The sequence below is a fragment of the Gorilla gorilla genome, chromosome 4 (assembly GCF_029281585.2).
Source record: "Gorilla gorilla gorilla isolate KB3781 chromosome 4, NHGRI_mGorGor1-v2.1_pri, whole genome shotgun sequence".
NCBI classification, from domain to species: Eukaryota; Metazoa; Chordata; class Mammalia; order Primates; family Hominidae; genus Gorilla; species Gorilla gorilla.
This window is the reverse complement of record NC_073228.2, coordinates 87,546,062-87,690,240: the sequence shown is the minus strand read 5'-3', so window position 1 is coordinate 87,690,240 and position 144,179 is coordinate 87,546,062. Positions and strand designations below refer to the sequence as shown.

At 37.5% G+C, this 144,179-nt stretch overlaps 1 protein-coding gene across 4 annotated transcripts; it reads right to left on the bottom strand.

Annotated features, from left to right (window-relative positions):
* Nucleotides 1-31,094: 31,094 nt before the first annotated feature.
* Nucleotides 31,095-141,704, bottom strand: VCAN (versican). 4 transcript variants are annotated; one of them, XM_004042242.5, is made up of 15 exons: nucleotides 141,087-141,700; nucleotides 129,517-129,592; nucleotides 122,720-123,094; nucleotides 119,475-119,649; nucleotides 119,264-119,391; nucleotides 100,799-101,092; nucleotides 90,797-93,757; nucleotides 71,080-76,335; nucleotides 67,713-67,826; nucleotides 65,272-65,385; nucleotides 59,798-59,956; nucleotides 58,282-58,364; nucleotides 40,795-40,939; nucleotides 33,237-33,419; nucleotides 31,095-33,091 (listed from the first exon to the last, which is right to left on the bottom strand). In XM_004042242.5, exons 2-15 carry the CDS (start codon nucleotides 129,584-129,586, stop codon nucleotides 32,964-32,966), a joined length of 10,185 nt encoding a protein of 3,394 aa, XP_004042290.5. In that variant the 5' UTR covers nucleotides 129,587-129,592; nucleotides 141,087-141,700; the 3' UTR covers nucleotides 31,095-32,963. The 4 variants fall into 4 exon arrangements, with proteins under 4 accessions (XP_004042290.5, XP_004042291.5, XP_004042292.3 ...); XM_004042243.5 differs by lacking the exon at nucleotides 90,797-93,757 and having other exon boundaries at nucleotides 141,087-141,704; XM_004042244.5 differs by lacking the exon at nucleotides 71,080-76,335.
* Between the last annotated feature and the right edge of the window lie 2,475 nt (nucleotides 141,705-144,179).

Below are 144,179 nucleotides of genomic sequence, written 5' to 3'. Positions count from 1 at the left end.
AGAATATAATAAAACATTATTCCCTACTTTTTTTTGGAATCTACTGTTTTATGTACAGTACCACTGTTTGTTTATACTCGTAACCAGTATTTCCTCCAGCTACATCAGCTAAAAGGTGTCCCAGTTTTGCTTCAAGATGAGAAGAAAAACCTTGAATGTTACTCAAGTGCAGGTTGGTTTCTCCAAGAAGCTGACTTTGAGGGAGAGGTTAGCACGTGGAATGTTTATTAGGGAGTGCCTGTGTAGGAGAGGAAAAGGAAAGAATTAGCAGAGGAGGAAGGCAGGCTATCATACAGGACTGGTAAGCAGCCTGTCTTTGTCTGTTTGGGCTGCTATAACAAAATACCTTAGACTGGGTAATTTATAAACAACAAAAAATTATCTCTTACAGTTCTGGAGATTGAGAGGCCCAAAATCAAGGCACCAGCAGATTTGGTATCTGGTAAGGGCTCTCTGCTTCGTAGATGCTGTTCATAGATTCTTGCAGTGTCTTCACAAGGTATAAGGCCAAATGAGCTCTCTTGGGCCTCTTTTATAAAGGCACTAATCCCATTTGTAAGAGTGGAGCCCTCATGACCTAAGCGCTTTTCAAAGACATCCACCTCTTAATTATTACATTGGGAATTAAATCTCAGCACATGAATTTGAGGGGATATATTCAGACCTTAATATTCTGCCCCTGCACCTCCAAGTTCATGTCTTTCTCACATGAAAAATACATTCATTCCAACAGCCCCAAAGTCTTAACTCATTCCAGCATGAACTCAAAAGTCTGAAGTTCAGAATTTCACCTAAATATCAGCTAAATCAAATATAGGTGAGACTCAAGGTACAATTCACCCTGAGGTAAATGTCTCTCCATCAGCGAGCCTGGGAAATCAAACAAATTATGTGCTTCCAAAATACATACATGGTAGGACAGGCATAGAATAGACATTCCCATTTCAAAAGGAAGAAATTAGAAAAAAAGAGAAAAGGTTAATGGGTATCAAGCAAGTCCAAATCTCAATAGGGCAAACATTACATCTTAAGGCTGGAGAATAATGTTCTTTGACTTGATGTTCTATCTTTTGGACACACTAGGGCAGGAAATGGAACCTCAAGGCTCTAGGTGGCCCTGCTCCCATGGCTTTGCTGGGTGTGGCCAATACCACAACTCTCATGGGTTGAGTTTTGTGCTTGTATCTCTCCCAGAGTGGAGTTGCACCCAGCTAGCTCTACTGAGCTGGATTCTTGAGGGTGAGTCCACTTTCACAGCTCCACTAGGTATTGCCCTAGTAAGGTGTCTCTGCAGCGCCCCTGCCTCCACAGCTTCACTAGTCATTGCCCTAGTGGGGACTTTCTATGGTGACCCCATTCCTGTGTGCAGTTCTCCACCAGGGACCCAAGACTCAACAGGGCATCATTTGAAATCTAAATGGAGGTAGTAATGCTGAACAGCTTGTGCATTCCTCACATTTTTGGAAATGGCATTGAACATATGCAGCTAAGGTTTACCATCTCTGCCCTCTAGAGAGGTGGCCTGAGCTACACTTAAATCAGCTTGAACCACATGGTATGGTTAAGGAGTGCTGTGCCAGAATGAGGGGAGCAGACTTTAGGCAGCACAGGGTGAGCACCAAAGCCCCACAGGCACTGAAGGCTCCTTTTTTGACATAATTCTGTCCCCAAGGCCTTGGCACTCTGGGCCTGTGATGAAAGTGGCAAGCCCAGTGATCTCTGAAATGCATTCAGGGTTATTCTTCCACCATCTTGATAAGTAGCATGTGACTTCCTTCTATCTATACTAATCTCCTTATCAAAGGTTAGGTTGACTACACCCTTGGTATTCTGTCCTGAACTTATTTTTTGTTCTTTACAACATGGCCAGGCATAAGTTCTGCTTCATTTTTATTATAAATTTAATCTTCTCAAATTTTACAATAAGCAGTCAAGAGAAGCCATAATGTACCTCAACAATTTGCTTAGGTAGTTGTTCCACCAAATATCTTCTTTCATCAGTTAGTTCTACTTTCTACAAAGCACTAGGACATGAACACAATTCAGCTAAATTCTTTGCCACTTTATAACAAGAATCACCTTTCCTCCAGTTTCTAATAACATATTTCTCATTTCCATCTTAGACCTCATCCAAATGGCTTTTACCATCCATAATTCCACCAACATCCTGCCTGCCATCTTTTAGGTAATCTCTAAAAAGATTGAGGCTTTCTCTACGTCTCCCCTCTTCTTCTGAGCCCTCACCAGAATCCACCTTAATGTTCCATGTATAACAATACAGGCTTTTTGTAGCATGCAGCTCCAAATTCTTCCAGCCTGTATCCATTACCCTGTTCCCAAGATGCTTCCACATTTTTAGATATTTGTTACATCAGCACCCCACTCTTGATACCCCTTTTCTTCTTAGTCCATGTGGGCTGCTATAACAAAATACCTTAGACTGGGTAATTTATAAACAATAAGAATTTGTTACTCACAGTTCTGGAGGCTGGAAATTTAAAGATCAAGGCACCAGCAAATGTAATGTTTGGTGAGGGTTCTTTGCTGCATAGATAGCACCTTCTTGCTGTGTCCTCACGTAACAGAGGCTAAACAAGTTCTCTGAGGCCCCTTTTATAAGGGCATTAATCCCATTTATGAGGGTGGAGTCCTCATGATCTAATCACCTTCTAAAGGCTCCATCTCTTAATACTATTACATTGGGAATTAAGTTTCAAAATATAAATTTTGAAGGGACAAAAAGATTCAGACTAGCACAGCTTCAGCTGATTCGTTGAGGAGTCCTGGAGTTCAAACGGCTGAGTCCCACATTGTGGTGAAATGAGTCTGAGCCTTTATATAGCAGTCAGTCATTGGATGTGGGCTGCCCTAGGAAGGATGTGTCCTTGGGCAAGATGTGAACACCTGGAGCACAATCACTTCCTCAAGGGATGACAGCTAAAGACCATCTTCTGAGCACTTCCAATAAGCCTTCCTTAAAGAGCCATTTCATGTCAATCACATATGTCTCCTTGTCTTGGGGAAATTGCTCTGTTCTTTTGGACACTTGTCCAGGTACACAGTGCTGTGCCTGTACTCGAATAATCTGTGCACCACCACCTTGCCAGCCCATGCCAACTCTGCTTCCTTTAGAATTCTCCAGTCAAGGAGAGCCCTGCTCTTCATCCAGCATTTTTCATGTTTGTAGGCACCAAGAAGATGCTTATCATGAAGTATTGTTTATCCTGGAGTATATCATAGCTGTCCTGAAGGGCTTAATTCTTTTCACTTTTTGTCCTGCTCACCATTCTAGAGAAAAGAGCTATTTCCTCTCATTCATCCATATTCTTGATTTCTTCAACATTTGTTCCCAGTATAAAAGCAAGTTCTCTACCTGAGGGCTATTGGTACATACACTAATATGGTCACATTTAGTTTTTGGATATTCATAGTTTTTTTTTGTTTTTTGTTTTTTTTTTTTGAGATGGAGTCACGCACTGTCACCCAGGCTGGAGTGCAGTGGCATGATCTCAGCTCACTGCAACCTCCACCTCCCAGGTTTAAGCGATTCTCCTGCCTCAGCCTCCTGAGTAGCTGGGACTAGAGGCATGCACCACCATGCCCAGCTAATTTTTGTGTTTTTAGTAGAGACAGGGTTTCACCATGTTGGCCAGGCTGGCCTGGAACTCCTGACCTCAGGTGATCCACCCACCTTGTCCTCCCAAAGTGCTGGGATTATAGGCACGAACCACCAGGCCTGGCTTTTAGATCATTTTTTGATTCTCATGGGCACTAACCAAACATCCTTTTGCAACAGGTTTGTCTATAGAGTCTCAAATGATCTGAGCCAAATGGACTATGATGGGGAAGGAGAACCTTGTGTTCATTTGATAGGGTCAGTTATTTTAGGTAGAGAGTTATCCAATCTGATATCACTCCACCTCCCGGAACTGTTTACTAGAAAAATACTGGATAGGTTAAATTCCACTAGAGACCCTATTAAAAATAAAGTATGTTCTATAAAGCAATTTTAGACATCCAAATTTAATATGTAGCAACAATCTTCTGACAAAACCCTGTACTTTAGTAAAATTGTTTCCCTAGGGAAAGCTTTAATGCTATTCATTACCCAATATATAATTCTATTTATTTTCAGCTTTATCTGAATTAATCTGGAGGGTGTTTCCTTCTACTTTCTCTGTTGGCTTCTCCAATGGTACTAGTTGAGAAGTGGGTGTAATGAGGATAATAATCTGTAATGGGAGGCATCTTCAGTTCTGAGTATAGACATTTGGAGATGTCAGACACAAGGGCTCCCAGACTTGAAGACTTTAAAGACCAGAGAATTTAAAAAAAAAAAAATTAGAACACCATAATAAAGCTGTCAAGTTTTAATTTTTCCAATAAGAATATTAAAATAAAAACTTCTTCCTACTAATATTATCATTTCATAAAATAAAAGATTAATATAAAACAGAAATAATTTTGAAAGGCCAATTCTTCAAGGTAAATATCTTTAGCTACAGGAAAACTCACTACATGTCTTTGTGTTTCTGATTTCACTACAGTCCACCTTTCTGCATTCTGCCCTAACCCACTGTTTTTGTTTGTCATTTCTTTCCTAGGCCTTAGCACAGTCCCTCACATGTCATAGGTTACTATGGGAACTACTTATCAAGACAAAACAAAAAATTCCTAGGGTGGTAATTCCGTAGTGTTTGCCTCAATTATATCATTTATCTTCCTCTTATCCTGGATAGCCAGTATTCCAAGTCTATATATATATATATATATATATATATATATATAAAATAGGCACATATATTAAATATATAAGTACATATATTAAATGGATATCATATATATATATATATATATGTGGATAGAGAAGATGTATAGCCTTCCTGGCTATAGAGATGGACCACAGACATTCCCAGCCTGTCACTGGTATGACGCTGATGGTCACTCCAGCTGAAGAAGGAGTATAGGGTCTCACCACCTCTCCTTGCAGGAGAAAACCGCAGAGAGCAGGGCAGAACACTTCCCCATTTGTGACATCTAGTGGCTCAGCCTCTGCATGACAACTTCTTAGAGAAGGAAAATCTGGCAAAGTCAACCCCAGCTCTGCCTGGATTTTGCCAGCTCCTGAAAAAGCACTAGAGCACACCTAATTCCTTAGAAGAGTGTTCAACAGTGTTACAATTTAAGAGCCAGGCAGATTAAAATATAAAAATATTTTTCTGTCTGTAGCATATTCCCCTGGATACAGGAAAGAACAAGGGCCAAAGTGCACAAAAGCTCAAAAATAGAGATAATAGTGAATTGAAAATCTAGCTCTCATCATCAGGCTGTTTCTCCCTTCACAAAAGGAAGAAAGTTAAAGAGCCAGACATCTGCCATAGTAGCATCTTGCTTACTGGTGGGAAATCACATTCAACATGAATATTCAAACTCAATAGCCGGTGTCTTTATGGAGGCTTTATGGGTCTTCCTAAAGAACCACTTAGGAAGAACTGAGAAATCAGCTCAGTCTTAAATAATTTCTGCATCAGTATTGGCTACGTGTTTTTTGTTTGTTTGTTTGTTTTTATGCTTCTGCTGAAAGGACACACTTTGTTGTTGTTGTTGTTTTTGAGACAGTGTCTCACTCTGTCACCTCTGCTCACTTGCAACCTCCACCTCCCAAGCTCAAGAGATTCTCTCACTTCAGCCTCTTGAGTAGCTAGAACTAGAGACACACGCCAACATGCATGGCTACTTTTTGTATTTTTTGTAGAGATGGGTTTTCATTATGTTGCCCAGGCTGCTCTTGAACTCCTGAGCTCAAGTGATCCGACCTCCTCAGCCTCCCAAAGTGTTGGGATTACAGGTGTGAGCCACCACACCAGCCTGGGAGACACTTTGACTTTGCATATATTATCTCACTAAATTTAATCCTCGCAACAACTCTAGAAAATGGGGCTTTTAATTTCCCCATATGAGTAAATGGGAGTACAAAGGCTACAGAGATGAAATGTACTTTGCCCTAGTAAGCTAGAAAGTAGCATCATCGGTATCTGATTCCATGTCTCTTTCATTTCAGGACTGTATTTTTCTCCCATATCACATTTATTTAGAAAATAGTTTTGACTAATTAACCAATATTTTTTGGTTTTCCATCAGTATTTTTCACTTTTCTTCCCCTTCTCCCTTGTAGCAAATATTCTACAGTCATTGCCTCAGGGGAGGGATGTGACAAAACAGAAAACTGAAAAGGCAGTCGAATATTGGGGTTTTGTGGTCTTAAAGTCTAAGAAAGAGAATTCAGAGCATAGATAAAGAGTATAGGAAGAGTGCTAAGAAGTGGGGTTGGGGAAAACTGGATCTAATTATTTTTCATGATTGCAGAGGTAGGGTAAAGATGAGAGAGATACATAGTGGTCTTGGGAAGGGAGACTCAAAGCCTTCGTCCCTGGCAGATCTGTCATGACAACGAAACTCTCCCTGAGAAAATGTTTATACACCACAGCTAGGTGTACAGGCATGTAAACTGCCTGTCTGAGAATCTTGTACCCTGTGATATGCTGGAAGCTGCTAGGGCCATCGGACCTGTAGAGGTGAAGGGGACACAAACAACTGGGTGGGACAAGTGTGAAGGGTTTATAGCTTAACACCGCCTTTGGGGGAAGAAATGGGCAGGTGAACCTAAATTTTTTTTTTTTTTTTTTTTGAGACAGAGTCTCACTCCATGTCCCAAGCTGGAGTGCTGTGGAGCAATCTTGGCTCACTGCAACCTCTGCCTCCTGGGTTCAAGCGATTCTCCTGCCTCAGCCTCCCAAGTAGCTGGGACTACAGGTACATGCCACCACGCCCAGCTGATTTTTGTATTATTAGTAGAGACAGGGCAGGGTTTCACCATGTGGCCAGGCTGGTCTTGAACTCCTGACCCAGTGATCCACCCACCTCGGACTCCTAAAGTGCTGAGATTACAGGCATGAGCCACCGTGCCTGGCCTGGTGAACCTAAATTGACCAAGCTTAAGTATCTACACACCCAGAAGAACTGAGGCAAAAATAAATGTTATGTTGAATTACAGAAAAATAAAATTATACTTAATAACCACATTGTATGTGTTTCCTAGGACTGCCATGACAAATAACCACAAACTGGGTGGGTTGAAACAGCAGAAATTTATTCTGTCATGGACTGAAAGCTAGAAGTTTAAAATAAGGTGGTGGCAGAGTCATGCTTTCTCCAAAGACTCTCAGGGAGACTCCCTCGTTGCCTCTTCCTAGCTTCTGGTGGTGGCCAGCAATCCTTAGCATTCCTTGGCTTGAGCGCATCACTCCAATCTCTGCCTCCATCTTCATATGGACTTCTGCGTGAGTCTCTTCATGTCCTCTCCTCTTCTCGTGAGCATTCCAGTCCATGAATTTTGGGTTCATCCTAATTTAATACGACCTTAGCTGGATTACATCAGAAAGAACCTATTTCCAAATAAGGTCATACTCACAGGTGCCAGGGGTGAAGACTTAAACGTATCTTTTTCAGAAACACAAAAGGTATGAATCCCAGTCCACAGATTCGGTTTTGTAGTGGTTTGGGGGTGGAAGAGGCAACACTACACACGGTTGAGAGCACTGGTGCCAGGGGAGCTGGTCCTAGTCAAATGTATAGTGACTGCTGGACCTTGAACAAGGCAATGAGCCCCTAGGGGCCTCTATGTCCTCATCTCTTTTGTGACTGGAATGCTGTGTGATCCTTTCTAGCATGAACGTTTACTGATTCTACTGGCCCTGTGTGGAGGAGTAGATGAATCCCCACCCACCCCAACCTAACACAGTGTGATTAAATAGATATCACAAAAGCCTGCTGGTCTAAAAACACACTACCCTGCCACCTTATCATCCTTTCCTTCTTCCTGGTCTGTTCTTCTTACCATCAGGATTGAAAAGGTATTAAATGATAAATGGACAAATACCTTGTCTCTTAAAGACCACTGTAAGGATAATCTGGATTCTGGATAACATGCAATTATATTGACAAACAGGATTCAGTTATGAAATGCTAAAACTATGGAGAGACCTGGTTTGTAAGAGGTTAATCTGCATGGTTGCCAAGGGAAACTAGGACATGATTCAGTGGAGAAAATGCTAGAGGTAACATAATGCTTAGAGTCTGCATGATTTCTTTGTTATAATTGCAAATATATCCTAGAAAGAAAGAAATGACAGAGATGAGCCAAAAATCAAGGAACAAAGGCCAGTCTAAGCTCCCATTATTCATCTCTAGAAGCAAATAGTGAGCTGCTGAATCAGGCTACACCCAAACTGCACTAGAAGGCAACAGAGATGTCTCACTCCAATAAGGGTCCCCTCACAATCTCAAAGACCACTATAGACAAAACTGCAGACAGTTTTCAAAGGCAGAGGCCTGACTGAAATCTGGGCTGCTTTCCAATGCCTAAAAGCTCTATTGGGGCCAGGCGCAGCGGCTCATGCCTGTAATCCCAGCACTTTGGGAGGCCAAGAGGGGCAGATCGCTTGAGGTCAGGAGTTCGAGACCAACCTGGCCAACATGGCAAAACCCCATCTCTACTAAAAATACAAAAATTAGCTGGGCGTGGTGGCAGGCACCTATAATCCCAGCTATTCCGGAGGCTGAGGCAGGAGAATTGCTTCAACCCGGGAGGTGGAGGTTGCAGTGAGCCAAGATCATGCCACAGCACTCCAGCCTGGGTGACAGAATGAGACTCCATCAACAACAACAACAACAAAATCTTTATTAGTCAAGGTCATTTAGAGTAACAGGGCCAATTTTAGATAGATAGATAGATAGATAGATAGATAGATGACAGATAGATAGATAGAGAAGTAGGCTAAGTCCCACAATCTGCCATCTACAACCTGGAGACACAGGGAAGCCAGTGGTATAAATACTAGTTGGAAGGCCTGAGAAGCAAGAGCACCAGTGGCGTAAATCTCAGCCCAAGGACAGGAGAAGAGCAACGTCTCAGCTCAAGCAGTCAGGCAAAGAGACAGAATTCGACTTCTCTCTGCCTTTAACTTCTACTCAGGCCCCCAATGGTTTGGATGATGTTCACCTGCACAGGGGAGGGCTATCTGCATTACTCAGTTCACCAATTCAAATGCTAATGTCTTCCAGAACCACTCTTACAAATACATGCAGAAATAATGTTTAACCAGATATCTGGCACCATGAATTGAATGTTTCTGTTCCCTTCAAAGCTCATGTATTAGAATCTTAATCCCTAATGAAATGGTGTTGGGAGGTGGGCCCTAATGGAAAATTTAAAGGGCATAAATTAATGCTACTATAACAGGGGTTTGCAGGAGTGGGCTCTCTCTCTTCTGTTGTTTTGCTGTGTGAGGGACACCATACTTCCCCTCCAGAGTATGTAACCTTCAAGGCATCATCTTGGAAATAGAAACCAGGACCTTACCAGATGCAAAAGTCTGCTGGCTGTTTGATATTGGACTTCTCAGCCTCTGGAACCGTGAGAAATAAATTTCTGTTCTTTGTAAATTAGACAGTCTCAGGTAATCTGTTACAGCAACACAAAACAGGCATCTGGGCATCCCACGGCCCAGTCAAGTTGACACATAAAATTAAGCATCGCTGTCTGTAAGTAAGACATAAGCGCCCACTGGGGAAGAATGATCATGATCATCTCAGAGTGGTGGTTAGAAGCTTTGCATTCTGGAGACAGACAAACTGTCTGGATGCTACACTTACTAGCTGTGTGACTTTTGGCAAGTTATCTTCTCTAAGCCTCAGGTAAAATGAAGATTTTTTTTACCTCGTATCTAGAGGAATAGTTGTAAGAATGAAATCAGACGCAGGTCACTTCATAGAGTGCCTGCCACAAGGGAAATATCCACTGCTACTTATTGTTGCAGATGAAGAGCCATCGTGCTCACCATTTCATAAATGAGGAAAATGAAGATGGAGGAGGTAAGTGGCCTGCTCAAGGTTACCCAGGGTCAGTGGGTCCTAGGCTGTATCTAGGGGTTCTAAAGCAATTTTACAAAAAATAAAAATATCGTTTTCTTTAGACCAAGCTTGTTCAACCTGTGGCCTGCAGGCCATATGCAACCCAATACAAATTCGTAAACTTTCTTAAAACATAAGACATTTTTGTGATTTTTTTTTTTTAGCTCATCAGCTATCATTAGTGTTAGTGTATTTTATGTATGGCCCAAGACAATTCTTCTTTTTCCAGTGTGGCCAAGGGAATCCAAAAGATTGGATGCCCCCGATTCAGATCATTCTTTACGAACTCATTAGCTAAAATACACTGTTCTTTTTAATAAGCATTTTAATTTTTTAAGACATTTAATAGACTAGAGGCCATGCTAAATCTAAAGCTTTCAGTTATCTATGAGTGACAAAAGCCTAAAATTTCAGCCTGTAAAACATAAATTGATGATCCATTCAGTTAATAGAGTTTCAGAAATTGCAAATTCTGTTTCATGAAATGGTAACTATGTTCCATAAGACAAGCCTTATAGAATCTATCTTTACCCCACCGCTCTAGCTCTCAACATATCTAAAGCTCTTAGAAATTTTTTTAAAAAATTAATCCTAAATGTTCTAAACATCTAAAACACAGCATAGATGACATGAATTAATATTTATTATTACTTTGGTCTGGCTTACAAATTTCTGTATCTATGCTATGCTACAATACAGTGAGATTTCAGAGTTCATAGCCCCTATGCCCTCAAGTGCCCTAACAGAAAAGATTCTGAGGGCTCCAGAACTGTGGACTTGGTCCAGGGCAAAGCAACAGTCAGGTCATCAGCGAGCAAAGTTATGAGACTCTCATGAAGTTGAAAATCTGACCAAAATACAAGGCACTGAAATCTGGTGCATTTAAATGAGAGAGAAGAATCAAGGGTTAATTTCAAGTGTGGAGCAAGGGTCACAAGGGGAAGAAAGATGTCATTTGCTGAGATGGGGAACTTGCCAAGGAAGTGTGGCAGGGGGTCAGGATAGAGCACAAAAATGTTCAGTTTTAGACCTGTTAAGTTTGGAAATCCTTGTAAGTCATCCAAGTGGAGATCTCAAGTAGACCGCTAGATAGATCTAAGTTGTGAAGCTTAGAAGTGGAGCCTTGGCTGGAAGTATAAACTTGAAAGTTTCAGCATATTGTGGCAATCATAAGAAGAGGTAAATTTAGGTCATGGATTTGAAAGGGATCACCTACGGAAGGATTGTAAAGTAGGACACAAGAGCACCTAAGACTCCTATTAGAGGGCTGTGGAAGTCCAGCATTAACGTTGGGTAAAGGAGTGCTAACTCAATATAGGAGACTGAGAAAGAATAGCCACTGAAATAAAAGGAAAACCAAGGGTATATGGCATGAAATCCAAAAAAGACAGAAAGTGGTCAACTGTGTCAAATGCTACTGAGATAGAGTAGGATAAGGGCTGAAAGAACACACTGTATCGGCACCATGAAAGTCATTGGTAACCCTATCAAGAACAGCTTAAATGGAATAATAGAATGGAAATCATAGTAAGTTGAAGAGTAAAGGGGAGTCAGTTCTGGCCATGATAGAGAATCTTGTCCTTGATTAATGAGACACACAAAACATATGCTTTGGGTAATGTATATAAAACAACTGCTTGATACTGGAGAGAAAGCAATACAGGTGCTATAACCCTTGAGAGAAGCAAAACATACAAAGTGAGCTCCACATTTCCCCTTGCTTTTTCTCTAAAGCGTTTTTTTCCACATTCGAGCATGTGGAAATTGGGTCCAAGTAGAAAGTATTGCAGGGATGAGGAGACAGATATCGGTGGTCAGGGCCCAGACTTATGCAGCAAATTTCCGGAGACTGAGTCAAACTCAGAAAAGAAGCTCAGATAACGATATATGTATTCCCCACAAGCTATTGGTCAGTACATAAGCTGCCCATGGTCTAGTGAGACTCTACAAAACCCAGAGCAGCTGGGAAGCTAAAAAGCTGCTCACAGATTTCTGCAGCATACAGAATTGAGAAAACAGAGGTTATAGAGGTTAAGCTCCACCAAAGCAGAGAGGCATCAGTAAACATCACAAAATTTTATTAGAGACTCAGATGGGGCAGGCACTAGAAGTGGGAAAAACTCACAGGAACTAACTGCAACACGTAAGATCAAATAAGGCAGAAAAGTTTATAGCCTAACCCTAACAGAGTATATAAAATCACATCTTAACAAGATCTGCCCGCCAGAAGAAAAAATAACTCTCTTTGGGAGAAATCAATAAGAGCCTTTACAGTTCTTTGTTTTTATTCACAATATCCAAACCTATAAGGCATGCCAATACCTAGGATACATTAGGTTTACTAAAAACTAAGAGAGAGAGAGAGAGAGAAGTGATTTACACATTAGACGGAAATTTGTTCAAATAGTAGAAAAGATCGAGAATTAAGCTGAAAATTGGAATATAAAAAAATCAAATGGATGCTTTAGAATAGAAAAAATATAATATTTGAAATTAACAAATTTGCCCATACAAATATTTTATACTTTGCGTATTTTTTTGTTTTACCTAAAAGTACATTTGATAGAGAAATCAAAATTTTTTTTTTATCCAGCATCACATATTCTCACCCTGTGTGTTGGTTTGGCATTAGGAAGGATATTTAGTTAACATCAAGTGGACAATCCTAAAATCACTAGTCCATAAAAGATGTCCCCTTGTATGTTCTCGTCAAATAACTTTTTTAGATATCCAAATGCTTTACAAATTTCAATTGCTTTGCCTTTTAAAAACTACATGCTAGGCCAGGCACGGTGGCTCATGCCTATAATCCCAGCACTTTGGGAGGCCAAGACGAGCAGATTACCCAAGGTCCGGAGTTCAAGACCAGCCTGGCCAACATGGTGAAACCCTGTCTCACTAAAAATACAAAAAATTAGCTGGGCTTGGTGCTGGGTGCCTGTAATCCCAGCTACTCGGGAGGCTGAGGCAGGAGAATCACTTGAATCCAGCAGGCAGACATTGCAGTGAGCAGAGATCTCGCCACTGCACTCCAGCCCGGCCGCAGAGGGAGACTCTGTCTCAAACAAACAAACAAAAAACTTAACATGCTGAGTAACCAGTATGGCAAGGTATTCTGTCATATGTTTCATGGATGTCATCTCATCTAATCCTTACCACAGATCTGTGGAGCAGATGAAAAAAGTTAGCTGACTTGTCTAAGGTGAAACAAGTGATCAGCAATGGTCAAGAATTAAACCTGTGTCTTTAAAAAAAAAAAAAGAAAGAAATTAACAAATCATTGGATGGGTTTTACAATGGACTGAACCCAATATAAAACAGGATAAGTAAACCAGAAAACAGAAGAAAAATAATATGCAGAAAAGAAGCATAAAGAGAAACAAAAATAGAAGAAACAACATAAAGAGATGTGCAAAGCATAATCAAAAGGTATACATCTGCTTAATTGGAGTACAGGAAGGAAAGGGGTGAAAGAAAGGGCAGAAGCAATATTTAAGGAAAAAAAATGGCCTATTCTACAACCTTTTCTCTATATTTCTGAATTGATTATTCTATCCCTTAGTGATAATTTCTGCCTCAAGTGTGATATCTGATAAATATTCTCTTCTATTTTTGAATGCCTGCTGTGTGTATTTAGTAAATGGAAGAGCTGAGCTTGAAGCACAGGTCTTGCTGATGCCGGAGTTTAAGGATTGCTCTTTCTCCTATACCATGCTGCGTCCTTCTCACCCTCTGGCCCCCGCTCCAATGTTATATTCTCTCTCAGCTATATTCTTTTCATCTATGCAAATAGAAAGACATCTTTTCAGTTGCCACATTGCTTTCTTTTCTCTCAGGGATCACTGTCCTGTGCTGCCTGATGTTCAATATCTGAAAACCATTTCTTAATATACTTTGTTTTTCTAATTGCTGCTTAAAAGGATAAACCTGGTCTCTATTATTCTATCCTGGTGGGAACTGTCCAAGTCCTTGTACATAATTTTTGTAACTACAAATGGTTGTTTATACTTTGTAAGGGCTTCTTACAAATGGAGTATTTCACATAAAGGCAGTTCGTGTAGAATATTGTGTCCTTTCTCCATGTGTATTCCAGGCCCTTATTACCCTAAGTCAGTATCGTACTATTTTGGGATGCCATGCGTAATATAGAAGATATATAAATGCAAATTTAGAATGATCTACATACAATTTCCTTGTTCTTCCTTGTTCTTTCCCTAGGACTCATCTTTGTTATCTCAGATCTTGTTGGTTTAAGAAAAATGGTACAACTAGAGCAGATTGCAGAGTAGGTGCTTCTGGGGGACCCAAAGTGCAAGATGTGCCCTGATCCTCTGTGGTGATTTGGGCAATTCTTGCTTATTTGTCACTATACCAGATAGGTTGTTACAAAGCTGACTGTTAGAAAAGGGAACATACAACGTAAGTGTCTGCAAGAATTTAACTATCTTAAGAGTCAACACAAGGTTTTTGTTGTAAAAAGAGGGCCCTCCCCTTCCCTCTGAAAATACATTTAAGTGCTAAAATTGGGTCGATGCAAAAATTTATTAAATAGATCTATAATTGGAAATTTGGAATATGTTTTACAACAATAAGAAACATTCTGTACAGAAAATCAGGCTTCTATTACATTGATTTCTAGGCAGAATATTTCAACTTAAATATCCCAGTATTGCCTTTCTAGAAGACAAGTTAGATAATTAGATATGAATTCATCTACTAGCACTTAGAATTTCTATTTTCATTTAGAACAAAACAATTTTCTCTGTCAGTTAGAATGCTGAAAATGGATGATTTTATTATAGCATAGAAAATGATGTGTTGCTTAGTCCTTTGTGTCATGAAAGGGAAACACATAAAGAACTTTGAAAAAGACTTTTTTGTTGATAATTGTTCTAATATGTGTTGCCAATTCTGCATTCAGACCTGGTTTGCAGCCAATAAGTTGTGTATGGATACTCTTAATATATTTTTATTTTATTTATAGAAATAAGGCACGAAAAATATAATGATATCCTGGAAGCAAAAAAGAAAGCTAATTTAGACTGAACAACCAGTGCTAATGCAAATTGGTAATATCAACTAGTAAATTTTTTTTATTTTAGCAAAACAAGTTTTAGATGCAAATAGAATATTGAAAGTTATGTTCCACTTTACTGGGTTCACTCTAATGGCCTGGTGTAAGTGTTTAGCTTTTGGGTGCTAACTTGGATTAAAAGCTTTGTTGAAGTATTTTGGTTAATGAGTCAATGAGAAGACTTGTCTTGTGAAAATCTTATTTACCAGAAATCTCTGGAAGACCTTGTTATTCATTGGGTAGGAAAGAAAGGGAGAATTTTGACAAATGTAAGGCCTTTGGGAAGTGATTAGGTCACAAGGGTGGAGCTCTCATGAATGGGATTAGTGCCCTTATAAAAGAGACTTCTTCCACCATGTGAGGACACAGGAAAGGGCAACTGGGAAACAGGTCCACACCAGACTCTGATTTTGCCTGCAACTTGACCTTGGCCTTTCCAGCCTCTAGAACTGTGAGGAATACATTTCTGTTTTTTCTAAGCTACCCAATGAATGATATTATGTTATAGCAGCTCACACAGACTAAGACACTATATTGCAGAAGATGTCCTAAGTACTTAGCATCCAATCACTAATTTGATAACACAATTACCATATAGGATAAGCATTATATCTTCCTTTTACAGATGAGAAAACTAAAGCACGGAGTAAATAACTTGTCAAATATGACAGGCTATTAGGAGGTAAATCCTGAATTTGACCCAGGGAGTCTGCCTCTAGGGATCAAAGCCCTTAATCATTACACGATGTTGTAGAACTTATAGGAACTGCCAATCTCCCACTTTAATTACACTGGCTTTCTTTTGATTTCTCAAATATGCCGTGTTTTTATTTTCTCAGAGCTTTCATACAGGATTGTTTTCTTTCCCTGAAATGTGTACTTCCCCCACCCAACCCAGTCTTTACATTTTGTTTTATTGGTTTCTTCTGGTTCTTCACAGCTCACCTTGGCTTCAATGTCACCTCCTTCGGGTGGCCTTCCCATCCCACCAAAGTAAATACCCTCTCTCCACTGTTATTGTTCCTCACAGTACATTGTTTCTGCCTTCACAACATCTTACAACAATTTATAATATTACGTGTCTTTGTGTTATGTATCCAATGTCTTTCTCTGATAATAAGGACAATGTTTGTTTCATTACTGTATTATTCAGCACCTAGCACAGGTCCAGCACATTGAAGTCAATCAATAAGTATTTACTGAATGAAAGAAATCGAAAATGGAAATCTGGCTTTTAGAACAAACAAGCAATGAGAAATACGGAGAAAGAGTATGGTAAGATACAGTTCTGTAAAAATGGGTCGCCCATTGCTCAAATGTTCAGAAGAATTATGTGTAGGGAGATAATCATGCATTCATTCAACAAATATTACTGAGTGCCTACTAAGGGCCAGGTGTTCTTGTTGTCAATGAAGATGGAAGTTGAACGAGGGGGTTGGAGTTTTAAATAGATGTTCAAGAAAGGTTTTACTGGCCGGGCACAGTGGCTCATGCCTGTAATCCCAGCACTTTGGGAGGCTGAAGCAGGCCGATCAACTGAGGTCAGGAGTTTGAGACCAGTCTGGCCAGCATGGTAAAACCCCGTCTCTACTAAAAATTAAAAAAAAAAAAAAAAACAGCGGGGCATGGTGGCACGTGCCTGTAATCCCAGCTACGTGGAAGGTTGAGGCACAAGAATCACTTGATCCTAAAAGACAGAGGTTACAGTGAGCCAAAACTGCACCACTGCACTCCAGCCTGGGTGACAGAGTGAGACTCTCTTTCAAAAAAAAAAAAAAAAAAAGTAAGTCTTTTCTGAGAAAGTGGCATTTTTTTTTTTAGTAAAGTTCTGTAGGAGGTGACAGAAAAAGCCAGTCACATATCTGAAAGATGACTGATCCAGGCAGACCAAAAAGCAAGTGCAAAGCACTAAGAGAGTGGGCCTGGCATGTGCAGGAACAGCTAGAAGACCAGTGAGGCCCTAGCAGAGTGAGTACAGGGAGAACAGCAGCAGAAGGAATCAGAGAGGGCTCAAGGAGCGGTGGCACAGGCACCCTACACAAATGGGGTCAATTGTGTCTTTTACTCTGAGATAGATGGGCACCCACTGGAGACATTCAATAATAAGTGACATACTCTGACTTGGGTTTGAATCGGCTCATTCTAGCTGCCCTGATAAAATTAAACCGAAGTGGAGAAAGGATGGACCCAATAGTCTAGTAGGCTATTAGTGCTTAACTCAAGCATAAGATAATGGTGACTTGGACCAGGGTGGTAGCAGTGGTGGTGCTGAAATAGGGAAGGTGATGGACAGAGCAAGCAGGAGGGAGATCAGGAGTTTGGATTTGGGTGTGTTAAGTCGAGATCCCTATTAACATACAAGTGGAGATGTACGGTAGGCTATATTTGGAGCTTGATATAGAGGTCTAGGCCAAGTCATAAACACATTTATGCTGTTTACAACCACAAGACTTGATAATATCAACAAGAGAGAAAGCATAAATAGAAAAGATGTGGAGCAACCAGCAAGGAAGATGCCTAAGAAATAGAAGAAAATCCAGGAGAATTTGATTCCTGGAAGTCAAGTGAAGAAAATGTTTACATGAGGAGTTTAAATGAAAGATCAACTGAGTTAAATGCTACCAAAAAAAGCAACTGCCAATGTGTCCACCTTGGCCAGGGGACCTTTAAGAAATCTTATCTTTATCAGTTTTTTTTCCCTAAATATTGGATGAGGAAAATAATTTATGTTTTTTCAATAATCAACAAGAAGACCTGGGGGCAGGAAAATCTGTCATTTCTATCTATACTAAACTTATAAATCCTCAAGGTAGCTAGCCTTGGAGATTGTTGCTCCTGAAGAAAACTAAGTACTAGAGGTTACAGTTCTAAAGCCCCACAAGGATTTTAATGGGCAAGGATTTTAATTTTGCTCCCAATGCCCCAAGTTGCAGATAGGTGGCAGAGGAAGTTAGAGCTGCTTCTTCATAGCGCTATGGCATATTTGTACTGGAGAAATGTACACTTCTGGGATCTCTTCTGCAAATCACAGAAATATGTTTATCGATAGGTACTACTCCAACTATACTTTAAAAAATCTTCACTTTTTTCCCGCACTTACACAAGATACATCATCATACACTGCTGCAGGATACAAAGCTCCAGGTGGACAATTCCAGAAACAAAAACTAATAAGGAAATTAGATATAATATTTATGTATATGATATAATATACAATGTATTATATAATATACAATGTATTATATAATATATAATAATATGATATACAATATATTAAAATATTTTATATTATAATGATAATGTATTAAAATATATTACATTATAATATATATAATTATTATATATAATATATAATATAATATGGTATATAATGTATTATAATATATTATATATCATAATATGTAACATTATATTATATATGTAACAATATATTATATATCATAATGTATAACATGATATATAATATCATATAATAATATATATCATAATGTTATATATTATTTATATAGCATATATTTTTACAGTGTATATACATAAACTATTGGGGATATGCATCCTATTGTTCTAATAAGATGTTCCATTTAGAAAAATTTGACTGATAAAATTTTATAAAATAATATCCCATTTGAAACTAAAATCCAATTTAATATTCTTTTAAAAGAATCACCATTTCCACTGAGGTTTGTGTTGGCAACCTTAGAGTATTAATTCAGCAAAAAATTAAATATTAATACAAGTGTGGGTTAGATTATTTTCTTCCTTTCTTGGATTTAGAACTTTTATTCTGCTTTTTGTCCTGAGAACATGAGGCAAATGTACATGGACCAAATAAATAAAATTAGGCTTATTATCATGTCATAATTAATACCAAATGACAAAAAATAATTTTTACAGGCTAGCTTGAAATGAGCTTTTTTGGACCCAAGTTAATTATCTGTAGTTTCAATTTTAATATTAACCAGCAATTCCTGCAGCTGACTTCAATCAGCTTCATTGTGTTTTAAATAATTAGTGCTTAATAATGTATTATGCATTACACAGACATTCATAGAGGACTGAAGTTTCAATTACCTGTCACTTCAAATTACAAGCTCCCAGTAATTAGCTTCTGCCACATAACCCATAATGGAACAGACCCAAGTTAATAGAAAGTGGGAGGAAAACAATATAGCTAGTTTGGCATGAGTAGGTTCCAAAATCAACCAATTTTGAACTCTTAATCTATTTCTCTACAGGAATTAAAGAATTGTCTGGCTAACAACATTTCTGAGTCTCCCTCACTTGTAATAAAAGAGATAATGGAGACAGTATCTACCTCATAGGGATTATTCAGATGAAATAATCTGCTGAAATAATATTCATCAGATAATATTCAGATGACATAATTCGTAGGGAACCAGATGAAAATGTATAGTTCAGGTGTTAGGATTTCATCAGTGATCTGTTTTAAAATATCTTTAATCCAGTCAAGAATTATTTTGAAAAGCAGAGACAATGAATATATAGTATGTATTTAGAATGAAATCTCAAGTCCTCATGTGACCTATAAGGCCTTATATCAATGGTTTGATTAGCATCAACAAGGGGCCTTTAAAGCAGATTCTGCTAGAGGCAGGGATGGAGCGTCAAGGGAAGTGGGGAGGGGTGGAGGTGCCAAGCATGAGTATACATTATGAGGTTGCCAAGTTCTGCCAGGTTTTGCAAATATTGCCCTACGTGATCACGCCCAGAGCTATAACACCCGTGAACATATTAGAAATGCAAATTGCCAGGCCCTATCATAGACCTACTGAATCCAACATTCTGAGAGCCAAGCACAATAATCTGTGTTTTAATAAGCACCCTATGAGATTTTTATGCCCACGAAAGTGAGAGAACCAGTGTTCCAAGACCTTGTTATTCAAAGTGTGTTTTACCTACCGGCAACATCAGAATCACCTGGGAGCTTGTTAGACTTGCAGAGCCTCAGACCCCATCCCAGACCTCCTGAATAGAAACCTGCATTTTAACAAGATCCCCAGGTGACTAGTAAGTACATTAATGTTTGAGAAGCATTTCTCTAAGGCAGTGGTCCTCCACCTTGGCTGCAAATTGAAAGCACTTAGGGAGCTGTAAGAAACATAGATGCCGGTTGAGCTAAGCGGGTAGCTCCAGGTTCTTACCATTTCAACACAGAGAGCTCTACTTCTATCTGTATTATGTATCTGTGTTCAGAATAAGCTTTCATTGTGAGTAGAAAGGGCTCTATTACTACTAAATAAGTGTCTGAAACACTTTTAGCCTCATTTACCCCTGTCTTCACTAGAACAGCCTTGAAGTGATCATAATGGCTTAAATAACTAATCATCTGACTCTTGATTCCATCTGTGCAGAGGGCCTAACAGCATCCCCAGCTCCCAGAGCAGCCTCTGGTTCTGTCTGGGTGTCTAGACATTCCCACTGATGCCCTGGCATGTTCCCTGAAGCCCTCAGGGAACTGAGCCACACAATTTCCCTTGCCCCTTGCCATGTGACTACGGATCACATTCTGCCCCTCATGTTGTGAAGCATAGCACTGCATAAGTCTTGGTTTCAATCTCTAATAAAAATAGTTCCTTCGGCTTCCGCCTTAAGTGGTAGATATACATAGGATAGACCTCTGTTCTCTCACTTTTCCACTAAGAAAACAAAAAGGAAAAATATTTTTCTTTAGTTTTCAGCTAAAGCAAAACCCCCCAAAAAATGTGTTCATAAAAATGATACCTAAGAATGACCTCTTCACAGTTTGTCAGACAGCACCAAATCCTAACCACCATCTTAGGTCCAGTTGGGAGCCAGCTACATTATCTGAGAAAACTAAATCTCAGGGGCTGGGTGTCAAAAGTCCCTCAGTTACTGGATGGACATGCTGGGGTCTGATCCTATATTTTCTTTTCTGAGACAGAGTCTCGTTCTGTCACCCAGGCTGGAGTGCAGTGGCACGACCTCAGCTCACTGCAACCTCCACCTCCCAGGTTCAAGCAATTCTCCTGCCTCAGCTTCCCGAGTAGCTGAGATTACAGGTGCCTGCCACCATGCCCAGCTTATTTTTGTATTTTTAGTAGAGATGGGGTTTCATCACATTGGTCAGGCTGATCTTGAACTCCTGACCTCAAGTGATCCACCTACCTCGGCCTCCCAAAGTGCTGGGATCACAGGTGTGAGCCACCACGCCGGCCTAATCCTACATTTTCTGATTTCAGGCCCATCTGCTTTCTACCACACCTACTCTGCCTTTGTTGGCTGTGGTCTGACAATCCTGCCTTGCCCCAATCACCCTCCACAGGTCAACTCGGCATCTTTCAGTGGCATTCAGGATATTCAAGGGGGCTTTCCTGTCTATTTCGAGTGTAAGTAACCAGTTCCCAACTCCTAAACAAGGAACTGAGAGACACAAGAAAAGAAAGTTCAGCTAAAACATTGTTTGGCATTGTCTCAGTACATTTTAAATCAACTTACAAGATGGCATAAGACATGACATTGAATGAAATATTTGAGGCAATATTTTCAAATACAGAGTCCCTATTTGGCACAGAATTATTACCAACTTTTTATTACAACTACTTGTTGCTTGAATGCAAATCTTCCTTCCTGCCTTCAAACATTTTTTTCCAACCTGAACTCACAGGCTATTTCTAGTTTCCAACAAAGCTTGCTTTACTTTGTAATGTCTTTAATACTGAGACAGATAACATATCTTTTCAGTGTGCTAGTATAAGTGTTGGATGTTGTCAGATCGTTTCTGGAGGGTTAAATGTTTCATGTTTCAGGAGCAATTACTTAAACCCAGAAGAGTCTTGTCCTACTGTAATAACAATGTAATAAAGTCTGAAATGAATCTCAGAAATAAAATAATACCTGAAATGTAGTTTGTGCTTAAAAAACATTGTGAATGACTGAAAAAATAAATGAACAAAGGAATGAATTTGTGCTCTTACATTTGTAGCCCAATTCGAAGTACATTCTTAAGGGTAATCAAAACTTGGAACACATTGTCATTTTTTTCTGCTACATTTTCTTTGAAATCAAAAGTTGGGTTGTTTCATTTAATCTCCATTCACTTCAGAAATTCACAGACTTATATGCTTATGTGAATTAGGATATGTCATAGCCATGTCAGTGACTCCTATGAATGCTAAAATGTAAACTGTGTTTGAAAATTCATGCAAGCATTTCTTGATCTCCAGGATCATGCAAAATGGCTGCTTGGAGATTTGTCCACAGCTCGCTGGAAAACAACTTCCGATTCTGTTCCAGACATTCCCACTGATGCCCTGGCATGTTCCCAGCATCACAAAATAACTGGCAAATATTTATTTTGGTAAAATAGGCAACAATAAAAGTCACGATGTGCTGAAATCCAGAATGAAATGACTCTGACGTTCACTCTGACTCTGCAGTCTTAAATAGACACAAATTGTACCTATATTTTTTTCTAAACATTCATTTATGTGAAATTCTAGAAATCCCAACAGGCTGTGTGATTCTTATTTGTTAAACCATTCAGCCACTAATTTAGGTGCCAGACAACCATGGATGGCATATTTCTGGAGCAGAGTGGTGAGAGACAAATGGCTTTACATTTTTCTTTTTCTGTCCTCAGCTTCTGATGCTGCTGGTTGACAGAACTGCTCAACAAATAATGTAATAAGTTATTGACAACACTTGTCTTATGGAGGTAAGGGGTTTCTGTTTTAGTTTCAGTGTGATGTTAGTTTATTTTTTCTTTTTTGAGACAGAGTCTTGCTTCCTCACCAGGATGGAGCGTAGTGGCACCATCTCGGCTTGCTGCAACCTCCGCCTCCCAGGTTCAAGTGATTCTCCTGCCTCAGCCTCCGGAGTAGCTGGAACTACAGGTGTGTGCCACCATGCCTAGCTAATTTTTTGTATTTTTAGTACAGATGGGGTTTCACCATGTTAGCCAGGATGGTCTTGATCTCCTGACCTCATCATCTGCCCACCTCGGCCTCCCAAAGTGCTGGGATTACAGGCGTGAGCCACAGCGCCCGGCCCAGTGTGATGTTATTAATATCATCACATTGACCTTATTTTCTACCGGCTCCCCACTACCCACGGAGTAATAACCAAATGTGTTAATGAGCTCCGGAATCAAACTTTCTAGGTGTACATCCCAGCTCTACTTCCCATCACTAAGCAGCTTTGGGAAGTCAGCATAATCTGTCTGTACTCTGTTTCCTCATCAGCAAATAGGCATGACAATAAAATCTATGGGAACACTAGAAGAGGTGATTTAGTCCTTCATTTAACAAATATTTATTGAGTGCCTGCTGCATGCCAGGCCCTATTGCAGGTGTTAGGAACATGGTGATGAACAAGACAGAAGAGGCTTTGTGCTCAAGGAGTTTACTTTCTTGTGAAAAGAAACAGATGGCAATACACTTAGGAGAGTGACTAGCACCCAATAAATAGTTCCCTCTATGTATAGTTATTGAGAACTCTTTGGATCCCTGTGGGTTAAAAATAGTGATCTGAAGCAAATAGTCTCTTGAGTATTTACTTTCCTATTTGTGCTTTTCTGTATTTTTCCACAAGTTTACAATGAACAGGTGTTACTCAGCTAATAAATTAACAATAACAACAACAAAAGAGCAAGGACATAATTTAGCACATATCTAAAGTGTTTTCACGGTGTGTAATGGAGAGAGTTATGATTTAGGTAATATTCAATAAGTAGTAATTGCCTATGCTATTTTCAGCCTAGATGCATATTTTCCAGTTTTAGCACAATGGTCCATTCATTCTCAGTTGTTTCAGCATCTCTCGTCCTTTGGTCTAATCTCTATCCTGAACTTCCTCCTTTGTGGATAAGCAGGGCTGTTATTTTTGTATTTTCAAACCTTCATTTAAATAAAAATAATTCTAAGTTTGTTTCCTTCTTATAAAATCAGAAATTCCCAAGCCCCTCACTAACATTTGTCCTTTTGGTAGCGAGCTTCCAATGTTTCTTGGTGTTCCATGTAACCTATCTACTGTGTTGACGTGAATGCTTTATAGTATTTCTATTTCCTCAACTCTGTATGCTAAATGTTGCACTTACCATTCTCTTCTTTCCTCCTTTCATAATCAGAGCATCACTGAATCCCAAAGCCTGATTTTTAATGGTATGTTTTGGCTCAACCTAGATTAGTATAGCCTCTAAAATCCCCGTTTCTTTCCTCAATCTTTTTCCAAAACAATGATATTGTTGTTTTACTCTCATTCTTCTGGAATTACTTTACTAATTTTCTATTCTATTTTTTTCCCATCATTGGAACTAACTTTCTTCTACTTCTTTTGCTGGGTTACTTTTATTTTCCTTGCTTATTATGTTCATTAACAATTTTCCTAATCACTTTTTTGAACGACATATCCTTATCCAAAATGAAATTATCTGTTAATTTACCTCATGTTTAAGGAGAAGATACTCAAAGTTAAAAGTCAAAATATTGCCACATATTAAGCAATGAAGATACTACTTATAAGAAAGCCTGAATAATATAGATATTCCCAAATTTAGTTTTAAGAAGTTGCACTTCCCTTTATCGCTAAAAGAGCATTCCCCAAAACACACGTTACCTGCCAAAAATTTAAAAATCATATCAGGCCCCTCTCACAAAATATTCTTGGCACATTTTGTTGAGGAACGCTGCCCTATTCCATAAATTGCCCTGCATATCACTCTGACCCCAGCCAGCCTTTGCATACCAGGCATGTGATTCCCAACCATCTTTATCTGGCTTACCAAGACTGCTGCTGATCTATTATTGCTCTACCCTACACAGATGAAGCCATGGTCCATGTCTTAGTTCTGAAAAGCATAGTCAAGACTTAACCAAATTATCCTGAGAATTTAAGGAAACGTAAAGAATTCTAACACAACCAAGCCACGCTTAATACAGTGTACTTTATTGGACTACTTCCAGAGTTTATAGGCCTCTGCACAGATCTCTAGGAGAGGTTTCTCTTGATTTCAGCACATCTGCCACCATGTTGCTGGAATCAGCTTTCCTCTTCAACACAGAAAGCCTCTGCAAGAATTTTTCATGCCCTGGAATCAAGACCCCAGAGAAAACGAACAGAATGTGTATTAAAGTTTAATCTAAAAGATACAACATTTTGTATGAGAAGAAAACAACATCTACTTTTTAATGCAGAGCAGCTCAGCTTCTCCTTTTACCAATTCATCCCGAAGTATGAGCTTGGTCTTAAATTTGTGTAACTTGAAGACCTCCCCTGGAATGACTTCTCCAAAAACCAGAGGGAAAAATTCATCTCTGAAAGATAAAGGCATACTTCTATCCAAAGAAACGAAATCTGTTGGCAGGTTTAAAATAGCAATGTCTTCCTCCCTTCTTATCCTACTTTCTCAGTGGGTAACCAAAAAGTTTCAAAGATATTGGGGTTTAGTCTCAGAGAAACTTGTTATGCACCTATATAACTTCACTCCTACTCTTTTTTTTCCTCCTAAGTATAAAACAAGCATTGAAAGCTGACCTTGATTGTGAACTCAAGTTGAGGAGTATTACATTTTGTTTTGGAAATTTAAGCCAGAAAACACAAAGTTCAGACCAAGAAGTCTGTAGTGTGGCCATGTTTACGCATAGCCGAGGCAGAAAAATGGCTGGCAGTTGCAACAATCACATGCTTTGTGTTTAATGGTTACAAGAAAGGAATTAAGGCTATAACCTCATATAAGTACACAATAAGATGCCATAGAAGCAACCCAAGGGAACCAGTGTGCAAGCTTCCAGACTGCAATGTAGCATGCCTATCCTATGAATGAAATGAATGGGGTTACTTCCATAATTTCCCCTGAAGAAACGCATCAAATAACACTGTCAGCCAGGAATCCAACAGGAAACAGATGACACAATCAAATAAAATTAGTCAAAGAGTGTTTAATAAAGGGATTTACAAAAGTGAGAAGCTTAAGGAAATCACAGTTCATAATACAGTATCCATGGAGCCAAAAACAGTGGAGAGCTCTTGCTAGACCGGTCCTGAAAGGTCTTATGAGCAGCTGTGGAACCAGGAGGCAAAGAGGGCTCTGTGGAGACTGCTGCCCAGGAGGATCTAATAACTTTATTATAGAGTACCACCAGCCCATGGCAATCCCACAGGATTGGGAGGAGCCAAGTGGCTACACACTGATATAGAGTTATCCTCTCTGGTTCTGATTTCCTGCAATGCTCTCCATGGCTGAACCCAATAGGAGCAATCTATACAGTCAGTATCTCAGAGCACAGAGCAGAATGGTGTAGAGTGTACCTGGAAAGACACACCTATGTCTTACTCAGTCAAATAGCAGTTTTAGTCTTCCATTTTTGCCTCCCATACAATTGCTACAAAGAGAGTCTGACATTTGATCAGAGACTTAACAGGAAACCAAACTGATCTAATTAAATAAAAACATTAGAACTTAAATTTGATAGTTGTTCCACTTATGATTTCTAAATCAAGACCAGAAATCAAATAGTTTGGTGGGTTTTTTTTTTCACAGCATTTTGCAGAATATTAGATTGGACAAGTAGGTAAGGTCTCTGCATATGAAATTAGATTCTATTTTGTAGGCATTAAGTTCTGAAGAATTCTGTGCTGGGGAATGCCAAGCTCTGATTTGCACATTTTAAAGAATACTCTGCAGTAGTTTGAAAGGTAATTTGGAAAGCAGTGTGTCTAGAGATAGTAAAGCTATTTAAGATATTGGATAGAGAGAAGAGAATGGATATGAGAAGGCTTTGGAGGTAGAATTATAGAATTTGGCAATTGATTGAATTTGGGCATTAAATTAGGAGCCAGAATGACTCTTAGACTACTAGTTATTAAAAAAATGGTTGGGGGAAAGAGAGAGATAATAGTTCAACTTGAAAGATAAAGCTCTTCATGTGCCTATAGAATCCAACCAACTGGACATGGAAGTAATCCTGTAGGGATTTAAGCCAGTTATGAATGGAATCAGGCAAAGATGGAGAGTGGAAAAAAAAGAGATGGTCAAGAACAGAGGCTTTTGCATTTTGAGAAATCAGACTGCTCCTACTTTAATGCCATTGCTAATCTTTCTCATCAGACTGTAAGCTCCCTAAAAACAGAAACTCAGCTAATCTTGTTTATAACAGTATCCCCAGCACCTAACAGAGTGCCCTGGAACCTGATAAGTGCTCAATATGTATTATTATATGAAAAATGGGTTTAATCTGGCTAATGAACATAGGAGAGGGTGAGGTGATCTGGGAACTGAAGCAATGTAGAGATCAATCCACTCCAAAGGATTCTCCCACCTAGGCCTCTTTTAGGGCTCATCATTGAATTTGAGGTTCCTTTTCCTGGTTTGCTCTTGAAGAGAAATTACAATATATCTTCTTTGCTTCTATTTCTGTTTTTAAATTTCTCTTAATTCCTACACTTAAAACTTTGTATCAGGTCTTTAAGAAATTAATATTTTTAATCATGCTGCTTTATTTGGTTTTTCCTGTAAAGAAAACCTTTCTCATTTTTTTCTTTAAAACCAGAGGCCCATTAAAAGGTTGGAAAGTAATCACCACCAGACTGGTAGAACACATGCTCACAAATATGGACAGATGATGTACTAAAAATCAGAAAGCACTTTAAGGACTCTGTATCTTAAAGCAGCTTTCTCCAAACCAGGGGAAAACAGTGTACTCCTAGGGTAGTATGCCTGCTATGTGAGTGCCCTAAGACTTTCCAACGGATACATAAAAGTGAAGCCATTTCCAGAACTTTAATTTCCACCTAGAGGCTTTTCTAAAACTCATCTGCCTAGGGAGGTGTCTGTGGTGGAGGCTCCTGCTTCTGCTTTTGCATCCCCCTTTATGCCAGTTCTCATACACTTTAGAATGCATGAGAAGCACCGGAGTGCCTGCGAAAACCCATACTGCTGTCCCCACTCCCATAATCTCTCATTCAGTAGGGTAAGGTCTGAGGATTTGCATTTTTCACAAGTTCCTGGGTGAAACTAATGCTGTTGTTCCAAGGAACAAACTTTGAGGACCAATACTTCAGACAATTGCTCCTTTTCTACTTTATTTAAAAAAAAAAAAAAAACCACTAAATGAAACATCTCATCCATTCTGAGTCTTAGGATACATTGCCATGGAATGCAAGAATTAGGACAAATAAAAGACAATTCACACTGAATAATTCTGATGCCAGTGTGACAAATCCTTTTTCAAACCAAGTGTTTATTTAAAAAAAAAAAAAATTAAGGAGGACTTGACATGTCAGCTGAGAGGTAATTTGAAAATAACTTTTGATAGATCACTGTGATTTTTGGCATATAACTCAGAAATTGCTTTAAAAATTGAGTAGCAGTGCACAATAAAACTATCATTTTCATCTACTTATGTAAACAGATTTTCTCGGTATTTACATCTATCAAACAAAATGAGAGTGACATGTGCTAAGCCATGCCACATTCTAGTTTCAAGGAATATTTCCCTACGGAAATGTGAATTGGGAAAAACAGCCCTAATCATCTCATTAAGACATATTTCCAACAAAATTTTACAATTTGTATAATCTTTCAAATGTTACGATAGCTTTATACTGTTTTGATCAATTGTACATTAGTAAACTACAAAAATAACTTGGTCCAGGAAAATTTTAGTTTATAGGATTATGTTCACAAGGAAAAAAAATTTAAACTTTAAAATACAAATTTTGAGGTACTTAAGTTTGATGGCTTAATCAATAGAAGACTTCTAAGCATATAACTATATAATTTTTGATAACATTCCATAAGAGGAACTTAAATTTTAAAATTAGTCCAACGAAAACAAAAACATAAAATTTTTGACTCTTAATAAAGACTACTTTTAAAAGAATGATGTAAGAGGTCAAACCACTATGATATTCAGATTCCACTGAATATATCCTGAAAGTGATGTTACATGCTTATTTTAGAATGGCAATATTTAAAATAGGTCAAAAATTACATCCTCTATAGTTGTTTAACTTTATGATGAAAAAAAATTTTGTTGACAACTTAAAATGTGAGAGGTACATAGTTTTTAAAATTTTTAAATAAATACTATCAAAAATAATTTAAGACTTACTGCCTAAGGCAGTAAACTTTTAATCTTCAACAGGGATCATTTGATGGACTCAGACAGAACTCTGAATTAAATTCCAATTAAAACCCAGGCTTTGCTTATTCTGTAAACACCTCAACAAAACCATTCTTGTTCTATTTTGGCATTTGCTCTTTCTTGTCCAGCTGGGATCTAAACATACAGAAATGAGTAATAATGGGAAAAGATTATACAATCTTGAATGACTCACTCAAGGACCTTTATAAATGTTCTGTTTAGACTTGTTTCAGAAAAGAATCATTTGGATGAATTCTGATTTGTTTAGAGCAAATGCAAGTTGCAATACAGTAAAAAGAAAGGTGCACCAATATCAGTGCTAACATATCACTGCCAACCTTTTTTTTTTTCAGAAACAATTTCACTGCATTTCTAATATTAAGAAACATAAAAGGAAACACTTTACAAATGTTGTATTCATCACTGAGTCTTTAGCCACTTGATAATAACATCTTTTTCCCTTATCTAGAATATATTTTCTCTCATAGATCCTTTTCATGGGAAATAGTCATGCACAAGTCATGCACAAAATTAACCCTGAACTTTTTTACAACTACTTTATTTTTTTCTGTTTATTTGCAAACTCTATGAGTTTATTGTACATGATATATGATTTCCGGGCAAATAGCTTGTGGCTAATTCAGTTCCTACTCTTGGTACTTTATTGAAAATTTACTTAAGATCAGCAAAGGTCTACTTACTATCACATTAAAATGATGCACCTCTCCCTATACAATCTCTCTTACCTCTTTAGTAATATAGCTACCCTGGAAGACCACCTCTTCTTAAATAGCCCCCAACGCAGGGGCACATTCTTCCCTCTGATATGCCACTTAACCTTTAAAAATGGACAAAGAACCACTTCTTGCTGACTTTGACTAGTGTAAGTCTTTTTTAATGTCTCACTCTGTCCCAGTATTCTGTTCATCCCACAGATTCTGTTATTTGTACCTAGATCCACCAATAATCTCAGAAGGCTATATATGCACAATTATTATAAATTCTTATATATTCCCTTGGATCATATTTAAATTCTATGTAAAAGATATGACAGAATGCACACTAAAAGGACAAGCTCAGAAAGGAAAATAATCTCTTCTCTTCCACACTTATTCATGCCAAACTCCCTGTATATTTTTGACATTTCTAGAAAGAACCTTAAAATAATTTTCAGCTCACCTTTGACCTTTATATCTTTGATATAACTTTGGAGCATAAAATGTTTGGGGTCTTCCAGATTATCAATAAAGATACTGAATAGAATGGGTTCTATGATAATTTCCATGGGATGCAGCCAGTATAAAAACTTTATGTGGGCAGAAACCTGTCTACCGCATCCACTGGTGAATCTTCAGAGCCTATTACACTGTCTGGCACACATTAAATCCTTAAATAATGAATGAATGAAAACTGAAGGAACGGATGGATATCTGAATGGGTGATAACCTCTTAAATGCATAACAATCAGGGATATAATATTTTACATTTTTCTTGGAAATGCTGTGTGGGCTGTAGGGATTACCTGCTTCTGCTACACACTAACTGCATGACTTTGGACAAATAACGAGCCCTCTATGCCCGATCCCTCATCAGTCAGTAATGATGACCCCTGTTTCATAAGCTTGTTATGATATATTACATGTAAAATACTTGCCTTGGTTCATAAGAAGATTTCTGTGATGTGAGCTATCACTTTTCCCATTGCATAGTTTCCATATTTGAAATTAATACATAGTATTCAGATGAAAACATTATCAGAATTATTATCGCAACTTTTACGGGTATATATATAATCATTTCTTTGCTTGCCACAAAATCATTTCATCCAGGTTAGAAGCTTGCTCTCCATGATGGAACCAGAATGTAAAAATGTTGGTGCACATTAGGATTTAAAGTTGTAAATAACCAGACCAGTCACAGTGTAGTAAAAGAAGGATTTTAGGTTTCTTTGGTGAAACAAAAGCAGATATAAAAAGTTACAAAGATTTTAGATTTTCATTCACAAAAAAAGTCATTCACATTTTACACTATACACGTTATGATATAAATACAGGAAACTATTATGTGCATTGTAAAGAGAAAGGAAAAATAGAAACCTACTAGATCAACACAGTGTTGTTCTGTGCTCTAAAATACCTAAAGGTGGATTACATTTAATGCAACAACCAAGGGAACCTGCCTAAACATACTGTGTATTATTGTAGCTAGAGTCATTCCTTCTAAGCCAAAGGAGGTTTTATAAAAAAGAATCAATATTGGGCCAATCCCTTTGTGCCCTTTTTCTCTTTTTCTATGTGCATTTTATTTTTTGTCTACTCTTCTTCAAGTTGCTCTAAACTGAAATTAGGGAAAGAGTCTTACTTTCCATTACAGGTTTTTCTTTAAACATTAAATTAAGTGGATAAGGATTCAAAGTCATCTTCAGCAGTCACTTTATTCAAATAATGGGGAGAAAACAGAGTGGGAAGAGATGGGGAGAAATGTCAACACATACACTCCACCTAACAGGAAGAAATGCCCACACTATTTCTATATATTCGCTCATTTCTTAGAATGAGCAAACACCATTTGCTAAAAGCTATATACTTTTCCACTCTTTTCATAATAAACACTTGATGCATTCTATCCATCACATTATTTAATCAGGGACAAAGTACCTATATTATATGATTCCAAATTGTGTGAGGAAAGTAAAAGGCTAACACTGAAAAATAACTAGCATACTATGTTCATTTTCAGGTCTTAGGGAAAATAACATCCAATAAATTAAATCAGTATGGCTTACTTCATTTATTTATGTATGCTTCACAGCTGCAGCATTCATACATGAACATTCAAAACTTTATAAAAGATTAAAATGGTTATATATACAAAATTTCTTTTTTTCTTTCTTTTTTTTTTTTTTTTTTTTGCATGTGTTTTAACAATCCCCCACCCTACAGAGCCCTAGGTCTATATCCGTATGAAATGCGTTGATCGGTAACCTTATGAGTTAGTGTTATGAAAGCCATTAAAAAGTAGACCTGGTTGAGTTAATTATTAGCACTTTGACCCCTAAAAAATGCTCCTGGTTACAGAAAAGTCCTCCATTCAGGCCTTTCTTGTAAGTGAAGAAAAAGGAATGCAGCAAAGAAGAGTTCCACATTGGAGTCCCTAGTTCCATCAGGATCCCATTCACAGCCTTTAGCATCATGTAGAAGCAAACTGCACCTATGGCTGAGATAGGTGCAATGACCTACAAGATTTTGTGTTTTCTAGCTGTCCAGGAAAAGCCATCTTCAGTCTTGCTGACAGTCAAAGAGCAAGTGAAACCATTTCCAGCCTAAACTACATAAAAGCAGCCAAACCAATGATTAAAGACCTCTAAGGCTCCATAATCATCATTAAATATGCCCAAACTCATTGTGACTTTTTATTTTATATACAGGATTAAAATCAACATTAAATCATCTTATTTACATGGCCATCGGTGCTGAAATTGAGCATTTTAAATAGTACAGTAGGCTGGTATACATTAGGAAATGGACTGCACTGGAGGCAAATAGAAAACTAAAGAAATTAGATAGGCTGGAAATGCTTACTTTCTGCTCTCATTTTCTTTCATTTTGTCTGCTGTCTTTTTGAATGCCAATACTTTCATTTAAAATGTTTTGGGAGCACGGCAACCCAAAATGACTGAACGGTGGTCCAAAAATCCAAACCAACTGATAATTACTTCTCGAGGTGATAGGAAAGGCACAGGAAGTTAGGACTTTGGCTGAAATGATGAAAACACATGTTCGCCATTTTAGGGATCAGCGCCTCGACTCCTGCCACCTCCGGCTCCAACGATGATCATGTTTGGATGTATTTATTGAATTGTCCTTTGCTGATGAGGAATTTTTAAAGTATTTCATAGAATAAGTCCTTTGGTATGCAGATGCTACATGGAAGGAAAGAAAGAAAAAAAGAAAACACAACAATATTACTTGCTCCATACCCTAAACTGCCGATACCACAGCCGTAAAATGAAGGTGTCTAGTAGTTGTTATAGCACGGTAGTCCATTCTTTCTAAAGGACCACTTACGGTTCATGCAGGTAATTTTAGGTATAGCCCATCTTCCATTTCCTAAGCACCGGATAGTTGGAAGGTGACGTTGAATGAAACCATCTTTGCAGTGGTATCTAATCAGGGAGTTGATTTCATAACGAGGTTTCATCTTTCCAAAGGTCTTGGCATTTTCTACAACAGGGGGCTGGCCGCAAGCAACTAAAGGAAAGCAAATTGGGTTATTCCCAAATAATCTAAGTATTTCAACTAATATGAGTCTCTTATTTTTCTCTCTTTCTTTATGGTACCAAAGTAAGCAACTTCATCAAAGGCAATCTTTTAAAATTAAGAATACGAAATTTTTCAAAAAGAAAATGTAATGTTGAGGCTCTGGGCCTACTTTGAATCTCAGATTATGCCATCTTGAAATTTGTTTTATTAAAACAACCATAGGACTAAATGGTCATACATTCATCTACCCCTCTGGAAGGGCCACTATTCTGACAAAATTTCCAAATTAAAAAGCATACTGTCTTCGTCACCGTCCCTAAGTTTTTATTTGTTAATTACCTTCACTTGGGACGATAATGAATTTAACTATTACTATTACCTCCTTATAAAAACTTACAATCTACAGGCCGGGCACGGTGGCTTACGCCTGTAATCCCAGCACTTTGGGAGGCCAAGAGGGGTGGATCACGAGATCAAGAGATTAAGACCATCCTGGCCAACAGGGTGAAACCCCGTTTCTACTAAAAATACAAAAAATTAGCCAGGCATGGTGGTGGGCACCTGTAGTCCCAGCTACTCGGGAGGCTAAGGCAGGAGAATCACTTGAACCTGGGAGGCGGAGGTTGCAGTGAGCCGAGATTGCACCACTGCACTCCAGCCTCGCGACAGAGCGAGACTGTGTCTCAAAAACAAAACAAAACAAACAAACAAACAAAAAACCTTACAATCTACAATAACATCATAGTTTTGAAATATGGACAAAGTCTCCTAAATACAAATATCTTTTGGTTCCATTTATGTTTATTCGCTCTTTTTTGTCTTCTGTATTGAGATAAGAAAAAGAGACCATAATATTCATGCCTGAGTTTCATAAATATCTTAATGAATATAAATTTAAACTCTTGAGACAGGCAAATGAGGGTAAAGCTTGGAATTCTTAACCATCATTTTAAATTTACAATGAAAAATTTTGTAATTTTGAATTTTAAAAAAATTCAAAAGCTTGGAAAATTGATTTAATTGAATTTGTGTTAACATAGTTTTATTCAACATTAGCACACTTATTTTAAATGATATGCTTTAAAAAAATCAACTTTGATTAAATTATTATATTTACCTATATATCTTTAATACAAATGTAACTTAAATATAATTTTCCCTAAGTGGAAATTTCTAGTGTTTAAGAATTCTTACACCACAGGCCCACAAAAACATGCCACATTCTCTCATGAAATATTGCAAATATTCAGTGGGAAAATGATTACCAGAAACCTTGGTACCAAATATTTGAATGTCAACATCCTAATATTAAAAGTTTACAATTATTAAATTTATTTACATATTCAGAGGACTGTTTACAACCATATTCTTTTGCAATGACAAATTTTGGTTTAATTTAAATGTTTGGTTCTTCTAATTTACTTCTGCTTGACCTCAATCTGGATACCTGCACACTTTTTTTTTTTTAACTTTTAAGTTCAGGGGTAAATGTGCAGGCTTGTTATATAGCTAAACTCATGTCACAGGGGTTTGTTTTACAGATTATTTTATCACCCAGGTACTAAGCCTAATACCCAACAGTTATTTTTCTAATCTTCTCCCTCCTCCCATCCTCCACCCTCAAGTAGGCCCCAGTGTCTGTTTTTCCCCTCTTTGTGTCCTTATGTTCTCAATTGTTTAGCTCTCACTTATAAGTGAAAATATGCAGTATTTGGTTTTCTGTTCCTGTGTTAGTTTGCTAAGGATGATGACCTCCAGCTCCATCCATGTTCCTGCAAGGGACATGATCTCATTCCTTTTTATGGCTGCATCGTATTCCATGGTGCGCACTTCTTTTATTGCAATATGGAAAGCCTATACTAGGGTCCAGATAATAACAAGTATCAGATGTAATAAGACCAAAGTGATAGAGAAGGTTAAAAATGATCAATTCAATAATTCAATGTACTTGATTTGGTGCTATGCTAACAAATTTGAAGTCATTTTTATAATTTTGAGGAAATAATTGTATAGATTTCTTCTAAAACTAAATATGAAGATTTATTAAAAAGCTATAATAATTCAGTGAGTGTGGTATTGGCAAGGACAGGAAAATAGACCAGAAACAGATTTACACACATATGCTTGATATTTGAAAGAGGCAACATGGCAGAGCAGAGGGAAAGTGTAGTCTTTTCATTTGAACACTTGTGTATTCATACAGAAATAATAAACTTGGTTCCGTACTTCAGAGAAGACATTAAAAATCAATTCTAGATGGTTGAAATATATAAATACAAGAGGCAAAACTATAAAACATTTAGAAACTATAGAATATCTTTATGACTTCAGGATAGTGTCAACCAAAATTAAGGCTGTTGAGGCAGAAATAATTTGATAAAGGCTTATTGGAAGCCAAATGCCAGGATCTACCTAGGAAGACACACCACAAATTTGGGCATATTCCAGAATCTGCTACAGGTTGGAAGGTTTTTATGGGGAAGTTCAGAAGGGAGGGCAACTCCTCAGACCCGAGTTGTGATTTTCATTGGAGGGTACAATACAGAGGTTATAATCATTGGCTACGGATTACAAAATACAAGCTAAAATGCTCTATGTGCAAAACAATCAGTAAAACTTCAGGATTCAGAAACAAATCAGTGTTTTTCCAGTGTCAGTAGGCTACATATTAATCAGTATGTCAACAGTTTAAGGAATTCATGATAAGATTTGAGGAACTCACGATAAAATTGTTTACTCAGGGACAGGATGTAAGCCATGAATCATAAGACCTCCCCCAGGCGGATTAATTTGGAAGCCTGCCAATGTGAACTGTAGGTTATCAGTAGGTAAAGATTTCTTAAAACACAAAAAAGATTAGATCATAAGGAAAAAAATAAATAAAATTAAGGATTCTGTTCATCAGAAAATATCATAAGGTAAGGGTGAAGTCAAGCAACAAACTGGGAGAAGATATTTGCAACATATAAAATTGTCAAGGGATTAGTAACCAGAATATAAAAAGAACTCCTACAAATTAGTATGTATAAGATTATAAGTAAACAATTTTCAAAAATAACCAAAAGATATGAAAAGAAACTTTACAAAAGCAGAGCTTCAAGTGATTGATAAATATATGAAAAGATATTCAGAGAGACGTATCAAAAAATGTGAATTAAGTCACAAGAGATTACATTTTATACCCACCAGATTGGCAAAAATTTCAAAGTCCAATAGTGCCAAATGTTGGAGAAGATGTAGACCAACAGGATCTATCACAGATTGTTGGTGGGAGTGAAAATTGGTACCACCACTTTGGAAAAAAATTTGGCTTTTTAAAGTAGATTTTATGGTACATATATCCTATGACTCAGCAACTTCACTCCTGGAAATATATCCTACAGAAACTCACAAAAGTTGACCAAGAACAAGTTCAAGAATGCTCATAGAAACATTGTTTATAAAAGCAAAAACACTGAATATGACTCAAGCGTCCACTGACAGGAGAATTGATAAGTAAAATGTTGTATAGTTATACAAGAAATACAATACAGAAACAAAAGCAAAGAACATGCCATTACATGCATCAACATGAATAAATCTCACAAACATAATGCTGAACAAAAAAAAGAGCAAAGCACAGAATATATACAGTATGATTCCACTTATTTAAAGTTCAAAAATGAACAACACTAAATAATTTATTGTTTAGTGAAACAAGTGTATATCATAATAGAAAAGGGAAAAGCAAGGGAATTAAGTCATTATCTCTGGTGGGAGTTGAGAAGTAAATAGATAGGATTGAGAGGAACCCACAGGATACTCCACAGATACATGGGTAGTGTGCATTGAGGTGTTCTTTTAAAAAATATGCCTTTTGTATATATTATAATTCTTTACAAGTATTTAATAGTTAATTAAAAGGAGAACTACTTAGGTCTGTAGGTTTAAAATATCTAAAAAGAGAAAAGGGTATCTTTTTTAAAAGCCTATAAACATTTAAAAACTTCCCCAGAGTTCTGATTAGTAAAGAATTGACTGCACAAATATAAAAATCAGCGAGTAGGGGAGATAAAATGCAAAAATAGGGTTTTTTTCCTTCTTCTTTAATGAGGTAGAACCAGTATTTTATAAAACTTGTTATCCATTGGGAAATGTAAACAATCATGGTGTTTTTGTGAATCTTTTTTGGTATACGGCAGTGGTTCTCAACGTGGGACAGTTTGCCTCTTCTGGAGACATATGGCAATGTCTAGAGACATGTTTGCTTTTTACAATGCAGAGGGGATGTAAAGGTGCTACTGACATGTAGTATACAAAGGGCAGGGATTATGCTAAACATGCTTTAATGCACAGGATAGCCTCTCAAAATAAAGAATTATCTGACCAAAAATGTCAATAGCTCTGCTGTTGAGAAACCCTGCTATAGGAGAAAATAAAATAGGAAATGTAAGAATGTTTAAATCATAAAATGAAAAGTATGACTCCAGGGACCATTGGAGACATAAGAGGGCAAACATGACATTTGGATAGAGACGAATAATTTAGTAAAGATTCCTACACTGGAAAAAGAAAACTAGAAAATACTTGATTTGCTAGTTTTACAAATCTCATCGCAGAGGTGCTGAAGTAAGGGACATGGTCAGGAAAGCTTCTCATGTAGAAAAGGTATTGAGAATACATTCTACCTTGGGTGAGAAAATAGCAGACTAACGTACTCATTGCTAACAGCTGACTTTCATATGAGACTCGGGCTTGATGTATGTTAGTGTTCTCTTTCTTCTAATAGAATTTCTCATTATTGGGGTTTAAATCTTTCCTAAAATATTTATAGAGTGTGGTTTTTAGTTTTATTATTTTTGTATTCAAAGACAAATAAATCAAATAGGTTTATATTTTACATGTGTACTTTGTACTCTTATTTGAGATGGGTAAAAGTCTGGATCTAGGGATTAAATATTCATGCGATAACACCATTATTAATTGCAAATAGGTTAAAATATTTTACAGAATTTCTATTTGTTTAGGGAAAAAGTCTGTACAGTGTGCTTTAGAAATTGGCCAATGATAAACACACCTTTTAAAAAATTCGCTTTTAAAATATTTCCTGTTTAATGTTAACTAAACAATTCTCATAAAATTTATATTACACATGTTCTTATTTTATTATATCTTGTAAATATTCAACTATAGATATAAGGATGGCATTTGTGATCCATAGTTTATAAGCATAAAATAAACTTCTAAGGGAATGATTAAAAAACTCAAATGCCTACAGAGACCAGGCAGTTGGCAAAAACTGGTGCCAATTATAATCCCAAAAGACATAATCTCAAAAGTCATAATCCCAAATTTTGAAATTCCTAAAGACCAAAATCCCTAGAGGTTAAAATCCCTAACATCTAAAGTCCTCAAAATCATAATTCTGAAATATTAAAATCCCAAATGTTGAAATCCTGAAAGCCAAATTCTAGGGAAGGGATTAGTGCATTTTTGGTTGTATGCAGGATAGTTATATCATGTCAGGAGAAATTATTATATTACCTTGTTATTGTCTTTATTTGGAAATTCAAATACGGTTTAACAACATGCATATGGGTGCCAAATTGCAAGGGGTAGACCTGTAGACTTAATTTTAGGTGTCAACATGACTGGATTAAGGAATACCTAGAAACCTAATACAGCATTATTTGGGGCACATCTCAGAGTGTTTCTAGAGAAGATTAATGTGTCAGCATGAGTGGATGAGGTGGGGAAGATCTGCCCTCATTGTTGATGGGCACCATCCAATCAGCCAGGGGCCCAGAGAGAACAGATACAGAAGGCAAGCTGGTCTTTCTCTGAGAGCTGGGACAGACTTCTGCCACCATGGACATCAGAACTCCAGGCTCACTAGCCTTTGGATTCCAGGACTTACACACCAGAAGCCCCCCAGGTCTTGAGGCTTTCGGTCTCAGACTGAGAGTTACAGTACTGGCTTCAGCTTCCTTGGTTCTCAATATAAAAATATTGAAACTTCCTCAATAAATGAAGAGATGTTCTTTTATACATCTCCATTTATGAAAGATAAAATTTCTCAAGATCTCGGCTCTTTGAGTGACTGAATATGCGGTGGTAACCCATCTCAGTTTTTCATCAGTCTTGTGAAAAGATTTATGTTGTTCATCATGGTATTTCAGATGACCACCGTTATAAAGCTGGTGCACACAATTACAACCAGAGTGATGTGCATTCATACATTTTGGTTTTTCCCCAACTGCCATTAGTATACCTGAGTGCTTATGCTTGAAAATATGTGTATGTTTTTATTGTCTATTTATTTTATTGTCTAAAGTGGCTTATGAAGCATGCTGTCATGTTTTTATATGTTTCTCTAATAAATCATCATTTTAAAATGTAAATAAATGTCTTTAAAATTGGTTTTTTTCCAGAATTCTATTTTTGGGATTTTAATCCTTTGAGATTTCAACATTTAGGATTATGGCATTTGGGATTGTGTCTTTCAGGATTGGGACACGGACTTACATAAAACAAAGGAAGGACTCAATGAGGACTGCAATAAATGGAGATTGCAGCCCCAACCAAGGGAGGGCAGTGGTTCTCAGCTCTAGTACTTCAAACCACTGACAAATCTGAATATGGGCCACATGGTACCAGGTCTTCTTATTTCTTAAAAAAGCTGAAAATCTAGATTTAAAAAATATAGCCTAATTTTTAACTGTTGACAACTATTTTATTTTGTAATGTTCTCATCAAAATAAAAAAAGAAGTCGGTCAGGAGTGGTGGCTCAAGCCTGTAATCCCAGCACTTTGGGAGGCTGAGGCTGGCAGATTACAAGGTCAAGAGATTGAGACCATCCTGGCTAACACGGTGAAACCCCATCTCTACTAAAAATACAAAAATTAGCTGGGTGTGATGGTGCACGCCTGTAGTCCCAGCTACTTGGGAGGCTGAGGCAGGAGAATTGCTTGAACCCAGAGGCGGAGGTTGCCGTGAGCCAAGATCACACCACTGTACTCCAGCCTGGTGACAGAGCAAGACTCCGTCTTAAAAAACAATAATAATAATAATAAATAAATAAAAATAAAAAGGTCTATTGGCCTTTGGACTGGCAGTTGTTCTTCTTAAAGATATTACCAGGCAGCATTCCTACGTTAATGTCACATTGTTATCTTAAGGACCTGAAATCTAAGGTGAGAACATTGTTGAAAACAAACTTTTCAATTGTTTTGGAAGAGTGAAATATTCCAGAGCAAAGAGAGATGACATACATGGACATATCCAGTTTGTGTCTCAAACAATGAATTTGAGACACAAATTCCTGAATTATCTCTATAATTGAAATGAAGATTAAGTACACATTATTAACAGGGTGATCATTACCTGTTCCTTTCTTGCACGTATAGGTGAGATGGTAATTGCAGGGAACATCATTCCACTGGCCATTCTCATGCCAAATGATTACAACACAGTCTTCTCCAGCAGAAAAGAAGCTGTCTGGCTGATTGGGTCTCCAATTCTCGTATTGCTGTAAAAATGGAGGGAGAAGGTAACTACTTGCTAGTCAAAAAGTAACGTAAGAGCAACGACGGTATTATATCACAATCTAATTGGAATAGACTCAACAATTTCTGTTGTTTCATATAGCTGAAATTATTTGGTGGTAAAGAAAAAGACTGTTAAACTGTGAGTAGAAAATATATGTGTCTCAAAGTCTTTATTGAACGAATGTCTACTATTTGGCAATGAGATATCATTGACAAATTTTGGCCTAGATTTCTAAATATATCATCAACCCTCAATTTAGGAATTTCATCATATTATTAATTCAATAAAATTAATGGAAGTAGAACTAGAGAAAAAATAATCTCATCACTCTAATCATTGTTTTCTTCTACCTCTTATGTGCACATATAAATTTATATAATTGTGATGATACTTCAATCGAATTTTCAGCCTGTCTTGTCTTATCTGTACTACTATAAAGTACCTTTGTCTCATTTATTGTAATTGCTTTTCACCCAAATTCATCTATTTGGTTAAAAAAGTTGAGATAGTTGCAATATTTATCTTTTGTATTTATCTGACATACCTATGCTAATCATTTTATATACAATCTTTCAGAGCTAGTTTGTTTTAGATGTGATTCTTATTTGCACCATACAATTGAGTTGTGCTTTATGATTTAATATGAAATGTTTTCTTTTTAGTAGAAACATTTATGACATTTATGCATATTGATATAAAAAGATACACCTTCAAAAGTATATCTTACTACAGATTTTTTTTGTGTGTAATGTATGTTGAGATCATTGAAAAGGACTTTATGGGTTTGACATTTCTCTGCTGGTTACCTTTATATATACACGTATATATATATCCTACTCTGAGCAATAATATACAATTGAAAATATCTTTTGCCTTCCATCATCATCTATATTTAGCATCTATAATAGATGAAGCCCTTTTCTAGGTACTTGATATGCATTGTCTCTTACAACAATGCAGCATAATAGGGAATTATTTGGACCTTAGAGATGTTACGCACCCAGAACTCTCTGGTTTAGGTTCATTTCTTTGTTACTTAAAATATTGCCTTCCTGGCAACAATAATTATATAAAAAACATAGTCGCTGTGCCTATTCAAGAATAACAAACTTTGATAAGATGAAAATAATATTGGCCTATAAATAGGAGACCAGTTTCCTAGTCTTGAGTCCTCTTAACTAGAATGTGGTATGAGACAAGTTTGTTTGTTCAGCGCCTTTCTGGGTCAATTTGAGCATCACTTTCCCACCATGCTTTGGCTACTCTCATGCTTTATCATGTCTAGTATGACAACATTAGTGGTGACAAACTTCCAAAATATGCTAGAAATGCAGATTTAGATTTATGTGACAATGGCTAATATGACTGTCTTTTCTGGGCCTACAGATCTGTTAGTCTTTCCTTGAATTAAGTTTAAAATAAGTTTATGGCTTGAGACAATGAGTTAAGTGAATTTATTTGGCAAAGAGAAAGAGAATAAAATGTATATAAGATTTAAGGCAATTGTTTTCAATTCAGAGCATCAGTGAATGCAAAAATTTTTTTTTAAAAAAAGGGAAGGTCCAATTACTCTACTACCTACTTACTCCCAACAGTACTATCACTATTTTTAAGTCTTTTAAAATATATGTCTGATCCATTTTACTGTATTTACCAAAGTACTATACTTAGCTATCTGCAGTGTTTTCAATACCAAATGTTTCTTCTGTGTTTTATATCTCTAATACTTGGCACAATAAAAAACTTAAAAGGTATCCTCCTACCTATGAAATTGGATTTGTATACCAATAAGCTCTAGTTTACAAACAAAAACAGTATAATTAATATACTAGAGGATGTCTGTAATTTTTCTTCTCAGAAAAAGTGGTTTTCAAAACTTTTAAATATGGTAAAAAAAATTTAGATATTTCATAAAATAATTTGTGAAAAGATCTAAAGTTTGAAAACCTACTTTTCTTTCAGTCTTTTAGCTTTACTTTAAAGTCCTCCTCAATCCTGCCAAAATTAAGATATGAGACAAGAGATCACTGCTATGTAAAAAAAGACTGTTTGAAGAGTCATAAACTTGCAAAAAACCAAGAGACCCTTAAGGAAGTTGTTTTTTTGCCAAAATACAGCATGAAGGGTGGTTTTATTTCTCGGGGGAAAAACCTAATCCAGAAGTGAGGCAAATTTAAATCCAACTCGTAGCCTAAATGGCCCCACTGTGTTACTCTCCAAATGGCCTGGAAAAGATGCTCAGGGGACCACATTCACTGAAGTACTCCTTGACTGGTAGGTCTCCCTGCAACCAGGAACTCACATTGGCTCTGCACTGGGTTTCTAATTATTTCCCTATTTTTTTTTCTTTGCTCACTTCCCTTATCATCCCTCACCCTCCACTAGCCAAGCCTCCTTTTTACATTTTTGATACTCTCCTTTAATAGATAATCAACATTTCAGAGATATGTCATGTTCTGCCTGTTGCTGATACAGAACTAAGTTGTTTGTAATGAATGAGTTAAAGTAGGATAAAAATTAAAAACCAAACAATAAGAATCCATTAAAACTAACAAAAATCTATATTTGGTATTCTCTATGGTCAAAGATTCCAGAGTTCGCCAAATATTAAATTTGGATTTAGGAGCTCAATATTTTCTAGCTTACTTTCCAACTAGTCTCTTACAGGAAACCAGTAATGTCCTCAAAGGTGGAAAATTTTCCAACATCCTAATACTATGTGTACACTGTGCATTACTCTCTCATTTTTTGTCCCTACCTACACTGTCCCATCTCCCTTTCTTAATTTCTTTTTCTTCATAACATTTATCATATTCTAACATCCTATATAATTTACTCATTAATTGCATTTTTTTCTCCTAGTAGAATGTAAATTCATTAAGGACAGGGCTTTGGTTTCTTTTGCTCATTACTGTATCCTCAGTGCCAGAAACTATGTTTGGCACATACTTATGTTGTTTAATAAATAGTTTTTGATATTTAGAGACAACGAACCACAGAGGGTGTTTCATTCTTCCCAACCCACACCAATCCCTAATCAAAGATCCTGCTTGCTGCTAGCAAATAGGTGAGACAGGCAATTACAGACATAGCCAGTGGAAGTAAATAACCTTTCTGGAAAACAGGTGGCAATGCATATCAGGAGCCTCAAAAAGTTCTTGCTTTTGCACCCCAAAATTCCACTTCTAAAATTCTATACTAAAAAATAATCAGAGATGTGAATGACATTTTATATGAAATACTACGTTTATTAGCAGTAAAGGGAAAACAATTTATAGAGTAAACATATGTTCAATAAATTATGATATAGCCAGACAAATAGAATATTATATCACCATTTAAAATTTTCTTTGAAGAATAAATAAAGAAATGAGGGATAGTAAAAGAAGTGTGAAATTATTATATTATAATGATCCAAATTTTACTCATACTCTCAGATACAGCTGTGTGTATGGATGTATGTGTGTGTGTGTTTGTGTTTGCGTGTGCGTGTGTGTATATAAAAGACCAAAAGCAAATGCAATAAAATCTTGCAGAGTTTATGTCTGAGTCATATGACACTGAGATAATATTTTATTCTATATATTCTTACTTATGATGTTTTCCAAGTTCTCTAGAGTGAGCATTATTTTTCTAATTGCTAAAAATGAACTTTATAAAATGATATGTGCATTTCTCACAAAAAATACAAATTTCTTAACTAACCCTTTTTAAATCTAATCTTAACAAATATCACCTCAAGTTACTAAAGTCACTTGACTGCCCTATATTTTGCAGCTGACACTTCCTCCTGATCTGAACAATAACCATCTCATTTTCACACTGAAATGAGATTCGGACTCCATGCCACTAAAGTGATTCTCAGGGCTCAAACTGCCCAGATTCAGGCCTCTGTTAAAAGATTTAATTGTTTTGGGTGAGAATTACATTTGGCTTGCAGCAATGACTTAAAATGAGTGTTCCTGTTGTTGCTTGGCAGAGCTGTAGTTTAATGGTGCAGTACCAAATTTTAGCTCTGTGGTTTTTACAAGAATGTCTGATACCCACAGGCATGTCACACTATTACCTCATATCTGATCATTCCATTGTGCAGATTTATCTTGGCTAGGATGCTTTGATTTTGCTTCATGTTATTGCCAAACTGACTTAGCAAAGAAAACTCCAGTTTTCTTAACAACTTTCTTTGTGTCCTTCTGAATTCTTTACAGCCTTATTTAACATTACTTGCAGGGAGAAAGTATAAAAAAAAAATTAACTTTAGCTTCAATAATGTACTTTTCTTTTCACTAAAGTTAAATGTTAAGAAGAAATCCCTTCTCAGGGAATCAATTCTAAGTTATAAGAAGGTAATAGATCTTCTTGCACAATGTGGTATCTCATATATACAGGAATACAGATTCTTGGAATTAGCAGGGAAAAACTCAGTACCTCCCATTTGGATTTCTTTATTTTTCACTTGGAATTATGAGCAAACATCCTGAGCGATCTATCTTAGATCAACCCTCTTCTAGAGCTGAATGTGCAAACTAAGAATTATTCCCAGAAGCCAGCATGGGTTGGGGAAATTCATTTTAACCCCTTAGGGAAAAATAAATGCTGGTCATTCCCCTGCATGTTTGTCTGTGCCTCAGGGACTCAAGTTCATGCAACACACCTCAAACACTTGTTGCCTCCCCAGGGACAAGAATTAGATCACTACTACACCTGAAAGAGAACCCTAAAATTACTTTGCATTTTCACTCTCTTCTGATGGCAGAGGAAATTGTGACATGAAAATCAAAGAGTTGCCGGGTGCGGTGTCTCATGCCTGTTATCCCAGCACTTTGGGAGGCTGAGGCAGGTGGATCATGAGGTCAGGAGTTCGAGACCAGCCTGGCCAACATACTGAAACCCCGTGTCTACTAAAAATACAAAAAATTAGCCGGACGTAGTGGCAGCCACCTGTAATCCCAGCTACTCGGGAGGCTGAGGCAGGAAAATCACTTGAACCTGGGAGGTGGAGGTTGCAGTGAGCCAAGATCGCACCATTGCACTCCAGCCTAGGGGGTCAGGTGAGACTCCATCTCAAAACAAACAAACAAACAAAAACGCAAATAGTTGATGTAGAGGAAAGCCAACTCAGATGTAAATTTTTCTTGCATTTTATTAAGAGATAATTATTTTATATCTAGTATATAACTGCTTAATGCTGGATAATATATGATAAAATTGCTTTATTTTTAGAATCCAATTAAATAACTAGTTCTCCAGGTCTGTAATAACATGCCAAAAAGGGCAACCATTTCGATTAAGCTGGAATCAGTCACTTTTCAGTTATTGTTTTTCTTTCTTTTTCCCCTAATTGAATTCAAGCAAATCAGCTGCCAAAATAATAAAATGATTCAAAAAACCCTGGACAAAATCTAACAGCTAATAAGTATGATTCTCTCCACAAACTAGAGAACTCATTGTGAACCAATCCTAACAGGGTGAAAACTCAGAGCAGACTGAAGCTATTCATCGAAGTCTATCGAACTCTAAATGTTTCGATTATTTTGTTCCAAATAATCTGTACTTGTCAAAAATTTATTTCTGTCTCACAATAACACAAAAGAGAAGACTCATCCTGCAGGTCTTCTGCAGTGCACATGACTTCTGTGCATGCCAGCATCCTTAACCCTCAGAGAGTGACCTCAATTCCATGTATCTCAGAGTGATTTGACTATTTTTCTCACTCAGAATGGTTGGAGAGCTATTTCTCTCCTTCCCAGTTCTTTGCAAGTCTCCAACTTAATTCAGTCAATATACCAGGAAAAAAAAAAAGATGATGGTGGGTGGGGAGAGGTCTCTGCTTTTGAAAGTTACCAACAATCTACCAAATTCAGATGGGGTTTACATCTGCTCAAGGTGAATTTCTGATTACATAGTGTCTAGGAAGTCCCAACTGTCATTCAGAGATATCTTTTATCATTTAAAACACACACCAGGTGGCCATGATCGATGGCCTAAAATCTCAGCAGATAACTAGCATCACAAGCATGAACAAAACAAACTGATGATAAAAATGTAATGTACACTAATAGCCCTTTTCCTTATGCAGTGATGGATAACTGCCTTTTTACAAAGGTTAAAAAAGCAGTTTTTCAGGGCCAGGTGTGGTGGCTCACGACTACAATCCCAGCATTTTGGGAGGCTGAGGCAGTTGGATCACCTGAGGTCGGGAGTTCGAGACCAGCCTGGCCAACATGGTGATGAAATCCTGTCTCTACTAAAAATAAAAAAATTGGCCAGGCATGGTGGCAGGCACCTGTAATTCCTCAGAAGGCTGAGGCAGGAGAATCACTTGAACCCGGGAGGCGGAGGTTGCAGTGAGCAAAGATCACGCCATTGCACTCCAGCCTGGGCAACAAGAGTGAGACACCGTCTCAAAAAAAAAAAAAAAAAAGCAGTTTTTCAGAAATAGATAAGACTTAGAAATAAACCAGGAGTTTTTTTTTTTCTTGTGTTAAAAAATGAGTTTTCTTGGGTTCATATTTAGTACTACTTTCAGTTGAAGAAAGGAAACCAGACCATCCAGTATCAGTTACTGCTGTCACAGTCAAGTCCCAGCTGGTCCTTGCACATCACATACAGAAGCAAATTCATCTATGAGCAAAAGACTAAGAAGTTTTAAGAGCAATCATTCTTATCAAAACCTAATCAATAACTAGGGTTTCTTTATAATACTCAACCCATTTCAAGTTATTTTCACTGAGATTCCTTAACTTGGTCAAATAACTACAAAGAATAATCAACGAGCACTGGTTCTCTAGAAGAGTCAGACACTGTTTAGAATCTTTCTATTTCTTTTCCACTCTACTGGCTTCTAAATCATACAATATAAATAAAAAGAGACAGAATTTTCATAGACACTAGACAAAATTAAAGTTCATATTTTTGTGAGTCATAAATTTGAGACTCTCTCTCTCTCTCACACACACACACACACACCCCTACACATACAATACTTCTCGGCGCTAAAGAAGTGCCTAAGACCTAAGACTTGGTAATGCTTCCATTCATACACATCTGTGTAGCAGATAATTTCCTGCGATAAATACAGTAGAGAACAAACAAAATGGTCAGCAGGGTAGACAGCAACCTACTTCTTGCGATGGGAAAACTGAGCTGTCCAATAGACAGACTTGAGAGCTCACTGAGAGTTTTTACACACTAGCCAGTCATTGGATACAGTTCAAATTTGTGCCTGAGCAAAAAGTACAAATGTTTTCATACTGCAGACCTTCAGGATCTCATGTATAACTGGGGCGGCAAATCTTGAATCTGTAACTGCCAAGGGCCTACTTTCCAACTCTCTATCTATCCATATATTATCTATAATTTTTCAGCTTAGGTGCAGTCACCTTTTGTTTTTTAAAATTCGCCATAGTTTAGATTACCTTAAATGGCCAATTAAAGATGATGTTTTATAGATTTTATGGATTTTGCCAAGCACATCCCTTTGAGAAAAACCATTCTTGACATGTGTGTAGTCAAGCCATTCACAATACATTATTTTAATTGTTGGGAGAACTTACTGAACTTCAAACTATAATTTGGGAGTTTTTCTCTTGAATGGTTCAGTCACTGCTCTTCACTTACTCTGTTTCCCTGCAAACATTGCTAATTTAGTTCACAGTGAAAAAAAAAAAATCATCTAAAAAAACCCTGCAGAAGCCCTCTCTGTTCACCTCCCAAGGAAACTAGCCAAAGAAAACTTTCTCCAGCGTTCTACTATTGTGTATGAAGTGAAAACACAGGACAGATAGGTCCTAATATTTGCCTTAGTTGCTAGGATTTCACTAAGCATTTGACTACATGTGTTAGCTTCATGCTGCATTTGAAAAATCCTCTCATTTCACATTTAACTTTCAGGATCACAGTATCATGCAATTTATACTAGAATTTAGAAACTATTCAAAGCTACAGGAACTTGATTTACAGATAGTATTATTCCTGTGTGTATCTGGGTGGAGTTCTGTGAATGTGGTTTTGAAACACAAAATACAATACGACCACTAGGGGGTGATATATATCCATTCTTACATTATGAATTAACGGCTACACCACTTAACAAAAGAGAACTTGGAATATGTCCCCCAAAATCGTAATTATGTACTCCATGTGGCAAAAATAAAAAAATAAAAATAAAAAATAAAAGATTGTCTGGGATATGTTCTCTCAGTTTTGTGAGTGAAAACACAAAGAGAACACTTTGCAAGAAGACAGACCTCGGTGAACCAGTATTTACCAACCTGACTGCATTCTATTCTGTTGCAAGCCATTCTATCCATAATCTGAATTTTCTTTCTGTCTAAAATGTTCACCTATGGTAGTTTATTCTTTTCCACTCTGTCTTTTAAAATTATCCGATGATTTACATCAATGGTGAAATTGCATCAGAACCAAAGCCAAATGTGCAACATCCACCTAAAATCCTTAGGAGAGGTCAGATCATAGATAAACACCTAAGCACACAAATGCAATGTCTGCAGTGTGAGTCACAGTTAGTTTGTTTTTCAGTAAAAATTTATCTAGATTAGCTATGAAAACATGACACCTGCAGTAAGAGCTGACTTCTTTGTGCGCAAACTCTTTTCATCACCTGGGGCCCATATTGCCACTGCTGTACTCCCAGAGCTACAAAATTCAATCCAAACGCACTGAATGCCAAGGGCAAGCAGATAACCACTGAAGTAGGAAAGCAAATTCCAAACAGAAAACACTTTCCCAAGAGGACAGGTACCTGTTTGAAACATATGCCGATAAGAAACCATCTTTTCACTAAATAACAAACAGAATAACCACTTGGGGTTAGCCTCAGCCTTTCAGAACACAGGTCAAATGGTTATCTGAAAAGAGGCTATGAGGACTACTTATTACAGAAATCAAAACATTTGGTACCTTTAAAATGACTTTTTTATCCCTAGATGGCTGGTGTACACAATAGGCATTTGTTTGCAGTCTGGAGGGGGAGTGGTGCATTTAACTTTGTCTTGTTTGTTAGGGGCAAATGACTTCCCTGCAAGGTAAAGATAAACCTTCTTCTGATCCTTGTACTTGCTTAAGGTTAGTCTAGTCTGGGTCCTTATTTATTTATGTTTTAAGGGAGGTTATGGTTTTGCTGCTGTCTTTCAGTTGAACAGGGTAATTCGCTGACCGACAACTGAAAAGAAAAGAGCAGCTTTGTTTTAAAGGAGAAAGAGACGTTTGTTTTGGTGTCACTACCCTATGCTGGCAGCCTGGAGTTGGATCCTACAAACATGAATATGCTGAAGGGAAGAAAAACTAACTTGGGGTCTCCTGATAGTTGTTAAAGTGGCAATATGCCCATTATTTTCCTAGCTGGCAAACCTCTGTGCGGGAAAGACAATCTGGCCAGCTCTTGAGAACAGCACTAATCTTGTGTAATAGTGTGAGCTCACTGCCCTACAAAGCAGTAATTATCAACAGCATTTTCAGAAGGATGTGAGTTACTCGCACTGTGAGACCACTGTGAGAGAGGGGGCCTCAGGCAGAGGCCCAGAGAGCAACTTGCATTTAATCCATAGAATGAATGGTGCCAGTAGGCTCCTTTACCCCAAGCTTGTTTGCACAGGTCTCCAGTCATGAAGGGCTAACGATCCAAATGTAAGGAGAGACTGCCAAAGCTCATTCAATATTTTTTTTTTGGCCTTTTCCATGGTTATGCATTGCCTTAAACTAATTAGCAATTAGATTTAAATATCTGCATGAGATTTTAAAGTTGCACAGAAGACTGTTGGAAAAGCATCTGTGAGATGCTACTGCACTACATCTCCTTTTCTTATTCTTTATAATAATCTTGTCAATTATAAAATGATTTTCCAGTAGTGAGTAAATATGGTTCTTCCAGCTGTACAACCCACCACTAGCTATCTGAACTGAAAGACAAGGCAGAGAGCAGAGTTGCGTTCTAGAACTACTCTATGACTCATAATATCTCACATTTAGAATCAGAAGAATCAGTTCTTGATTCCAAATCAAATTAAACTACAACACAAGTCAAAATTTTCATTAAGAACTCAGTAGTCTTTCACAGAAGGGAATCTGAGAATTCTTCCACTCATGAGTAATGTGTTAAAGAATGAGAAAAGAGCATATGTTTTCCTTGGCTTTTGGATTAATACAATAAAGCCTGTGAAGTTTAACATAATTAAATTAATGTTGATATGCAGTGTGACTTGTTCACAGAGAAATGGTATTTGACTTAGAGCTAATGCCACATCACAGCTGACATACATCCATCTGCAAATGTTGTATAGAAAGTCTTCTAAGATCTTCAGGTAGGAAAAGGAAAGCTTAAATTTTTGTTGTGGGGATTCTGTTTTGCATTGTTTTTCTGTCAAATCATGTGAAATCCTTTCAAATGAGCAGAAATCTACAACAAGCTTAGAAAGCACTGGAATTAATGAATACTCCGTATTCTCTTTTCAATGTCCAAGACATCTGGGAGAGGAAGGGGAATAGGAACCTTTGTGTTTACGAAAGGGTAATAATGACACATTGCTGCAGAAAAAGAAAAATGGTTTATGGTCTATGATTTGTTACTCCATTTTTTCTGCCCCTTTTAAGTGTCTCTTCCTGGGTAAGGGCTATTTCTTTATTGTTTCTACCTTTTTCAAAGCTGGCTTTTCTCACAATACTTTGCTTGACAGACTGATGTGTTTATTTATGAAATAAGAAGAAGGAGCCTCTGGATTTAAAGTCAAATCCACACATCTGGACATTCTTGTGCATCAACTCGAATCAACTGGTGAAGGGGGACAAGTGGGTGTTGGAAATTGTAGGTGTTAAGTTGCCAAAGCTGAACTATGCTTACCAAAATGAAAAACAAAATGCAAAATTGAGTTATCTTCCAGAAATATTTTTAAGAAGAATTTAAGTAATGAAGGTTAATTGTACAATTAATTGTACTAATTGTCCTATCAATTAGGTTTTTTTTTTAGTTTATATCACAACTATCATAGCAAGATGAGTTGGTTAGAGCTAGAAAATAAGATATTTATGAATCTGTGATTTAGTAACTTGTTCTAGAACTTCCTGACCAGATTTGGACAAATGTAGAAGAGAGAAAGTCTCTCTGTTTTCTCCCAACCGTAGAATGGAAAGTGAGAAGAAGGAAGCTGTGATGATTTCCCAGGAAGCAGAGAAGCCAGCAGCCTCACGGGGGGTGACATTTGAGTCCTGACAATGTAGAGATGACAGAAGTAAAAAAAGTGAAGGAGATGCAGAAAATGTTTTTTAAAATGTTTAGGAATAAAGTCAGGGCTTTTTCTGCAGAACAAACTAAATATTCCAAAAACTCCTCAATATTTTAAAAATGGAATGGCAATGTCAGTTTTATTCAGTCCTCGGCCTCTACACATGGCCATCTAAAGTGATGGTTCCCTTTGAAGTAAATGCGTCTGATCCACTGAAGACACCAGTGTCCAGTGGGGAGGGGTCAGCTTTGATGGTGCTGGGGGGAATCATTGAAGAAAGGTGAGTAAGGAACAATGTGGAGCCCAGAGAATCGCCTCGTGAGAATCTTACTCCAGAGGGTCCAAGAGAGAAGGAAGCAATATGACAGCTTTAAATCTCTGAGCTCTACAATTTGATTTTAAACCACTTGTTGGAGAGGTTTAGCAGACAGAACAGTATGATGAAAGCATGTAAGAGTTTCTGATAGCTCCTTAATTGGGCTGTCCCATAGACACTATAGTCTTTAGTTGAAAACAGTGTTGTGAAAATCATTTTGCCAGGAGGTATACTGACAGATAAATATAAATGATTCCATAACGTTCCCTGCCTGTCTGGCTTCCTCTGCACTTGAATAAACAGCCTCAGATAGTGGATTTACAAATGAAGCCCTATCCCACCTTATGCAACCAAATCACCCTTAGCCAAAGCATCTATAAAAAGTAAAATGAGCTGATAACATTTGGGAGTGATATTTCCTTTTGTTTGTTTCACTCCATTTTGGATATAAATAATAAGGTTTCTAAAACTCATTTTTCTTCAGAAAGTATACCTACGGAATATGTGCCTATCTGGAAAAAAAAATCCTCCTCCAAAGTTTTGAGTAATTGTTGGTTTCTTAAAGTTTCATGGAAAACCTGCCCTGATATAACTCAAACCTGCAGGGGTGGCAGAGGTTGAAAGTTTACTTTCCATTTTTAATTCCCAAAGTTTATTGCAAAGGTGTTTCTAGGACAACCATGGACAAAATTGTCATCATTTCTAGTAAAAACACTTGTTTTCCTTTGGGTTGATACATTTATAAGATGCAGTATGTTCAACTATATACTTCTATTTTTAAGGAATATCTTTTTTTTTTTTTGGTCTTTTCACCGTAAAACCCATCTATTATGTTTTGATGTTTTTCATACTGGTACAACTTTAAATAAAATCTTTAATTTAGGTAAACAAAAAATGTCACAAAGAGATTCAGCTGAAAGACATAATGTGTTCATTTCAGGATTCAAAAGATAGAGTTGGCTGAGCAATGTGTGTATACTGATGATCATTTGTTCATCCAAATATTTATTAAATACCTGTTCTATGTCAACTACTCTGCTAGTTGCGGAAAAAACAGAGACGAAAGTTAATTCCTATCTCAGAAGACTCAGTTTCAGGAAGTTGATTTCACAGGAGCCTGAGTTAGGATGGGTGGAGGACAAAAAAGATGTGGGAGCACAGAAGAGGAGCTCTTAGTCATTCCCAGCAAGGAAGGCTTCCTGGAAGGAGACCCTTGGCTATGCAGGGTATTTGACTGTTTGTGAGATGAAATGAGGATAAGACGTGAGAATATGCTAAACACTAGGGCCAGTACAGGCAAAGCCACCCAGGAGTGAGAATCCATGGCTTATTCCAGGAACTGAGAGTATTTTGAGATGCTATAGCTTGGGAAGTGGCAGGCGGAGTGGATTGGTTTTGTCTGCCATACTAATAATTAAAATTTTATACTGAAGGCAATGAGCAGACACTGAAGAACTTTAAGGGAGCGACAAGAGTTCATAGCCAGGGAAGGGAAAGGTCATTAGCACTGGAAAACAGATCTGAAAGAAAACACTCTGACTAGTCATTCATTTAACAGTTGGTTTAAGAAAGAACTTTAAAGTCAGCTAACAGTATATAAGCTAGATAAGAAAAGTTTGTTTAAGTTTGCCAGCTTTAATGTATATTTAACTTGGATGGTTTAACTGAGTGTCTTTGAAGATATTACTTGGGTGACAAGCAAAGCAATTCATTAGCGAAGTTATTTGTTAGGGTTTCCAATAAAGCAGTAGGCACATTTTGCTATAGAGAACAATCGTCAAGTTAACAATAGTCAAGTTAAAGAATAACTAGGTTAGGAGAAAGCCAAGTGACAGTAAAAACTGAAATGTATTAAAAGAAATAATCTTAATATAAATCACAAGGGTAAGGCTAGGCACAATTTTATTCATGAATTCACTTTTGTGAAATTTATTGGGCAAACACCCCAAATAAAAAAAGTAATAGATTTTAAAAATATAACAGAAATAAGAATTTGGTATTTCATCAATGATAACAACATCCTATTATAAAGGCCAGTAATGTGGAATGAATCCATCAGAATCTCAAGAATAAGGGCAATTTAGATAACTTAGCCAAATAACATCATTAATTTAGTATACTAGTTGAATTAGTCTAGCTGTATAGCATAACATTAAATATGATACATTTATACTGTAAGTTTATTGAAAGCAAAGTTTAATTATTCTAGTAAAATGGATCATTGAAATTGAGACCTAATATAAACTTGTTTGTTCTTACTGGATTGTAAGGCTAAATATCAAAAGATACTTTAAGGTAAATATGAAAGGTTCTTTTTGTTTTAATACTGTTCTACCACCCAAGACGGAGAAGCTCTAATAAATCTTTCAAAGAAAAAAATGGAGATAGAGAGGGTGTGGAAGAGGAGAGAAATCACTCCAAAACATAAACAAAGTCCTTAAAATTGCACACAGTCAAGTTAACACCATTCCAAGTATAAGCAGATACTGATCCCCCTGACCAAGACTTTACTGTTAGGGATATTTTCAAAAGCAAAAACCTTGGAGTAAACAGCGAAACAAAGCAGAAGGATTTTATTCAAAGGCCTGCACACATATGGAACCCGTTAAGGGGATGGTGACTGTAGAAAAAACTACAAATGAGTTTAAGAGACACCTAGGCTGTTTCAGAGAGGAAAAGGATAGAGGAAAGGGTGGTTACAAAAGCAAGAAAGTGGGCAGGAGATCAGTCGAATGCGAGGGAGACCGGCTCTAAGACAGATGGTCTGTTCTGTTCCAGAATTTTCAAAGTTAAGGGACATTCCTTAGCACACTTTTATTTTACACAGAGAGTGAATTAAGAAGAAACCGAGGGTCTGTCAGAGTTTTTTCTGGATTTACTTGTGTCATTTCTTTGATAAACTTTGCTTGTTAACACATTTCATCATGTGTCTTCTTCAAGCTGAGGCCCTCAGTGCATTCTCCATAATCCTTACATTTCAAGTGAAAGTGCCAACTAATTAAGAGTAGGGTTCTTGTTTATGTTGTACAGTTATCTATGTTAGCTTATGTTATCTTCCTCTGGAAGTTTCAGAGGAAAATTTCAGAGGGAAATCAATATTTCTTTTTTGACAAGGTGTGATGCTCACTAATTTACCACGTTTAGGACCTTTCTAGACTATGGAAATAGTAACTGTTATGTTTTTCAGAGTATTTGTGTACCTACATTAAAAATTAATGGACACAGACAAAAACTAGTTGAGTTGCCTTGCTTTGGCATAGAGGAATAATGATATATGATGAATCAAGCTCACCTGTATGGCACTTGGCAGGGAAGATAATTTTCCTAAGATACTCTACAGAACCCACATAGCTGCCAGATATAGGCCAATATGAAGTCTCTTTAACCAAGCACACAGGAATAAAGGATAACACTTTATCTCAGACACCATGAGAAATAAAAAGCAGGGGAAAGAATTACTTCTTTGAAGAGGTGAACTGCTAAGGGAGAGACCAGAATAAACATCTAGTAACACACATACATGCTAAGAATAAAAACACACACATCAAATCTATGTAACCAATGACAGATTAGAAATAGATGGGACTTGGTTCAGTCAGGTAAGTGTGTAGGAAAAAAAGATTTTTCGTACACTCCACCTGGCCAAATGCAGCTATTCTAGGCTCAGGGCTGGAATCTACAGGAACCCAGACAACAGGTACACTTTGGGATAAGTCATGGGCTGCATCTGCCAGGCACAAATAAGCAGTAACTAGATAGAAATGGCCAGCTGAGTCCTGGGCATGCCAGCTTCTGTATACATGATGGGGGCTCACAAAACCCTGCACTTTTCACTGGGCTATAAATAAGGGAAATTCGTGGGAGGTAGACTTAATAGTGGGCACCCTAAAACCCAATGTATTCCATGAGAATGAAGTACACATTTAACAAGGAAAACTCATTAAATGCATTCACTGTATGATATACATTAATAAAATTATAAAAACAGCTTATAATATATAGAAATAATCTGAATCATATGTTCAGTTAGAAATTAAATTAATAGGAACAAAATTATCTTCAATTAAAATTAATGTAATATAAACATTCATGCTATACCAATCGCTATTAATCTAATGGGCCAGTATTATCCCCCTAAGTACAGCAAAATGAAAACATAAAGAGGCAACAATTGCAGATACAGATCCAATACATCCAGCCAGGACAATTATTAATAGAAGAAAATGAGCCTATTGATTCTAAGGTTGTGTTTCCTATATCTTACTGGGAACATATTTTAAGAACAACCTATTTTTCCCTATTTTTCTCACATCTTGCCAAATAACCTACTTAAGAACTTGAATGACAAACAGTGAAACAGTGCTGATTAAACATAAACAGTGGTGACAGAGAGAGAAACTCAGGTCTTATTTTGGGTTGCTCAAAGCGAAAATGTAACAAGGGATACACTCTTTTTAAAGCCGAGGAGGTACCGGTCAGAAGAAACTGTGGCTTTGGAGACAAGCCTAAGTTCAAATTCTGGCTTCATCAGTTAACAGCTTTGGGGTTCCAGGCAAATAGCTCAACCTAACTGACCTTCCCTTTCTTTACCTGTAAAACAGGTGAAGGAAAACCCATTGCTTCTCTTAAAAGTTATTGTGGGGAATAAACATAAGCAAGTGCTTAATACAGTGGCTGGCACATAGATAAAGTGAGTAGTGTGTCCACGATGGAGCAATTTCTCTTAAGACAGAGCAGAACTTCCAAAAGCAGAGATTACTTTGACATCTGTTTTTGAATGAACTTTATATTTTGCCAAACTCATTAAATCCAAACAAGTGGCAGATAATGAATGAAACTGAATACCTAAGTAATAAAAACACAAAAAGGCCTTTAAAATTATCTTCAATTTTTTACACTTTGTTTCTAATTTAGAATTTAATTTACACTTACTATCTAGCCCAGTGGATCCCAACTTTGCGTTTAAGAATTACCTGTGGAACACTGAGAAAATACAGCGGCTAGAGGTTTTGCTGTAATGGACCTGGGATAAGGCCTAAGCACCAGTTTTTAATTACATATTCCAGGTGATTCTAATGAACAGCCAGCACTGAGTACCACTAGTATAGACAATCATATCTGAACTCTTTATAAAAATTAGATTTATTTGAGTTTAGTAGGAGTGACTCAAAACAGCTTCACCTGTTCTAAGAACCTATTACAGCCTACTCAAAATTGTGGCCAGCATTTCCAAGTCACTTCTTTCTTCAGAAAATAGAAAACAAGTTGAAATATGTAACTAGTTGGCAGAAATTCACAAGATCATATCAACAATCTTCTTTAAGATAAAAATAAATGGATATTTTTGCTTGGAAATGAGTCATGTCTTATAGCAGATTTCCAGTGAATTATTTAAGAGGGAAAGGTATTTTTTTAAATGACTTTTCTCCTACATTTGATTCTTCTCTTTTTGCTCTGAAGCTAGAAAAAGCAAAGATAACCATCTGAAAGACAGACCCAAGGCAATTCTACTAATTGTCTGGTTTTCTGGTTTGATAGAAATCTGGTACACTCCTCTTTTGAAGAGAACCACAACTATTGAAGAGAGAACTGGATGTTGGATCAGGTAGCTTGGAACTCTTCTAACCCTTCTCTGTTTCACTGAGTGACCTTGAGCAAGTCATTTAACTTGTCTCCAGTCTAATGCACCCTCTGTAATGCGCAATCAGTGCACAGTACCAAATTTCCGGAAGGTAGAACTTGACATCATTTTCAAGGGCATCTTACCAGTGTGCTGCCATCAGTCCAACGGAAGTCATGCTCAAACATCTTGTCATTGAGGCCTATCCACTGATAATCATGGCCCACACCTAAGGGATAGGAAACCACACAGATATTTGTACTACTTTTCCATATATGGATGAAAATATATCAAAGAAAATTATTTTCAGCATGAATCATGCATCCTCTTTACTGGCTGGATTTTTATTTAGTTGCTCATAAAAATCTCTCCTAGTCTACCTTTTGTTCTTCTGCCCAATGTGCTTTAAATGAAAAAGTTAATGTGCAAACACTGTGAAGCAGTAAAATATCAAGACATAGACAATAATTCCCCTAGCAATTTACTATAATTAAATTTTTTTCCACCCTCACTCATGATAGAAATTTTCTTTTTTTATGATAGAAATTTTCTATTTTTTTTGTTGTTGTTGTTTTTAAGTGATGCCATTGGCAAAAATTCAGTGACCCAATAAAATGTGCCAGATCTTATCCACGCTACCCTCATTTTGGAAGCCACTTGTTCCTTTTTTTCAAAACATTTTAATTAATGAACACCTAGATTAGACAGTTCTACAAATTTATCCTCAAAAATATTTACTTTTACCATGAGGTGAGTCACTGGCAAGGATATCATGCAGTAAAGTTGAATGAACTTCTATCCACATTACAAATTAACAAACTTCTAAACGATAGTAGGCATCACGAGAAAATATTTAATAGAACATCAAACAACACTTCATGAGGCTGGGAATGGTGGCTCATGCCTATAATCCCAGCACTTTGGGAAGCAGAGATGGGAGGATTACTTGAGGCCAGTAGTTCAAGTCAAGCCTGGACAGCATGGCAAGACACTACCTCTTAAGAAAATGCTTTATGAGCAACAAATTTCTACATATTGCTACATGAAAACTAGTTGCCCTCCTTTTTGTTGCAGTTGAAGGAGTTATTAAACAGCTCTGATATTAAGTTTCATTAGCTTTCAATCTCCGCCTATTCAAGTTCTTAGGATGTAGCTCACTTTCCACAATTTAAAATATTTAGAAACTTGAATGAGAATCAATATGCCCAAAAGGTAAGATTAGGGTGCTATTATTAACAATTCAATTTTAATTAGCAGGACAAAAATAACTGAAAGCAACTGTAATTTTAGACAGGCATATAAATATTCAAAATAGAGACTATGAAAGTATAACCATAGTAAGAATTCTATTGAGCCATAAGAAATAGCTGTTTTTGTATATTTAAAAATGATCAAATAGCAACTGCTTACGATTCAACCTACAGCAAGTGTTTCAACTATTACTGCTGGCAGACAAACCAATGCCTACCTATATTATAGTTGAATGTTTCCCCAAATGGGGGACTTAACATAGGTGAGATGATTTTAAGTAATTCACAGATGAGGGATTTGATAAGTTGTATTATGATTGAAAAAGCTACTTCTTTTCACTTGCACACAGACAAAACTAAGAGAGTGATGAGAAGTGAAGTTCCTGGAAACTCGTATCTATTTGGTACATACGATTAACAAACATTTGTTCTTCGTGAGACAGGATGCTTGTGAGATGGGCACCCTGCAGACGGCATTCCCGTTCAGCTGCATCCCATGTGCGTCGATGGGCAAAGTATTTGTAGCACTGCCCTTGGAATTTGTGCCAGCCATAGTCACATGTCTCGGTATCTGAGAAGAAACAGGCAGGAGCTTATTAAACGCACATACGTCATTCAAACTTGGCACCCCCATCCAAGTGTTAATAGGATACCCAAGCCAGTATCTGCGCAATGTCCCTGAAGTAACTGATTCATAAAATTCGGTCACGATGACAAAGAAATTATTATAAAGTGAGCCCAACTGATTCGTGCGAAGTGGATGGCTATATATCTTTGGACTGCAAAGGCAGCATCTAACAGCAACTTCCTTGATTAAAGCCAGAGAAAACTGGAAAAGGGGCCAGCCAAAATCCCTTGGGCTGCTATAGCACTGGCTGACTTACTTGTGAAGCAACTGGGGCTAATTCCTTACCAACACAACTTTTCTAAGAGACTCATTCAAGTGATAGATAAGAATTCCGGCTAATAGGATTACGAATGCCCTATTTGCATAACAACTTCAAAGGTTCTGGAAGTAGTCCTCTCCCACTTCCCAAAGAGATATCTGAGAAGTCACAGGCTCTTGTCATGTAAAACTGACAAAGAGAAAAAAATCCTTTATGAATAGGTACCTTTTGGGATATAGCTAGAACTGTATGCCTTCTTCCTAAAAAGAAGGGTAAGATAGGTAATGCCCAGTGAAAATGCATCAAGATTTTAAGTTTATTAAAAATGAAATAAACTAAATTGTTTAACTCACCCCCCCCATTCCACCAGGTCATATACATATGTGTGTGTGTGTGTGTGTGTGTGTGTGTGTGTGTGTGTGTGTTTCACAATAAGCACACTATAACTGATATTCCAGTGGGACAACAATATTTTTCAAATATATCTAAATTTTACACTGGCAGTATCAGCTACACTTTCTAGGTTGCCAATTTTTACATAATTCCACAAGAAAGTAGCCTTGTTCATAGCACTGTATTCTTCCTTGGCAATCTTCCCACAGAATTGCTCATCCACAGGTGGGGTTGACTTTCACAAAATACACCCCACAATTATATTGAAGTAGTTACATGTAAAAACTAACAAAACTGCAAAGTTTATAGAATTTCAGGCACCAACAAAACCTTCCAGATGACCTAATGAGTATCTCCCCCCACCCAAATTTGCTAATTAATAGAAGAAAACACAACCCTACTAAATTAAATAAATGTTTGCTTTATACGTTAGTTTTGGTGGCCAAATTGAAACTCAGATTGTCTCTTGACTCTCATTCCTGTTACTCCTCTTTCTATAACTGTGGGAAAGTATGAATTCTGAAAGATTTCATTTCTTTCCTGGCTTCAGTGATTAAAACCATACTCACACAACAGATGCAGCTTATCTGAGAGCAGTATTTATTTCAGTTTAGTCTATCAGGCCTGTTGTTTAGTTGCAGCCAGCTGACTAATTCTTTTGAGTAATGTTCACTGGAAGCTTTGCGTTTATTAAAGTGTTGTTTGGAGATCACCAAGTCTCATAGGAAAGGACTCAAGACACAGCTAGATGGTTTGGTATAAAAGTAGCACTCAGTGCCTCAAAATGAAGCAAATTTTGGCTACTTGGATGTAGTATTTCTGCTTTGGGGAAGTTCATTTGTAAGAATTTAGAGGTAAGGTGAGAGGGGTAGGAAGAACACAGCTCTTCCTATATGAGGGGGTTAGTTTACAGAGGAGGAGAATCAAAAAAAATTTTTAGAACTTTCTTACTGCCAAAGTAAATAATGTGATTTATAATGGCATAACTTTCCTTAACCATGGACATTATTTAATTTAAGATACATGATGTAAAATTATGAAGGATCTTAACCCCTTGAATAATACATCAGAAAAAACTTTTCTACATACCCTTTTTTATCTGCTATTAACCCAATTGGTTTTAGTTTGGTTTCCCCTTTTTTGTCTTTTTTATTTTTTTATTTTTTTTTTGTGGTGGAGTCTCGCTTTGTCACCCAGGCTGGAGTGCAGTGGCATGATCTTGGCTCACTGCAACCTCCGCCTCCCAGGTTCAAGCGAGTCTCCTGCCTCAGCCTCCCTAGTAGCTGGGACTACAGGCGTGCACCACTATGCCTGGCTAATTTTTGTATTTTTTGGTGGAGACGAGCTTTCACCATGTTGCCCAGGCTGGTCTCGAACACCTGACCTCAGGTGATCCACCTGCCTTGGCCTCCCAGAGTGCTGGGATTATAGGCGTGAGCTATCGCACCCAGCCCCTTTTTGTCTTCTAAATAGTTTATCATTAAGTATTTTTCCTCCTAAACAAGAAAACCCAGATGATCACAAAATTTAGATATGTGACCACTTCACTACTAACAATGCCTGTCTCAGTTAGCAGATGCATACATTCCAATCAGAACACAGGTCCAAAAAATAGAGGCGGGGTTTCTGTTAAAACCAAACTAGGAAAATGTATTTATTTGCACTATCTAAATCTTAGCTTCCCAATGATTATAAATATATCTGCAAAAACTACTTAGAGTGGTTTTTGTGTAAAAAAAAAAATAAAGCCAACTATCCACATTGATTCACTTTTTTTTTTTTTTTTTTTTTTTGAGATGGAGTCTTGCTCTTGTCACCCGGCTGGAGTGCGGCGGCATGATCTCTGCTCACTGCAACCTCTGCCTCCCGGGTTCAAGCTATTCTCCTGCCTCCGCCTCCTGATTAGCTGAGATTACAGGCACCCGCCACCACACCCGGCTAATTTTTGTACTTTTAGTAGAGATGGGGTTTCGCCATGTTGGCCAGGCTGGTCTCGAACTTCTGACCTCAGGTGATCCGCCCGCCTTGGCCTCCCAAAGTGCCGGGATTACAGGCGTAAGCCACCATGCCTGGCCACTTAAATTTTATTATTCATAAATTCAACAAATATGTAATGAAGGATCATTTGTCAAGCTGCATCTCCCAGGATGCTATTCTGATAGGAGATACTATTAATAGAAATAGTCTATTTGTTTTTTCAACCTTACCTAAAAATTATGTGGAACTCTTTTTATTTATTAAAAGGCAACCCTTGTGGATGACATTTTCTTAAAAATCATTCGATGCATGGAAAGACATCTTATGCTTTAAAACTCCTATAGGTTTTAAAGAGGTTACAAAAAAATAGGTTGTTTCAATGGGTTACAATACAAACCCAGATTTGTAGTGTGCACAGCTCCTGTTCATGAACATAGAAGGTGAAACTATCACAAACAATTTCACCAAAAATTTATTCTTTTGATGCTGTAAAGGTAATGTTTTCAACCTCTCTGACATATAGCTGTCAAGTCCTAAGAAAGTGCCCATCCTCCACACTTCTCACTAGGCAAGCTCCATCACTGACTTTGGCTAGGGCAGTTTGTGCAGCCAGAACTGCCTCTCTACTGTTCCAATAGCCCTTTCCAGATTTTGTATCTGTAATTATTGCACCAAAATGTGTCCCCTATTTCAGAGTAACTGTGACTTGGGAAGTTACTAGTCAGAGAACAGAAAACGTCAGCTGAAGGAACACTGACACGGTCATCACCAAACTTTGGATAGAAAATTGTTTAGACAACAAAGCTGCTGTTAATGAAGAAAACATTTGTTCTTAGGCAACCTGAAAAGAGGAGAAAAAAATCTTTCAGTATCCTGGCAATAAATCACAGGAGCACAGCTGCACTGCGTAAACAGACTGAGATCGATGTTTCTCAGCAAAAAATGTGCATGAAAATCAAACTTGCTTGAAAATACAATAAAAAGTACCTGAAAGTCACGTGGCACCAGAAATAAAATTAATTAACACTTTTTACTTTCAATATTCTTTTGAAAAGAAAGAGAAAAGGTCAATGGCACCAAAGTCCCTTCCAAAAATCTGTTGCCACTCAATCCATCAGATAAACATATAAATAAAGTGTTTATCTTTGAGAGTTACTTTAGAAGTGTGAAGATATTCAGAGAAACTTGGGCTGTAGAGTTAAGCCATTTAGGTTCACTTTTCCCATTGTACGATTTACTAGCTGTGTGACATTAAACACATCACTTTTTTTCTCTGAGCCTTAATTTCTAGCCCATTGAATGCATAGAAATGCTATGCCAACCAAATGAAACAATGTGCCACGATGCATTTGATAGTCTGTAAAGAATTAAATTTTATTCTCTGCCAAGAGTTATGCTAAGTCACCAGGATCAGAGACTTTGTTTTGCTCATATTTCTATCTCCAATGCCCAGAACAGTGCCTAGAAGACAGTAGGTGCCCAATAAATGCACATTGAACAAACGATTTTTTGAATTGCTTCTTGTACTTGGAACTAACAGAAGCCAGAATCATGTTTAACATATTGGAATGTCTCAACTGTCTCAGGCTTTTGTTTCCTTCAACAAATGCCATCTTTCTAATGTTTTCACTTTAAGAAGAGGATCTTGCTTGGTCTATCTTTATATTCAAAATCTAAAACAAACAGATTTACCCTATGCAATAAAAAAAGAAAAAAACCAACACCTAAAAATGTAGCCATCATCCATCCACTTGGAACAGCAATTCAATACATGCTCCTTTTGGATTTGCATTCATTGCAGTGACGTCCAGATTAACACCATGAAGCAGAATGTGGGACCAGACCAATGTGCCTGAGTGTCTAATGCATTTTCAGTTTGTCTGGTGGAATGGAAGTTTGGCACTGAACACTTTTATCAAAGCCAAACCACTGTACGAGTTTAAGTAGAGGAAATCGACATTCCAAAGCTGAGTGTACTTAGCATGCAATCTGTTTCTTATTGATGGACCAAGAAATGCTCCCATTAACCACCTAAAATACACTCTCAGGTTGGCCGTAAAATGCAAATTACAGGGATCATGAGATTCAAGCCATCATGAACATAGGGCTTTCTTTCATTCAGAAAAAGTCAATCCTTCTTTAGTAGGAAAATTTCCTGGTGAGCAGATTCACAATATCTTCTACTTAGCATGTGCCAAAGCAAATGTATTCTAACAACGATATCAACTCATTCTACAGATATGACTGACTATGAAAAATAAGTCCATTGAGTCTCAAGTGCTTAGGAGGAGAAAATAAAAACAGCTAACATTGAATTCAGTACTCCTTCGTACATGAGCCACAGTAAGGTCAGTGCTTAGTTTGTCCCCAAGAAAAATACATATGATAATATTCCTTTTATTGGCTGGATGTCTTTAAATTCAGCTCAGTTTGTCTGCCTGCAATTCCAATCTATCAGCTAAACAACCATAATCAAGTCAACACTATGATTCAGATGTTTTGAGCTATCCCTGAATAAGGAAACCTAAGGAAAGGTGAATTTCCACTGCAGGAAAGATTATGCATTGAGGCCAAAATTGCTAAAAAAAATCAATAATGTTCATCATACAAATGTTGCAATAGGCCTTACCTTGCTCACAAAGTGCACCAACATAACTTGGAAGGCAGAGGCACCTGAATGTGTTAAAACCATCAACACAAGTGGCTCCATTACGACAGGGATTAGAGTGACATTCATCAAAATCTGAAACAAAATAGTAAAAGCTCACAAAATACTTTCAAAAAGTATCAAAGAATTCCATTTAGTGTGAGGTTGCAAGATAACATAAAAGACAGCCAGTTAAATTTGAATTTCAGATTTTAAAAAGAGTATAATTTGTTAGCATAAGTATGTCCGTGCTATATTTAGGGCAAACCTATACTATAAAGTTATTTCGTTTTTACTTGAAACTCAAATATAAGTGGCCACCCTGAATTGTTATTTCCTAAATTTGGCAACCCTAAGAAAATGTCAAAGGTATTCAGAGTAGGGCCATTGTCTCCATTGCTAATAAATGAATCAGATAAACCCTAAAACGAATGAAGAATCAACACCCCCAGCCTTCCCACCTCCAATCATGGCTCATTCTCTGATTACCTCACACATGGACTACTCAAAGTATCTAACTGGCCTCACCATCCCTAGGCCCTTTCCTCTCCAATATATCCATCACTCTGCTAAATGTCATCTTTTTTAGACACAGTCATGATAATTTTATTCTTTTACTTCCAAACATTCCATGGATCCCAATTGCCCAGGGCAGCAGTCTTCAACATGAGCTCCCTGGACCACAAACAACATCAGCATCACCTAAGAATGTTAAAAATCCACAATTCCAATTCCACCCCAAATCTACTGAATCACATACTTTGAGGTGGAGACAACAATCTGTTTTACCAGCCCTCTGATGCATGCTAAGGTCTCAGAATCACTTGACTAGAGTGTGAAGTAACACTATTCAGTATCCTGAACTCAGGACCTTCTTAGACTGTCAGGGCTTTCTAGATCCAACCTGCCTTCTGGTACTGTCTCCCAATATGTCTCCCCCTCCCAAACCCCTAAGTAGGCATACCTGGATCGAGGCTGTCATTCAAATGCCTTCTGTAGTTTTTGGCCTCTGTGCTTTTGTTTGTTGTGTCCATATCTCCCTTCACCACCTGTCAAATCTTCCCAACTTTAAAATCTATGTCAAATAAAATCTTTCTACACAGATTCTAATCTTTCTACATATGATCTCCCCTGATGAAATTAGTGACTTTATTTCCATAGCATTTTGCAATTACACTAAAAATTTAATGTTTAAGAATATTTTTAAATGAATATACAAAGCAAGTTAAATTTCTTAGTCATATAATGTATTCTTACCTAAAGAAATGGTCTTAGTAACCATGATATTATATAGTAATAATACCAAACATGTTTATGGTGCTTGCTGAGTGCCAGACACTTTGTCACCCAGCCTGGAGTGAACACGGCTCACTGCAGCCTCGACTTTCTGGGCTCAAGCAATCTTTCCACCTCAGCCTCCCAAGTAGCTGGGACCACAGGCACGGTTAATTTTTTTTTTTTTTTTTTTTTTTTTTTTTCAGAGGTGAGGTTCTGCCATGTTGCCCAGGCTGGTCTCGAACTTCTGGGATCAAGCGATTCGCCCACCTCGCCCAACCAAAGTGCTGGGGTTATAGGCTTGAACAACCGCGCTGGCCTCATTGACTTCTTTTTAAGTACTCTTTTAATATGAATGTTGGGATTGTATCGCAATATTGATGTATAATTTAAAGTGTTATTGGTGAGCTTTCTTTACTCAATCATTGTAAGCAAATTAAGCAAACCTTCATGATATCTCTAAAAGGAACATCTGGACAACATATTTCATCATTCTTTTCTCAGAAGTGAGGTCTATATGTAGCCAAATCAACACTGGTGCCTTTTTTTTTTCTTCTTTAAAGAGAAGGATGCCTAAATAAGAATATGGGAGTGTGAGGGTCAATTATATTCCTTGGAACCAAAACAGAGGCAGGGAACAGCAATTGCACAGCTCCCTGAGACAGAGGCACGTTGGGCTGGTTGCTGGGAGTCAGGGAAGGGTCTTTCCCATTCCAAATGAGAAGAAAAATTATCCCAAAACTAAGGACAAAGCTCTCTAACTTTTATTATTTTCCTAATTTTTAAGTCTAGCTTTCTAAAAAGATTTTTATACTGAAATTGATTTTTATTTATATGCAGATTTGGGGGATAGATGTACATTTTTGTTAATATTTATGCATTTTTACATTTGTAAATTCTACCTGTAAAAAACACAAGAAGACTCAGCAGGCCTCACTGAGTCTTGGGTATGTTAACAGAATTCACCGAATATCTGTACCCATTTTCCAGCCCCTAGTTAATTACCCTCAGATTTTAACTTCATTTAACATATAATTAATCTTCATATGGGTTTCTCTGAAATCTCTGATTGATTCGACAACATAAATTCTCCCCCCAATATATCTTCTGTGAAAGAACTGCACCTTTTCAGCCAAGTACCATCTTACCAAGTTCACACTGGTCTCCGCTGTATCCTGGCACACAGGTGCATACATAGGAAGTTTCAGTAGGATAACAGGTGCCTCCGTTAAGGCACGGGTTCATTTTGCAACGATCAGGTCCTACCATATTCAGGAAAGTAAGAAAAGCAGTTAGGCTCGTCTCTAATGTTTAGCATAAAACGCCCCATATTGCTACCATATTATAGGCTTTACCATAGCAATTTAGAGTTACTACATATAAGAATTAACATTAACTTTACTCTCTGGAGTGTTTCTTGGCATTATAACTAATTGTTACAAATTGCATCTATTCATTTCTGGGATTCAATCACGATTACTCTTAAATGATATTTTTTGTACTGTATCTGGCAACTAATATATTCTACTGCAGATTTAGTTGGCATGATAATGGCAATTGATTTTAGTCAAAAATGATTACACATATGTGCACAGTGAATGGAAAATGTATTCTTTTAAATGGGGTTAGTTCATGTGAAATGGCTGGATACACAGAACATGCATTCTTTTTAGCAGGTTGGCTTGTTATCATCATTTGAATTATTATTGCCTTTTACCACTTAATGCTCAGAAACTGTTTTTCTTCGAAAGTGTGCACTGAAGTCTCTTCTGCTACATTAATATGCTTTTTCCAAAAACACGTTCCAAATGTACTCCTTTAAACTATACTTGAAGAAAAGCAACACATGGATTAAACTCTACTGTAGAAAAACAAACCCAAATACAAAAACCTCACCTAAAATGAAACCCCCAGTTTTTATTATAATTTTCTTATTAAAATACAAATAAAACCGACACTCCTGGGAGATAAATATGAAGGCCGAAGACATAAATTTATGAGGACAAACAGTTTAAATATATTTTCTAAGTGCAAACACTTTTACACCACTTGAAGCATATATTTTATATTGCAATATTGCTTGGATAAGTGTATTTTCATTGACTTTATACTTATTCTTTGTATATTGTTTCAGACTTGCTTACATTTCTAAATCTTCAAAGATCCAAATGAGAGTTGAAAGTTTTACAAAATAATTGAAATAAAATAGATTATCTGTGGAATACACCCATACTTTCAAGAATCTTAAGTCCTGAAACCCTGAAATAATTACACATAAAAGAAAGATGTCTAACTTCTTATGAAACATTAGCTTAAAGAATATCAGGATAAACAAGGTACTGCTATAAAAGATAACTGAGACTTCCCCACACCAGAAAGTCAAACTCAAACTTTCTGAGTGTTAAGTAAATTCTGAATGACTATAAACCTGGATAGGTACACATTCCCATGTTTGGGATTCACGTTAAAATTAGGTTAATTCAGATGAGTACATCAACTTCTCCAAAAACTCCCCCGACTTTTCTAAGACACTTTTTCCTATAGTTGCAAAACTATTTGAAATCTCCCTAACAATTTTAGCTTTCTGAATTTTAAAGTACAAGTACGCTGCCAGGATGACAAGGCTGCAGTTAACACACGCCATAGCCACATGCTGCCCTCTGTGCTGAATCCAAATGACACTAGGTGAAAGTGCTTTATCCCACTGTGATGTGCCACACAAATGTGAAGAAGTACTATTACTATTCCTACCGCTGACACTAGACACCATGCTGAGACCATGAAACAAGAACTGAGTGAGTGAGTCTTCCTGTGAACTGGAAGTCGTTCCAATTAAAAGGAAACTTCTGTTTTTATGAATGTTATTCTCCCCTAAACAGTTCGTATTAACCTCTGAAAGTTGAATCTGCAACAGATAGACCAGGTAATCCCATATGAGCCGCTGTTCACTGAATTAAGCTAACGTGACCATTTGTTTTGCAATGAAGACGCAAACTATAAATCTTGGTAAATATTGTAAACTGGATAATTGGTACATATTTCTCATTCATCAAACTTAACTCTATATGTACCTAGTTATTACCAGTTATTTTTACATAATATTTTTAACAAACTGAAGTATATTAAACTAAATTAAAAAACAATAAATATTAGCCAAATTACTAGATTATCATTTACAGATTTAACACACAGTGATAACAAAAAACCCAATGTCAAGTACCTTTGATCAATTTTCCTCAAAATATTTCAAGCCATTTATTAAAAATTGTACTTTCCATTTTACTCTTTCTGAAGCACATCAAAATAAAGCATTGGTGGCACAAAAGGTAATACTGATATGATCAGAAGAATAATTTTAACGATAGTCATGGCATAAAACATATTAATTAAAATGAAACATATAATTTCAACCAAGACAGACATTAAAGTACTGATTTTTCTTTCTCTTTTTCCAGGTAGCAGCTAGGTGGTGATGTCTATTTGTGGATTCCACTGACATTGTTAATTTAAATAATAACATTATGGGAAAACACCATTAGAGCTGATTTCTTAACATTCTCAGGCTAGATTAAGAGGAAAATAAATTCTACAAAGTGAATATTCCAAGATTCCTGGTTCATATATTATTCAATATCAATTGTTTATTTTTATACTATACTGAAACCAGCAAAGAGCAGTGAAAAGACTATGGACTTTAGAGTGGAGCTAAGCTGGGTTCAAATCCTACTTTTACCACAATGTGGCTGTGCCACCTTGGGCAAGTTGCTGAACCTCTCTGAACCTTCACCTCTTACCCTTTCACACAGGGCTTTTATAGCCTTTTCATGACAATCAGAAGAGATGGCTTATATGAATCAGTATCAAATTCATGCTTTCCATACATTCAGTAAATACACAGAAAACTTCTCTCAACAGGCAGTATGTCTATATAATAAATGACTACTCACTACTGGTAGGCACTGTGTTTGATGCATTATGTAGACTGTCTTAAACAAGGACATTGCATATAAGTATGAGCTGATATTCATACCGCACAAACTCTGAAATAATTATTAGAGCTATGTACTAATTCAAATGTTAAAGGCCTGACAGATTTTGATACTGCACCAATAGCATCCATCAATGGGAGGGTTTTTAAAAATAGGACTTTTTTTCTACTTTTAAACCTAACATGTATAACTATGAGACATATGACAAAGCAATACTCTAGTTGTGAGTAAAAACAAACTGAATTTTTATAACATTAATAATTTCATCTTTTCCGTGTTGTAATTGTATATTATTTCTAAAACCCAGAAAAATACAAAGTCTACTTGTAAAGTCCAAAACTAATCTATACTTACTGTCATTTCATCTCATTATGAACTCAATACTGTGGCCTGGCCTGCTGGTATGTGAATAATATGAAACTCTCCATTGATTTAACATCACAATAAAAATTACATACATATAAATGTTAGCACCAAGGGACTGTTTCCTGGTTTGGAAACAGATTTATCAACGTTGTGATCTTACCTGGTAAATAGATTGCCGTGCCTTCCACTGTCTCTTCATTAATGCCAATCAGGAAATCTGTTTCATTAGAAGTCTCCAGAAGGGAAAATGGTGGTGTTGCAACCTCAGTATTAAATTCCACAGGGCTTACTGTTGCCTGATTATTGGAATCAAGAATTCTCGCTGCCACTTGCTGTTCTGATGCTGCTATTGTGGAATCCTGCCCTCTGATTAAAGCTGCTTGAGTTTCAGGGTTTATTTCTGGAGAAGAAGAAAGCGTGGGCCTCTCAGAAGTCTGTGGACTCAGCCAAGGCACCACACCTGCCTCGACCCCATAGGTGGCAGAAGCAGAAGTAGAGTGTGGCCACTGTGTAGCACCTTCTAATTCAATTTCATTGGCAGTTGTAATAACAGTTCCAGCCTCAGGTGTTTCAATGGTGGGAAACATCTTGATTGCTTCTCCAGAAACTTGACCATCGGTTTTGTTTTGGAAATCTTGGAGAATCTCAGTTCCTTCCACAGCAGTAAGTTCTGTGGGAGAAGCTTCCATTTCTTCTAATAACTCATGTTTACCATCATCTTCTGAAGGTTCTAATTTTGTGTCAGGAGATAAAGAGGGAGGCTCAGTTATGTGAAGGTATTCCTCACTTGATGGTTTGAAAGTCGCTTCAATATTTACATGAATTTCCTTAAAAGAATCCTGTGGGGACATTACAGATGAGCCGACATCTATTCCTGGCAGAGCACTGGGCTGGGGGATCTCTGTGTGTCCAGAGGCTTCACTGCCTGAGTAGATAATGAGGGGAGATGATGGTGTCTGAGAAGACAACTTCGCAAATGTTGAAACTGCTAATGTTGTATCAGTGTAATATGGGGGATTGGATCCTTCCATCACATCAGGCACCTCTGTTAAACTCTGATCCACAAGGTGGGTAGTAGCAATACTTAGATAGGGAGTATGGTCTACTAATGCCTCCTCAGCTCCTGAAGAGAATTCTGGCTGAAAAGAAGGACCAGCATGTTTTTTGTCTTCATACTCCTCCTGAGTCCTTTCAAATTGGCCCAATGTTGGTATTATTTCACTTTGGTCTGCAATAGCTTGACCATCAGACAAAGTGCTTGATTCAAACATGTCATCCAGGGCTTTTGCTTCAGCTTTCATTCCTTCAATCTCTGGAATAACTGTGGCAGACTTATGAGGAATTGGCAGGGATGTTGCCGTGGGAAGTAAAATGTCTAATTCTGTTTCTGTGCTAGGAGCAGGGATCCCAGTTGTGAAGTTAAAGCCCATGTGATCTAGTTGGCTTCTATCTTCATAAGTCATTGATTCATCATGTGTTGCCTGAGTGTAGCTAGCCAGAACATCAGCAGAGCCCTCAAATGTTTCCTCAGTTAAAGAAAGGTTGACAGCTGCCTCATAGATCTCTTGAACTTGAGTGCTGTCATCATTACTTTCATCATTACTGTCATGTGGTTCTGATGGTACCTCTGGATCTATATCTGTTTGCATTCCAAGAATGTCTTCATACACAGGTTTAGTATGATCAATATCTATGATAGTATTTTTATCCGATGTCAGCTCAGGTAGAATTTCAAGGATGGTACTCTCTGTAATTGTCAATATTAAATCCTTGTCCTCTTTGTCCAGGTCTATGATAATATTTTCAGTGGGTTTTTTTCTGTTAGGTTTTAAGGTGGAATCCTCGAATTCCCTGAAACGGTCTTGGAAACTACCGTCTGTGGACCTCTCATATGACACTGTATTTGACAGTGTGCTAGTTGGATCAGGGGAGCTTTTGTTCTGCTCTGAATGAAGAGGCAGCATCACTGAAACTGTTGGGAATCCATCAGCAGTAACAGCTTTAGCGCTTGGCACCTCAGGACGTTTTTCCAGGGACCCATCAGAAACAAATGTGGTGCTGCTTTCTTGTCTGGTTGCCTGAGTAGTTGCAGAAGTGTGAAATGAATCAACAATATCCACTTCTCCAGATCCTTCTCCAGAAGGTTCATAATACAAGTCAGATGGTTTTGGTGCTGATGTAACAAATTCTTTGGCCATTTCAAAACCATAAGCTCTAGCCAGAAAATCAGTAGATGAGGTTGTTTCATTAATTTCTGCTGTTGAAGAATTCTTGTTAGAGTCTTGTTCAGTTATGGTTAGTGGTCTACTAGTCTGGATTTCTTCTGCCCACCTGAGAGTCTGATTTTGAGGATGTCCGATGTCCGTGGAGAAAGGGAGAGGTGCCACCGTGGGTCCTTCTGCTCCAGTGTCACTTAAAATTTCTATTAAGGTTGTGCTGGTTACTGACCCACTACCTTCAAAGATGTCTGTTTGAGATACGAGTGGTCCAACTTCTTTTGCCACATTTTCCATTCTGTTAGAGTCTTCAATTTTGTCACTTGAGGTACTTTCCACTTGAGAAGTGTGGGGATATAATGTGTTATTGATTTGTTCCACTTCAGTAAAATTCACTGACTCTGTTGGTAGAGTAGGTAAAACTTCTTCTCCTGATCCCAGTCCAGAGAATAAGAGCTCAGTATCTGACTCTTGAATTGTTGGTCTCATGCCTTTGGGAAAATGTTTTGTACTTTCTTCCTTTTTGATTGGTGAATCTGTGACTACATGTTCAGCTGGTATAGATTCAGTTACTAATGCAGTAGCTAAGAACAAATGTGACTTTTCAATAGCTTCAGGGAGAGTTGTGTAAGATTCCAAGCTATTTGCATCTGGATCTGGAGTAGACATGTTAACTAAAGAAGTGTCTTCCTCCTTCATTTCTTTATCATCACTGTAAGTTTTCTTTGTTGTTAGTACTGAATAATCTGTGGTTTTGAGTTCAGTTTCAGTAAATGTCTGTGAATCAAAGATTGTTTGTTCTGTTGCAGGAGAGTTTTGAGGGGATTCAAATGACTTTTCTTCTTGAATTTGTTCCTCTGATGTTGTTTCACTTTCAATTTCTTGTCTTACAGGGTTGACTTCTTGCCTAGACCATAATTTGGCTGGCTCTATAGTTTGGGGAAAGTTTGTTGAAACTGTGCCACTGACCTTTACTTCCTCCTTCTCTACTGGAGCTTTCGTACCTTCCACTTCTGCTGTTGGTAAAATGGTGGATCTTCTATCAGTTTCATTGACAGTACTCACTTCTCCCAATCCTTCGTCAATAATGGAGGAAGCTGTACCAGAAAACCTTTGCACAGCACTGGGAAGCACTGGAACAACAGAGCTGCTGACTGTGACCAGTTGCTCACCTGAGCCCTCAGCTGAGGATGTAAACTCTTCCCAAGGGAAGGCTGAAGTGCTGACCATGGTGCTACTGGGTCCTTCTGAGTCAGATATGTGACTGATGTGAACTGAAGTAGGTACTGTAGATGGTGAAGTCTGGGTGTCCCTAAATGCTGCATCTCCAGAGCCTTCCATCATTACCGTTTCTTCTTTTGCTATGGGATGAGACACTGTTGAGTATTCTCTAAAGTCACCACTGAAATCTTCCTCCAAAGGAAAACCTGTGGAAAAGCCCCTTATTTCTGCCCCATAATTTGGTTCCCCTAATCGCTCTGAAATCACTATTTCCCTGGATGTTTGGCTTGTATTTTCAGCAACTTCTCTGTCCATTACTGTACTCAAAACCAGTCCTGTTGGCTCAGTGGAGAATGTAGTTTCCACATGTGGAGACAAAGTGCCAGCTGCTTCCTTTTCGGCTTGAATTTCATACTCTAAATTTAATGAAAATGAAGAAACAGTGGTGGTTTCTGGGTCGGCAGCAGCTTCTCCAGAGCCCTGCTCCATAAAGACAGAGGCAGGACTACGTGGGAGAGTGGTCAGCCCTTCCTGAACCCCAGGTTGATGGATACTGCTGTGCTCAGTGGTCTGTGCCCCCAAATTTTCTAATGTATTTGTTTCTGTAAAGACAGGAGTAGAATCTGTCATTTCCCTTTCAGACTGTGTTGGTGTTGTCAAGGACATAAAACTTTTCCTGGTACCTGAATCACTAGATGTAGCTACATTTGGACTTTCTAATTCAGAGGGTAAAATTAATTGATCCGATCTCTGTGTAGATGAATATACCTCAACTGTAGAAGCCATACCTGTAGTTCCCTCCTCCTCCTTCCTTTTCTTTTCCTCAGCAGAGGTACTGGAAATCCACTCAGAAGTGTCTGTTTCACTTACAAACTTGGTAGGCACCACTTTTGCAGAAGGTTGTTCAGAAACTGGATAAATGGTGGTTGCAGGAACCTCAAAAAAGCTTTCTGTGATTATCCTGCTAGTGTCTAAAGTAATTAGTGTATCAGTAGTATTTCTCTGTGATAAATCAGTTACCATGGTGAACATTGTATCTTCATCTTCTTCTGCTTCTCCAGAGCCTTCTGTAATTGGAATCGAAGAACTCCCTGAGAGCTCTACAACTTGTCTAGGAGTTGCTTCTACCCAGCTTTCTTTGGTAGACAACAGGTCATCTGGCCAAGGATTTCCTATTAGGGTAACTGCTTCTTCCTCTGAAACATATGCTGATGCAGAACTTGGAACTATAGTGGGAGTGTATGTGACAGAAGTACTTTTTTCTACCTCTTCACCAAATGTTACTTCTGTAGCCCTTGCAAAGGCTATTTTCTGAGATTCTTGGTCAATGGCAATCTCTCCTGAAGACTCTTCAGGAAACAGAGATACAGGTTCAGTATGTTCATGTGCCTGATGACCAACTTCAGTACCTCTCTCTGTGACTGATTCTGCCCCTTTTTTGGCTGTTCCACTTTCAAATTCCTCATGGAATGGGACTGTGGGGAAAACATCAGGCTCACCACCTGAAAAATGTTCTGATGTTTCAGGGTAAGTCTCAGGCTTCCATGTAATTTCAAGAGACTCAGTTGTTTCTGTAGATTCATTAGGTTGCACAGCAGTAGACAATTCTGTTTTGGCTATTACAAATGGATGAGTATCACTTTCAGAGCTGTCTGAGAAATTTTGAGAAGGTGCAACACTTTCAAACTGGCCACGCCTAGCTTCTGCAGCTTCTGGGTCCTTGGGCACAGTGGTAACGAGATGCTTCCCATTTATGTACTGCACAGATGGGGTGGTTGTCACATCAGTAGCATTTGCACACTCTTCTTCTTCTTCATTTTCTTCACTGTGGTATAGGTCTATTTCAATTATGTCAGGGAATTCAGGTAAAATTTCAGCCATTAGATCATGCACTGGATCTGTTTCTTCACTACAAGGTTCATCTTCTTTAGATTCTGAATCTATTGGATGACCAATTACACTCAAATCACTCATTCGACCTGAAAAAAACAGAGTTTTCACAATACTTAAATAGAAAATTTGGCAGTGTATGACAGAAGAAATTGATAGCAAGGCTGGTCACACCCATACACACAAAGAAGGATTCAAATCTTTTCATAATAAGTGCAATCACCCTCTTATATGGTTCTCAGTCTTCAAATTTACTGTTTTTGTATTAACAATAAGAAAAATGAATTCAATTTAACATTATTAAAACAGGTTATAAAGACTCATCAACACATTTAAGAAAACAACATAGTCCTTAAAATGAAGCAAGGAATCACATATACAACGTAATCTTGAAGTGCAGGAATTCATCTTTGTGTGAACTGCAAAAAGAGTAAAATTAACACTATTTCATATAAAAACAATTTAAACATTAAAAATTGAGGCCATATCATATAGAATTAATTACTTTTTCTATAGCTCTATTTCTATATATGATCTATATAGAAAAAGTAATTGTCCTTTATGTAAGGGAATAATTTATACATTCTCTATTCAATAAGAAAATGAGAAGAGATTCCTTCTGGCCCCTTCATAATCCGTTCTAGAGCAGATTGTTTTATGGAAAAACAAGAAAGCTTTATTTATAGCCCTTTTACGCTGCAATGGCATCCTCTACCTACTGTGGCACTGAGACAAGAGCTTAACCACATCCCATGCACAAGAGTGGGAAGCTCTGGATAGGAGGGCTCTATCGGAAATAGCTCACTGAACGGACCAGAAAGAGCCTTCCACACCTATAGACCTTTATCCTTCCTGGGATGTGACCCAGATTAGGCTGATTTTAGTTCTTGTCATTAACATTTTCTCAAAGAAAGTTCAGGAGTCCTATCTAAATATTCTAACTAGCATTCTTCGAAAAGTACGTATCATCAGAATATTTCCCAGATTGTAAATTGCCATATGGTACCAACCACTAAGCTCAATGGCCTTTTCTGCTATCAGAAATACATCAGCAAAGCTCCTTGTCTTGGGCACTAGGAAAGAGGAAATTCTGAGGCCTCATCATAGAGGCATTCAACTGTCCTAGAACAGGGTCCTGCCACTGCAGCTGCCTTACTTTCAGTGACAAAGCAGTATGAAAATGTGCCTGTGGATATACTGACCCATAAAGAAGACAAAGAATTTACACACTACTCACCACCCTGCCCATAGGAATAATACTGCAGAATTAGTTTTCAAACTATCCCCAATCTATAACACACATGCATAGGCCAAACCTGAGAAGTGTTTAGGAGAAATCATTATGACGGAGCCAAGCCTGCTTCCCATCCTATCATCTAAAGGGGAGAAAACAACTGTTTTCTCCTGAATTGTTCCTGTTGCAAGAAGCTATTTCCTTCTATGTATAGAAGAAACAATATCTAGCTTTTGCTGTTTCATCAGAGAAGGAAAAACCCTATTGAAGAGGAATCAGTGTTGCTTATATTCTAATCTATTTTATGAATCAAGACAAATATAGAAGTGTAGGAACCACCAAGACAAATTCCACAGAAGCTCCTTGAATTTTTTTTAAATTAAAAAACCCAGACAATAAGACTTTTATGTAATGCGAAGATATATACATTTATCCCTTTTATTCTAATAGAAACAAGAAAGAAAACTCTCTTTTGTATCCCACCACATCTTCACTAAATTATTTCACTAAAATACTTCTGTGTAGGACTGGGTTATTCTTATCCTAACTAAACACCCTTCCTATCGAAATTTTACACACTACAGTTCATTTCTTCTCTCTCCATTCCATTCCATTCTATATATTCAGCTTTTCAACTACTTAAACTACAGCATATGGGTATTCAAATAAATGAGAAAATATTTCTACCACAAAGAGAAGCAAGATAAATATATAACTCTAGTGTGTTATAAAAACATAAAATGAATACAGATTATTTCTGACACAGATGTTGCAATTGTTACTAATTGCTCAGTGCAGGAAAATGATTAAATGCCTTGTCATTTAAAAATATAGGTAATTAAAAAGACTAGGTTTCTTCAATATTAGGTCACTAAAGTTGTTACTCGGATCTTATATATAGTACCCATGGTGTATATGTTTTAAAATAGGACACCATAAAATATTCAGATGATAACATCCTCTTAATTCAGTTTGCATTGAAGGTAAACTTTGCGCTATGAAAAAAGAATGTGAAGAAAATGTTTAAACTATATGAGCGGAAGCACTTAAAATGCCTTCTGTACAAAAGAATCTCTTGAAATATTCACATCAATAATTTTATCTAAGCCAGGAGTCTCTCATTGCTAAAACTATTTGAATATAGTTGAATTAAGCCAGACTCAGTTAAACTATTCAGTACAACTTCATGGGATTTAACTGGAGTTTAAAAATGTGCATATCTTAAACTGCTCACACTATCATTTTACATGCAAGCAACTCTTTTATTTTGCTTCATTAACTTAAATAAAACTAGAATTCATGATTAAGAAATATTAGACAAAGGTACACTAAATTCTTACTTACCCTGTTTGGTGACACCAAAACTTTCATTTAAATACAGAGAAAAGATTTTAAATAAGAAACATGGGTCAGTGTCAAGCATATAAAGAACCTCTACCATATTTTGTACCCTTTTGTAAATAATGAAGTTAAAACGAGCCATTCAGCTAGGTTTCTCCAGCAAAACACAAGGATAAATAAGGAAATATCTGATTAATATTGTATATTTACAAACTCCTAGGCCAAGAATAGGGTAAGAACACTCATTGCTATTATAGATTTACTTGAATTTCTAAGTAAATTCTTTACTTCAAAAAAATAAGACTGATACAAACATATCTCATGATCTTCTTATTGAGTAATTACAGACGGAAGTTCTGTCAAGTCACTTTATAGTTTCTGATTTTAGCTCCAATTAACAAAGTATAATATTCTTTTGGGTCATATTTCTCTCAGATCAAGAACTCTAACACTTCCAATTGCTCATAGATCTATAAGGACTTCCTTGCCATTTTAGACTATCATATCAGAATTTCTCACCAAAAACCAACTCAGATGTAGTAAATTCCATTTTCTAACCTAAATAAATATGATAATGTTTCAATCACAGCAGTATAAGCATTTCAGAGACAGAATCTTTGCATACATTTCACAAACACAGCATTGCTTCATATTGGTTTTTGCACACAAAATTAAATTCACTACCACCACAACCATGCATGCTGCCCTGAATGTAATATCTCTTCAGATGCTCATTGATTTCTCAAAATTTACTACCTGTTGTGTATCAGACCCTAGGGCAAACACTCTCTTGTCAACTTCAGAGAGACCTAACTATACTTTCCAAGTCTCTCCTTGCCCCCTTCCTCTCTCTCTCTCTGAAACGAATGTTCCTGCCAGTAAGTTAGAGAACTGGCCTTACTAAACTCTTTTCTCCTATTTTAATGGGAAACTTTCGGAATGTACTTATTGCAAATGTACTAATCATTAAATTTAGATTAGGATTCCTTTCTCCACCCACCTCGCAACTATTTGATCTGACTTGCCTTCAAAATGATAGAAAACAGAAATGTATTATGCAGTTTCATCTTATGTTTCTCATCATGAAGCTGGCAGCACATCAAAATAAATTAAGTAATTGAGAAGAAAATCTACATATAAATAAAATAATATGCTCATTTAATAAGTATGATAGAAATTTTCTTTTTCTAAAATAAACTCTATTGTGTATTTGAGGTTTACAATATGATGTTATGGGATGTATATAGATGGTAAAGGAAGCAGATTAACATATATACCATCTTTTTGTGAGAAGAGCAACTGAAACTTACCTTTTCAACAAAATCTCTAATACAATGCAATTTTATTAACTACAGTCTTAATGTTGTATACTAGATCCCCAGAAAAAAAATTGTCTACTAAATGGGAATTCTTTAATTTCAAAAAATACGCAAAATGGGAGTTGAAATTATTTTGTTTCCTTTTTCTGAAAGTAATAGTCTCACAATTAAGCAACTATTATTATTCTTTAAATAAGTTCGTGACAACTTGCAAATGGTCTTATTGGATTTTTTTTTAGACAGGTTGTTGATCTGTTACCCAGGCTAGAGTGCAGGGGTACCATTACAGGCAGCCTCAAACTCTTGAGTTTGAGCAATCCTCCTGCCTGAGCCTCCCAAAGTGCTGGGATTACAGTGTGTACTGCTGCACCTGGCTGGATTGCTTAATATCAGTTTGAAGGAGAGAGAAATGTTAATTACCCAGGGCTTTCAAGTTAAAATTTTCTGCTGACATTTCCTACACATACAATCTAAATTTTATTCTGTCAGTATAGTTTATTTCTTCCCATACTTTTAACATCTCATAGCAGGGAGAGGTGGGGTATAAAACCTATCTACTATTAATATATGCAGATAAATTTTTCCCTGCCCTATCGCCCAAATATTTGTCACTAACTCCTTGCATCTCACCAAATCCTACTTGCCCCCTCTTAGTTTATTCTTCCTCTGAAATTACCTCTTCATCCCCATTTCCTGTCACCACCTCCACCCACCACACACGTTATTAGAGAATCTCAACCGAGATTATTGCAAACCAGAAAAGTTTCTTTGTGGTGTATAGTAAGGGGGTGGGGGGGTACACCTGTGCTACTGTGAGAGGAGGTATCTCATTCCAAAATGGAGATCTGCTCTATTTCGTAGGAACAGAGCAACCCAATGGTGTAATTGACATTTCAAGCTCTTAGATGAAGCTCTTAGTCTTATAAAAGACTGCTCTATTCTAGAATTTTACTCAAAAGGCAATATAACTTTTATTTGGATTTCAAGAGTCAAACCACAGAACTCTACAGAGTGTATGCATAATCTTTTCTATGTTTATATGAATGTATTTTAACAGCTTGACTTGAATATAACAGTACCATGGTTAATAGGCTTTTTTTAATGACATTTCACACAAAGCTTTATTGCTAGCTGACCTCAAATTATTCACAAGTATTTTTAAGTACTTCATAACAAAGTTTTGTAGACAGAGCACAAGTCTTCCAGTCATACTGTTACCAGACACAAAACATAGTTGCTAAGATGCATAGGCAGCTGGTTAAAGTTCACGTTCTCTTTGGGGAATTTTACAATTTAAGTTTAAGAGCTTTTAATTAAACGTAAATGTACACCAATCTACTCAGCAGAGATATATTAGGATCACATTTCTTTTTTAAAATGGATTTTATTTTAATGTGTAACAAAAAGATTTTGTTTTCCTATTTAAAAAATACAATAGACAGCCGTCCCGAAGTGCAGCATAGTGAAAATGATGATTATACTATATTCCAATATACTCTCCAGAAGTATACATTACCTTTTCCCTCTCTCATCTTAGAAAAATCAAAACCTCCAGAAACCTACTATGTGAAGCATATGGCCAAAGTAAGTAAACTACCCTTGTGAGACACCAGGGAGACTGTACTACAAGGTAAAAAGATAAAATCACTAAAAGCCACTCATGGTACTTACTGTGTACTGGTTATACATGTATATAAACAAGTTTGGGTATACCACAGTGACACCGTATATCAACTTTTCATAGACATAGATACTGAAATACAATTAAACTTTTCCTCTCACTCCAGAGATTCCTTCCTTCTAGTTTAAAATCTCCTTTTTAATGCTTACATTATTTATGGAGAATCAAAAGCTGTATACATTACCCAATCATTCTAGCAGTTACTTAGAGGGTCCACCAGAATTTATTTTCCTCCAAAGGATCAAATCACTCTTTTTAAAAATAATTATATCCATCTTCTTGCCAATGGATGTGTGTTTCCCTCCTGATTCACACTCAAAAAGTCTAAATACTGGCATTCTCTCTCTAAGGAACACGATTTTTAATGTAATCAAGTGAGTTCTCAGACATCCACATGATGCCCCAGGATGAAGGAATATTTTTATATTTTATATCACCTCAATTAGGTTGTAAAAAAAATTCAAATACTTCAATAGAAATGAAAAAATAGTTTCTACTAAAACGCATCACCACTCTCTCGTCCATCCCACCCTCATCAACCTGGGCCCCATTCATGGAGCTATTCTCTTAACAAAGCCACTTAAAAACTAACATTTTTGTACATGAAACACTGACCTCAATGAAAAGTAATGTTATACATTTTCTAAAGTGACAAAAATAGGCAATGTCTTTTTTAAAGCATAAATTTTTCAGCTTTACCTCATTAAAATGGAACCTCAACAAGCATTTCTTTCTCATTTTCTTTTATTCCTATTGCTCCTCTCACTAGGCATGTCTCTCCCCTTAGCTACGCCCCTCACCCACCAAAAAAGTTCTGAACACTGTCTGGACCTGTGAATACATTTTTTTATTCATTGCACAAATGAACGATCTAAGAGCTATTAAGAAAGAAGAATGTAATCCCTGTGTAGAGAACTGGGGGTTTCCTTGACAACAACAAAAAGACAGCAGGGAATGTCCATTCATTCTATAAATATGCAAGAAGCTAGGCCCAATACCTGGGGAAATGTATCGAGAATTTGTAAAATGATTTTTATGAGAAAAAAATTAAATTGGTAGTTATTAAAATCATAAGCCCAACTTTCACACCTGAGGAAAAGCAAAAAGCTAATAAATTCTACTCTTAGGTCCTATAGAGCCAATAGTATATTTAAATTTTAAGTAAGGGCTGCAGCTGCTTCTGATTTGCACCCAAAATGGCACCACCCAAAAAAACACAACCTATGTTGGGTTCGGATTTTTAAGAAGTTATTTCAGTCAAGCAGACACTAAAGTACAATTATACTTGGCTCCTTGTGGCATAAATGATCTTGAATTTTAAGATCATTTGGCTTTTAGCTATTTAGAACAAAACAGTCTATATTTTCCTGTACTTAGAAGTTGGAAATGAAATAATTTTTAAAGCCCACAGGGGATTAATTTGTACTAAGTCATTACTATGTATCAGGCATTGTGCTTGGTGCTTTCTAGTCACTGAAGGAGTATTAAATATGTGAAATGCCTGTCACAGTGACTTGCATGTGGCAATCACTCAAAGATCCCCTTCTTTAAACAATGTGGTGAGGTTGTAGTATTATTATAAATTTTTAATTATATAACAACTGAGGCCTGTGGAGGTTAAGTAATTTATACAAGACCAAACAGACTGTAAATATAGTTATCCCTCAGTAGCCATGGGAGATTGGTTCTAGGAGGATACCAAAATCCATGGTACTCAAGTCCTTTTTATAGAATGGCATAGTATTTGCAGGAATCCTACACATACATTCATATACATATACTTTAAATCAGGTATTATAAGTAATCATTTAAATTACTTATAATAACTAATACAATGTAAATGCTGTATAGTTATTATAGTGTGTTGGGTTTTTATTTGTGTTATTTTTTATTGCTGTATTGTTCTTTTTTATTGTGGTGTTTTTTTATTTTTTTTCAAATATCCTCTATCCATGTTTGGTCAAATCAGAGGATGCAGAATTGTGGATACAGAGTGCCTCCTGCAACAATGTTGACAGTGAACCCAGGTCTCTTTCCAAAGGCTCTTTCTATCACATTAACTGCCTCTTCCATGTATCCTACGAAGCAAACTAACTACATCTCCATGTTGGTTCAGAATATTAACCAGAATGTACTTCAAAAAAATCCAGTTCTAATGTAGTTAGTATATTGTAATTATTTGACTGTTGAATAAATTAGAAAAAATATATCTGTATATTACCTGTATATATGTGTGTATACATATATATGTGTGTGTGTGTGTGTGTGTATCTTTGTTTCATAAACCCTGTGATTTGGAGAAAGAGTATGCGTCAGAGCTTAGGAAATATCATTCCATATAATAATAGCCATTTTACCATGTTAAAAATTCTGACAGAGAAATTGAGAAATCCCTGGGTCCACATTGCACATAAGCAAAGGAGAGACTGACTCCAGATTCCCTAACTTAGAGCACCTGCTCTATAATCCTACTGATTCAGTATTCACTTGAATTAAGATGTCATAAACCTTTAAATCACCTTTTAGAGTGTAGGCACTTTTTACAAAGTAGTTTTACGCCATTTAACTTTGTAAGTGTGTAATTCTGAACCATGATACTTCATGGGAGTATATTTTGAAAAGGTAAATGTACTTAACCCACAGAACATGCTGTCTTATCAAAATGTGTGAATCACTGAAGCTCAGAAAAGTGTGACAACACTGCTTCCTCAAGAAGCTGGCAGAGTATCTCGGGTTTTCATGAACTGTACTAGTTTCCGCGTGAGACCTAAGAAGGTATTCAGCTTCTGAAGCAGGCCATGTCAAACAGCACTGGGATGACATGGCCTCCTTCAGAAGCTGTTTAGAAACTCTATTTAGAAAAACAGCTGTTTATACTTGGGGCTCCTTAACCCCACTGGTGAGCCTAAGTTGGGAAGCAATTGGCTAATAACTGGCCTGTCATAATTGGATTGTAATCTACCCCTCCAACAGAGACTGGCATAAGTCTCCTCTTTCTCATGAAATATTCTGTAATTTCCTGCCTTTCTTGATTCCTTCTTTTTCTGACCTCACCTATCATTCACAATCTGTCATACCATACTACCTACGGTGTAACTATATGTTTAGTATGACAGCTGTATTTGATTGTGTTAATGTTAGCTGGCCAATATGCCTTTGGAGCACAGCCTATGGTTTATGTTTCTTTTATGACCACCTTTAATATCTGTCAAAGGACTAGACATGCTATAGCTTTACCCGAAGGTAATTTGATTGACTGTGCTCTGCTAGAAGATGGTGTATGGGTCTCTCTCGAGGTAACTGCCAATAAATGATAAGTGGTATTTTGTTTTAGATAATGCCTCTACCTCAGTGGTAGCTTTGATAATGGCAAATTGTAATTGCAAGTGCCATTTTCAGAATAGGCATTGGTTTATTTTAGGAAGAAGATAATAAAGTTCCTTTTAGTTATCAAAGTAACACCTTTTATTGTTAAATCTCAACTTTTGAAGAAAACATTTTTCAATTTCTTAACTTTTTCCTCAAGGTTAGTGAGTTAGTAAAACTACCCAAAGAAGTGTTAAAATATTGAGATTCTATATGTGTGTGTTTATATGTGCATCTATGTATTACATATACAAAATATTTCACCTCAAAGGACTTTTTGAAAAGGTAATCTTTGGTCTATAGTACAGTGTTTTAAGCTCACTGATAATTTAGAATCATTAAGTTCATTTGTTTTCTTAACACTACAGAAAGGAAAGGAAGACAAACATTCTCTTCCCTTTTATTTGACTAATAGAAGAGGCACTCAATTCTTTTCTAGACTTGGGACAGTCCGTGAGAGACGGGGGAAGCCATTCTAATTCTCTGCAGAAAAATGTGCTTCTCTGACAGACAGCCACAGCTGGAGCTCAGGAAAAGGAACCACGGAGGTGTGCAGGCACCAGACCCATCCACTTTCAGAGATGTGCTCCAAAACTCTACAGGAAAGAAGCTGCCCAGAACTGCAGAATAACGTACTACCAATTTCAGCACACTCTTTCCTTGCTATGTCAGGTATCTGAAGAGCATGCATACTGCCCCATATTAGCAGCAACCAAATCTAAATTATATACTCTTAACAAACCACTAGAATGCCAATGAGAAACCAGTCTTCCCAGAGTTTACTCTTTCAGGAATTGACAGACAGGGCAGTACCTAAGCCACTGGGCAGGGGGTTGTTGTTTTCTCAGAGCTCATCAGGAGAGAGAATCACTTCATGGCAAAAATGCTCCAAAGAGGGCCAGGGCTACTAGACCCAATGCCAAGAATGTCAGACTCAGTGTACCTTCGTTTGACTGTCTGCTTTCCCTAGTTGTCTCACAAATTATCTTTGAAGTTTAAACATGATAATATATAGAAAAAGTGGTCTGAAAGTATTAAGCCCGAAGTGTGAGTTTGATGATGACTTAGTTTTGCACATACATGTGAGACTCTGACACACCATTATATATTATCTTGATGACACATAGGCATCAATAAGATTGAAACAATATTTGTTTAATGTGTTTTATTCAGCACCATGCATAGTGCTATTCAAAGGTAAATGTTAAATGTGTATCATTGTAATGAGATAAAGATATAGATAATCAGACCAATTTTTGAAACATTTTTACTTTTAAGAACTTAATTCTCCCAGGAATGAGTAACTGTTTTTGCTTTATTTTGAATTGTCTAGATATCATTCTTTTTCTAGCTGTGTTGTGAGGTACATGTTATTTTAAAAACCACCACAGGAGATGAGGAGGTCCCAAGGGAGTGAGGTTCCCGATGTCCCCCTCAAACATTAACCAACACAGCTACTCTTTTGTCTGTTCAAGATACGGGGGCTCTCAGTAACATTTTGTTTGAAGAAAGGACCTGGATCTTATAATAACAAATCAGAAAGTAATTTTTCTATAATTAAAACGTTCTTTAAAATTCTGTAAGAACAGAAAATGTGTGATTTTAAAAAATTATATGAGATTATCTTAAATAAACATTACCTTTTAAAAAGTGATGACTTGGCTGGGCGCAGTGGCTCACGCCTGTAATCCCAACACTTTGGGAGGCCATGGCAGGTGGATCACAAGGTCAGGAGTTCAAGCCCAGCCTGGCCAAGATGGTGAAACCCTGTCTCTACTAAAAATACAAAAATTCGCCAGGCATGGTGGCAGGCGCCTGTAATCCCAGCTACTCGGGAGGCTGAGGCAGGAGAATCGCTTGAACCCAGGAGGCAGAGATTGCAGTGAGCCGAGATCACCCCACTGTACTCCAGCCTGGGCGACAGAGCAAGACTCCGTCGCAAAAAAAAAAAAAGTGATGACTCTGCAATCAATGATGTAAATATGGGTATCTGCCCAGATGGCTCCTGCCCTCAGAGCCAATGTTCTTTGTTCTTTATCCTCTCCATAACACCATATTTAGACAATAAGCCTTTAGCTTTTTGTATATTTCTCAAAATCTAATTAATCTTTAATAGCATTACATTAATAATTTTACCAACATCTTAATCTTTCTATCATTTAATTTAATATTGCTTTGCACCTGCACACATACATTTGGGTAGATACAAATTACAAAACCAGTAGGAAAAAGAACACCTAACAAGACAGCATCAAGCACGCCTGACACATAATAAGTAGTATATATGAATTTGTTTGTTAAAAAAGGTAATAAGCTGCCTATTTTAAGGTTATAACTAAGAGCATTTGCATAATAATGTTGGTATTTAATATCCATACATTTCTAAATTATTCTTTGATTTTAAAATACCTGTTTGTCAGTTTTTAAAAACATTCACAGTTCTGTTCCACTACCTTGTAACATTTCAGGTGATTTAGAGGAGTGCTCTTTAAAAAAAAATCTGGAGTTGAAGAAACTCTTCCTACACCTTCAAATTCTGGCCTTCATGCATGTTCACAAAGAAAGCCTTTCAATAATTTTTCAAAATGCAGGTGTGCAAATTACTCCTGAAATAGACAGGAGTAAAGTTTTCAGTATCCCCTGAACCACTGTTAAACACACCCCATAGCATTTTTCAGCTCATAAAACTTTTATGAGCTGAAAAGTTCTTTCAGATTTTTTTAACTGCTAACTACAGTTGCCCTCTAGCTACAGCACTGTAAGTTGCTATTAAGATCCATTTGAGCAAGTATAACATAAGTGTGTCCTGAGTAGCATGTTTTGTTTCATAGTAGTAAAAAAAAAAAAAAAAAAAAAAAAAACAAGATTTATATGACTCGCTGAGTGCAGCAAAAAATTATTGAATGCCTTGGTTTAGAATAGCATGGGTGGTAGTTTTGCTTACTTGGATATACAGTATATATAAAGGTGTATTCTATTCCTGTGAATAGATTTATACACGTTCACACATGCACCAAGGACTTTCCAGTCTGGAAAATTGTGCCTTGATACATAAAAAGGTTGGTTCTCCAGGCACATATGCACTTTTCCTTATTAAGGTATACACCTGCCTTGAAATTCGTTAATTGAACATCTGCTTTAGGATTTTCCCTTGCCAAAGCTCAAAATGTTGGACGATAAAATTTCTCATAGAAAATAAATAATACTAGTATAGGTGAGCAGTTAGAGGTGAGTAAACTTCATTGTCTTATGAAAACAATAAACAATGCTTTTAATTAAGGAGAACAGCATATACAGAACACACAAAAATACAGATGATGACAGGTAGGTAGGTAGGTAGGTAGCTAGGTATGTAGGTAGGTAGGTAGGTAGGTACACAGGTAGGTAGGTAGGAAGGTAGGTAGGTAGGTAGATACATAATTATTCCACAGATACATCCCCTTGTTGTACACACATATACACACTCTCACATTAGAATTCTGCCTGATGGAAGTAACCAAGTATTGCACGGTTTTCTGACTTAATATTATTATGCAAAACAAAATTAATTTCAAGGTGGATTATAGTCCCACATTTGAGAAGCAGAAGGAGAAGAAACACCTATATACGTCTCCCAGGTCTAGCTGAATCAAGTCCACAACTCACTTATAAATATACACCTTTGTATAAATTGTTTCAGGTTTAGCTTACTCAGACCCTCCATTTCCAGTAACCATTTATAACTTAGTTCTTTTTTTCTGATGACTGCCAATTCTTTCAGAGAGATCAAGTTTCACTTTTTCCATTTTGTAATTTGACTTCCTAACTTTAACTGGCAGTTTCCCACTTGGAAGAGTTTTTAAATGCAGAACATTTTTACTGCGTTTTATATTATTCAACTCAACTTATTAGCTACACTAACAGAGTAGTATCAATTGAAAAACAATCTGCATATCCATTCAAGCATTTTTTTAAATTATGAAACTAAGTGTTGGTAGTCATTTACTTTTTGCTTCCTTTTACCTCTTTTTTGTTTTTCTTTCACCGTTATATTCCTGTCTCTTTTCCAGCCTTACTAACGCAATCCTCATTCCGACTTCTTGGCAATTCATTTTCTTTTTCCTACACCAGTTCCGAGAGATGGAAAACGATGTAGAAAAGAGGAAATATGTTATGGTTTCCAAGAAACAATATCATTAGCAAGAAAATCATGATCAAATCCTGTCCTTTTTAAACTGTATTGGGAAGTGGAGATTAATTTTAATACTCTGTGGGTGTGTTCTCTTCTCTACTATTCACTGACAAGCAAAAGCTTTCACACAGAAAATTCTGGAGAGTAGAAACCTATAGAAGCCATGAAGTGTCCACCAACAGCACTACATGCAAACATACTTGACAATAACGCTACTTGTTTGTTTCCAATAGGTGCACTCCTGAGCACTCTAATGAGGATAGCATCAGTCTTCAGAAAAATGATACTCGAAAGGGAATATTCCAACAGTAAGAGAGAACCCTGCTTAAAAAAAAAAAAAATCTTCTATCCTGTCTTCTCAGAGCCAGGTCAAGAAAACAATGAATACTCATTCATTTAATTCTTATATGAAAATGAAAATACAGCAAATTAACTAAAATCCATGATCATAATTTCTAAACTAGAAAGAGACAAACCTGAATTGATTTATTGAACTGCATTTGCTATATATTCTCAACTCAGCTTATCAAATGTAAAAGATGGTGTGGGCTCACCTTTAGACAGCAATAAATCGTATTTGATCATGACAACTGCAAGTATTAATCAATGTAAACAAACAGCTTTTAAGAGTTCTGTCAGAGAGCTAAAATATTTGAGTGGAATAGAAGGCATCACAAATATTCCTAGCGGTAAAACAATTAAATCATAAAATGAACAACATTACAGCCTGGTTTTTAGGAAGCAAGGATAATGAATATATAGCCACCTTCTGAAATTATATTTAATACAATAAACTGTAATACTCCCTACAACTAAGCTAGGTTGTATTTGCTCTAAATAGATAAAACCACAGTAAAATACCCCAAAACAATAGCATAAGAATATGTTGCATTTACATTAAAATAACACTTACATTAGAGACCTATTACCCACCACACAAGTCATATAATAAACCTGTAAAATCCTGGAAGAGAAAAACCAAAGCAAACCTTTAAATATCTTTCTGTCAACCTTAGGGATATGCAAAACGATTTTAGCCGTCCACATTGTAAGTACTGAAGGTTAATAGTTAAAGACCAATGGAATGTTAACACAGTCTAGTGCTACACTTGAGTAGTAATGTATGAAAAGACACTGAAATTAAAACACTTTGTTCTGCATGTTTTGAAGTGATGTAACAGTGATGATTTGGTTATATTAGATGACAAAGCAGGGCTTCTTATGACTTTTAACATAAAATTGTATCTAACATTCTTCCACATTGTTTAACATATTCTTCCAATTCTTGTACAAATATATGAAGCTAAAATATTTATTTTTCACACTCCAGTTATCTTCTAATGGCAGCATTTGGTATGTTGACTTTTTTTCCCCAAAAGTAACTTTCAAGATAAAATGCGGATTGCCTTCAATGCTAGTCTAGAAAGCAAAGACTTACCTGTCTTATTTTCTCTGACCTCAATAATATAAACATTAATGTCAGGGTGAAATTTTGTGCTTGCTGGGGGCTGTGGCGTAGAAAGCTCCTGAGGTCCAAAGGCCTCTTTGTCTTCCACAGTGGGTGGTCTTGTTGGCTGTGTAGCAGGAGGACTTGAAGTCGTGAAATACTCTCTATCAATATCGGTTTCTGTTTCCTTGGCTACAATATCTTCAAGGGTAGTGGGAGGAACATGAGATGTTGATTCTCCAATGATTACCATGTCACTGGTTGTTTCTTCACCAGGTTCCCTGTCGATGAGAGGTGGTTTCTTAGTGATAGCGGAAGATGGCTTGAATGCTGAAGTTGTGTGAAGTCTGTCTACTGAACTGAAGGCAGTGGTAATATCACTTGGAACTGTGACTTTGATTGTTGAAAATTCTATGAGTTCTGTGGCTTTGGGCTTTTCAAATAATCCTGAGCCTAAATCAATATCCCCTAGGGATGTTTTCTCAGTAGTGGTTTCTTCCATAAGCTGGGTAATGTGGGTACTAAAAGGACTCAAAGATGATGTAAATCCTGTTGTACTACTACCTTCTGTTTCATATTTTTGTTCAGGCCCTGGACTTAAAGATACTTTTGGCCCAATGTGTGGTGTTAGTGTTACCACTTCATCCGTTTTCACTTTGTGCTCTGTTACAGCACCTGGTGGATAAGACACACTGTAATCAATTTTTCCAACTGGAGTTGTTTCTAAAACTGGGACCCTCTCAGAACCTGTCAACAATTCATCTTCAGAGACTGTATATGCTGATCCATCGCCCTCTTGTTCATCCAGTGGTGTTACTGCCTCCTTGGGAATCCAAGCTGTAGAACTGAGAGCAGGAACTGGTTTCTCTGCAGTCTGTTCTTTCCAAGGGAATTCTTCCTGAGTTGTTCCCTCTGTGATTTTTGTTGTTCTCATAGTTTCTGGAGAAATAGTCGCTTCAAGGCGAGTCTGATCAATGACAAGTATGTCTTGAGAGGGTTCACCTAGAACTTCACCTTCTGATGGAACAGAAGGTACTAACACTCCCCAGTCTGTCTTGGGAATTACAGAAAGAGGAATGGTATGGGAAGAGTCTACATAAGTAGTAGGCTCTTGGGTGCTACTATAACTAATGAATGCTAAGCCTTCCACCTCTGAAGTGTGTGCAAATTGGGGAACAGTAGATACTGGCTTAGAGAGGTCCACATCTTCTACTTCACCCAAAGCACTTCCTTCCATGGTTGCATAAACTTGGCCTTCAGTGCTTGTGATAGGTGGAACTTTTTCTTCAGTTGTAGAATCTCTCAAAGTTGACTTTTCTGCAATACCAATTGATGTAGTTGGCTGAAATCTAATTGTGAATTTTCCTTGGGCTGCTATGTCATCAGCAGTAACCTCCTCTAACTGCTTTTGAGTACTATCTGGAATAAGAGTAAATTCATCTGCTCCATCTTCAGTGAAACTTGGGATGTCTTTATCCTTTCCATTCATCCCCACAGTTGTGAGTAAGGCAGGGGGCAATTTTGAAGAGGCTGAAGGTTCTGTAGACTCTAAAGGCTTGGATGTTGTATTATCTTCATCCCATGACCATTTTGATACAGTGGCTGCTTCAGCACTTAAAGTACCATGGGCCAAAAGCACTCTTGTAATATTTTCATCATATTTTGTAGTACCTGGAGTTGCTGTAAAGTCTTCCTCCATATCTCTTACTTCTGTTGGCTCTGCACTTAACTTTGTTATCAATGTTGGGAAATCAAAAGACTTGGTCATTTCCACAGAAGACTCTGTAACATGAATTGGCTCTGAGAGAGATGTAGAGAGTTTCATCCCAGAGAAGACTTCTTCTTCTGTTTTTCCCATAAATGGACTTTTAGTGATCTCTTCTTGTATTTCATCTGTATAAGTATCTGTTCTCATCTCTGGTATTAGTGTTTCTGTTCTTTCTTTTCTATGTGTCATTTCTGTTTGTAGAGAAGGATAAATAACTGTGGAAATTCCCTCTACTAATATTTTATCACCAGAATAAGGAAACAATTCTATTTCTGTATGATGCTGTGATGGAAAAGATGTAGTAGACAGATATTTGCCAAGAAACTCTTCCGTTATCCTACCACTAGTTTGTCTCTCTTCCCAGTCATCCATGGATGATCCATTATTATCAGGCATAATTAAAGGGGAAACAGTTGTGGATGCTGAGACTGACTCCAAGTCTTCTAACTGAGTGTGGATGGTGTCTTCTGAAGTCTTTGACACCGTAATGACTTCAGGAATTTGGTCAAAGATCAAGGTGCTCTCATCAGATCCAACTGTAAGTGTTCTGTCTTCATCATCCTCTTCTCCCAAGGTGAATCCATAGTGACCTGTGGTTACCAATTCAGAAACAGTGCTTACCATTTTCTTTTCAGTTTTGGATTCCAGGGTCATTCTTGCAGGTACCAATGGTGTTTCAGTTACAGGGAATTCCTTGGAAGGAATGTGCTTTAAGATTTCCATAGATGTTACCAAAGGACCCACTTCTATTTGTTCAATCTGTGTAACCGATTCTTGTGTTTGTGTATCTTCCACGACACCATCCCATGAATCCGTAGCATAATGAGAGACGCCAGTTGTACTCTGGAGCACTTCTTCCTTAATTTCTGATATGTCTAGCTTTCCAAGAGGTCCTGAAGCAGAAGGTGAGTAGTCATCCATATCCCAGGGCTTCTTGGTACTGCCAGTAGGTGTGGGTAATTTGGTGGCTAAACTATCTGTGACAGCCTGAGGTTGGACTGTGGCTTTCTGTTCAAAACTGACAATATTTCCCACGGGAGGGAACTCTGTTGGAATGACAGGTAATTCATCAACTAAAGGGATGATTGGTGTAGTTCTATCAGAAACCATTTGTGGTTCTTTGGATAAACTGGGTGATGCAGTTTCTGCGAGGATACTCAAATCGATGGTTGTAGCCTCTTTAGCTAGAAAAATAATTTCAAAGAGTTGATTAGACAAGTCACTAATAAAAACTTGTATGCCCAGTGTTTGTTAAGTGCTCCTGAGTATTTTGTAGGGAGTATTTTTGGGTGACCCAGAAATGTTCTGTGATGGAGAGGAGTCTTAAAACTATACTTGAATTAACCCGAGGACAGATAATTGAACACTTAATAGTCATAAATTGATCAGTCGTTTTACGTTATAAGGGTTATCACTGCTTTTACCTAAAAGTATGCATGACTGTTACCAGTTAAGGAAAATTAATATTATGTAGTTTTAAGATAAGGAAAAGCTCCCAAAAATATAAATGCAGATTTTAGATACAGTAGATTGTTTATTTACCAGAAACTACAGCGTCAACTTGAAGCCTCGCAGGAGAATTTAGTACTATTCTTCTGGAGGCTTCTGTACCCTGTCTCCAGCTTTCTCCACATGCTCCCTTCTTTTCAAGTTGCTGCATATTATCTCAGGGGATAGGGTGTGTCTTAGATTGCAAAACAACAAAAAAGCCACATCAAATGCATCCAAGTTACATATAAACCACTACATTGTCCATAATGTGGAGACTTTCATAAAAACAGGATATTAAAACTTTTTAATACCACTCTTCACTTGATCCCAGGTGTTGGACATTTGTCTTCATCCTTCTTTCAACTTCATGGTGTAGATTTGTTTCTAATAAATTATAAAATGTGCCTGGCAGAGGCTAGTTGGCATTTGTTGTAGTTCTACATTTTGTTCTATGTTCTACACACTCTGTTTGTATCTCCTAAGGATCTTGTTTCCAGGCTTACTTTAGCCTGAAACACAAATGTAGAACAGGAAGTAAAGTACCCACATAATGTATTTTAGGTCTGTAATTACAAATCACTGGGAACAACCCTAAGCATCAGAAAGAACAGGCTCAGGCAATATAAAGTAACCTGTCATCATAAAATGCTGCATTATAATGGCTCCAGATTTACAGAGAATGGCCTGGCCTGTTTAAAGAAATTTAAATTGTGTATAAAAGCAACAGCTTGTAAACAAGATTCTTTCTCAACACAGGGAAAAGGCAGCAGCCTACTATATAATGATTGTTTTTTTAAAATAAAAAAAATCAGTATTTTTAAAAATAAAAACCTATTAATAGTTGCCACTGAACTCAAAAGAACTGTCCTGAAGAAACCTGTAGTTATTGTTTTGCTACATCCTATAGGACTTAAAGCTAGTTTTATGAGTAAATGCTTGTTTGCCCTGAAAAGAGGTGTAATAGCCATAGTATCTATAGTATCTTCTTTTTTACTTTTAATAATTCCAGAACAGGAACCCTCAAAAAACAAAACAGGCTGCCTTTTAGCTCCATTTGCTCTGTAAAAACTTAATCATAAAATGATATGATTTTATTGTAAATCAGACTAGGGCTATAACAGGTTCGTTATTTTTTGTCTGGCACGAGCTGTTATTAGTTGTGGTCATTCCCCAGACCATTTTAAAGCTCAGCTTCACTGATTTTATCATGAACATTTGAGGGCTATTTACATTATGATACATTTAAATATTCTTTAAAGTCTGTCATTATTTATCTTTCTAATATTAAAACAAAACTAACCAAAAAAGAGTTGGAGTTTAAAAACATTAAATAACCTTTTCCTCCCCTTTTTAAAGAAAAGCTTTTCCTACATTCATTTCCTGGAAGAAGCGTTGTTCTATTTTGATTGACATGAACAACTTAAAAACCCAAAATGTGGATGACTATTTTAATTCAATTCTCTATCCTCTGAAATTCCATAACCATTACTTCATTTAACTGCCAAATTTCATGTTTGTCTTATAACTGCATTCTTTGGGGAAATAGTAAAAAGATACATACAGAAAAAGTTCCCATGGAAACATAATATAAATACTTAGCAAACAGCATATTAGAGAAAATTTAATCATATTATTATTAATAACAACAAAAAAGCTAAATTTACTTTTTCCCTCTGAGTATTTCCTTGGCTGATGAAATTAACTTAGAAACAGGTACAATTGCATTAGGGCCAAAGGGGCTGTGAATCCAGGCTTCCTATGTTCTAATCCAAGCTCTCTGCTAGCAACTTTCTACAATGCTATGAAAATATGTTTATAGTGTTTTAAAAGTTGACTCATATTTTTAAAACTAAATAACTAGATTTCATTGTCAATTATTACTATGGAGTTTGCTGTTGCATTCCTTCCTCTAGTCCTGCTGTGTAATAAAGTGGTAGCAATATGTCCTAGAGAATCTGTTCTAGAAAGCCAGTATTTATGTGACTTTGTTTCCAAAAACAAGGGTTTTCAATAATTTTAGAGCCCTATTTAAAAAAAGAAAAGGTCTGCTTATAATTAAGTTAATTAATTCTACTACTTGGAATGGAAAACCTCAGACTTCCGTTTCAGTTTGGGTGGCTTTTTCATCAACTTAACAGCTGATTTTGATCACAAGTCAGTGTATCTGAGGATTTTTGCCATTTGTTTCAACCATTCCACAAAAGGAAATAATTTTATAAAGCACAATATCTACAAAGAGATATTTTAAGAATAAATGCCACTGTATTCTGATGACTATTGTAAAGGTAAAAACAATTCCAGATTATTCTAACAGTGTCCTTCCAATAGGTGCATTCACATGGAGAAGTTTTGGCTCTGGAAAACTACCAGTATTCCTTCAACTTTATTATTGAGGAAGCCAACATAAATCAACACAATTCTTTTCCCACAAAAGTTCCTTTCCAACCTTTGCAGCTGTCTGCCCACAGATGTTTCACATCACTGTACTTATGGCATTTTTGTCCTATGGGCCATCTTCTCTGCTTCTGTTGCAAGACATGAGACAGATTTTCCTAATAAAACTTAAAACCCCCATTAGCAGCATGATAGTCAATTTAACTTATTCCCATGCTCTCTACATTATTGAGAAATGACTAATTTTAACTTGGTTCTTCTATATTAAATTTGTTATACATAACTAAATGTAAACATGGTTAGAAAACTGTAAAGATTGGAGCAGTGAAATTACAATTCAAACTATATATATATATATATACACATACATATAATTTTTTTTTTTTTTTTTGAGACAGAGTCTCGCTCTGTCGCCCAGGCTGGAGTGCAGTGGCACAATCTTGTCTCACTGCAAGCTCCACCTCCCGGGTTCACGCCATTCTCCTGCCTCAGCCTCCCGACTGGGACTACAGGCTAGGGTTAGGGTTAGAGTTAGGGTTTGGGTTGGGGACTGGGACTACAGGCGCCCGCCACCACGCCCGGCTAATTTTTTGTATTTTGAGTAGAGACGGGGTTTCACTGTGTTAGCCAGGATGGTCTCCATCTCCTGACCTCGTGATCCGCCCACCTTGGCCTCCCAAAATGCTGGGATTACAGGCATGAGCCACCGCGCCCGACCAATTCAAACTATCTTTTTAAAGTTATATGAGTGATGGAATGCTAACAAATTCAAACTCAATAAACAGGAAACATTTGTAATATACCAATCGGGGAAAGGTTAGTTTTGGCACATGTGGTCAGATTATGAACTAGGGCACACACAAAAAAGATAATGAACTAACCAAAGGTTAGAAGGGCAGGCAAATTTTAACAGTGAATGAGTATATATGATAGGATAGAAAGTGGTGGGAATTAATTTAGCCTTCTCTGGACCACCATTTTGATTTCCAAACTTAATCATAAATAGAGGAATGTGCTAAACAGTGATGAAACTTCAAAGCAAGAACATATCAATAATTAGAAATTTAGAGATTGAAACTGTAAAACAAGAAAACTGTTTCAGTTGGAGAAGATGCTGAGGGATAAATAAACAATTGCGATCAACAATAGAAATGGCTGTTATTAAGATTTTGGTCTCCAACTCAAAAATGAAAACATGGGTTCAAATTCAAATGCAAAGTACTTAATTAGAAAAATTATCTGAGAGTGAAGGTCATGGAATATTAGAATGAGTTTTCTAGGAAACATGTTCCATCTCCCTCTCCTGGAGATAATTAATCACATTCTGTGAGAGGTTATCATGAGTTTTGAATGGTTTTGATTCACTTAAGTTTGGGGATGTATGAAATGATCTTTCAAAGCCTTGTATAACTCTCCAACTTTCACAGAACTTGCTAAATTCTGAAGTAAAATACTAAATATGCAAAATTGTTTAATCATTAAGAGAAGATATACAGGAAAACTTTATCTTACAAAGACATTACTTTGCTAACTTTTCAAATTTATTTGAAAAGAATAAAGCCTAATTTTATATCTTTTATCTGTCATTGTGAATGTTTTAGTCAGTGACTTTGTGAGGCAAAGGGAATTAAAGCAAAGTACAATTTGGCATTGTTTATTCACCAAGTGACTTAAAAAACACTTTCTACGTTTGGTAGAAGCAAACAAGAAAAATATGGTTATATTTCTAAATTCCTCTACATAACCAGCCAGCTGTATATCTCTGAAATCACTTTGGAACTGTAGCTGAGGCCATGACTCTTATGAATTTTACCCTACAGAATTTAGTCACTACTTGACTATGTGGGAAAGGTGGACATCAATTAAGTCATTTTGAAAATATTTTTCAAATTATTTAAAAATATATACTAGGCCAGGAGCAGTGGCTCACTCCTGTAATCCCAGCACTTTGGGAGGCCGAAATGGGTGGATCACCTGAGGTCAGGAGTTCGAGACCAACCTGACCAACATGATGAAACCCCATCTCTACTAAAAACACAAAATTAGCCGGGCACGGTGGCGCATGCCTATAACCCAGCTACTTGGGTGGCTGAGGCAGGAGAAGGCAGGAGAAGGCAGGAGAATCACTTGAACCTGGAAGGTGAAGGTTGCAGTGAGCTGAGATGGCACCATTGCACTCCAGCCTGGGCAACAAGAGTGAAACTCCACCTCAAAAAAAAAAAAAAAAAAAAAAAATATATATATATATATATATATACACACACACACACACACACACATATACACTAAAAAAATTTTTGAAAAATAAATTAGAAATTTTGGAAAACTATTGGCATTATGTGTGGTTTAAGAAAGGCTTCTACATGGCTAAATGCTTTTAACCTTCTACGCACTGAATGAATTCTGAATATAATAAAGTCTTAAGTAGGAAATAAATGAGAATCTAGCCACATGCTTAGGTGGGAAGAAAAGCAAAATATGAGTCCATTATATTTACAAGTTACATACATGTAAATGAATTAGAGAGATAAAAATGAATATAAACTTTTAAACATTTTGTGAATTTTGTGCAGATTTTGGTTACTCTGTTTAAACATAAGTACTTGTTATTTCACGTGCATTTTTCAATTAAATAAATAATTTAAAACACATCAGGGTGAATTCTTTAATAATAGTCTTTGTGGCTACAGATGGGCTTTGATTTAAATTTTACCCACAGAGAGATGAAAAATGTTGTTTAAAAGTTTTCCAGTGCCAGTTTTATTAATAAAGCACAAGAAAATATCAAATAAGGAAGTCAGGCTGGATAATTCTATTCGTTCCCTAATTTAACCTCTCCAATGCCTTCCCCACAGCATACCAATCTGATTTTGCTGCTTAATTATATCAGTCACGTAATGTAAAACTGATTTTAGAGCCTGAAGTACTTGAAAAATCATTGTTGTGACAATGCAGCTTAAAGGAATGTACATCTGTCTACTTTTAGAGATAAGGTTTATGCTATTGTTGTTTTCCTGAAAATGATTAAGGAAGAATTCTGTTGTTTCAGGGCCTGAGAACAAAAGCTAGCATTTTCTACAGCCTTTATGGAGCGACCCAGCTTGTGGCAAGCTAATACAGAACACATGGCTTTAACACTCAGAAAGTTGAGTCTAAGCGAGGAGATCCGAGCAGAAGCTTCTTAGGTAGGAGGTAAAAGTGTGAAAACAAACCTTTTGGTTGCATTAACATCCATTCAACTGACTACCTAGAACATCACAGTCTGTGTCTTTTTGGTTGCTTAAAAATGCCTGTGTATTTCACTCTAGAAATCAATTATAATGATTTTGTACTAGTACAAATCTAGCTAGTACTAGCTAGTACATTTTGTACTCGTTTTAGAGACATATTGCTATAACAAGATACATTGGAAATTTAGTCAAAATTGTTTACAAATTTGTTTCAACATAACCTAACTCTGTCTTGGATATTACCCAAGGTCACCAAAATTCTGGGAGATCTTTGTTTAGCTAGCATAGTATAGATGGTTCAGTAAATATTCCAATGAGATGCTAGATTACTTGCTTGTTTAATTTGCATTCTACAATTATGATACTATATCATGTGACTACTACTGCTAAAATTACTTGAGGACATCTGGAAAATTAAAATAATTATATCATGAATGTTGAGAAATGTTATTTAAAAAAAAAATGTTAATTAGTAAACCTAACTAAAGATACTCTGTTACAGGTTGCAGAGAACACATATTGTACGTCAACATGATACTACAGAATTAATGATTAGAAGGCATGTATTTCCATTACTTGACATAAATGGAGATTTTTATTGATAGTATGGTTTGTTTTTAGTTATGACTTGAACATTTTGAGTATCCATGTCAGCTTCAAATACTCACCTGTAATTACTGAAATTTAAATTCTTTGCCATCTCAAAGAAACAGAGTGATACCGAAGACAAAATCAACAATCTTAAGGATTTAACTCAGCCTCAGTTGCCCTTGGCATTGTAACACCAATAAGCAAATTGCAAAACTTAAGGACTGCAATTAATATAAAATACTTAGAAAAATGCTCTGTGGCTCTGGACACAACAGAGCACAGTTACAGCTTAACCTGATACTTCCTCACCCCTCTAAAAATCCATTTGTCAAAATTCCTGTGGTTTTAACCATATCACTGCTGTTCAGTCTGCTTGCTTTTGAAAATCACTGAACTGTTTCCATTCCGTGCACACACTGCAAGACATGGAATCCACTCCAACGGCTAGTTGAACATCAATGCATGCTTCGAAGCATTTTTTTTAAAACTGTAATTTTTAAAAAGGTATCAAACACTTACGTTTAAAGCAGTAGGCATCAAATCTGCTATCAGGGGGAGGGAAGCCTGTCTGGTTCTCAAAACGATACAGGGTTCTCACCCCAAGTAGACCACCTCCACACTGGGCCCTGGCCACAGTCACAGGGTGGCGCACGCTGGCATCCGACAGCCACCCGTAATCGCACTGGTCAAAGCCGTTCCTCCATGCCGCCTGGAGTTCCCCCACTGTTGCCAGCCTGGCATCCTGGTTTTCACACTCTTTTGCAGCCTCCTCGAAGGTGAATTTACTGGGGACAGTGAGGTGGAACACATCACCTGGAAAAAAAAGAAGGGAAAAAAAGCCCAAAGTTTTATTATTCATTCCTTTCCTGTTGGATAAATATGGTGGGGGAGGAATTGGAGGAGCATGTAATACTTTTTCATGGCAAGGTAGCAGCTTCTGATACTTTAAAGCAGAAAAGATAATGGTGACTTAGCTTCGTTATAATTATGAATACATAATCATAAATAACACATACCCGAGAAGTTTTATTCTATACGTGTATGTGTGTGTGTACATTGGCCATCGAATCAGTCATTTAATAACATTTTATAATACATTCTTTAAAATGAACAAATCCTTCTGAGTGATTCTTTAGATTACTATCCAGGTTTTTGTTTTTTAAGGAAAAAGCCTGCTATGTGCTTCCTAACATTGCATATTGGAAGGGAAACCTTGCATTGAACTGCCACCACGGTTATTCCACTTTGTTTATCCTAAAATCAAATAGTAATTCTCTGGCCTTCCTTCTCATTTATAACTACCGACAAAGTGGATTAATGCCATTAAATAAAAAAAAATAAATAAGAAAACCTCCAGAAATGTGAAGATGGGAAGGGCTCAGAGTGGTACAGAATTCCACTTCCTGCCTTCCCGTACCAGGCACAGGGCTGCCATGATGGTTACGAAGGTCGCGGCCTGCACAGGAGCACCGGGCCCAGTGTGTAGGGAAGGCCTAGGTCGCCTCCCACTCAGCCAGCCAAAGGAACTCCAGCCTCTTTGGATAAAGCCTTTGTTTTACTTGCTCTGTGCAGAGGGAGCACTTTTTGCTAATTCTTACAAAGACACCCCAAGTGCTAGCAGGGGCTTTAACTAGGTTCAAGAGACTTCTTTTTTTTTAGGAGACTCGCTTGAACCCGGGAGGCAGAGGTTGCAGTGAGCCGAGATTGCACCACCGCACTCCAGCCTGGGCGACAGAGCGAGACTCCGCCTCGAAAAAAAAAAAAAAAGAGAAAGACTCCCCCAACACCCCACTCACTCGGGCCCCAGATGGAGGCTCAGTAGCCCAGGCTGCAGTGCAGTGGCACGATCTGGGCTCACTGCAACCTACACCTCCCGGGTTCAAGCGATTCTCCTGCCTCAGCCTCCCAAGTAACTGGGATTACAGGCACCTGCCACCACACCCAGCTAATTTTTGTATTTTTAGTAGAGACGGGGTTTTGCCGTGTTGGCCAGGCTGGCCTCAAACTCCTGACCTCGTGATCCACCCGCCTCGGCCTCCCAAAGTGGAGAGATTGGTTAAAGAGGTTTTTTAATTTGCTGATTGATTAACAAGAAAAGGCTGGACAGTTGCTTTGTTTATTACCAAGTCTAATTAGCAGAGGGTATATTATCATTTAACATGTTACAATGAAAGATTCTGGAAACTTCAGAGTTTGTTAAGTTGGAATTTTACTCAGCTAACTAACATAACAGTTTGCTGAAATAAATTCCACACAAATTAAATTATGTTTTTCACATGTGAGCAAAAGTAACCAAAGACAGAGGCAGAATTATATAATACCTAAGCCAATATCGCAGTCAGGAGGAGAAATGAAAACTGAAACAAAGTTAAAATGTTGATAGCCCACTATTGTAGCTGAGAGTACTGTTTCCATCTCACTGAAGCTGATCTCTGATTCTATGATATATTAGACAAGTGGGATCCAAAGAGCTGTCATGATTTGGATCTTCACCTGACTAAATCCACATGTAACAAGCAATTGTTTAAAATGAATAGTGCTATTACTTTCTCTGAGTGGGTGATAGCACTATAAAACAAGAAAAATTAGTCATGGGGAAAATGGCCAAAGCACACATATCGGCTTTTCTCACTATATATCTAAAATTGCTATTGAGGAAAGTAGGCCAAATTTCAATGAGAGCTATTTGAAGAAGGGAGAGAGAAATTACTTTCACCTGACTGAAAGAAGTGGTAGAGGTGTACATAGCTTTTTATTCTTAATTATCTAGTCTGGCAAAAGACAGTAATCTCAAATACAACAATACACTCTAAGAAAAAGTTCCCCTCCCGGCTCTCACAACGTCTCCCTTCCTAATAAATTTTAAAAGCATAAGGGTCACAGGGCCAGTTACATAGTATGTATTCAATAAGATTTGTTAAATGAATGGCACTTCAAGTTCTTATTAAGAAGCTAGGTCTCTTTTTTCCCCCTATCCTTCCCAACAGCACATTAAATAAAGCTAACTCTGCTACAAAGCTTTGGAGAGATGGCTGCTGCCTGAAACAGGCATTTTATCTCACAATAGACTTGGCTCAAAGCAACATGGAGAAAGGCAGACAGAGAAATTACGTCATCCTGAACAGCCTCCTTCACCTCAGAATAACACTTGCCAGAGGCCTGAAAGGGCTGCAAGTGTAAAGAAGGCAGCGTGCCAATAGTTTTCCCTGAGAGGTAGAACCCTTGGACTTGTTATTACAGCTGGAATATTAGTTGTGTTGCCTTAGTTTCCTGCATTTCCTGAGATACTCCTACCTTAAGGCAAAACTACCATTCCTCTTAAGTAACAAGTGTTATCAGCCAACCACGGCAGGGGAAAGAAATATAATTAATTGAGTAAAACTCTGCTTCTCCAACTGCACTGTTAGTCTATCTATTGAGGAACATCAACTTCTCCGAGAAAGACCAGACCAAAGGGCTAATGAGGAAAAAATGGCAGCATGATTTCATGGGTAGCTGGTTTCCCGATTTTAAACAGCAAACATGTTTGCAGTATTAAAAGAAAGAAAGGCTTCAGTAGGTGCTGGCCTGTTACAAAGAGAATTCTCTTAGTAGTAGTTAATCAGTTCAGACCTACTTATAGAACTTTTCATGTAGAAACTCTTGTTAAATCTGACTTTATATCAGACTATCAATTATCTAACTCACTTGTTTGAAGTATACAATTTTCATTTATTTGTTTGATACCCATAGAATGATCATTTTACTACTTTGATTAAATTCTGTTATCCCCAATGCCATTTCTCTTTCTTTCTTCGTTTCTTTTTCTTTTCTTTCTTTTTCTTTCTTTCCTTCTTTCCGTCTTTCCTTCTTTCCTTCTTTCCTTCTTTCCTTCTTTCTTTGTCTTTCTTTCTTTCTGTCTGTCTTTCTTTCTTTTCAAAAAAGATGGAGTCTTGCTAAATTGTCCAGGCAGAAGTGCAGTGGCTATTCACAGGCATGATCATAGCACACTCTGTCCTCAACTTCCTTGCCTCCAGCAATCCTCCTTGCCTCAGCTTCCTGAGTAGCTGGGACTACACACAGGCACCACTGTGCCCAACTTATCCTTTTCAATTATGTGTAGAAATTTTTCAAACTTTCCAAATAAAATTTTTATAAAACATATTGCAAGAAACATTACCATTGGGTTTCTTGTAATTCAGATGAAAAAAGGAAGATTTAACCAGAATCAATTGAGTTTACTTTAAGGTGAGGATTAAAAGAATTAATCTGTTAAGATAATGTGCAGTCAGTTATTTTATTCAGCAATAATTAGTTTATTTCAGAATAATGAGAAAAGGAAAAAAATTACTTAAATTCTGTTCTAAAAAATAACTATTTAAGCCTTCCTAAATCATAATTGTTTAGTGTGAACATTTCCTTGCTCACCTCAGAAACCTAATGATATAGTGAAGCATTTACACTATAGAATTGAGTATGTCTTTAATCTCTTATAATTAACACCCAATCTATACCAAGCATGATAAGTTAAATGTCCAAACTTCTGTCCTTTGATGTATCAACCTCTATTATTAAGGCAGGGACATCTGTACATAAATTTGTTTTGTGGAATATTTTGGAAAATACTGTTCTAAAGACGTATATTTTAATCAAGAAGAGGAATCTCAATTAACTTACAACACACATAACTTAGTACTAACTTTCTGGTATGTGTCAACCTGTTTGATAGAAGCAAAGTGAGCAGACTGGGTACCCAGTCAGAATCAAAGCAGGAGATTACGAAGCAAAGTATATATGATGCCAATTGCCTCCCAGGATTATGTCAAAGACTGCAAGTGAGCAAAAAGGGGAATGAGGCAGAGCAGGGAACCCTGATGAAGTGTCTAAGACAGCAATTTAAGCTGAACATGGAAAGAGCTCATTACTTAAAAAGAAGCTCATTTTGCACAAAGTAAACCAAGGTATGGCAGATAGCAACAGGCTTTCTCCAGAACAATAAATTCCAGGAATAAGTCTTTCAACCCCGTATCTCATTAAAAACATGCAGTTTTTAAGCTAAACATTGTCCATTTCTACACTGAGAAAAACAATCAAGATGTTAACATTTTCAAAGTTTCTATTGATCCATTTTCAGTCTTTAAACCCATAGTCAGGAATTATTTATAAGTCAAATTATATGTTGTAAACTATAGCACAGTGGAGTGAAATTGGATAGAAATGAAGTCTGGGCCAGTAACAGAATTGTAAATCCAGGCTTGGTACAAAAATGAATGCTCATAGAAGGATGCCTCCAAAGATAACATCTAATGCCTAGAGGCAAAGCCAAATCAGGAATCCAAGGAACAGACAAAAAAGAAAGCCACGGATCACAGCAAACATGGGAAATCAAGCAAATCAAATAGGCACGTTTGCTTAGTTGCTCTCTCTCAGCGTGATTTAATTGGCCCAACTGTGTAAGCTCCTACCCAGAGGGTATCGTAAAGCCACCTTTTTATCTCTGATGTGAATAATAAAAGTTCTTTCTGAGTTTTTAATCACAGTACAACCTTTAGAGTTAGACAGGGAATGCACAGCCTTCAGTGAGAGAAAATGACTATTTAGTAGCATAGAACAAAGTTGTGTTCTATCTCTGCTCCTGGATACTTGTACCTGAACAATTTAATGTATTTTTAGATTTAACGGATAGTTGCTTTCCTGGAAAACAAGCATCTTTTTTTTAGTTTGACAAGAAGCCTGTTAATAAGTTCCAGGAGTAGCCTCATCAAAGCAGCTAAATTGATAGGACAATTATCAAAGTTGTAATTAGAGCACAGATTTGGAACATGTTTCTAAATGTTACCTATCCATGAGAAAATGTTTTATTTTTCTCTAATTGAAAACAGTAAATAAAATGTCAAGTGATATGATTTGGCTGTGTCCCCACCCAAATCTCAGCTTGACTTGTATCTCCCAGAATTCCCATGTGTTGTGGAAGGGACCCACGGGAAGGACTTGAATAATGGGGGACAGTCTTCCCTGTGCTATTCTCATGATAGTTAATAAGTCTCAAAAGATCTCATGGGTTTATCAGGGGCTTTCTGCTTTTGCTTCTTCCTCATTTTCTCTTGCCGCTGCCATGTAAGAAGTGCCTTTCACCTCTCGCCAAGATTCTGAGGCCTCCCCAACCATGTGGAAATATAAGTCCAATTAAACCTCTTTTTCTTCTCAGTCTCGGGTATGCCTTTATCAGCAGTGTGAAAATGAACTAATACAGTAAATTGGTACCAGTACAGTGGGGTGTTGCTGAAAAGATACCCGAAAATGTGGAAGCAATGTTGGAACTGGGTAACAGGCAGGGGTTAGAACAATTTGGAGGGCTCAGAAGAAGAGAGGAAAATGTGGGAAAGTTTGGAACTTCCTAGAGGCTTGTTGAATGGCTTTGCCCAAAATGCTGATAATGATATTGACAATAAGGTCCAGGCTGGGTTGGTCTCAGATGAAGATGAGGGACTTGGGGACTGGAAGAAAGGTGACTCTTGTTATGTTTTAGCAAAGAGACTGGTGGCATTTTGCCCCTGCCCTAGAGATTTGTGGAACTTTGAACTTGAGAAAGATGATTTATAGTATGTGGTGGAAGAAATTTCTAAGCACCAAAGCATTCAAGAGATGACTTGGGTTCTGTTAAAGGCATTCAGTTTTATAAGGGAAGCAGAGCAAAAAAGTTTTGAAAAATCGCAGCCTGACTATGCAATAGAAAAGGAAAACCCATTTTCTGGGGGGGGGATTTCAAGCCGGCTGCAGAAATTTGCATAAGTAGCAAGGAGCCTAACGTTAATCCCCAAGACGGTGGATAAAATGTCTTCAGGCCATGTCAGAGACCTTCACAGCAGCCACTCCCATCATAGGCCTGGAGGCCCAGGAGGAAAAAGTGGTTTCATGGGCCAGGCCCAGGGTCGCCGTGCTGTATGCAGCTTGGGGATTTGGTACCCTGTGCCCCAGCCACTCAAACCATGGCTGAGTGGGGCCAGTGTACAGGTTGGGCTGTGGCTTCAGAGGGTGGAAGCCCCAAGCCTTGGCAGCTTCCATGTGGTGTTGAGCCTGTGGGTGCACAGAAGTCAAGAACTGAGGTTGGGGAACCTCTGCCTAGATTTCATAAGATGTATGGAAATGCCTAGACGCCCAGGCAGAAGTTTGCTGCAGGGGTGGGGCCCTCATGGAGAACCTCTGCTAGGGCAGTGCAGAAGGGAAATGTGGGGTTGGAGCCCCCAGACAGAGTCCCTACAGGGGCACTCCCTACTGGAGCTGTGAAAAGAGGGCCACCATCTTCCAGAACCCAGAATGGTAGATCCACTGACAGCTTGCACTGTGTGCCCGGGAAAGCTGCAGACACTCAATACTAGCCCATGAAAGCAGGCAGGAGGGAGGCTGTACCCTGCAAAGCCACAGGGGCTGAGCTACCCGAGACCATAAGAACCTACCTCTTGCATCAGCGTGACCTGGGTGTGAGACCTGGAGTCAAAGGAGATCATTTTGGAGCTTTAAAATGTGGCTGCTCCACTGGATTTTGGACTTGCATGGGCCCTGTAACCCCTTTGTTTTTGGCCAATTTCTCCCATTTGGAATGGTTGTATTTACCCAATACCTGTATCCCCATTGTATCTAGGAAGTAACTAGTTTGCTTTTGATTTTTACAGGCTCCTAGGCGGAAGGGACTTGCCTTGCCTCAAATGAGACTTTGGACTGTGGACTTTTGGGTTAATGCTGAAATGAGTTAAGACTTTGGGGAACTGTTGGGAAGGCATGATTGGTTTTGAAATGTGAGCACATGAGATTTGGAGGGGCCAGGGGTGGAACAATATGGTTGGGCTGTGTCCCCACCCAAATCTCAACTTGAACTGTATCTCACAGAATTCCCATGTGTTGTGGGAGGGACCCAGGGGGAGGTAATGGAACCATGGGGGTTGGTCTTCCCCATGCTATTCTCATAATAGTTAATAAGTCTCAGGAGATCTAATGGGTTTATCAGGGGTTTCTGCTTTTGCTTCTTCCTCATTTTTTCTTGCTGCCACCATCTACGTAGTCCCCTTCACCTCCCGCCACGATTCTGAGGCCTCCCCAGCCATGTGGAACTGTAAGTCCAATTAAACCTCTTTTTCTTCCCAGTCTTGGGTATGTCTTTATCAGCAGCATGAAAATGGACTAATACATCAGGAAATATACCAAATATATTTTATATAAACAAAGTGATGCATTACTTAAGATGTCAGGTTTAAAGTAAGTTAAATTGTTATAATAAGAATTCATCGGGCTGGGCGCAGTGGCTCATGCCTGTAATCCTAGCACTTTGGGAGGACAAGGCAGGTGGATCATTTGAGGTCAGGAGTTTGAGACCAGACTGGCCAACATGGTGAAACCCCATGTCTACTAAAAATACAAAAATTAGCCAGGCATGGTGGTGCATGCCTGTAATCCCAGCTACTGGGGATCTGAGGCAGGAGGATCGCTTGAACCCAGGAGGCAGAGGTTGCAGTGAGCTGAGATAGTGCCACTGAACTCCAGCCTGGGCAACAGAGAGACTCCGTCTCAAAAAAAAAAAAAAAATCATCAAGGTATATACATATACATTCAGATTAGTGTACATGCAAAATATGATATACAACAGAGCCTTTCATGAATAGGATAATTTGCATATTCATATGGAAAACATATGCAGTATCTTAAGCTGTAGTTTTCCAAAATTTCAAATTAAATACTTATAGCTTTGACATATTCCTGTTACTTCAACTTTCCAGGGATGACCTAGAAGAAACGGGAGACATGTAAGACTTTAATGACATTCCACAAACTAAATTTATCTCAATTGTGGGAATTAACATCAGAAATTAAGGGAAAAAATACTCTAATTTGATCACTAGCTGCTACAAGACTCCCTAGAAAGTGGACCATGTATATTTTTTTCACAATTCTGTTTGCTAAGTGGAAAAGCTGCTTCTTGGCAGACTCAAACATGACACATACTGAAATGGCAAGCAATGATGAAAACAAATCAAAACATTAAAAATGACCCAAAGTGTTCAAAAGCTAGAGTTTATACTCAGGAGTCACTCAACAATATGATTAAAGAGCCTGAGTCTAGAGTAAAACTGGAATAGGATATTTCTCCCCCACTGACAATTCTTGCAATCACCAAGGTGAAAGGAGGACTTAATCACAGATAATTACACAATTCTTTCCTGACTGCAGCAGATGGGCTGCTCTCTGTGGCAGTCAAAGCTGAGATCTTACCAGTTTTGTAGCAGAGTATATTTGCTGGGTGATGTGATACATGATTATGTTTCTTCTGTTCATTAGTGCTTATAGCTCTACTATACTGCACTGTTTGGTCTGAAAATCAGTTCTTATAAACTAATTCACAATTTCCTTTGTCCATTTGGGAGCAGCACTCCCTGCTCTTTTGGTTTTTTGTTCTTCTTCTTGTTGTTGTTATTTTACTATAAAAGTTCAACATTTGTAAATGCTTTCACATTACCTTGCTATCTGGGTCAAAATGGTATATAAGTAATAAATGTGTGCAAAAGTAAATGGGATGAGTAAGCTGGAAGCAGTTACATGAAATGAGCTTCTAAATACCCATATGATAAAATCACTAACAGAATATATCAAGTATCAAGGTGATAGCAACAATTCAACAAAATGATTAGCTTTGAAATGTTGGACTTTTAAGCTTTTTCAACACTTTCTTTTTCTTCTCTGTCTCTCTCTCTCTATCTCTCCGTCGTTTTTTTGTTTTTCTGTATTGATATACATAAGATCAAAGCAGCAAAAACTAATGCTTATTATCCACTGAATCACAAAGTCCATCAGCTGCACATGGATTGGTTAACATAATATACACTGTTATATAATCTTTTAAGGGCTAATATTTGTAGATAATTTAAAAGCAAGTCAATTTCCTCTAAGATTTGATTATTTAACCTGCACAAAGGCCAATCTTCAGTTAACAATGACAAGAAAACTCTAGGGCTGCCAAAATAACTTCATTTTAGACCCCAGAGTTAGTGTTAGGCTGGTAATGTTTCTAATCTGGGAGTAATGAGACAAGAAAGTTAGGAGGGCCCCCTCCAAATTTCTCCCTTGTATTAGGCTGAAGTAGAACATAACGTGGCTTAAAGCATAGTCTTTGAGTTTTAAAAATGTTAACCTGTAATTAATTATTAGAGTATTATCCATAGTCTACTATGATAGTTAATATTCTCTAAATCAGATTATATTCATTTGAAAATGCATCTGCATATTTGCAAATGTGTTATTATGCAAGATCTTACCTATGTCAATTTAAAGAGGTTGAAGATGCAGGAAGCCCCCACTAAAATGTAAACACATTTGTACGGTTTTCAGAATGTTTGGACTCATTCTTTCCCATTGACAGAGCAGTAGGTTTTAATTAGAGTGAGAAAGAGGTTCTAAAAATTTCTGGGTTTCTGAGTCTTCAAAATATACAAAAGATTGAATGTGTTATTTGGTTTGACAGGCACAGAATGACCTCAGGTCAACACAGGAGTATCAGCCTAGTTTGGGTTTTTTTGGCTTTTCACAGCTGGGAGGTAAATGGTGACTGTATTTCCAAAGAAGCTCTTTTGATTCAGAACTCCAGGAGACCCTGACATGAAAACCTTAAAGCAAATGACTGTCACATGCTTCAAGGAGTTTATGTCAAGACAGTTCTACTTATGTAAAGTAAGATTATAAAATGAAAGAGAGTGAATAAAGAAAATCCTAAGGAATCCACTAAAAAACAATTCGAACTAAGAGGCAAGTTCAGCAAGGTTGCAAGATACAAGACCAATATATAAAAATCAATTGCATTTCTATACACTTGTAATAAACAATCAAAAAAATTAAGAAAATTACATTTGCATTTGCATCAAAAATAGTAAAATATTTACAAGTAAATTTAACAAAAGAACTGCAAAACTTATACTCTGAAAAGAACAAAATATTGTTGAATAAAATGAAAGAATATCTAAAAAAAAGCAGAAAGACATCTCAGGTTCACAGATCAGAAGACATAATATTGCTAAGAGGGCAATATACCCCAAGTTGATCTAGAGATTCATTGCAACCTATATCAGAATCCTAGCTGGCTTCTTTGCAGAAATTGACAAGCCAATTTTAAAATTCTTGTGGGAACTCAAGAAACCCAGAATACTAAAACAATTTTGAAAAAGAAGAACACAGTTGGAAGCCTCACACTTTCCATTTTCAAAATTTACTACAAACCAATTGTAATAAAGACATTGTGGTACTGGCATAAAGATAGACATACAGATCAATGGAATATAATTGAGAGTCTAGAAATAAATGCATCTACCTATGGTCAATTGATTTTCAACAGGGTACCAAGGTCATTAAATGGAGAAATAATTATCTTTTCAACAAATGGTGCTGGGACCACATCCAAAAGAATGAATTTGGACTCCAACCTCACACCATATACAAAAGCTAACTCCAAATGGATCAAAATAAAAGCAAAAGAGTTAAAACTTATAAATCTCTTAGACTAAAACACAGAGATAAATCTTCATGACTGGGGATTTGGCAATGTTTTCTTAGATATGACACCAAAAGCACAAAAATTTTAAAAATAGACAAATTGGACTTTTCATCTAAATTAAACACTTTTGTGCTTCAAAGGGCCTTATCAAGAAAGTAAAAAGACAACTCACTGAATGGGAGAAACTATTTGTAAATCATTTACATGAGAAGACATGCAAATCTAGAATATACAAAGAGCACTCAAAATTTAATAGTAAAGACAACACAATTATAAGTGGGCAAAGTTTCAGAGTAGACAGTTCTACCAAGAAGATTGATAAATAACTAGCAAGCACATAAAAAGATGAAGATGTTGGAGCTCATTAGCCATCAGAGAAATGCAATTCAAAACCACAGAGATACTACTTTACACTCATTAAGATGGCTACACAAAAGGTCAGATAATAGCAAGTGTTGACAAGACTGCGGAGGAATCAGGACCCTAATACACTGCTGATGAGAATGTAAAATGGTACAGCCACATTGAAAAACAGCCTAGCATTTCCTCAAAAAGTTCAAAGTAGTTACCATTTGACCCAGCAATCCCAATCATTGTAATCCAATCTGTAATGCAATCATTGCTCAAATAAGAATTATGATTTTTTCTAATGAGATATCAGAGATTTGAGGGAGCTTTGAGGGTACGTTTTATCTTCTTGGCTTGCAAGACTGCCTGTTGCTCTACTGGGGAATCTTTAGTGGCCCTGTGAGTTTATGGCAGTAGAAGAAGAAAAAAGGCATATCTAATCACTTAACCTGTCTGTGCCTCAGTTTTCTTATAGGCAAAAGTGAGGTTTCTTTTAAAAAGTGCCTGACAAAGGTTTCATAAGATTTAAGTTAAATAATACTCCCACCACACAGTAGATGTTTTCCTTCCTCATTCTACTCATGAAGCTACCTCACACTCAATCTTACTGGAGTCACTACACTGTATAAGGACATCATCTTCCAGAGGTGCTCCCACCGTGCTGTGCCTGATTGCTTTCCTCATTGGCTCTTAGGTAGACTGTTCAAACACTGTACACAGAAGCAACTCCAAGCAAGGTGTGTTAATCTCCAAAGTCTATATAGGAAGCTATGGATAATTAAAAAGTTTTTAGCATCTTCTAGGGCCAACTGCAACAAATGTGAAGAGATTCTGAAATCAAGAATCACTACTTTAACCATCGGCGGAATCATAGTGTGCAAGAGGCTCTTCAAGCTGATATGTGGCTTTTTAACTGAATAAGCCCAGTAAGGACGCAAATCACTAATTCTTAAATAACCTTCATCAGTGAAGTATTCTGTAGATTACATACTGTAAATCTCATTAAAATTAATAGGCAATCTGAGAATCTATAGGAAAGAAATTACACAATCTCCAGATTCGATATCTGATTTTGGTCCAATCAAAACCTCTAAAAAGCTAGAACTAACCCTGCTCTAAGACCTACTTGATGATGTTTATCTAAATGTTTAGATTTTCATATCTAAAGGAGCTCATAAAGTAACAAAAAATGGAAAAGTTATTTTTGGTTCTAGGTGAGGCACAAGAATGATATGGAGGCATTAGGTAAGTCACAGAGGTGACAAAGCCATCCTGGACTCTGACACCAGGAAACAGTAAAAATAATAACCTATAATTGATGAATAGGTATTAATATAAGAAAAGCAATCCCAGAGAGGACAATTTGCTGGGAAGGAGTGGAAGGCAAGGAAAATAATTTACCATGAGAGGCCAGAAAGGAGTATCTCTGGGAAGGAGTAATTTCTAAGAGACATCAAAGAAAAGAGTGAGAAGAGAAATACAAAGAGTGAAAAATAGTATCATGGTGATTAAATAGTGGTAAAAAGTAGATCTTTTTGAATTTGGTAAATAAAGCAAAGCATTTTTTCAAGTGTTATAGATAAATGGAAAGGTGGTGGTGGAAGGCAGTTTCCAGAAGAGACAAAGGTTGGAAAAATACTATAATTACCACCAACTATTTATTGGATAACTATTATGTGTCTGCGATTGGAACAGGCTCTTGATTGCAGTTGGGAAACATATAGAAGTTTATGGTCTTATCTCTACTAGGAGCTTACAATAATTTTGCTGAAATAAAACAAACATATAACATTTTATATTTTATGAACATAAAGAAACCAGAAAACAATTAAGCAATAAATCACATGGAACTAACTCTAAGTAAAGTAGAAGTTCAGAGTCAAGAAATTTCAGTGTGAGCTGCAATAGCCAAAAGGGGGATCCTAGAAGCAGTAAGTCTTCAAGCACAGGCAAAATCACAATGTTGAAGAGATGAAGGGTGTGTGTTCCCTGAGAGGAACAAAGCAGACTTGCAAGCAGGAGCAAGCAAAGGGTCTGTGCAGGGCGAGATGCACGTGTGTGGGGTCACATTGAAGAGTGTGGGGATGAAGGGTGAATAGATTGCAGTAGACCAGGTATAGGTTTTGAAGACCAGGCAGAGTATGTGCTTGTGGAAGAAGCCAACAAAACCAACACACAACATTAAGTAGGAGAATTACATGGCAATGGTGTTTAAGTGTTTTGATGGTAGTAAAACAGATCCCCTGAAGGACTCTTAAAGTGATGGGGACTATTTGTGACAACCAAAACCAAAAATGAAACTCAAAAGTGATTCACAAACTAGAAATACGGGTATGAAATTCAGAAAAGAATTCAGGAGCTAAACATGCAAAACTAGAAATTAACATCTTCATTGTTCACGTATTTGTTCTTTTGGTATTCTTTCACGCCCCATACGTCCCACAAGACTTTTGGCTTACAAGTTATGTACAAGAGAACAAAAATGAAATTAAACAAACTAATAAGAAAATTAAAGCAATAAAAAAATCAGGAAGCAGATAGTATACTGATGGAGCCTGGAGAAGTGTGAAACTATCCAGAAAGCAATTGTAAATCAAGGTGAGTAGGGAGGCATTAATGGTTTAGAAGTTAATTCATTAATTCACTCATTTATTCAGCTCTACCTATGGAGCACCTACTATATGCTAAGGACATATTGGGCATACAAAAATGAATTTGTATGTTTCCTTCTTTCCCCAAATCCATAGTTTAGTAGGAGAGAAAGAAGTATAAGCAAATATTTGCAAAAGGGTAATTATAGTCATACATTCAAGGTTCAGAGATGGTAAAGATGAGAAGAATCAACTAGGTCTTCAGGAGGGAATATGAGATGAAAGAGAGTGCCCACAGTATAGGCCTGTCAAAGTGCTGGAAGCTTGTGTAAAAAAACAGAGAATTGGAATAGTAGGGTAGTAGTTAACCCAGGTGAAGTAAATACCAAAAGGCAGGGCTACATAGAAAATGCAGGCCATAAGAGGATAGGCCTATGTCACAGGGGAGAGAAGCTCCTAAACCAACCATTTGTCAGGTCTGGGGACAAGACTGGAAGTATTGACTCATTTGCAAGGAAACTAAGTGGGTCAACAATGAAAGAAGGTAGTAGGACCTCATCTGCAATCGTCCAATTTATCTGCAGGATAAATTAAATGCCTAAAAAAGAAACTTATTTTTTAAAGTATCTGCTACCATCAGGAAACCAAATAAATAGTCAGTCTATTAATTTCATTCTTAAATAATTCCGATCCTTTACCTAATTTCTTGAGCCATTTAATCATCTCAACTCTACCTTAAAACCCTCCCAATGTTTTCCAAATCTGTCTTACTGGGAAACAAAGATTAAAATTCCTAATAAGGATTATTTTGTGGATCTTAATTTCTAGATTCCCATTTTAAAATTTTAATTCCATTAATTTCTTAATAATAGCATTCTATTACTGATTGAATCATGTCTAATAAGCCATCATAATTTCCAGACCATTTCTAAGAACACGAGCTGATATTGAAATGTTTACTAGTGAATATAGCTAATGTAATTACTCTTTAAAACTTAATAGGTTATTTTGAAAAGCAGAATTGAATATTCATTGAATATACATAACTGTTATAATCACCACCTTAGAAAAAGAACCCTACTAGATTTTTCTCCCAAAACCGGCAGGATTTAATTTAGTGCAATTATTTAAATTTTATAGAGAAACACATATGTCAGGAAGATATGACATTATAAAACAAGAAAGGAGAAAAAAACAGGTCAACATACTGTCAACTATATATCTTTCACAATAAATAATTAAATTAAAACAGAAAATTAATTGCCTTTTTGAGCAAGTTTTCATTTTATACTTAGTTGGCTTTTTCATCAGACCATCTGGAATATATGGCTTCTGATCTAAATTAATTGCACCTTGGTTCATAACTCCTGTGTGTGTGTTCCATCACATGCATTCTGAATATACCAAATCTTTTACTGTCCCCACCATTTCTCATACACACACACTTGACTCCCCCAAATATAATAAAATATAGGTGGGAATTATTTGACTCATGAATTTAGCAATGCCTCTTACAAGGAATCTTGACTCACCTTCAAATAATCTTTTATCAACGTGGCAATTAAAATACCAGACGTAATTTTATGTAGTCAACTTTCCACAAGAATTTTTTATTAATTCACTCATTAGCCAATGGTCTGTACTTCAAAAGGGAAGACATATACTTCAGTTAAGAAATGAGAGAAGCCTTACAAGAATGATTTTGTGATCTTCCTCTTACCTCATCAGCCATAAAAGTTACCTTTCACCCCCATTCCTGCTCACTTTCAAGCCAAGAAAGAAAAGAACAGTGTCCAAAGATTTGATACTTAGTCCAAGAGCCAATAAACAAGGAGGAAAAAAATGTCAGGAACAGTGTTATTGTAAACATGCTGAATATCCTCCAGAAATATCAAGTTTCTTCTATGAAACAAATAAATGCCTTGTTACTTTGCTGACACAAATTTCAGCCAGTGCTTGAATTAATATTTGAACTGACTCTTTTATATTTCTCTTCCAATTTTTACATATTAAAACAAAAAGATGAAAATTCTGTTGATTTGGTATAAAGAGCCTAAGTAAAGTTATGCTATATTCCACATTGCAAGTTTTCAGTCACCAAGTATGTAGATTTATCCAAAATAACTTTATAAAATACAGTTGGGTTACATTGGGACACAAACTGGCTTCTTTAGAAGTAATTGTGTTTATGGAAGTGGGAGAGGACGTCTATAAGACTAGTAAATCCCTCGTCATGGGAGATATGCATACATCCTCAGAGCTCCTCTTCTGACAGAGTCCAGTTCCTGAACACTGGTTATGATACTATGAGCAGATTGTGGGGAGCCATCGTTCAATGAAGACAGTGTGGCTAGGAAATCCCTGGAAGGACTCCCACCACTAATACTTGTCAAAAATTCTTCAAACAGTACTTGCAGAGGCCCTGAAATTTCTGAGACTTCTATAAAATCCCTCCCTGGGCTTGAAAAAATAATTTTGAATTTGGGCAGTCTAGAGCCTTAGAGAGCTAAGAGCTGATCTGATAGTAGCTCTATCAGAGTAAACTGAAAAACAAACACACGGGGGGTCTCTAGGGCTCTCTGGCTGGTGGCTTCATGGGTACATAAGCCTGTCTTTCCACCAAGGAATCTGGCTTGGGATGCTTATTCATATTTGAATCAGGCCATGAAAGCCCACCATTTAAATAATATTTGGTAAAGATCTTTTAGGTTAATTAGATCTTACATATACTTTTGCAAAAGCTACCTCTGGATCATTTCTAGTACTACTAGCATTTCAGATAGTGTTTATAACTATCACTGTTGTAGATATTACACTAAATTAAAACAATAGTGATACAAATTCCCACCTTACCAAAATAGCAATAATCCCATTTATTTCCTAGTTTATTTAATCACATTCTCCTACCAACCATCTTCTCTTCTATTTTTTTAAATCAATTAAAATAAAGGCAAGAGAAAAGCTCTAGTTTTATATATTTCAACCATAGCTTGGATGTTATGTTTTCCCTTTTCCTATATACAAAAATAAAATTTGCTCACATCTGCACTTTTGGTTTAGAAAATACATCTGACAATCTTCAGTGATAGTGAAAATAAGAATGCTAAGATACTAGAGAACCACACCTAAGCACCCTTTTTGAAAGCAGGCCTTCCGATGCAAATTTAGTCAAGGCATTAGGAAAATATAAGCTGCTTATATTCTAGCTTTCGGGCTCTAAGATTGCTTATTCAATTCACAGAATCAGGGAATCACAGAATTTTAATGTTGAAAGAGACCATAGAAATTATCTAGTCCAGCCTCCTCATTTTAAACATAAGAAAATTCAGATCATTCTTTTTATATGCACCTACTCAAAATTAAAAGTATAATTTAATTTAACACTATTATCTATACTTTAGGATTCTAATAATAGCTGTTAATACAAATGAAAATCCATTTCAAAAGTTGTAGAAACTTCTATTCCATGTGCCTTTATTTTACTTATATTTATGTATTTGTTGAGACAAGATCTCGCTCTGTCACCTAGGCTGGAGTGCTGTGGCGCAATCTCCTCGGCTCACTACAGCCTCCACGCCCTGGCTCAAGTAATCCTCCCACCTCAGAACCCCCCACCCCCACACTTCTCCCACTCCCTGAGTAACTATGACTACAGGCGCATGCCACGACACCTAGCTAAGTTTTGGCATTATGCAGAGACATGGTTTCACCACGTTACCCAGGCTGGTCTCAAACTCCTGAACTGAAGCTATCTTCCCACCTAGCTCTCCCAAAGTGAGCCACTGTGCCCACCTCCCTGTGCCTTTATAATAAAGCTGCACCATGCTCTTTAGATAATGTCGGTACTATTGAACTCAAATTTGTCTTTAAGAATCTCTAACTCAGGCAAAGGAGAAATGACAGTGCTGAAATCAGACTGTAAGCGACTTGAAAGGAAGGGCTATATCTTAACTGATTTCATATCTCTAACAACCAGCAGAGTATCTATAAAAATCACAGTAGGTGATTTTTAACGTGTTAACTGGTTCAACGTATTGATTGGTTGAATGAAGGAAGGATTGCTCTGAATATTAGTGTAACAAAATAAACAGGAAGTCAAACTTGAAAATTCCTGCTGGGCTAGTTTATGGAGTTATTTAGTTAGCTCTGGGGTGTTTATCAGTACTTGGATTCACAGTGGATTGTCATCACATGATTTTTATCTTATGCTCTCACCAGAATAGGTACCACCCTTACAGCTTTCTATTCTCAATGCTCTAAAAGTGTATTGGAAACAGTCCAAGAGCAGCATGACTGTAAGAAAACCTGCCATTAACTGAAGACATTTCTAACCTGCATAACCATTTACACACTCCTCCTTCCCTTTCCACTTTAATTTCGGCTTATTTTACCACAAAATCATACAGTCGTATAAACAAAATGCCACCGTTTGGAATCCAAACAAGCACGAAGACTTGCTCTATTCCAATGAACTTCTGGTCTTCCCTCAGTTTTCTCAGTTCATACGAAGATATAGAAACTCAAACATCTTACCATCCAGATGATCCACATAACAATACACATCGTAAGTTTCCTGGGGAGAACGGAATCCATAGGTCCTGACTCCTGCCTTTCCCATCTTATCTCCATAACAGCCTACTCTGGGAGCCCGGATGGGATATCTGGGGAAATAAATGGCTAGTTAGTGGCACTTTCTTCTCACTCTCAAGTTAATAATGAAGGCTGTGGCCCCCAGACCTCTTACCTGACAGTCTGATCAGACAGCCAGCCTGCGTCACACTGCTCAAATCCATCTTCATAGGCAGCAAAGAGCTGCTCTGGAGTTGCTATGACTGCCCCAACGTCCAAACAAGCCTTCTGAGCAGCCTCAAAATTCAGTGTGTACCTGCTGGTTGCCGCCCTGTAGTGAAACACAACCCCTGCAAAAACAACAGCAAACAATTGCCAGCCTGTTCAAATCTCCCACTGCACTGTGCAAAATTTCTCATTGGAGCAATGTATCAACTTAGTTGGATACATAGTAATAATATCATAATAATTATTTACTTTTACTTTATGCAGCATTATGCAAAATCATGTTGATTTGAGGGGCTCCAAAAATGTCATTCATCTAGACATCCCATTCTGCTCCACCAGAAAATTTCCTAGTGGATCTCCTAGATCAAGGAAGAGATTTAAGTCACTGAATCCCAATAGTTGTCCTGATTGCAGGCAGTATTCAGGCAATCATGGGAACACCAGATACCTAAAGGGAGTAGATTCTGCAGAAGATACAAAGACCTAAGGGGACCACAAGATCAACTTCTACTTCAGGACTTTATCCGGGGTCAACCCAATATTTATGCATGAAACACTCACCTGTCTCATAAAAATATTCACTAACACCACTTCCTCCAAATGTAAAACAATGAGATATTTACCTTCAGAGACAATGTACTAGAGTGGAAAAGACACTGGACTATTTATGAGTGAGAAGACTTGTTCCAATCCCTAATTTACTCCTTACTTTTACACAAGTCAGTTTCTCTGAGCTTTAATTTCCTGTCCCATAAAGTGGAACTAAAAATATGTATGTTACTTGATTGGTGTGAAGGTCAAATTAGGTAAAGGATTTTAAAATGTTGAGTAGACCACCATGTACCATTCAAGTGTTTATCATATTCTTTACCTGACCAGCATAATGTAGGGTCTCTGCTATGACAGATAACATGTATAATTTTTATCCAAAGAAAGCCTGAAATAAATTCTCAAATTCTTCCTAGTAGAAGCTCCTGATACTTGCCTCAAATTCCACTTTGTTGTATTTTAGGGGTGGTATAAACTAGTAGTTTTGAACTGTGCTCCAGGCTCAAGAAATTTTCAAAGGGATGAGGATAGAGCAAGCAAGGGGGTGGAGCTCTGGATCCTCTCTTGCCATGTCAACAAGAGTCTCTCCATTTTTAGCTGGGGTAAATATGATGACTCATTTCTGCAAGACATCAAAGTGGATCGAACTAATATGCCAGAGAAGTCACTGAAAAATAGAAATTGAGGCAACTGGGTCTTATGAATGAGATTTTATTAAGAGTCATCCCATTTAAGAACACTTTTTTGTTGTTGTTATTTGGGATAAACTGTGGTTTCCAAGATACGTGCCACTCTTCTTATCCCTAGTAATTTCCTGGGATGGACAACAGTTTATCTTCTGCAGCCTGACTTCTAGCTATAAGACTGTCTCCCATGTGTTCATCCTTAGATCATCTCTGTCTTCCAGAGTTATATTACTGTAGTAACATGACTACAGGGGAAAAGACTATCCATCTCATAGATAAGTGCCTCAGATCAGTGCCAACACAAAAAGACCTGCACGGGCACTAAGTAGATGCAATGACAACTGGCATTCATTTTCTCATTTCTGATACTTTATGACTCAAATAAGAGATTTTGCCAAAAAAAAAAATCAAACGCCAATTTGTACCTTTATAGAACCTCTCTAAAATTGCCAGAAAATATATATGGTGCTATCTGGTGAATATAAGAGATAGCTTAAAATGATCTCTAAGGCTTAAGCAAGAATTTGAATAGATTTAGATTAGTTTAATGTTGATCAAAGCTTCAAATAGTCTTCTTGATAATTAAAAATCTTCCATGTGCACTGAAGATTGGTAGTAAAGGGGCACAAAGAGGCCTCCTCGACCAAGGCAGGGAACTTCAATCTGTATAAGTATCTGCAGTTGCTGGAATAATTTGAAGACCCCATGGAGCTAAGGAGATTAAGTGGAGGATTTTCATTGTTTCAGAGGGGCAAGGGGCAAATCCATTGCTAATTCTTTAATGATGAAAAATTGTAAGAAGTTGTTAAACTCCTTTGGGGATTTTAAAAAGTGATATATAAACAGAAGAGAGAGAGAGAGAGAAATCACAGTAGTGAGGCTAACGAAAATAATGATAAAAAGGTTAGAAGAACCCAGGATACTTAGTGGATGCGTAGACAACATAAAAATAGATTTATAGAAGGAAGCAATGGAATTTGAATATAAAAGGGTATCCAGAAAGTTAATGTGTTGCATCTGAAATTCAAAGTATTTCCTTTTGGCTACACAAGAAAGACTTTTAATAAAACCCTTTGTATATATTCTGAAAGGTAAATATTTTATAGGGAAATGGAGGATTGGAAGAAAATCTGTTCCATCATGTCTGGGTATTAGAATTTTGCTTAATAACTTGCCAAAATATTACGCTTCCAAGAGCTATGGCATTATGTGTGTACCCAATTAAAGCAATTTTTCTTTGCTTTGTCTCCTAACTTAAATTCAAATGACATATAAACCACCCCTGAAAAGAGGGTGAAACTAAAATGTCTCACTGCAGTACTTAATGGATAACAACTAGGATATTAATCTTAAAAAATATACTAAATTTCTGTTTGATCGAATTCAAATATTTATTAAGTCTTGGCCTTTTTAAGACTCTGATATGTACCATGGTTTTTATTAAATACCTTATTTCTTCAGTATAAGTTAAGATAGAATTTCCTAAAAGCAAACTCAAATATTTTAATAATCATATTAAGAGAGAAAAAAGGGGGAAAGGTTTTTCATGTGTATATGTGTATGTATGTGTGTATATGTATGTACATGTGCATACACACATATGTAATAATTTTTAAAATGTAGATTCGCCTTCAGAGTCTTGAAAAAGAATCACTGATAAGACTCAACACTGAAGTAATGATTATTAAATTATGGGTCATGCCTTGAGGTATTCGTTATTTTCAGTATACAATACTTTCCTTCATGGAATCAATGAAGTGGCTGCCAAAAATGCACCTGCCTTGACCTTTGAATGAGTACCAGTTCATTTTTGGTGAAAGACATGGACTACTGAATTGACAGGTGTTTTTCCGCTCATCCAAACCCCAAACAACAGTTACTTCTGAGTGCTATTTCTCAGTGCTTCTGAACCAGGTGTCATGTTATACTACCTTCTTGCGGATAATAAAAGCCTTACCATCCACAGCCAGTGACACCGTGTCTTGTGTGTCTTCAATCCCGTACATGACGTCACAGCGGTAGAGACCCGCATCACTTGCCAGCAGCTTGACCACGGTGAGGGAGGCATCGCCCACGGCCTCGGGATGTGTGGGCACAGACACTCTCCCTTTGTAGTCCTGACCAATCTTGATATTTCCATTTTGGGCCACAAGGACAGTAGTCTCTTTCAAATCTTTTCCATTTTTGTCCACTTCAATCTTAGACCATTTGATGCGGAGAAATTCACTGGTGTTGTAACTGGGTGGCAAAGTAGGCATCGTTGAAAAATGACAAGGTAGGCTGACTTTTCCAGAGAGGGAGCCCCTCACCGGTGGGCTTTTTCCCACTTTGACTAGAGGAAAGAGAAAATACCAAATTAACAATCTTAAAAAACCCAAACTGAATCTATTCAATATGTGAATGAATAAGCAGCCTTTATAATAGTTTGGTTACATCTTCAACATGTGACATAATTAGAATGACTTTATATAAAGAGAATAGCATACAATTTCAATGATGTTTTACAACAACAGGGATTAATAATGCTCATTTCTTTATATAGAAATGTGGCATCATTCATTTAAAAATTTCTTAACTTAGTGTTTAACATGAACAAAATAAGTGATAAAAAAAAGGCAAGCATAAGAGGTCAAGCAATTAAGGGCAAAGAAGGGCAGACTAGAATCCGTAGGGCAGGTTTAAAGGACTGGACCAACATTAGGAAGAGCAGCTGAAAGATGAAAATTATGTCTACAGGTCGAAAGACAAAAAATGTTTGTTACAATAACTGCCACATTACCTTAGAGGAAATGAAAACAAAATTCAAAGATGAAGTGAAAATAAAAAAGTGCTTCATAGGACTGGAACTAGGGAAAGCCTAACATTTGAAGGATGCACTTTGGTCCTGTGTTGGAACCAAAGGCTTTCATAATTATAACAAATCCAGCTACCATCACTTTGCAGTGAGCCATTACCTTCAATTATATAATGGGGAAAGGTTGGTTTCTGTTCACCTAACCGTCCTAAAATATTTATCTGCAGAATGTCCTTCTGTTTAAACTTTTAAACTTTTAATGATAAAGAATATATTGACTACAGTTTAACACCATTACATGCAAAATAAATGTTTTTTCACTCTTAGAGGAATCCATCCCTTTCTCTCCCACTCTCCTCTCTATCTTCCAGCCTCTATTAATTAGGCTAGACAATATGTTAGTAATAATGGAAGTTGTTGATAATGCACAAACAATGCTTACTTCATGAAAATATGGTCAACAAGTTAATAGTAGCCTCTAGGTGAAATGAAATAATGATTTTTTAACCAACGAAATGATGTATATCTAACACTCTGCTAGTGGTCAAACATATTGGAAACGCACATCTCAACATGGGCATGCATTGGAAATGATATCACTCTCAATGTAAACACTGTGGATTCTCAATGTAAACACAGTTGGAGAAAAGCATTTTGAAAATTGCAAGAAGATACTATGGAGATATTATATCCTTTAAGAAAAAAATACTCTCTCTTGCTAAAGATTAAAATTTTAACCTAAAAAAAGATTGGCCTATGAAACATTTCATGTGATGCAAATAAATCCAAAATAATTAATATAGTATCGTATTTAATGTACTTACAATATAAATCACTAATTTATTTCAAATGTATAATAACCATTGCTGTCATGCATTTGTTTATTATTTTATTAATCTACATGTAGCTTATCCAAAGCAGACTTAAGGCACTTAATGAAATTAAATAAAAACAAAGTGAAGTGTACTATTAGCTATACTAAATTATCCTTTGAAATATTGCTAAGACTATTATCATTTTGGAATAAAATTGCAAGGGAATAATTCCACTTTTAATGGCCTCCTTGGCTTACAAAGTAAATTCTCTAACTTAGCTCAACCTTAAAGTAAAACTGGTCGAATTCCTTACTAAGGATCCTCCACTGAGATGAAGGATAAGCTCCCAGATGGCTGGTGAGAGACCTGAGTCAGAACACATGTCTCCTGACACCTAATCAAGGAATCTTTTAGCTCTGGTGTGCTTCCTCTGCCCCTAAATGAAGTAAAAGAAGTGTTCTTTTCAGTTCCTTTTCAAAGTCTAGATGCATCCTATTTCTATAAGTATTTAATTACTATCTGAACTGAAATATTTTAGTAATTTCATGATCTTTTTAATAAATCCGTAAGGTTCACAGAGGACTCTCTGAAAATACCTTCTACCTATTTCACATTCCTTTAATTTGGACCTAACTAGGGAGATGATGATAACACAAAGATATTGTTCTGAGAAGAGAAAGGGTGAGAATTTTGTGCTCTAAAAATCTCCAAATTTATATTCATCATATGTTCTAGAAAATCTCATCTTCCTTCCTGAAGAATTATTTAGATGACTAACTTTGCCACAAATAAAGTACTATTTTTAAATGCAAAAATAAACAGCTTTATCATCAACTTTAATTCTGGTATGAATTTTGAAACTATCATGTCTTTTAAAATTAGTTTAAAATATATGTCTTCCAATTCTTCAATATTTCTTACAAATTATATTTCTCTTCACAATTTTAAGTATATAGGGACAGACACGAGATTCAACCCAATCTATCCAATAGGGAGGTTTGTGAAACATAGAGCATTGCTAAACAGCTGTGCTGTAAAGAAAAGGTATGTTGGAAAAAAATAACTTTAAAAAGCAATTTCCCAAGGGCTGTTTATTGTTCTAGATGTTTATATATATAAGCAAATTAAAAGCTTTGGTTGGATATAAATAATATATTGATGTGAATACAAACTTAACAAGGTTAACAAAAAGCTGTGTGGTCAAATCTTTTGTGTATTATATCTTCGGTCTTAATGCACTGGGTCACAAAAACGAAATTCACTAAATCTAAATATTTTAAGAAAGAAATTCAGTAGTTCAGAGTATAATGTTTATAGAGTATGCATGTTTAAAAGAAATCTGCTACCTACAGGAATTTGTCTGAAATGCTGACAATTCAAGTAATAAAAATGAATCCTAACAAAACATTGGCTGTTACCAGATGGTTTGTGGTCCAAATGAGTACAGTGAGGGAGAAATCACTAAATAATGAATAACCAATTACCCCTCATTCTCTGTCAGCAGATTCCTTAGAGTAAAGATGATGTAAATTCCATCTGCACAATTTGAGCAAACACACACACACAGACCTTGGCCAAATAAATGTCAAATTGAGAATATGGGAATTTATCACTCTTTCAAGTGACAAATATCACTATCTAGTTCATTCACTTATTCATGACTGTGCATGACTCCTTTTCCTACTATAAGGGGAACATCAAAATAACTAGGCCAATGGTAGATAATCAACGATTAGGACAGTTTATAAGATAATATAATGTGTATTGTTAAAGGAAATAGTTCTTCCTGGGTTAAAATAAAGCCCATAACAATAGACAAGGTGTTCATTTATGTTAGTCGTTGACCTCATCAGTGACTGGGAATAAACAGAAAAAAACCTTAAGATGAAAGTACTTGTCTTGACTCAACAACAAGTTACTACTGTGTTTTCCACTATAAACCCAGAAAATCTGTTTTATGTGGATCGTATATTTGTAACTTTCAACTCTGATATAAAAAAATTCTCCTGAAATTAGCCCCAAACTAATTACATCTAATAATAGTGATCATGGATTTACAAAGAATAGGTAAAGACATGCAGAAATTACTCAATGTTGTTGGCTATCAAAATTATTGTTGTAAATACTGTAAAGGAGCTACAACACAAGTTGTTTTTCATTGCATGAGTTCTTTCTTTAAGTGGAAAGTCTAAATTTCAGCTGAAGGATGGTCGCCTACTACTTTCCCTGTAAATTCCCTTCCAATACAGCCCATCCAAATACCACTCCCCTTTTCATATCCCTTTCTCCATCTTCACTGGTTGCTGTTGTCCTTTCCTCACTGTGACCTTCACCTTCACTTCCCAAAAACTTTGAGGAAGACAACTCCTAGGCTTCACCATCTGATTAGCGTGTCTTCATGATCCAATTGGTGGAGCCTAGACTCTAAAAACCATCCAGGTGGTCCACTGTGGCATTTATTTATTTATTCACTCATTTAGTCAACACACAAAATGACTAAGTGCTGTCAGTGTGTCAGGCACTTTGCTAGAAGATGAAAGGCCTTTTTGCAGCTTATAGTAGCCTACTTGGGAAGAAAAGCAATAACTTATCCCAAGAGCATGGAAGATGTTATTATATCTGCAACAGCACAGGGGACAAGGGGAACATGGAGGAGGAATTTATTTATTTATTTATTTACTAGTTATTGAGATAGGATCTCACTTTGACATCCAGGCTGGAGTGCAGTGGTGCGATCATGACTCACTGCAGCCTCGACCCCCTGTGATCAACAATTCTCCTGCCTCAGCCCTCCCAGTAGCTGGAGTTCCAGCTACTGGGCTACTACAGGCCCAAGCTACTACAGGCCCAAGCCACCACGCTCGGCTAATTTTTTAAAATGTTTGTAGAGATGGGGTCTCACTGTGTTGCCCAGACTGGTCTTGAACTACTGGGCTCAATCACTCCTCCGACCTTGGCCTCCCAAAGTCCTGGGATTACAGGCATGATCCACTGCACCCACCCAAAGAGGAGCTTTTAAATTGGTTAGAAAGGGGAATCTGGAGGTGAAAAGGGGAAAGAGAGCCATCCCAGGAGTCAATTTATTCTTGACTCCTCTCATGTCCTCACTACACACCCCATCCAATCCATCAGTGGATGGACTGACTCCTCCATCTCCACATATCCAATTCACTTCTCTTCATCTCCACTGCTACCTGATCTAAACTACTCCCCACCCCATTTCATGCACAGGCTACTACAATAACCTCCTAAATGATATCTCTGCTGCTACCCTTGCTCTCCTACAATCAAATCTGCATAGATTATCAAAAACTGAATTTTCAAAACATTCATCAACTCACATCTTTCTTTGCTGAAACCCTTCAATACTTCCTACTGCACTTGGAATAAAATCTAGACTTTTTTTTTTTTTTTGACATGGAGTTTAGCTCTTGTTGCCCAGGGTAGAGTGCAATGATGCAATCTCGGCTCACCACAACCTCCACCTCCTGGGTTCAAACAATTCTCCTGTCTCAGCCTCCTGAGTAAAAATTCTAGACTTTTTAAAGCCTACAGTGTTCCACGTAGATAAGAAGTATAACATGGTGGTAAAGAGCACACACTCCTATGAATTGGTTCATCTCCAAGCTTTGCTTCTTACTGGGTATGGGCGTTTGAGCAAGCTGCTTAGCCTCTCTTGGTACCACAGTTTCCTCAATAGAATACAGGGGTAATGGATGTTTCAGTGAGTTAGTGTTAAGCACTTAAAACAGTTCCTGGATCATACGGAGTTCTATTCAAGTTTTGGGTGTTATTATTATTTAGATGAGCTGGTTTCTGCTAATCTCTCTGTTCATGTCTCCTACTTTCCCCTTGATCACTGCTCTCCAACTATAGTGACCTTTCTGCTATTCAAACACACAATGTTTCTTCCTAACTTACAGACAGGTCCTGGCTGGCTGGTTCCTCATCATCATTCTCATCTCACTTTAAATTTCACTTTCTCAAGGAGGTCTTATCAACTTCCCCCAACTCAAGCCACTCTCTATGATGTCACTCTGTTTTATGTTCATCAATTTGAAAGTACCTGGATTGTTTGTTTACTTGTTTATTGCTGGTCTCCCATAACTAGAGAAGTAAGTTTAAAGAACAATAGGCCAGTTATGAGTCATCCATGGGTATATTCCCGGACACCCAGAATAATATCTGGCACAAAGAAGGTATTCAAAAAATATCATCAGTGGGTGAACAGATGAATGGGTGAGTGGGAAAAATGGATGGATGAATGGATGAATGGATGGATGGATGGATGGATGGATGGAAGGATGGGTGGATGAATACACGGATAGATGTTGATAAGCAAACAGATGGAAAGATTTTGGACAGATGAATGGATGGCTGGAGGTATGGATGGATGAATAGATAGATGATGGATGGATGGATGGGTAATGAATAGACGGATGACTTAAACTTTAGCAAAAGGAATTCATCTGGAAAATCATAAAAGGTGAGTCTGATGCATAATATAAGTGTGAGGAAGAAATGGAATCTGAGTCTGGAGAGGTACACTAGACAGACAGAAGCAGATGAGTGAAACTCTTGGATAGCATCTTTCTTCAAATTCCTTGAATATATTAAATAATAAATTTGGAATTATAGAGCCCTCATTGGAAGAATGTAAAATTTCAAATTAAAAAACTAGGGCATATGCATATCCAACTGCTTTTTTAAAAAAGAAAAGAAAAGGAACTAAGGGCAAAAACATGGCTGTCACCTTTCTCTTTATCTTCTCAATTCTTTTCAAATTCTAGCCCACTGAGTGTTTAATAGTGTTTCTTTTTTTTGCATAGGAAAGTTTTTGAGAAATAGTGTTAGAATTTTAAAATATGCCCAATACCATATATGAGCTTTTTGCAAAGCCTGAAAGTAATCAGGGAAGTTACTGAAAGCTCACTTGCATCTTTAGCATCCTACTTATTATTTTGTTTTGACTTATTTATTTAAAACTAATGTTTTTGGTCCAATAATATTTTAACTGATAGTTTTCAGCACTTAATAGATTTTAAAAATCAATCTTTTATTCCAGTGATTCCACATTGCCATTTCATCCTCCAGCACTTACATTTTTATTTCAATTAACACCAAAGAAATTGTTAGCACACTCACCTTTATGTAGCGCATGGGTTACTATTAAGGTTGAACACATCCATAAGATGCTCTTTATATTTATGAACATCTTGGCCTAGAAATGAAGAAAAACACAAAGTAAATCACAAGCATTCACGTTTAAAGTGGGTCATAAATCACATGCTTTTTGTGCATTGTATGTAATAAGGGTAGTATTAAGCATTAAGTAATAAGAGTAGAAGAAGTAGCTCCTCTTGGACTATAAAAACAGGAGGAAACTTGTAATAGCAGAAGCTATCTCAATGCTTTAATTATTAGTTTGAATCTCATCCAATGCAGCCATTACCAAAATCATTCCAGAATACAGTTTGGGAACATATAACAATGTGGATGTGTGTGACAACCACAAGTGAGTAGGCTGTATGAAGAACAATAGAGGCCACAGCTCAAGTAACTAGTGGCTAGGAGCTGGCACAAAAAGAAATGGGTGACCACAAAGTCTATTTAGAAACAGAAATCTGATGATAAATGGAGCAAGAGAAGATGGGGAGCAATAGAGAAAGATGTTGAAAGAAAGACATCTTCATCAAGTGTAAGGTGAGAAGGAACCAACTGGTGGTTCATGCACATAATACCAAAACAGAGAATAAGGACTTCGGCAGGCTTTTTAAAGCACAGACTCCATGTAGTTTCTAGCTGGCTAAACAAACAAAACAAATGTATTATAAGGAGGTGTTAATTACAAAAGTGACCAGTTCTTGCCATGAATTTTAAAGCAGTACCAACAGTTCTAAAGTCTCAAGAGTAAAGAATGAAAGAAAATACCCTGTACTGAGTCAAGAAACTGCCCTGGCTTTGCCATTTAATTTATTGCATGACTTTGGAAAAGACATTTAACAATCTGGGTCTCAGAATGTTCCCTTCCAGCTCAAATTTCAAGGCAGCTATAATGATGAGGAGGAGAAGTACCTGTGTTGGGGAACCATCTAGAAATCAAAGTGCCAACTTCAAAAGAATGGCAAAAGATTATTTGGTTTTCACAGTTGTGTCCTCCTCGGTAGCATTTAGAACTATTCTATAATAGCCATGTGTTTCTCCTTTCTAACACAACTCTGGTTCCATTCTAGTGCCTACCCTCGGCCACATACTTTGGAGAATCCTGGGTCAAACCCCAGCCCAAGGGACGATCCTGATATCCTAAGTCAATTATAGAGGTACCATTCCCTTTTCCAATGATTGGATTTGGAACAGTATATAATATAGTTTTGGCCAGTGAGATGTGAGGGGATCTCTTCCTCCAGTGAAGGGTCCCTGGGAAAGATAGATTCAACCTGAGAAGAGAACAAAGGAAGAGGTGGTCAGTTTTCTTCCCTGGACATTATCATGCTGGAATCTTTCTGCTGGAACTGTTGTAGGGATTTTGCATCCATGAGTAAGTGAGATACCTCTGGAAATGAAGCTGAGAAAGAATCCGTAAAGGCAAGGCGTAAGTCCTTAAGGATTAGACCTAGAGTGGACCATGCCTTTGAACTTCATTTTATATGAGATTATAAATGTCATTATTGTTTAAACCCAATAAAATCGTGACTTTTTGTTCCTTACAGTTGAAAGCATCCTAACTGGTATATGTTTTTCAGCTGGGACCCTGAAAAACTTCATTGGAAAATAAATTCTATATTATTTAGCAAACCTAGATTGAAAACAAGCTAATGCTGAAATTAGTCATAAATTACAAAACTGATCTTGAACATAAATAGGGCTTGGAGTTGTACAGCATTTAATTAATTAAGACCTTTTCTCTTAATTTTTTTGCATTTGATTTCTTTATATATTTTGAAATAAGAATTAGACCTTTTCAAAACAAAATTTTTAAATTCTATAATTCTAGATACTTTCTGAAGAGCATTTTTTAAGCTAATACATTATACATCTTATATTTTCCATCTATAGACCAACTGATAATTCACAATGAAAAACATATGGTTGATAATCCTAAATTAACCCTGATAATTAAGTTTGTTATTTATCCTATAATCACTAGGATCTGCTGATAGACTTTGTTAAACACTAACTGGGAAATGCCATAATGTTTCTACGTTTCTGGATTTCTTATAAGACAGCACAGCAAGCAGGAAGTATACACCACATCTCTATGCTATTACAATATTTTAAGGAAAAATAAAGGTATCAATTGCACAGCCAAAGTAAAAGATTGTATTTTATGATAAAAAGGTGTTAAAGAAAATGCATTCCATGAGTATTAGCTGAATCCAAATAAGAAACCTTTCTTTATGGCGTGAACCTGGGAGGTGGAGGTTGCAGTGAGCTGAGATTGCGCCTGGGCGACAGAGCGAGACCCCGTCTCAAAAAAAAAAAAAAAAAAAAAGAAATTAAAGATCTTTCTTTAATTATACTTATAAATAATAATTTCCTACTTTCCTTCAGGAAAATTTGTTCTCTATTTTTTATTTTTCTTTTTTTTCCAGGAAATCTTTATAAGCCTAATTTTAAAAGTCTGGGCTCCACTGTCAAATAGCCCAGAATGCAAGTTCTGCATTCTCTACTTATATTCTGTGACTTTGGGTAAAATACTATATCTCTCTAAACCTCATTTTCTGTCACTACTTAGTTGTGAAAATTAGTACTTACTGAAGTGATCACAGGAATTGATAAAATAATGTATATAAAATAAATCTCAGTGATATACAATATATCAGTACTCAATATTTATTATTAAAATTACTAATTCAGACTTTCTGCAGATGTTCTAACATAGTTTCATATCACTAAGAGTAAAAAGAATAGTATTTGGGGCTCTTACATTTGAAAATTATAACCTAGGTTATCACTATTGTAGCAATATACACTTTATGCTTGGAATAAATCATCCTATAACTTATTGCTATGTACTTCAAATTATCTGTAAACATGTCTAATCTCCTCTGTAGAACAGTAGGCTTCTGGAAGGCAGAGCTAGTACTTTATTCAACTTAATAATTCCCACAATATTTCTTCAGTGCCAGGTTCAGGGTATATCCTTGAGGAATGTTTGTAGATCAAATACATGATCAACGCCTCTATTTCTTATGCAGAAACACCTTTGAAACTCAGTGCCAACAATTCCTTAACACCTGAAATACTTTTGAACACTTTTGAATCAGTCCACTTGAAGATTTACCATGACCCAATAATATGATATTTGTCAATATCTAGAGAGTCAAATCTCATTTAAAAAAACCAAAGGTGTGACCCAGGAAAGGATCTTCTGTATTTGAGTTTCCTACTCAATTTAAATACTAAAAATCGAACTCTTTGTGCCACACTCAATCCTTATAAAAGTGTCTTTTGCTGGGGAGAGGAGAATGGTCCTCCATCTACATAGGTACAACAAGTATACGCATCACTTTCCTTAAGATTACCCCTAAGACTAGGTAAGAATACAAGGAGGAGATCAGACATGCTCTAAATACATTTGAATAAGTTGCATAAATATGTTTGAATAAGTTACTCAATTTAAAAATTAGACTGTTTACACTAAATATCAGATCTCTAACTTCTTTCAAAAAATCAGAAGGTCTAGCAACACTAAGTCTATATTTCAGCTGGCTGATCATGAGCATTAACCAAGCAGCAGTCTCCCCTTGAGTCTGTGTGCTCAAGGCCATTACTGCCCCCACTTAGTCTCTTACCCATTTCCACTCCATGCCTCGCCCCTGTAGTCACCTAAGTTTGCAACCCTTGAATTAAAAGATGATCATTTATTTCTACAGTAAATATATCAGAGGACTTTATTGACTTTAGCTGCCTCAGAACTACATTTCCATTCCCTCTTCTTTGGAGTCCAAGACGTTCATTCCACTTCTCTAATTTTCTCAAGGCTATGTCCCTATCCTTGGTCATTAAGTTACATCTTTTGTCTTCTATGTTTGATCTTATTAAATGGAAAGCTTTCAGAAGCCTCTTTCTTTGTTTTTAGCACCACCCAAATCCCTGTTTCCATTCTTCCACTTTTCCATGTCTCTCTTAAAAGCACCGTCTACTAGTGATAACAACTCTGTCTGCATGGAAAGACCTGAGAGATAAGAGAGTGAATGCCTATATTTAGCCTTCTACTCCAGTGAAGTCAATGAGAAGGGAAGAAAGTCATTGAACAATCCAGGTACAGGGTACTGAGACTGTTTAATTGCCTGGGAGACATAAAAGACAAGGTCAATGGAACTCCTATCCATGAGAAATGTCTGCAGGGAGGATAAGGGACACACCAGGGATGGATGGGCATCCTCCGAGAGAAAGCCAAGATTCTATTAAATAGATATTTAGTACTCTCCCTTGATTCTGGGGAAGCTCAGCTGACAAGGGGTGACTTAAGGACACAGACACGGTGGTTTTGTCCACCATTCTGCTAATTAGGTACCCTAGACAACCAACTTTCTAGGATACTTCAGCTACAAAGTGGATGTAATGAGCATCACGTATCATATTGCTCACTGGTTCTTTCTCACAGAAAGAATCATTGTACTGCAGAGAGAAATCACGTGATTTAGGTGTGAAATTTCATGAATTTACTTCATACAAGTAACAGCATCATGTGAATTCCTGAACCTGGACTTGGCTAAGCTTTTTCACATTGTCGCCCCTTAGCACTCCTCTGTTCTCTGCCTGGTGAACTCCTTTCTCATTACTCTACCTAAGACATACTGTACTCTATTCCCTTTCCCATGCTCTATTTTCATCCTAGCACATATCACCATTTTGCATATGTGATTGGGAATTGCCTTTCTCTACCTACCATAGTAAAAGTTCCAACAGAGCAGTCTTTGATGTTTTGTTCACTCCTGTATCCACAATGCCTAGAACACTCAGTAAATATTTGTTAAAAGAATGAATATACACCCATTTTACGTAATTAGATGTATAATATATACTCAGTTTTATCTATCAATTTTTTCACTTAGAATACAATATATTTTGGAGAATGTTCCAAATCAGCAAATACAATTTTTCCATGTTATTTTTGACAGCTGCATAGTTTTCCATTAGGTGGATACAGCAACTTTTATTTAAACAGTTCCCTATAATGAGCCTTTACACTGTTTCCAGATATTTGCTCTTAGAAGCAATGCTGCAAAGAACAACCTTGTCCATTTGTCTTGGGTGATATTGGTACCAATATCCATCCATATAATAATGTCGAGAAGTGGAATTGCTGGATCAAAGAGTATATACATCTTTTAAAAACTTTTGATAAAGAATCAAAAAAAAGTGATTGCCAAATTATTTTTTGAAGTAGAGGAACCTATTTACTTTAATACAACAGTATATGAGAGACCCAGTTTCTCCACAACCTGGCCAACACAAACTTGCATCAAACTTTTTAATTTTATTTTTGCCAGGCACAGTGGCTCATGTCTGTAATCCCAGCACTCTGGGAGGCTGAGGTGGGTGAATCACTTGAGGTCAGGAGTTCAAGATCAACTGCCATGGCCAACATGGTGAAACCCCACTCTACTAAAAACACGAAAATTAGCCAAGCATGGTGGTGGGTGCCCGTAATCCCAGCTACTAGGGAGGCTGACACAGGAGAATTGCTTGAACCTGGAAGGCGGAGGTTGCAGTGAGCTGAGATCGTGCCACTGCACTCCAACCTGAGTAACAGACTCCATCTCAAAAAAAAAAAAAAAAAAAGAAAAAATTATTTTTTTTTGTTACTCCTCTGATTGGTGAAAAAATGGTGTAGCATATCATTGGTGTTTTAATTACTATTTATTTAGTTACAGATGAGGCTGAGCGATTTTTTCTATAATTTTAAAACTCTATGTCTCTTTCTGCCACTACCTGTACATAATTTTTGCTCATATTTTGATAGATGTGGACTTTTCAAAGTTATTCATAAAAGTCCATGGAATATCAAGAGTTATTAGCTTTTTGTCTCTCAAATGTCGTAGATGTTTTCCAAATATGTTATTTGCTTTTGTGTAATTTTTACTTAGTCAGACCTATCAGTATTTCCTAGAATGGCACTGGGTTTTATGTTTTGCTTAGAACAGGTTTCTCTATTCCTAACTTATTTTTTTTAATCCCATGATTTTCTTTTATCATTTTATAAAAAGTTATTCCCTACATTTCATATTTGATTCATCTTATATTTCTTTTAGGATGAGAAATCAGGTAGAGACTGATTCTTATTTTGCGTGGACCCATCAATTGTCCTGAAACCATTTATTGAATAATTCTTCTTTTCCACTGAATGTCCAACTTCATTGGAGTCAATTTCTGTAATCTGTCTTCTGATTAATGAAACTAAACAATTTTTAAAACAATATGCCCCTCTCTGATTTATTTTATAGATTTAGTAGAAACTACATGGCTTGGGTAATGCAGTTATTATTAAAATTATAGAATTAGATCAATATGAATCCCACGACATAATATATTATCATCCATTTTTTGTATAGTTTTTCAAAGTACTTACTCTTTTGATCTTTATAACTGCATATTCATTTAATAGATTATGACACTAAAGGTCCAAAAGTAATATCTTTGCTTGGTTTTCTCAGCTAGTGAGTCCAACTCAAACTTTCTGATTCCAAGTCTAGTGCTCATTCCACTATACCTCAAGTAATATCAAATCAATAATTTAATAAAAAGATTATAATTTATCAAATGTTTATTGTAAAATATGTAATCTCATTTTATAGACATAAACACCTCTTAAAATCCTTAGAAGAATGAGGTAGGATGTATACAGATGTGGAAAGTATATACATTTGTATCCTTTTATAGTTGGTAAATCCACCCAGAGGTGTGTTTCAGGAAACAGAACTGACACATTAAACAAAGATTCTTTGTACTGACCTCTGAAATACAACCACCTCTAACACATTCAATGGTAAGAACTTAGCAGTGTTTAAAAACCCTGTATACACACACACACACACACGCACCCCACACACACACACACAGACTTCATATATATGTAATTTACCAAGTCTAGGCTACAAGAGGAAACTGGCAAAAATTCACTAATTGAAATGGAGCTTGGCCCAGACATCCATATCTAATCCCCCTTTTCTGATTCCAAATCAGGGAGAGTACATGCTTTGTGTTTTCTGGTAAAATACAGACCTACGTAACAATCAGCATATTTTCTCAGACCAGAGCAAGTAACTCCCAACAATGAGTGTTTGTCAGTCCTAACTGGTTTCTCTACGTGGGTGGTGAAAAAATACCTTACTACAGTCATTAATTCTTTCTTTCAAAAGAACCATGTGTCTTGAGAAGTTCTGCTCCATCACAGGGCAATATCCCATTTTAAATACAGTGTTTACCGATGTTTGTCCATGAATGACGTCAACAAAAATGTTTAAATCTCACCAGGAAAGGAGGGCTTAGTTGCCAGACTTTGGGAGACAGAGTTAGTTGATCTTTGCGCTCTCAAAGGCTCTGTTACTCAATTAAGTGACCAATCATTAACTCCAAAGTATTTAAGCCTAATAATACAACAAAAGAGAGAACAATGGGTAGTATCTTTAACATTAATCATCGTCACCTTTGGTTTAGCTGTTTAGGTCCTTTCCTAGCAGAATTTACAAGTGTATAGATACAGGTATTCTGGAATATCAAAGGCATCTCCCTCCAGTTTGCAAACACAGGGAAAAAGAAGAAACTTACATCTGTAAACCTATGTAAATCTAGGGGGATTCCTTTCAAACCTCGTTTTTTTGAAAGCAGGAAATACAATTTAAAACCAACTCTGTTTTTATCTACCAAAAGAATCAAAACTTTGAATTCTGACATAAATCCTAAATGATTGTCTTGAATCTCATTCCGCTTCCTACCTAATCTTCTCACAAGAAGATTAAGGACTGTGGACTTGGTGCTGGAGGAAGTAATTGCTCAATCACATTGGAATCCATTGGAACCCTTTGCAATATTACTGCGGGCAGACAATACAATTCTAACATATTTCTTTCTTTACTCAGAGCTCAGAACAAGAAGTCAGACTCTTGGAGACCTTCTCCCTGATGTACTGCTCTTAACATTTCCAAGTTACAAACTGGGAACCGCTTCTATCTCAGAACACTAATTGTTGCTTCCATTGGTACCTTCCTATTTTTATATTACACTCACAACATCCTATTTTAGGACTTTATGTGAATATTTTCAGGATGGGTTTGGCAAAATTGTCAAGAAGTGCTTAAAACAATTAGGTCACAGCTTTCAGCAGACAAAAAGAAAAAGACGTGGCTGTTAGCTACAGAATCTGAGGTGATGGAAAAGATCTTTAAAATCCAGTTCTTCCAATATACAGCAAAATGGGAGGGCTTAAAATGCAGCTCTAAGAAGCACCGTCTCGTCTGCACCAAGCTTCTCCAGGTTTCCAGCTCAGTCACTCCCTAAATAGGTGCTGAGCTTCCAGTCCCCGCCAGGTCCCCGCTAAGGTTCCTCATTGAGACACAGGAACCTCAGTTACACTCGCAGCCCTTCCATGTTTGCCCCCATGAAATTCTATTAGTCTTGTCGAATGGCAATATTTGCCATTCCAGGCGAACTCTTTATGACAGTCTGGAACGAAATTAATCTGTTAATTGACTAAAAATGGGCTTTAGAGTGACCTGAATGTATTTAAAAAGTCAACAAATGGAATACGGTATAAAGTCTCATTTTTCTGACAAAAAGTTTGCTTGGAGTAAATTTTAACCTCTCCCCTGCCTCAAAACAAAAGCACTATGCCCCTCCTACCACTCCCAAGAAGCAAGCAAAAAAAAAATTAAAAAAAAAAAAAACTTAAATAGCCTTTTAATAAGAGTGTTCAGCGCTGTCTGGATGGAACTCGGGTCAGCTCCAGAAGCAGCCGGCCCCGAATCCTGGGGGCGAGGCCACTCGGCTCTCTCGGCTAAGCTGGGCCCTGCCTTCCCCGCCCCGCCCCCATTGGCCTCGGTGGGTGGGGGCCTCGGCTGCGCCGACCGCCTGTACGGCTGTACTGCAGTCTCCGAGCCCAGGAAGTCACACCCGTCTCGGCTGGGAGCCGAAGCGCCAACCCACGTGGCGGCTGGCTAACCCAGCCGCTGCGGGGAGCGCCCGTTGCGGGTCCTCCCTTGGCGCGAGGTGAGCGAGTGGGGGCGGGCCCCAGACCCAGCCCCTTTGGGCGGGGCTGGACCACCTCCGCTCGTCTAGTTCTTTCCCACCCTTCCATCCCGGCACGCCTCTGCAGTCACATTTGTTGCCGCTGGGAAAGGGAAAAGAGTATCCTAAAACGAGTCTCGAAATTCAGACCCAAACCCCGAAACGAACCCTTCCGGTCCGTTCCTGGCTGTTTGAATGCCATCTGCCCCATCTCCGTTCCTTTCTCCTTTCCCTCCCCTCCACGGTCCTCTTTCCTTCCACTTCCCTTCCTTCCCTTTCTTTTTTCCTCCCACTGCCCGCCTTCTCTCCACTTTCCCGTGCGACGCGCGCCCTGAAGTTGAGGAAGTTTAAGTTTTGGATTAGGAGCCCTTCTTTTGCAATATCCTGGGGCGGGGCCCTAGCGTTGGGTTCAAGTGGTCATGGGTTTTGAGAGCACGGTATGTGTATTATCTTTCTTAAAGACGCCCAGGGTGGCGCGTCGAGACTTCCGAAACCTGGCTCCACCTCGGCCATGTGCGTTCGTCCACTAAGCGGCGAACTGGACCCAGGGCGCCGCGTGCGTTCCAGCCGACTCGCGAGAAGGCATCTCTGCACTTCGCACAGACCAAGACCTTTTTTCAGGGTCCTCCAAACTCCTAGATGTACGCCGCAGATTGTGGAGTGCAAAATGAATGACTTAAGGGAAAACTAGGGCCTTCCATCCTTGAACACAAGGTTGTGAAAGATGCTCGCTTGGTCTGGGGGGCTTGTTTTTCTCCACCCGTGCGAGACTTCTCCATCAGGGGGCGCCCACACCCGCCGCAAAACTCCCAATTCCTAGACATCTAGGTTCTGCAAGTCCTGTGAGCTGAACTGTGGGCAGATCCGAAGGAGCGCACCGCCTCCCTCGCTCCTCCCTCCCTGCTGCCTTGGAGGACGGGAAAGGCAGGGATTTCACACTAGCCATTCATTTGTCAGCTGTGGGGGAGGGGACGCAGAAGCTAGAGAGAGAGAACAGAGGCTGGGAGAGGGGAAGGGAGGCAGAGAAGATGGAGACAGAGGGAGACACAAAGATGAGGAACGCGACCCAGAGAGACTCTGCCGCGGGTGTGCGCGCGGCAGGACAACTCTCCAGGCGCCGTGTAGATTTCTCCCCCTTCCCGCAGCATCTCCCAGGGACATGCAGGACTTGCCGAGACGCAGTTGGATTGGAGAGCAAATAGTTTAGGCTATGACACTATTTTTCTACCCCGCTCTCCTCTGCCTAACACCCAGACCGCTCCACGCCCAGTGACACAGACCGCGGGCCAGAACAACCCGGATGCCCCAGGTCTGCACGCACCAGGGATGTCGCCCTACAGCGCCCACGCCTCTGCAGGACGGTGGGGCGCTCCAGCCGAGGACGTCCCCCGGGGCTCCCGGCACACGCGCGCGCCGCTGCCGCTAGACCTGCCAGTAAAGTTGCTCAACTAGAGCGGAGAACTAGGAGAGGGTGGGGAATATGTAAGGAAACGGAGGACTCCTGTAGTCTGGGCGAGAGGACTGGACCCAGAGGCCCCTGATTCGGGTCCCCGAGCCACCTTTGTCTGCAGTGCGCTCTGGGTGCCGGTTTGCTTGTTGAGATGGGAGCGACAGACCCTATTTTACTCTTCAGGGTGAGAAAAATTGTTGCACACCCCTGCCGATTCAGAACAGGCTTTTCCCGCCCAGGGGCCTCCCAGACCTCCGCGGGGCTCCAACAACCCCACCCCCCATCCTCTGCTCCTTCCCTGCTGGCCCCTTCGCACCGCGTGCAGGACAAAAGAACCCAGGGGCGCCGGGAGAGAACCGTGACAGTCCCCAAGTAGTCAAAGAGACACGGCGGGGATCCTGCACCTCCCCCGGCCGGACCTCCTCCCAGACTGCCTGCGGTCTGAAGGGGTCAGGTCCGCGCAAGGTCCCAGGCTGCTTGGGCGCCGGGTCGCACTGTCAGGAGCTGCCCGGGAGTGGCTTTCCAGGAACACCAGGCACTGACCACACACCAGGGGCTGGGAAACCAGGTGGCCTGCACCAAGGCGGCTTCGGGGACTTGTCTGTGGCAAGTCTTGGTAGTCCCCATTCAAACTTTTGCCTCGAGCGTGTTAAGAACAAAAAAAAAAAATCAAAGTGCCAAAGGTCCCTCTCTTCTCTCCAGCTCAAGAACCAACCACTTTTCTATGATTTCTTTACAATTTATTCCCTCCCTTCCCCCAATTCCGTTAGTCATTTTACCCCCACCCCACCCTGGGTTTCTTTTGTCTGAATCTTTTTCAACACCAAGGTCCCTCTGTATGCTTCTCCCCAAAAGCCCTTTTGAAAGTTACCTGCATTTTTTAAGTGCCTACATTTTCTTAACTTCGCCTTACAGCTCTTTGCCTTAATTAAAGCCTTCTTCCAATTGCTTCTTTTTTCTAAGCTCGCGGGTTTTTTTCTATAAGTTTTTTTGTTTTTGTTTTTTAAGGGGGGAACAAAAGAAACGTGATTACCTTGGAAGGCGGCTTATTGCAGTTTGGGGGGAAAATTCACTGCAGCGCTGCGAGACTGGGTTCGGCGTTGCCCAGGCGGGTCACATAGGAAGCGTGGTGGCCCGGGGAAGGATGCAGAGGGTGCGGGACGGTGCTGGAAGATGCGGGAGGATGCGGGGCTGGCCGAAGATCTAGGTCCCAGCTCCTGTCCACAACACCTAATGTTCTCGGCTGTTGCGTCCGCACGCCTGTAGTTCTTCCCCAGAAAGGCTCGGGGCAGCTCGCCTGCAAGTTCAAATGCGGGTTGTGACACCCATCATCATTATATCACTGTACCGTCAGAGCCGAGGAGGAGACTCAGCGAGAAGAAGGAGGAGGGAGAGGAGGAGGGTTCATTCACAGGCTCCAAAAGCGCTCCGCAGCTTCAGCCACTCCTAAGAGTCCAGGCTTGGAAAGCAGGCGGAGGGGCGGAAAGGCAGCTCCCCGCGCCTGCGGTAGGGACCGCCTGCCTCCCTCCCCAGGCACTCCCACCTCTTGGCGTTTCTTCCTGACAAGAAGTACCAATCGGCTTGGGGACAGCAGCGCTCCCCATTCAGGGACTCACTCAGTAACATCGCTCTGCTCGCGGAAACCACTGCCCTCCCACTCCTTCCCCACCCCCACTTCCCCGCCCCCCGTGCAGCTAGTTCTGGGTTAGGGGAAAGGAGCCCCCAGGCTCTTAGGGGGCAGGCCAGCAATAGACAACTGAGTACGATCACTTCTTCTCGGGAGCACACAAAACTGTAAAATCAGCAAAGAACTTGGTTACAGCGTGTTTACGCGCCCACAGAGCTTGCCTGTCCCATCAAAGGGAAGTGTCAGGCTCAAGGCTCCTGCCAACCTGAAAGAGACACTGAGAAAACGAGATCCTTCGGGGACCTAGAGGGAAAGTGTAAGAATTCCCCACTGCGCTCCCAGGGAACTGCCCAATGGGGAGCCCGGCGTCAAAAGACCCTGGTAATAAAAGGCTGGACAGGAAATTCCCCCAGGCAAATCCCTTGTCGGATTCAAAGAGAATACTTTTCCTCTGCCACAAATCTCTCCCCACATAAGTCTAGATTCTGCTTTCTTCGTTCTTCCTTTCCTTCAGTCTTTCCAAGTATCTCTGAGTAGAATATTTGATAATTTTCCCGAGTAACAGGGACTTCTTGGAAGTATCAATCACCATTCATGCTTTCCGGAAATAAGACCATAATCTTTCATGCGTTTATGCGATTTTTTTTCTTCAGTCAGGCCCACCCCACTGTGTAAACAGCATCAACACATGGAAGAGTCCCCTGCATTGTGTTACAAAAGATTTCCAATAGGACCTTACAGAGCAAAGGGTCAAACAGTTGACACAAAGGATTTCTGTCCCCTTAGAAAAGAGGGACTTTGGATTTTCCTTTTCTTTGAAGTCAAGTATGAGTTTATACAATAGGAACAAAATAAATCCAAGGTGCACATCAGTATAACACTACGGATACTAGAATGGATGGCAAACTTTTCCTTCTACACAAATATGAAAGTATCCTCACAACTCTTCTCTCTGAAGCCTCTACTTAGAAAATTATATTAAACATAGGACCTCAAAACAGTAGTGATTAAAGATGAAAGCCAATTTTTCCTCTCAACTTCTTTGATTAGTTTGGTTTAAACTTATGCTTTAAAACTTTTAGTAACTTAGACTCCTGTGCATGCGCATTTATAAGATTTCTTTTATATTTTGTAATTTGTAGGCATTCAGCATGGTCATTGATTTTAAGTGATAAACAGGTAGAAGACTTGTCAGGATAATTTCAGTTCTCACCATGTGCATCTTTCATTTCTTTTGTTATTTATCAGCTCTCTGCAGTAATATAACTGTCAGTTACATCATTTGGAAATCAATGTGTTTTTGCAGTGAATTATTTATTCTTAGTAAATTTATTGTACTGCCATTCCAAACATTGAAATTTGATTTCATCAAATGTTTAGAATGATAGTCACAGAGCAGAATCAGACTTCAACCTTCATGTATAACATGCAAACAAACTAAGGTGCAGAAAGTTACTGTCCCAAAGTCACACAATTAATAGTCCAGTGGTCTTTTCAGTGCTAATCATAGCAACTTTAGATTCAAGATTGCTTGATTCAGGAATGGAGAGAAATAAAATAAAATGAATCTTCATTGAAATATATACTCCAGACATTAAGGTAGACCTTTCTGTGAAACACTTCAAGATGTGGATTTGTATTCTCATTCTTAAATTTGAGTAAATCTAGTTGAGTTTCAAAGAGTTCAAGTAACCTGCCCAAGGCCATTTTGTAAGTGACAGATCTGCCAGTCTGAAAAGCTTATTATCTTTTACCCTTTTGTCCCTTTATGATACAGTTAAGTAAAACCTTTCAACAAAGGAGAACTAGAGCAGAAACAAGCAACTAATGGCAGATTAATGCCCATTTTTAGGGAAATGTTAATAGTTAACATTCACTATAAATAATGCCATCTGTATATAATGGAACATGATTGAAAGTGATGGGTTAGATACTTTTTACATTCTGAGATGTTTTCATTTATGTTGCCAAATTTGATTCTCTAATCCTCCAAAATTTTTAGTTTCTTTTAATGCCAATAGACTTCACAACACTTGACCGAATAGTTCTACAGGACAAAGGCACTTTCTCAGGGCTGACTTCAGGAATTAGAATATGCACAATGTTGAAAAGCTTTAAACTGCCTGTCTTTTCTCTTCTTTGACTTGTAACATTATTATTCAGAAAATTAAATACTTCTTCAGGCTATCAGATAACTAAAATGAAATTATACCCCATGGATATCTTCTTTCTATCTCTAGGGCAGACTTTCCCCTCTAGCTATCTAAAATGGAGAATGGATAAAAAAGAAAAAGGAAAACATACCAGCTATATTTAGAATAGAGTCTACAGTTGTATTATTATTTCTATGTAACTGTTTTTAATGACTTTCTTTCATCAAGAGAAAGAAAATGAGAGAGCATTTATTTCTGATTCTCCAATGTCTGACAAAACTATCAGAAGTTTTTGAATGGGAAAATATATATTTTTCAGGTTTTATAACTAAAATTGTATTTATTT

What these genes read in the sequence shown, in the direction of transcription:
- VCAN (XM_004042242.5), bottom strand. Translation starts at nt 129,586, where the DNA reads ATGTTCATAAATATAAAGAGCATCTTATGGATGTGTTCAACCTTAATA. An exon ending in CTGTCTGATCAGACTGTCAG is followed by an intron (nt 119,392 to 119,474) that starts GTAAGAGGTCTG and finishes TTATTTCCCCAG; the next exon opens with ATATCCCATCCGGGCTCCCA. An exon ending in CGGAGACCAGTGTGAACTTG is followed by an intron (nt 65,386 to 67,712) that starts GTAAGATGGTAC and finishes ATTTTGTTTCAG; the next exon opens with ATTTTGATGAATGTCACTCT.